Source organism: Oncorhynchus tshawytscha, linkage group LG21, assembly GCF_018296145.1.
Source record: "Oncorhynchus tshawytscha isolate Ot180627B linkage group LG21, Otsh_v2.0, whole genome shotgun sequence".
Lineage (NCBI taxonomy): Eukaryota > Metazoa > Chordata > Actinopteri > Salmoniformes > Salmonidae > Oncorhynchus > Oncorhynchus tshawytscha.
This window is the reverse complement of record NC_056449.1, coordinates 34,488,386-34,632,564: the sequence shown is the minus strand read 5'-3', so window position 1 is coordinate 34,632,564 and position 144,179 is coordinate 34,488,386.

Here is a 144,179-nt window from a genome sequence, read left to right as displayed (position 1 = left end):
TATTGGTTAGAACTATCATGGTCATGTTGTCTTGTATTGGTTAGAACTAGAACTCATTGGTCATGTTGTCTTGTATTGGTTAGAACTGTCATTGGCCATGTTGTCTTGTATTGGTTAGAACTATCATTGGTCATGTTGTCTTGTATTGGTTAGAACAGAACTGTCATTGGTCATGTTGTCTTGTATTGGTTAGAACAGAACTGTCATTGGCCATGTTGTCTTGTATTGGTTAGAACTATCATTGGCCATGTTGTCTTGTATTGGTTAGAACAGAACTGTCATTGGCCATGTTGTCTTGTATTGGTTAGAACTTGTTGTCTTGTATTGGTTAGAACTATCATTGGCCATGTTGTCTTGTATTGGTTAGAACTCAGAACTATCATTGGCCATGTTGTCTTGTATTGGTTAGAACTGTCATTGGCCATGTTGTCTTGTATTGGTTAGAACTATCATTGGCCATGTTGTCTTGAATTGGTTAGAACTATCATTGGCCATGTTGTCTTGTATTGGTTAGAACTATCATTGGCCATGTTGTCTTGTATTGGTCAGAACTGTCATTGGCCATGTTGTCTTGTATTGGTTAGAACTATCATTGGCCATGTTGTCTTGTATTGGTTAGAACTATCATTGGCCATTGTCTTGTATTGGTTAGAACTATCATTGGCCATGTTGTCTTGTATTGGTTAGAACTTAGAACTATCATTGGTCATCTTGTCTTGTATTGGTTAGAACTTAGAACTATCATTGGCCATGTTGTCTTGTATTGGTTAGAACTTAGAACTATCATTTGCCATGTTGTCTTGTATTGGTAAGAACTGTCATTGGCCATGTTGTCTTGTATTGGTTAGAACTATCATTGGCCATGTTGTCTTGTATTGGTTAGAACTATCATTGGTCATGTTGTCTTGTATTGGTTAGAACTATCATTGGCCATGTTGTCTTGTATTGGTTAGAACATAACTATCATTGGTCATGTTGTCTTGTATTGGTTAGAACTGTCATTGGCCATGTTGTCTTGTATTGGTTAGAACAGAACTATCATTGGTCATGTTGTCTTGTATTGGTTAGAACAGAACTATCATTGGCCATGTTGTCTTGTATTGGTTAGAACTATCATTGGCCATGTTGTCTTGTATTGGTTAGAACAGAACTATCATTGGCCATGTTGTCTTGTATTGGTTAGAACTATCATTGGCCATGTTGTCTTGTATTGGTTAGAACTATCATTGGTCATGTTGTCTTGTATTGGTTAGAACTATCATTGGCCATGTTGTCTTGTATTGGTTAGAACTATCATTGGTCATGTTGTCTTGTATTGGTTAGAACAGAACTCATTGGTCATGTTGTCTTGTATTGGTTAGAACAGAACTATCATTGGCCATGTTGTCTTGTATTGGTTAGAACTATCATTGGCCATGTTGTCTTGTATTGGTTAGAACAGAACTGTCATTGGCCATGTTGTCTTGTATTGGTTAGAACTATCATTGGTCATGTTGTCTTGTATTGGTTAGAACTATCATTGGTCATGTTGTCTTGTATTGGTTAGAACTATCATTGGCCATGTTGTCTTGTATTGGTTAGAACTATCATTGGTCATGTTGTCTTGTATTGGTTAGAACTTAGAACTATCATTGGTCATGTTGTCTTGTATTGGTTAGAACTTAGAACTATCATTGGCCATGTTGTCTTGTATTGGTTAGAACTTAGAACTATCATTGGCCATGTTGTCTTGTATTGGTTAGAACTTAGAACTATCATTGGTCATCTTGTCTTGTATTGGTTAGAACTTAGAACTATCATTGGCCATGTTGTCTTGTATTGGTTAGAACTATCATTGGCCATGTTGTCTTGTATTGGTTAGAACTCAGAACTGTCATTGGTCATGTTGGCTTGTATTGGTTAGAACTATCATTGGCCATGTTGTCTTGTATTGGTTAGAACTATCATTGGCCATGTTTCTTGTATTGGTTAGAACATAACTGTCATTGGTCATGTTGTCTTGTATTGGTTAGAACTATCATTGGCCATGTTGTCTTGTATTGGTTAGAACTATCATTGGCCATGTTGTCTTGTATTGGTTAGAACAGAACTGTCATTGGCCATGTTGTCTTGTATTGGTTAGAACTATCATTGGCCATGTTGTCTTGTATTGGTTAGAACTATTGGCATGTTGGTCATGTTGTCTTGTATTGGTTAGAACTATCATTGGCCATGTTGTCTTGTATTGGTTAGAACAGAACTGTCATTGGCCATGTTGTCTTGTATTGGTTAGAACTATCATTGGCCATGTTGTCTTGTATTGGTTAGAACTGTCATTGGCCATGTTGTCTTGTATTGGTTAGAACTATCATTGGCCATGTTGTCTTGTATTGGTTAGAACTATCATTGGCCATGTTGTCTTGTATTGGTTAGAACTATCATTGGCCATGTTGTCTTGTATTGGTTAGAACTATCATTGGTCATGTTGTCTTGTATTGGTTAGAACTATCATTGGCCATGTTGTCTTGTATTGGTTAGAACTATCATTGGTCATGTTGTCTTGTATTGGTTAGAACTATCATTGGCCATGTTGTCTTGTATTGGTTAGAACTATCATTGGCCATGTTGTCTTGTATTGGTTAGAACTATCATTGGCCATGTTGTCTTGTATTGGTTAGAACTATCATTGGCCATGTTGTCTTGTATTGGTTAGAACAGAACTGTCATTGGCCATGTTGTCTTGTATTGGTTAGAACTATCATTGGCCATGTTGTCTTGTATTGGTTAGAACTATCATTGGTCATGTTGTCTTGTATTGGTTAGAACTAGAACTGTCATTGGTCATGTTGTCTTGTATTGGTTAGAACTGTCATTGGCCATGTTGTCTTGTATTGGTTAGAACTATCATTGGTCATGTTGACTTGTATTGGTTAGAACAGAACTGTCATTGGTCATGTTGTCTTGTATTGGTTAGAACTATCATTGGCCATGTTGTCTTGTATTGGTTAGAACTATCATTGGCCATGTTGTCTTGTATTGGTTAGAACAGAACTGTCATTGGCCATGTTGTCTTGTATTGGTTAGAACTATCATTGGCCATGTTGTCTTGTATTGGTTAGAACTATCATTGGCCATGTTGTCTTGTATTGGTTAGAACTATCATTGGCCATGTTGTCTTGTATTGGTTAGAACTAGAACTGTCATTGGTCATGTTGTCTTGTATTGGTTAGAACTATCATTGGCCATGTTGTCTTGTATTGGTTAGAACTATCATTGGCCATGTTGTCTTGTATTGGTTAGAACTAACTCATTGGCCATGTTGTCTTGTATTGGTTAGAACTATCATTGGCCATGTTGTCTTGTATTGGTTAGAACTATCATTGGTCATGTTGTCTTGTATTGGTTAGAACTATCATTGGCCATGTTGTCTTGTATTGGTTAGAACAGAACTGTCATTGGCCATGTTGTCTTGTATTGGTTAGAACTATCATTGGCCATGTTGTCTTGTATTGGTTAGAACTATCATTGGCCATGTTGTCTTGTATTGGTTAGAACTATCATTGGCCATGTTGTCTTGTATTGGTTAGAACTATCATTGGCCATGTTGTCTTGTATTGGTTAGAACTATCATTGGCCATGTTGTCTTGTATTGGTTAGAACTATCATTGGTCATGTTGTCTTGTATTGGTTAGAACTATCATTGGCCATGTTGTCTTGTATTGGTTAGAACTATCATTGGTCATGTTGTCTTGTATTGGTTAGAACTATCATTGGCCATGTTGTCTTGTATTGGTTAGAACTATCATTGGCCATGTTGTCTTGTATTGGTTAGAACTATCATTGGCCATGTTGTCTTGTATTGGTTAGAACTATCATTGGCCATGTTGTCTTGTATTGGTTAGAACAGAACTATCATTGGCCATGTTGTCTTGTATTGGTTAGAACTATCATTGGCCATGTTGTCTTGTATTGGTTAGAACTATCATTGGTCATGTTGTCTTGTATTGGTTAGAACTAGAACTGTCATTGGTCATGTTGTCTTGTATTGGTTAGAACTATCATTAGTCATGGTGTATTGTATTTGTTAGAACTATCATTGGTCATGTTGTCTTGTATTGGTTAGAACTATCATTAGTCATGTTCTCTTGTATTGGTTAGAACTATCATTGGCCACGTTGTCTTGTATTGGTTAGAACTATCATTGGCCATCTTGTCTTGTATTGGTTAGAACTATCATTGGCCATGTTGTCTTATATTGGTTAGAACTCAGAACTGTCATTGGTCATGTTGTCTTGTATTGGTTAGAACTATCATTGGCCATGTTGTCTTGTATTGGTTAGAACTATCATTGGCCATGTTGTCTTGTATTGGTTAGAACTATCATTGGCCATGTTGTCTTGTATTGGTTAGAACTGTCATTGGCCATGTTGTCTTGTATTGGTTAGAACTTAGAACTATCATTGGTCATGTTGTCTTGTATTGGTTAGAACTATCATTGGCCATGTTGTCTTGTATTGGTTAGAACTATCATTGGCCATGTTGTCTTGTATTGGTTAGAACTGTCATTGGCCATGTTGTCTTGTATTGGTTAGAACTATCATTGGCCATGTTGTCTTGTATTGGTTAGAACAGAACTGTCATTGGCCATGTTGTCTTGTATTGGTTAGAACTGTCATTGGCCATGTTGTCTTGTATTGGTTAGAACTATCATTGGTCATGTTGTCTTGTATTGGTTAGAACTATCATTGGCCATGTTGTCTTGTATTGGTTAGAACTATCATTGGCCATGTTGTCTTGTATTGGTTAGAACTATCATTGGCCATGTTGTCTTGTATTGGTTTGAACTATCATTGGTCATGTTGTCTTGTATTGGTTAGAACAGAACTGTCATTGGCCATGTTGTCTTGTATTGGTTAGAACTGTCATTGGCCATGTTGTCTTGTATTGGTTAGAACTGTCATTGGCCATGTTGTCTTGTATTGGTTAGAACTATCATTGGTCATGTTGTCTTGTATTGGTTAGAACTATCATTGGCCATGTTGTCTTGTATTGGTTTGAACATAACTGTCATTGGTCATGTTGTCTTGTATTGGTTAGAACTATCATTGGTCATGTTGTCTTGTATTGGTTAGAACTATCATTGGCCATGTTGTCTTGTATTGGTTTGAACATAACTGTCATTGGTCATGTTGTCTTGTATTGGTTAGAACTGTCATTGGCCATGTTGTCTTGTATTGGTTAGAACTATCATTGGTCATGTTGTCTTGTATTGGTTAGAACAGAACTGTCATTGGCCATGTTGTCTTGTATTCGTTAGAACTGTCATTGGCCAAGTTGTCTTGTATTGGTTAGAACTATCATTGGCCATGTTGTCTTGTATTGGTTAGAACTATCATTGGCCATGTTGTCTTATATTGGTTAGAACTCAGAACTGTCATTGGTCATGTTGTCTTGTATTGGTTAGAACTATCATTGGCCATGTTGTCTTGTATTGGTTAGAACTATCATTGGCCATGTTGTCTTGTATTGGTTAGAACTGTCATTGGCCATGTTGTCTTGTATTAGTTAGAACTTAGAACTATCATTGGTCATGTTGTCTTGTATTGGTTAGAACTATCATTGGTCATGTTGTCTTGTATTGGTTAGAACTATCATTGGCCATGTTGTCTTGTATTGGTTAGAACAGAACTGTCATTGGCCATGTTGTCTTGTATTGGTTAGAACTATCATTGGCCATGTTGTCTTGTATTGGTCAGAACTGTCATTGGCCATGTTGTCTTGTATTGGTTAGAACTATCATTGGCCATGTTGTCTTGTATTGGTTAGAACTATCATTGGCCATGTTGTCTTGTATTGGTTAGAACTATCATTGGCCATGTTGTCTTGTATTGGTTAGAACTATCATTGGTCATGTTGTCTTGTATTGGTTAGAACTATCATTGGCCATGTTGTCTTGTATTGGTTAAAACTATCATTGGTCATGTTGTCTTGTATTGGTTAGAACTATCATTGGCCATGTTGTCTTGTATTGGTTAGAACTATCATTGGCCATGTTGTCTTGTATTGGTTAGAACTATCATTGGCCATGTTGTCTTGTATTGGTTAGAACTATCATTGGCCATGTTGTCTTGTATTGGTTAGAACAGAACTGTCAATCGCCATGTTGTCTTGTATTGGTTAGAACTATCATTGGCCATGTTGTCTTGTATTGGTTAGAACTATCACTGGTCATGTTGTCTTGTATTGGTTAGAACATAGAACTGTCATTGGTCATGTTGTCTTGTATTGGTTAGAACTGTCATTGGCCATGTTGTCTTGTATTGGTTAGAACTATCATTGGCCATGTTGTCTTGTATTGGTTAGAACAGAACTGTCTTTGGTCATGTTGTCTTGTATTGGTTAGAACTGTCATTGGCCATGTTGTCTTGTATTGGTTAGAACTATCATTGGCCATGTTGTCTTGTATTGGTTAGAACTATCATTGGCCATGTTGTCTTGTATTGGTTAGAACTCAGAACTGTCATTGGTCATGTTGTCTTGTATTGGTTAGTACTATCATTGGCCATGTTGTCTTGAATTGGTTAGAACTGTCATTGGCCATGTTGTCTTGTATTGGTTAGAACTATCATTGGCCATGTTGTCTTGTATTGGTCAGAACTGTCATTGGCCATGTTGTCTTGTATTGGTTAGAACTATCATTGACCATGTTGTCTTGTATTGGTTAGAACTATCATTGGCCATGTTGTCTTGTATTGGTTAGAACTATCATTGGTCATGTTGTCTTGTATTGGTTAGAACTATCATTGGCCATGTTGTCTTGTATTGGTTAGAACTATCATTGGCCATGTTGTCATGTATTGGTTAGAACAGAACTGTCATTGGCCATGTTGTCTTGTATTGGTTAGAACTGTCATTGGCCATGTTGTCTTGTATTGGTTAGAACTATCATTGGTCATGTTGTCTTGTATTGGTTAGAACTATCATTGGTCATGTTGTCTTGTATTGGTTAGAACTATCATTGGCCATGTTGTCTTGTATTGGTTAGAACTATCATTGGCCATGTTGTCTTGTATTGGTTTGAACTATCATTGGTCATGTTGTCTTGTATTGGTTAGAACAGAACTGTCATTGGCCATGTTGTCTTGTATTGGTTAGAACTGTCATTGGCCATGTTGTCTTGTATTGGTTAGAACTGTCATTGGCCATGTTGTCTTGTATTGGTTAGAACTATCATTGGTCATGTTGTCTTGTATTGGTTAGAACTATCATTGGCCATGTTGTCTTGTATTGGTTTGAACATAACTGTCATTGGTCATGTTGTCTTGTATTGGTTAGAACTATCATTGGCCATGTTGTCTTGTATTGGTTAGAACTATCATTGGCCATGTTGTCTTGTATTGGTTTGAACATAACTGTCATTGGTCATGTTGTCTTGTATTGGTTAGAACTATCATTGGCCATGTTGTCTTGTATTGGTTAGAACTATCATTGGCCATGTTGTCTTGTATTGGTTAGAACAGAACTGTCATTGGCCATGTTGTCTTGTATTGGTTAGAACTATCATTGGCCATGTTGTCTTGTATTGTTAGAACTATCATTGGTCATGTTGTCTTGTATTGGTTAGAACTATCATTGGCCATGTTGTCTTGTATTGGTTAGAACTATCATTGGCCATGTTGTCTTGTATTGGTTAGAACAGAACTGTCATTGGCCATGTTGTCTTGTATTGGTTAGAACTATCATTGGCCATGTTGTCTTGTATTGGTTAGAACTATCATTGGTCATGTTGTCTTGTATTGGTTAGAACTATCATTGGCCATGTTCTCTTGTATTGGTTAGAACAGAACTGTCATTGGCCATGTTGTCTTGTATTGGTTAGAACTATCATTGGCCATGTTGTCTTGTATTGGTCAGAACTGTCATTGGCCATGTTGTCTTGTATTGGTTAGAACTATCATTGGCCATGTTGTCTTGTATTGGTTAGAACTATCATTGGCCATGTTGTCTTGTCTATCATTGGCCATGTTGTCTTGTATTCGTTAGAACTATCATTGGTCATGTTGTCTTGTATTGGTTAGAACTATCATTGGCCATGTTGTCTTGTATTGGTTAAAACTATCATTGGTCATGTTGTCTTGTATTGGTTAGAACTATCATTGGCCATGTTGTCTTGTATTGGTTAGAACTATCATTGGCCATGTTGTCTTGTATTGGTTAGAACTATCATTGGCCATGTTGTCTTGTATTGGTTAGAACTATCATTGGCCATGTTGTCTTGTATTGGTTAGAACAGAACTGTCAATCACCATGTTGTCTTGTATTGGTTAGAACTATCATTGGCCATGTTGTCTTGTATTGGTTAGAACTATCACTGGTCATGTTGTCTTGTATTGGTTAGAACATAGAACTGTCATTGGTCATGTTGTCTTGTATTGGTTAGAACTATCATTGGCCATGTTGTCTTGTATTGGTTAGAACTATCATTGGCCATGTTGACTTGTATTGGTTAGAACAGAACTGTCTTTGGTCATGTTGTCTTGTATTGGTTAGAACTGTCATTGGCCATGTTGTCTTGTATTGGTTAGAACTATCATTGGCCATGTTGTCTTGTATTGGTTAGAACTATCATTGGCCATGTTGTCTTGTATTGGTTAGAACTCAGAACTGTCATTGGTCATGTTGTCTTGTATTGGGTTAGAACTGTCATTGGCCATGTTGTCTTGTATTGGTTAGAACTATCATTGGCCATGTTGTCTTGAATTGGTTAGAACTGTCATTGGCCATGTTGTCTTGTATTGGTTAGAACTATCATTGGCCATGTTGTCTTGTATTGGTTAGAACTGTCATTGGCCATGTTGTCTTGTATTGGTTAGAACTATCATTGACCATGTTGTCTTGTATTGGTTAGAACTATCATTGGCCATGTTGTCTTGTATTGGTTAGAACTATCATTGGCCATGTTGTCTTGTATTGGTTAGAACTATCATTGGCCATGTTGTCTTGTATTGGTTAGAACTATCATTGGCCATGTTGTCATGTATTGGTTAGAACAGAACTGTCATTGGCCATGTTGTCTTGTATTGGTTAGAACTGTCATTGGCCATGTTGTCTTGTATTGGTTAGAACTATCATTGGTCATGTTGTCTTGTATTGGTTAGAACTATCATTGGTCATGTTGTCTTGTATTGGTTAGAACTATCATTGGCCATGTTGTCTTGTATTGGTTAGAACTATCATTGGCCATGTTGTCTTGTATTGGTTTGAACTATCATTGGTCATGTTGTCTTGTATTGGTTAGAACAGAACTGTCATTGGCCACGTTGTCTTGTATTGGTTAGAACTGTCATTGGCCATGTTGTCTTGTATTGGTTAGAACTGTCATTGGCCATGTTGTCTTGTATTGGTTAGAACTATCATTGGTCATGTTGTCTTGTATTGGTTAGAACTATCATTGGCCATGTTGTCTTGTATTGGTTTGAACATAACTGTCATTGGTCATGTTGTCTTGTATTGGTTAGAACTATCATTGGCCATGTTGTCTTGTATTGGTTAGAACTATCATTGGCCATGTTGTCTTGTATTGGTTTGAACATAACTGTCATTGGTCATGTTGTCTTGTATTGGTTAGAACTATCATTGGCCATGTTGTCTTGTATTGGTTAGAACTATCATTGGCCATGTTGTCTTGTATTGGTTAGAACAGAACTGTCATTGGCCATGTTGTCTTGTATTCGTTAGAACTATCATTGGCCATGTTGTCTTGTATTGGTTAGAACTATCATTGGTCATGTTGTCTTGTATTGGTTAGAACTATCATTGGCCATGTTGTCTTGTATTGGTTAGAACAGAACTGTCATTGGCCATGTTGTCTTGTATTGGTTAGAACTATCATTGGCCATGTTGTCTTGTATTGGTCAGAACTGTCATTGGCCATGTTGTCTTGTATTGGTTAGAACTATCATTGGTCATGTTGTCTTGTATTGGTTAGAACTATCATTGGCCATGTTGTCTTGTATTGGTTTGAACTGTCATTGGTCATGTTGTCTTGTATTGGTTAGAACTATCATTGGCCATGTTGTCTTGTATTGGTTAGAACTATCATTGGCCATGTTGTCTTGTATTGGTTTGAACATAACTGTCATTGGTCATGTTGTCTTGTATTGGTTAGAACTATCATTGGCCATGTTGTCTTGTATTGGTTAGAACTATCATTGGCCATGTTGTCTTGTATTGGTTAGAACAGAACTGTCATTGGCCATGTTGTCTTGTATTCGTTAGAACTATCATTGGCCATGTTGTCTTGTATTGGTTAGAACTATCATTGGTCATGTTGTCTTGTATTGGTTAGAACTATCATTGGCCATGTTGTCTTGTATTGGTTAGAACAGAACTGTCATTGGCCATGTTGTCTTGTATTGGTTAGAACTATCATTGGCCATGTTGTCTTGTATTGGTCAGAACTGTCATTGGCCATGTTGTCTTGTATTGGTTAGAACTATCATTGGCCATGTTGTCTTGTATTGGTTAGAACTATCATTGGCCATGTTGTCTTGTATTGGTTAGAACTATCATTGGCCATGTTGTCTTGTATTCGTTAGAACTATCATTGGTCATGTTGTCTTGTATTGGTTAGAACTATCATTGGCCATGTTGTCTTGTATTGGTTAAAACTATCATTGGTCATGTTGTCTTGTATTGGTTAGAACTATCATTGGCCATGTTGTCTTGTATTGGTTAGAACTATCATTGGCCATGTTGTCTTGTATTGGTTAGAACTATCATTGGCCATGTTGTCTTGTATTGGTTAGAACTATCATTGGCCATGTTGTCTTGTATTGGTTAGAACAGAACTGTCATTGGCCATGTTGTCTTGTATTGGTTAGAACTATCATTGGCCATGTTGTCTTGTATTGGTTAGAACTATCACTGGTCATGTTGTCTTGTATTGGTTAGAACATAGAACTGTCATTGGTCATGTTGTCTTGTATTGGTTAGAACTGTCATTGGCCATGTTGTCTTGTATTGGTTAGAACTATCATTGGTCATGTTGTCTTGTATTGGTTAGAACAGAACTGTCATTGGTCATGTTGTCTTGTATTGGTTAGAACAGAACTGTCATTGGCCATGTTGTCTTGTATTGGTTAGAACTATCATTGGCCATGTTGTCTTGTATTGGTTAGAACAGAACTGTCATTGGCCATGTTGTCTTGTATTGGTTAGAACTGTCATTGGCCATGTTGTCTTGTATTGGTTAGAACTATCATTGGCCATGTTGTCTTGTATTGGTTAGAACAGAACTGTCATTGGCCATGTTGTCTTGTATTGGTTAGAACTGTCATTGGCCATGTTGTCTTGTATTGGTTAGAACTATCATTGGCCATGTTGTCTTGTATTGGTTAGAACTATCATTGGCCATGTTGTCTTGTATTGGTTAGAACTCAGAACTGTCATTGGTCATGTTGTCTTGTATTGGTTAGAACTGTCATTGGCCATGTTGTCTTGTATTGGTTAGAACTATCATTGGCCATGTTGTCTTGAATTGGTTAGAACTGTCATTGGCCATGTTGTCTTGTATTGGTTAGAACTATCATTGGCCATGTTGTCTTGTATTGGTCAGAACTGTCATTGGCCATGTTGTCTTGTATTGGTTAGAACTATCATTGACCATGTTGTCTTGTATTGGTTAGAACTATCATTGGCCATGTTGTCTTGTATTGGTTAGAACTATCATTGGCCATGTTGTCTTGTATTGGTTAGAACTATCATTGGCCATGTTGTCTTGTATTGGTTAGAACTATCATTGGCCATGTTGTCTTGTATTGGTTAGAACAGAACTGTCATTGGCCATGTTGTCTTGTATTGGTTAGAACTATCATTGGCCATGTTGTCTTGTATTCGTTAGAACTATCATTGGTCATGTTGTCTTGTATTGGTTAGAACTATCATTGGTCATGTTGTCTTGTATTGGTTAGAACTATCATTGGCCATGTTGTCTTGTATTGGTTAGAACTATCATTGGTCATGTTGTCTTGTATTGGTTAGAACTATCATTGGCCATGTTGTCTTGTATTGGTTAGAACAGAACTGTCATTGGCCATGTTGTCTTGTATTGGTTAGAACTATCATTGATGTTGTCTTGTATTGGTCAGAACTGTCATTGGCCATGTTGTCTTGTATTGGTTAGAACTATCATTGGCCATGTTGTCTTGTATTGGTTAGAACTATCATTGGCCATGTTGTCTTGTATTGGTTAGAACTATCATTGGCCATGTTGTCTTGTATTCAGAACTATCATTGGTCATGTTGTCTTGTATTGGTTAGAACTATCATTGGCCATGTTGTCTTGTATTGGTTAAAACTATCATTGGTCATGTTGTCTTGTATTGGTTAGAACTATCATTGGCCATGTTGTCTTGTATTGGTTAGAACTATCATTGGCCATGTTGTCTTGTATTGGTTAGAACTATCATTGGCCATGTTGTCTTGTATTGGTTAGAACTATCATTGGCCATGTTGTCTTGTATTGGTTAGAACAGAACTGTCATTGGCCATGTTGTCTTGTATTGGTTAGAACTATCATTGGCCATGTTGTCTTGTATTGGTTAGAACTATCACTGGTCATGTTGTCTTGTATTGGTTAGAACATAGAACTGTCATTGGTCATGTTGTCTTGTATTGGTTAGAACTGTCATTGGCCATGTTGTCTTGTATTGGTTAGAACTATCATTGGTCATGTTGTCTTGTATTGGTTAGAACAGAACTGTCATTGGTCATGTTGTCTTGTATTGGTTAGAACAGAACTGTCATTGGCCATGTTGTCTTGTATTGGTTAGAACTATCATTGGCCATGTTGTCTTGTATTGGTTAGAACAGAACTGTCATTGGCCATGTTGTCTTGTATTGGTTAGAACTGTCATTGGCCATGTTGTCTTGTATTGGTTAGAACTATCATTGGCCATGTTGTCTTGTATTGGTTAGAACAGAACTGTCATTGGCCATGTTGTCTTGTATTGGTTAGAACTGTCATTGGCCATGTTGTCTTGTATTGGTTAGAACTATCATTGGCCATGTTGTCTTGTATTGGTTAGAACTATCATTGGCCATGTTGTCTTGTATTGGTTAGAACTCAGAACTGTCATTGGTCATGTTGTCTTGTATTGGTTAGAACTGTCATTGGCCATGTTGTCTTGTATTGGTTAGAACTATCATTGGCCATGTTGTCTTGAATTGGTTAGAACTGTCATTGGCCATGTTGTCTTGTATTGGTTAGAACTATCATTGGCCATGTTGTCTTGTATTGGTTAGAACTGTCATTGGCCATGTTGTCTTGTATTGGTTAGAACTATCATTGACCATGTTGTCTTGTATTGGTTAGAACTATCATTGGCCATGTTGTCTTGTATTGGTTAGAACTATCATTGGCCATGTTGTCTTGTATTGGTTAGAACTATCATTGGCCATGTTGTCTTGTATTGGTTAGAACTATCATTGGCCATGTTGTCTTGTATTGGTTAGAACAGAACTGTCATTGGCCATGTTGTCTTGTATTGGTTAGAACTGTCATTGGCCATATTTTCTTGTATTCGTTAGAACTATCATTGGTCATGTTGTCTTGTATTGGTTAGAACTATCATTGGTCATGTTGTCTTGTATTGGTTAGAACTATCATTGGCCATGTTGTCTTGTATTGGTTAGAACTATCATTGGCCATGTTGTCTTGTATTGGTTTGAACTATCATTGGTCATGTTGTCTTGTATTGGTTAGAACAGAACTGTCATTGGCCACGTTGTCTTGTATTGGTTAGAACTGTCATTGGCCATGTTGTCTTGTATTGGTTAGAACTGTCATTGGCCATGTTGTCTTGTATTGGTTAGAACTATCATTGGTCATGTTGTCTTGTATTGGTTAGAACTATCATTGGCCATGTTGTCTTGTATTGGTTTGAACAGAACTGTCATTGGCCATGTTGTCTTGTATTCGTTAGAACTGTCATTTGCCAAGTTGTCTTGTATTGGTTAGAACTGTCATTGGCCATGTTGTCTTGTATTGGTTAGAACTATCATTGGCCATGTTGTCTTGTATTGGTTAGAACTGTCATTGGCCATGTTGTCTTGTATTGGTTAGAACTATCATTGGCCATGTTGTCTTGTATTGGTTAGAACTGTCATTGGCCATGTTGTCTTGTATTGGTTAGAACTATCATTGGCCATGTTGTCTTGTATTGGTTAGAACTATCATTGGCCATGTTGTCTTGTATTGGTTAGAACTATCATTGGCCATGTTGTCTTGTATTGGTTAGAACTATCATTGGTCATGTTGTCTTGTATTGTTTAGAACTATCATTGGTCATGTTGTCTTGTATTGGTTAGAACTATCATTGGCCATGTTGTCTTGTATTGGTTAGAACTATCATTGGTCATGTTGTCTTGTATTGGTTAGAACTATCATTGGTCATGTTGTCTTGTATTGGTTAGAACTATCATTGGTCATGTTGTCTTGTATTGGTTAGAACTATCATAGGTCATGTTGTCTTGTATTGGTTAGAACTATCATTGGTCATGTTGTCTTGTATTGGTTAGAACTATCATAGGTCATGTTGTCTTGTATTGGTTAGAACTATCATAGGTCATGTTGTCTTGTATTGGTTAGAACTATCATAGGTCATGTTGTCTTGTATTGGTTAGAACTATCATTGGTCATGTTGTCTTGTATTGGTTAGAACTATCATTGGCCATGTTGTCTTTTCGAAGACCTTTTCAGCAGATACTGAGATAAACCTTTCTATTACATGCTGAGCATAGCACAAACTTTAAAACTGTTGTCCTCTTTCGTCTCACCTCCTCTATGTCATCTCTCTCTCTCTCTCTCTCTCTCTCAAATCAATTCTGTTCAATTCAAGGGCTTTATTGGCATGGGAAACATATGTTAACATTACCAAAGCAAGTGAAGTAGACAATAAACAAAAGTGAAATAAATATTAAAAATGAACAGGAAACATTACACATACAGAAGTTCCAAAAGAAAAAAATATATTTCCAATGTCATATTATGTCTATATACAATGTTGTAACGATGTGCAAATAGTTAAAGTACGAAAAAGAAAATAAATAAACATAAATAGAGGTTGTATTTACAATGGTGTTTGTTCTTCACTGGTTGCCCTTTTCTTGTGGCAACATGTCACAAATGTTGTTGCTGTGATGGCACACTGTGGAATTTCACCCAGTAGATATGGGAGTTTATCAAAATTTGGTTTGTTTTCAAATTATTTGTGGATCTGTGTAATCTGAGGGAAATGTGTGTCTCTATATGGTCATACATTTGGCAGGGGGAATTTGTATTTGTGGTCCTGGACACTGGACTTTTTTTGGAACACCATCATTTTTGTCTTACTGAGATTTACTGTCAGGGCCCAGGTCTGACAGAACCTGTGTAGAAGGTCTAGGTGCTGCTGTAAGCCCTCCTTGGTTGGTGACAGAAGCACCAGATCATCAGCAAACAGTAGACATTTGACTTCAGATTCTAGTAAAAGTGGATACCTAGTCAGATGTACAAATGAGTCTCTCACATTTTACCCAAACCCCTCTGTATCAGAGAGGTGCAGGAGGCTGCCTTATGCAACATCTTCAGCAACCAGGGAACAAATCTTCAAGGGCAGAACAACAGATGTTTACCTTGTCAGCTCAGGGACTCGATCCAGCAACCTTTCAATTACTGGCCCAGTGCTCTAACCACTAAGCTGAGGTGATGCAGACTGTCCTCGTGCCCTCGCCAATTCTTTGATATATATGTTGAAGAGGGTGGGACTTAAGCCTCATTCCTGTCTCACCCCACGGCCCTGTGGAAAGATATGTGTGTTTTTTTTGGCCAATTTTAACCGCGCATTTAAGTCATCAAAACAATTAAAACAAATTCTCTCTCTCTCTCTAACTGTCTCTCTCTCTCTCTCTCTGTCTCTGAATCTCTCTCTCTCTCGCTCTCTCTCTCTTTCTCTAACTCTCTCTCTGTCTCTGAATCAAGCTTTCGAATTTCGCTCACTCGCATTAACATCTGCTAACCTGTCTCAAATAAAATTTGATTTGATTTGATTTGAATCTCTCTCTCTCTCGCTCTCTCTCTCTTTCTCTAACTCTCTCTCTCTCTGTCTCTGAATCTCTCTCTCTCTCTCTCTGTCTCTGAATCTCTCTCTCTCGCTCTCTCTCTTTTTCTCTAACTCTCTCTCTGTCTCTCTCTCTGTCTCTGAATCTCTCTCTCTCTCTCTGTCTCTGAATCTCTCTCTCTCTCTCTCTCTAACTGTCTCTCTCTCTTCTCTCTCTGTCTCTGAATCTCTCTCTCTCTCTCTCTCTCACTCTGTCTCTGAATCTCTCTCTCTCTCTCTCTCTCTCTCACTCTCTCTCTCTCTCTCTCTCTCTCTCTCTCTAACTCTCTCTCTCTCTCTCTCTCTCTCTCTCTCTCTCTCTCTCTCTAACTCTCTCTCTCTCTCTCTCTGTAGGTGGGATATTCACTCTGATGGAAGAACCCACAGTATGCCAGGAGACGAAGAGAGAGTTTCTACTGCACTTTCTTCTCCTCTCCAGCCCCACCATACTGCTGTGTGTGAATAAAGAGCTACAGACCCTCTGTCAAAATCACTGCTGAAGCTTAATCCTACAGTAGAAAAGACTGTTGACCAACACAAGAGTCTGACCGCTGGAGAAACAGTTAGTCTTATGTTTTTTTATCCCAAAAAATGATACAATAGAAAATAGTAGAAAACATGAATCCATTTGTTTTAAATACTTAGAGTTCCTAGATTACTATAATGAGTGAAATCATTTATTTTAAATACTGTACTTAATGTGTAGACTTCCTAGATTATTAATGAGTGAAATCATGTGTTTTAATCACTGTCTTAAAAGTATAGAGTTTGAAATGGTGCAACTCTACAAAAGACAACCTCTGAGAGTATGAGGTGATGAGCGAGTGACTGCCTCTTGCTACTGGTTATCTTTCAGTGGTCATACTGCCTCTGCTATCTTTCAGTGGTCATATAGTGCCCTCTAGTGGAAACAGATGGACTTACAGTCCACAGAAAACATTCTGGAGGATAATCATGTTTATTTGATTGATGTGGATGAAGAAGCAACAATATTCCTGTTATATTGTATGTACTGGTTCTTTTGCATGGCCTTTTTAAAATGTACAGATAAACAGGGGCACATTCCAACACTCTGACATCATTTACAGATAAACAGGGACACACTCCAACACTCTGACATCATTTACAGATAGCCAGGGGCACACTCCAACACTCTGACATCATTTACAGATAGCCAGGGGGGCACACACCAACACTCTGACATCATTTACAGATAGCCAGGGGCACACTCCAACACTCTGACATCATTTGCAAATTAAGAATTTGTGTTTAGTGAGTCCTCCAGATCAGAGGCAGTAGGGATGACCAGGGATGTTCTCTGTTTAGTGAGTCCTCCAGATCAGAGGCTGTAGGGATGACCAGAGATATTCTCTGTTTAGTGAGTCCTCCAGATCAGAGGCAGTAGGGATGACCAGGGATGTTCTCTGTTTAGTGAGTCCTCCAGATCAGAGGTAGTAGGGATGACCAGAGATGTTCTCTGTTTAGTGAGTCCTCCAGATCAGAAGCAGTAGAGATGACCAGAGATGTTCTCTGTTTAGTGAGTCCTCCAGATCAGAAGCAGTAGAGATGGCCAGAGATGTTCTCTGTTTAGTGAGTCCTCCAGATCAGAAGCAGTAGAGATGACCAGAGATGTTCTCTGTTTAGTGAGTCCTCCAGATCAGAAGCAGTAGAGATGACCAGAGATGTTCTCTGTTCAGTCCTCCAGATCAGAAGCAGTAGAGATGACCAGAGATGTTCTCTGTTTAGTGAGTCCTCCAGATCAGAAGCAGTAGAGATGACCAGAGATGTTCTCTGTTTAGTCCTCCAGATCAGAAGCAGTAGAGATGACCAGAGATGTTCTCTGTTTAGTCAGTCCTCCAGATCAGAAGCAGTAGAGATGACCAGAGATGTTCTCTGTTCAGTCCTCCAGATCAGAAGCAGTAGAGATGACCAGAGATGTTCTCTGTTTAGTCCTCCAGATCAGAAGCAGTAGAGATGACCAGAGATGTTCTCTGTTCAGTCCTCCAGATCAGAAGCAGTAGAGATGACCAGAGATGTTCTCTGTTTAGTCCTCCAGATCAGAAGCAGTAGAGATGACCAGAGATGTTCTCTGTTCAGTCCTCCAGATCAGAAGCAGTAGAGATGACCAGAGATGTTCTCTGTTTAGTCAGTCCTCCAGATCAGAAGCAGTAGAGATGACCAGAGATGTTCTCTGTTTAGTCAGTCCTCCAGATCAGAAGCAGTAGAGATGACCAGAGATGTTCTCTGTTTAGTCCTCCAGATCAGAAGCAGTAGAGATGACCAGAGATGTTCTCTGTTTAGTCCTCCAGATCAGAAGCAGTAGAGATGACCAGAGATGTTCTCTGTTTAGTCCTCCAGATCAGAAGCAGTAGAGATGACCAGAGATGTTCTCTGTTTAGTCCTCCAGATCAGAAGCAGTAGAGATGACCAGAGATGTTCTCTGTTTAGTCCTCCAGATCAGAAGCAGTAGAGATGACCAGAGATATTCTCTGTTTAGTCAGTCCTCCAGATCAGAAGCAGTAGAGATGACCAGAGATGTTCTCTGTTTAGGGTCCTCCAGATCAGAAGCAGTAGAGATGACCAGAGATGTTCTCTGTTTAGTCAGTCCTCCAGATCAAAAGTAGAGATGACCAGAGATATTCTCTGTTTAGTAGTCCTCCAGATCAGAAGCAGTAGAGATGACCAGAGATATTCTCTGTTTAGTCCTCCAGATCAGAGACAGTAGAGATGACCAGAGATGTTCTCTGTTTAGTGAGTCCTCCAGATCAGAAGCAGTAGAGATGACCAGAGATGTTCTCTGTTTAGTCCTCCAGATCAGAAGCAGTAGAGATGACCAGAGATGTTCTCTGTTTAGTCAGTCCTCCAGATCAGAAGCAGTAGAGATGACCAGAGATGTTCTCTGTTCAGTCCTCCAGATCAGAAGCAGTAGAGATGACCAGAGATATTCTCTGTTTAGTCAGTCCTCCAGATCAGAAGCAGTAGAGATGACCAGAGATGTTCTCTGTTCAGTCCTCCAGATCAGAAGCAGTAGAGATGACCAGAGATGTTCTCTGTTTAGTCAGTCCTCCAGATCAGAAGCAGTAGAGATGACCAGAGATATTCTCTGTTCAGTCCTCCAGATCAGAAGCAGTAGAGATGACCAGAGATGTTCTCTGTTTAGTGAGTCCTCCAGATCAGAAGCAGTAGAGATGACCAGAGATGTTCTCTGTTTAGTCCTCCAGATCAGAAGCAGTAGAGATGACCAGAGATGTTCTCTGTTCAGTCCTCCAGATCAGAAGCAGTAGAGATGACCAGAGATATTCTCTGTTTAGTGAGTCCTCCAGATCAGAAGCAGTAGAGATGACCAGCGATGTTCTCTGTTTAGTCCTCCAGATCAGAAGCAGTAGAGATGACCAGAGATGTTCTCTGTTCAGTCCTCCAGATCAGAAGCAGTAGAGATGACCAGAGATGTTCTCTGTTTAGTCCTCCAGATCAGAAGCAGTAGAGATGACCAGAGATGTTCTCTTCATACGTGTGTGAATTGGATAATTTTCCTGCTCAACATTCAACATGTTTGCTTTTGGGTGTCTTTATGAATGTAGTGAAGTAAAAATAAATAATATATAAACATGAAGAGTAAAGTTCAGATTTTATGACACATTATTAGATATAGACAGTAGATGGTGGTGTCTACCTAGTATTGGGACTTGCTCATGGTCAAGGTATGAAGTTGCACTGAGTGCACAAAACATTAGGAACACCTAATAATGGGTTGCATTATGGGTTGGGAACAGCTTCAATTCGGTGGGTTTTGGACTCTACAAGCTGTCGAAATCCTTCCACAGGGATGCTGGCCCATGTTGACTCTACAAGCTGTCGAAATCCTTCCAAGGGGATGCTGGCCCATGTTGACTCTACAAGCTGTCGAAATCCTTCCACGGGGATGCTGGCCCATGTTGACTCTACAAGCTGTCGAAATCCTTCCACAGGGATGCTGGCCCATGTTGACTCTACAAGCTGTCGAAATCCTTCCACAGGGATGCTGGCCCATGTTGACTCTACAAGCTGTCGAAATCCTTCCAAGGGGATGCTGGCCCACGTTGACACCAATGCTTCCCACAGTTGTGTCAAGTTGGGGCTCCCAGGCTTCCCGGCTGTATCACAACCGGCCGTGACTGGGAGTCCCATAGGGTGGCACACAATTGGCCCAGCGTCATCCGGATTTGGCCTGGGTAGGCCGTCCTTGTAAATAAGAATATGTTCTTAACTGACTTGCCTATTTAAATAAAGTAAAAATAAAGTAAAAAATAAAATAAATAACAAGTTGGCTGGACTTCTTTTGGGTTGTGGACCATTGATATACTCGGAATCTGTTTAGCGTTGAAAACCCAGCAGAGTTGCAGTTTTTGACATATTCAAACCAGTGCACTTTGCACCTACTACCATATCCCATTCAAAGGAACTTAAATCTTTTGTCTTGCCCGTTCAACCTCTGAATGCCACACATACACACATACACAATCCAATTGAACCTGTCCCCTCCCCTTTCAACAACTCTAATTGTAGTGGATTTAACAAGTGACATCAATAGCTGGATTCAGATGGTCAGTCTGTGTGGTGTTGTCATAGAAAACACAGAATGAAAATAGTAATTATTTATTCATGATTCTAGCGTGGATTCAGTCTGAGGGACGATGTATGTAAATATTCAATACGGCTTCATTTGCATTTCATAGTACAAATGGTACACATACACATATTCACACACACCAACAGACACATGCACACATACACATATTCACACACACCAACAGACACATGCAAACATACACATATTCACACACACCAACAGACACATGCACACATACACATATTCACACACACCAACAGACACATGCACACATACACATATTCACACACACCAACAGACACATGCACACATACACATATTCACACACACCACAGATACATTAAATTATTTATCATCAAAATTCCTTCTGCGAGTGTCTCTCACTTACGGCTGGTGGCAATTTAACTGGGGAGGACAGGGGAAAAATAAAGGCTGGAATGGAATGGTATCGCCACATCAGACACATCAGCTTCATAACATGGCTTCCTTGTATCTGATACCGTCCCATTCACTTCATTACAGCCATTATTATGAGCTGTCCTCCTGTCACCAGCCTCCTGTGATGTCTCTAATAGGCCGCCGCCAGCCCGTGTGACCCTTGACCCTGTTAATTTCCCATGGGACCTCTCTTACACACACAGCATATAGAACATGGTATTTACTGACAAATGTGTTGCTAATCAACATATTATGTTAACTAGCCGAACTGCATTTCCAATATTATGAAGGTACTACAGCTGGGAACATGTTGGTTTACTGCAGTAGATGATTGGTGCAGTGCAGCTGGAAGAGAGAGAGAGAGAGAGAAAGAGAGAGACAGAGAGAGAGAGAGACAGAGAGAGAGAGAGACAGAGAGAGACAGAGAGAGAGAGAGAGAGAGAGAGAGAGAGAGAGAGACAGAGAGAGAGACAGAGAGAGACAGAGAGAGACAGAGAGAGAGACAGAGAGAGACAGAGAGAGACAGAGAGAGAGACAGAGAGAGAGACAGAGAGAGAGAGAGAGACAAAGAGAGAGACACAGAGAGAGAGAGAGAGAGAGAGAGAGAAGAGAGAGAGAATAGCTGAAGCATCTGAGATACTAGATACTGAACATTGAAAGTAAAGTGTTTTTTTATGCTATGCAACACACAATATGTTAACTGAAGGCTAGATCCAAGAGAGGATGCCGGGGCAGCAGATACAGGGGTACACTGGTGTTTCCTCTTTGTCCTAGTCTCCTTCCTGTATTGGCCTAAATATGAGCCAACTTCCTTATCAATAAGTGTAATGATATCTCCGTTTTCTGTGTACTACTGGCTATTCGCTGGGGGGAAACGACATTTCCTGAGAGGTAACTGCATCACATCAACACCGTTCTCTCCGTGAGAACACCAATCCTTATTTTCTTTCAAATTCAAATTACACTCTCAATTTGATATAATCATGTGAAATTTCTCCCCCTGTTAGGGTGTTATATAAAATATTTTCTTGACTCAAAGAATAATTTTCAGCCGGTTGTCGGCAGCAAGTGTCTTCAGTTGCCTAGCAACTCGGTTTGCGGGTGCGAGATAACTTGGTGAAACTGTCTGGTTGCTTTGAGGTAAATTGGGGGGCAATCTGGTTTTAAAACAGGTTGTATGGAGGAGAAATAACTCAAACTTTACAACAGCCCAGATTGCTCTCAGACCGTTCTCCCAATTAGGATTTGTCCACCTATTATTAAATAACAGACAGATACTATGTTTGAGATATTCCAGGATATACAGTGGGGCAAAAGAGTATTTAGTCAGCCACCAATTGTGCAAGTTCTCCCACTTAAAAAGATGAGAGAGGCCTGTAAATTTTCATCATAGTGAAAATGAGAAAAAAAATCCAGAAAATCACATTGTAGGATTTTTTATGAATTTATTTGCCAATTTTAGTCCTTATTGTTTAATTGTACACTATCCAGCTAGGTATAAAAAGTTAAATGGCCATGTAACCAATGTGGATGGTAAAGAGCTATTGCTTGAACACACATATTTCCTGAGATAGGAATAGATTTGTATCAGAGTATACTGCACATTTGTCAAGCAAGAGACACAAAGTGGACGACAGTGGAACTACAAGAATGATGTTCTCTCATACACATGGATGGTCAAACAGGCCTTCCTATTGATCACCATAGTTTAAACTTCCCAGTCTCAGGCTACAATTGTAGAAATTAACCATGCTTTGACCATGGTCTACGGGGCTCTGGTCAACAGGTGAAAAGGGTGGAATTGGGACATAACATAGCTCCACATTGAAAGCATTTTGACTCCCAGAGCAATTCTTCCTCTTCTTCTGCCACTTCACCTTCATCTTCCCCCTCTTCCTCTTCCTCTTTTTCTTCTTCTTCTTCTTTATCTTCTTTTTCATCTTCTTCTTCCTCTTCTTCATCTTCTTCTTATTATTATTTTTCTTCCTCTTCCTCTCCTTCTTCTCCCTCTTCTTGTTCCTCTTCTTCCTCTTCTTCTTCTCCCTCTTCTTGTTCCTCTTTCTCTTCTTCTTCTTCTTCTCCCTCTTCTTGTTCCTCTTCTTCCTCTTCTTCTTCTTGTTCCTCTTCTTCCTCTTCTTCTTCTTGTTCCTCTTCTTCCTCTTCTTCTTCTTGTTCCTCTTTCTCTTCTTCCTCTTCTTCTTCTTCTTCTCCCTCTTCTTTATCTTCTTCTTCTTCTCCCTCTTCTTGTTCCTCTTTCTCTTCTTCTTCTTCTTCTCCCTCTTCTTTATCTTCTTCTTCTATCCAGATGTTTTCCTGCTTTTCTTCATACTTCTCTAAAACAATTCCACATGGCCATTAGCAAATCAACCCTATGCAGCTCCACTCTCTACCTCTCTGTCTCTCCCTTCATCTCTATCTCTACCTCTCTCTCTCTCTGTCTCTCTCTCTCTCTCCCTTCCTCTCTATCTCTACCTCTCTGTCTCTCCCTCCCTCTCTATCTCTTCCTCTCTCTCTCTCTGTCTCTCTCTCTCCCTTCTCTCTATCTCTACCTTCCTCTCTCTCTCTCCTTCCTCCTCTCTCTCTCTGTCTCTCTCTCTCTCCTCTGATCTCTTTCTCTATCTCTTTCTCTCTCTCTCTTCCTCTCTCTCTCTCCATCTCTCTCTCCCTTCCTCTCTATCTCTACCTCTCTCTCTCTCTACCTCTCTATCTCTACCTCTCTCTCTCCCTTCATCTCTCTCTCTCCCTTCCTCTCTATCTCTCTCTTCCTCTCTCTCTCTACCCCTCTTCCTCTCTCTCTCTCTTCCTCTCTTCCTCTCTCTCTCTCTCTCTCTTCCTCTCCCTCCCTCTCTCCCTTCCTCTCTCTGTCGCTCTCTCTTCCCCTCTCTCCATCTCTTCCTCTCTATCTCTTCCTCTCTCTCTCTTCCTCTCTATTCCTCTCTCTCCCTTCCACTCTCTTCTTTCCTCCATCTCTTCTTCTCTCTCTCTCGCTCTTCCTCTCTCTCCCTTCCACTCTCTCCCCTCCTCTCTCTTCCTCTCTCTCTTCCTCTCTCTCTCTCTCTCTCTCTCTCTTCCTCTCTTCCTTCCTCTCTCTCTCACTCTTCTTCTCTCTCTTCCTCTCTCTTCCTCTCTCACTTTCTCACTCTCTATTCCTGTCTTCCTTCCTCTCTCTCTTCCTCTATCGCTTCCTCTCTCTCCTTTCCTCTCTCTCTCTCTTCCTCTCTCTCTCTCTCTCGCTCTCTCTCTCGCTCTTCCTTTATCTCCGTTCCACTCTCTCCCTTCCTCTCTCTCTTCCTCTCTCTCTCTCTCTTCCTCTCACTCGCTTCCTCTCTCTTCCTCCCTCTCTCTTCCTTTCTCTCTCTTCCTCTCTCCTTTCCTCTCGCTCTATCTCGCATCCTCTCTCCTTTCCTGTCGCTCTCTCTCTCTCTTCCTCCTTCTCCTCTCGCTCTCTCTCTCTATTTTGCTTCCTATCTCTCTCTCTTTTCCTCTCTCTCCCTTACACTCGCTCCCTTCCTCTCCCTTCCTCTCTCTCTTCCTCTCTCCTTTCCTCTCTTTCTCTCGCTTCCTCTCCACCTCCCTCTCTCTCTCTTCCTCTCTCTCTTTCTCTCTTCCTTAGTCTTTTCCTCGCTCTCACTTCCTCTCTCTTCCTCTCTCCCTTCCTCTCTTTCATTTCCTCTCTCTCTCTTCCTCTCTCTCTCTCTCTTTCGCTTCCACTCTCTCTCTCCCTTCCCCTCTCTCTTCCTCTCTCTCGCTTCCTCTCTCTTGCTTCCTCTCCCTTCCTCGCTCTCTCTTCCTCTCTCTCCCTTCCATTCTCTCCCTTCCTCTCTCCCTTCCTCTCTCTCTTCCTCTCTCCTTTCCTCTCACTCTATCTCGCTTTCTCTCTCTCTTCCTCTCTCCCTTCCTCTCTCTCATTTCTTCCCTCTCTCTCTCTCTCCCTTCCATTCTCTCCCTTCCTTTCTCCCTTCCTCTCTCTCTTCCATTCTCTCCCTTCCTCTCTCTTCCTCTCTCCTTCCTCTCTCTTCCTCTCTCCCTTCCTCTCTCCCTTCCTCTCTCCTTCCTCTCTCCCTTTCATTCTCTCCCTTCCATGCTCTCCCTTCCTCTCTCTTCCTCTCTCCCTTCCTCTCTCCCTTCCTCTCTCCCTTCCATTCTCTCCCTTCCTTTCTCCCTTCCTCTCTCCCTTCCTCTCTCCCTTCCTCTCTCTTCCTCTCTCCATTCCTCTCTCTTCCTCTCTCCCTTCCTCTCTCTCCCTTCCTCTCTCTCTCTTCCTCTCTCTCTCATCCTCTCTCGCTCTCTATTCCTGTGTTCATTAACGTTTCATGCTTGATGTTTACCTTGATAGGATATGCATATTGTATGGCAGGTTGGTGAGGAGCCAGGTCACATCACAAGACCTGGAGGTCACGTCTGACATGTTTGTATCATATCAATAATGTTTCTGAGACAGCATGACAGAGTAAACAAATAAATGCTTTTATTGTAAAGTTCACACATATCATACCGTATAGCAAATGATTCCACACGTCTTAACGGGAACACTATTTGAATTTCCATAGAATGTCATGCTTCCCATTCAACCTTAGTGGGCTGCATTAGGAATTCACTTGCAGTCTGTGAGACGTGCCATGTCGTGGTTGGCGCAGCGGTCTAAGGAACTGCATCTCAGTCATAGAGGCATCACTACAGACCCTGGTTCGATCCTGGGCTGTATCACATCAGTCCGTGATCGGGAGTTCCATAGGGCGGTGCACAACTTGCTCAGCGTCGTCCGGGTTAGGGAGGGTTTGGCTGAATGGGTAGGCTGTCATTGTAAATAAGAATTTGTTCTTTACTGACTTGCCTAGTTAAATAAAGGTTCAATAAAAATAAATAAAATAATGTTGTGGTTGATGATGGATGATGATCAACCTCCTAGTTCCACTGCTCAAGGATGATCAACCTCCTAGTTCTACGTGTTCCACTGCTCAAGGATGATCAACCTCCTAGTTCGACTTGTTCCACTGCTCAAGGATAATCAACCTCCTAGTTCTACGTGTTCCACTGTTCAAGGATGATCAACCTCCTAGTTCGACTTGTTCCACTGCTCAAGGATGATCAACCTCCTAGTTCTACGTGTTCCACTGTTCAAGGATGATCAACCTCCTAGTTCTACTTGTTCCACTGCTCAAGGATGATCAACCTACTAGTTCTACTTGTTCCACTGCTCAAGGATGATCAACCTCCTAGTTCTACTTGTTCCACTGCTCAAGGATGATCAACCTACTAGTTCTACTTGTTCCACTGCTCAAGGATGATCAACCTCCTAGTTCTACTTGTTCCACTGCTCAAGGATGATCAACCTCCTAGTTCTACTTGTTCCACTGCTCAAGGATGATCAACCTACTAGTTCTACTTGTTCCACTGCTCAAGGATAATCAACCTCCTAGTTCTACTTGTTCCACTGCTCAAGGATAATCAACCTCCTAGTTCTACTTGTTCCACTGCTCAAGGATAATCAACCTCCTAGTTCTACTTGTTCCACTGCTCAAGGATAATCAACCTCCTAGTTCTACTTGTTCCACTGCTCAAGGATAATCAACCTCCTAGTTCTACTTGTTCCACTGCTCAAGGATAATCAACCTCCTAGTTCTACTTGTTCCACTGCTCAAGGATGATCAACCTACTAGTTCTACTTGTTCCACTGCTCAAGGATGATCAACCTCCTAGTTCTACTTGTTCCACTGCTCAAGGATGATCAACCTCCTAGTTCTACTTGTTCCACTGCTCAAGGATGATCAACCTCCTAGTTCTACTTGTTCCACTGCTCACGGACGATCAGGTGTTTTCCCCCATTGATTTCTAATCAGGAACTACATTTAGAATTGTGCAGATGGTGGGGCTGTCTGTCTAATGTCATACAAAAGGGGTTTTGCTTTTCCTTTATAAAATGTGTCAATATAGTATATTGTACGCAGCCATTCAGTTCCTGCGTTGAATACTAACGTGTTGGAGTACATTTCCACTTAGTTTGAACCTCTTTTAACTCAGTATTCAGTGCTCAACACAGCCACTCCAGTAGTTTGATGGAAATCATTTAGACTTCTTATAGGTGATTCCTTCAAGAAAGTGTTGAATCACTTATACTGCATCTGGCTGATACTCATAATTTAAGATGCTTCAGGGGGTAAGCTATTTGATGTTGATATACTTGGTCAGTGAGAGCTCTCTCTCCCTCTCTCTCTCCTTCCCTCTCGCTCTCCTTCCCTCTCGCTCTCCTTCCCTCTCTCTCTCCTTCCCTCTCACTCTCCTCCCCTCTCGCTCTCCTCCCCTCTCTCTTCATCTGTCCCCCTCTCTCTCCCTCTCCCTCTCCCTCTCCCTCTTCTTCCCTCTCTCTCTCTCTCCTTCCCTCTCGCTCTCCTCCCCTCTCTCTCTCCTCCTCTCTCTCCTCCCCTCTCCCTCTTCTTCTCTCTCTCTCCTCCTCTCTCTCTCCTCCCCTCTCTCTTCATCTGTCCCCCTCTCTCTTCTCTAATGCTGTCTGATACATCTGCTGCTCTCCTCTCCTCTTGGCTCGAAAAATCACTTTGTCACATAGCGACGCATCATTTCACATGCTACATTTTTTAAAAGTGGAACTGAAAATCCTTTCTGAGCACGCAATATCCATTAGGGGGGAAATTATTCATGTGAATCGTCTGCATTATTTAAAGGTTGATGAAGAGAAATACCAGGTCCTATCCATCACCATTGTAAATCCCCCCAATACCTCCCTGGGTTTACCGTAAGGTTTGTCTCAAATGGCACCCTATTCCTTATGGGCCACATGGTCAGAAGTAGTGCACCCTATTCCCTATGGGCCATATGGTCAAAAGTAGTGCACCCTATTCCCTATGGGCCATATGGTCAAAAGTAGCCCATTATACAGAGCAGAGTGTCATTTGGGATGCAGCGGTCAAAGGCACTGCATCGCAGTGCTAGGGGCGTCACTACAGACCCTGGTTCGATTCCAAGCTGTATCACAACTGGACGTGATTGGGATTAATAAATAAAATGTGGGTCTCGTGTGGCTTCAGAGGACATGGGTGAGAGATGACTGTCGATCACACGTCAATGGGATTACAAAGTACCTTCGTGGCACTAACACTGATACAAGATGCCGTTCGGGGAGATCCTATAACTCTTCTCTTGAGATATGCAATACTAATGTAGTAACACCTGCTGCTGTCTTAGTTGTGGAATTATAACACCACCGTGGCTGGTGGCTGGTGGCTGGTGGCTTGTGGCTGGTGGCTGGTGCCTGTGGTCTGGTGCCTGGTGTCTGGTGCCTGTGGTCTGGTGCCTGGTGTCTGGTGCCTGGTGTGCCTGGTGTCTGGTGCCTGTGGTCTGGTGCCTGGTGTCTGGTGCCTGTGGTCTGGTGCCTGTAGTCTGGTGCCTGTGGTCTGGTGCCTGGTGTCTGGTGCCTGTGGTCTGGTGCCTGTGGTCTGGTGCCTGTGGTCTGGTGCCTGTGGTCTGGTGCCTGTGGTCTGGTGCCTGTGGGCTGGTGGCTGGTGCCTGTGGTCTGGTGCCTGGTGTCTGGTGCCTGTGGTCTGGTGCCTGGTGTCTGGTGCCTGTGGTCTGGTGCCTGGTGTCTGGTGCCTGTGGTCTGGTGCCTGGTGTCTGGTGCCTGTGGTCTGGTGCCTGTAGTCTGGTGCCTGTGGTCTGGTGCCTGGTGTCTGGTGCCTGTGGTCTGGTGCCTGGTGTCTGGTGCCTGTGGTCTGGTGCCTGTGGTCTGGTGCCTGTGGTCTGGTGCCTGTGGTCTGGTGCCTGGTGTCTGGTGCCTGTGGTCTTCACCCCAGATCATGGATGTATTTATTGATTTATTGAACCTTTATTTAACGAGGAGAGTCAGTTAAGAACAATTCTCATTTACAATGACGGCCTTCCCCCCTTGGGCTGAACCCGGACCAATTGCGCCCTATGGGACTCCCAATCAAGGCCGGATGTGATACGGACTTTATTCGAACCAGGGACTGTAGTGATACCACTTGCACTGAGATGCAGTGCCTTAGACAGCTGATCCAGGGACTGTAGTGACACCTCTTGCACTGAGATGCAGTGCCATAGACCGCTGATCCAGGGTCTGTAGTGACACCTTTTGCACTGAGATGCAGTGCCTTGGACCGCTGCGCCACTCGGGATCCTGAAACATACAGTAGTCCTATCTTCAATACCAAACATAACAACACTGCTTGGACAATTTGAAGTTGGAGTGACCAGAATGCTCCGCAGTCCAACAAAATGATCTCCTGTTGTAATGAGGGTGAATGAACGATACAGAGAAATATTGATCTACTTGCAAAACAACCTGCTTGCTTTACAATAACCAGATGAATAATCCAGCTAGATGTTCTGTGCCTGTGTGCTGGGTAGATATGTTACTCTTTCTCTGAACATAGAGATACAGAGAGATACAGAGAACAGAGAGATACAGAGAACAGAGAGATACAGAGAACAGAGAGATACAGAGAACAGAGAGATACAGAGAACAGAGAGATACAGAGAACAGAGAGATACAGAGAACAGAGAGATACAGAGAACAGAGAGATACAGAGAACAGAGAGATATTAAGAATAGAGAGATATAGAACAGAGAGATATGTAGAACAGGGAGATATAGAGAACAGCGAGATGCATAACAGAGAGATATAGAGAACAGAGAGATACTAAACAGAGATATACAGAACAGAGAGATATAGAGAACAGTGAGCTATAGAAAGCATAGAGAAACATAACAGAGAAATATAGAGAACAGGGAGATACTAAACAGAGATATACTGAACCGGGAGATATAGAGAACAGTGAGATACATAACAGTGAGATATAGAGAACAGACAGCTATGGAGAACAGAGAGATACATAACAGAGATATACATAACAGAGATATACATAACAGAGAGATACATAACAGAGATATACATAACAGAGAGATATAGAGAACAGAGATATACATAACAGAGAGATATAGAGAACAGAGATATACATAACAGAGATATACATAACAGAGAGATATAGAGAACACATAGATATAGAGAACAGATATATACATAACAGAGAGATATAGAGAACAGAGATATACATAACAGAGAGATATAGATAACAGAGAGATATAGAGAACACATAGATATAGAGAACATCGACATACAGAGAACAGAGAGAGAACAGAGAACAGAGCGAGATAAAGAACAGCAATATATACAGAACAGAGAGATAGAGAACAGAGAGATAACAGAGAACAGAGAGAGATAAATAACCGTGATATATACAGAACAGAGAGCTAGAGAACAGAGAGATAACAAAGAACAGAGAGAGATAAAGAACAGTGATATATACAGAACAGAGAGAAATAGAGAAAGGAGAGATAGAGAACAGAGAGAAATAGAGAAAGGAGAGCAGATGGAGTCTTTGCAGGTGGGAGATGCTAGCTTCTGTTCAGTGGAGAGCAGAGCTGGAGCACAAACACACAAACACACACACAGAGACACACACACACACACACAACCAGACACACACACACACAGAAGTTTGTCTGCCTACCCCAGCCTCGGTGGTAGTCCTGATACCGCTGTTTGAGGGTGATAAATGGCGGTGTGAAGACAACGCTAATCAAGTGCGTCCCAAATCCCATCCTTTTCCCTGTATAGTGTACTACTTTTGACCAGAGCCCATGAGTACGGTGCCATTTGGGACACATTCCAGGTATACGGTTCAACACTTTGGTGTCCACTGGATCCACATGTAATTATCTCGCTCAATTTGGCTTCAACACTAAAAATATATTTTAATAAAATCTTCATAAAGTTGTCATGGGCCCATAATGATCTAGAGCTGGACGTTTAAACTGTGTGTGTGTGTGTGTGTGTGTGTGTGTGTGTGTGTGTGTGTGTGTGTGTGTGTGTGTGTGTGTGTGTGTGTGTGTGTGTGTGTGTGTGTGTGTGTGTGTGTGTGTGTGTGTGTGCTGTAAACAAGGAATCACTACACTACCAAACCTCAGCACCACTGCACCATCTACCAAACCTCAGCACCACTGCACCATCTACCAAACCTCAGCACCACTGCACCATCTACCAAACCTCAGCACCACTGCACTACCAAACCTCAGCATCACTACACAATCTACCAAACCTCAGCATCACTACACTACCAAACCTCAGCATCACTACACCATCTACCAAACCTCAGCACCACTGCACTACCAAACATCAGCATCACTACACCATCTACCAAACATCAGCATCACTACACCATCTACCAAACCTCAGCATCACTACACAATCTACCAAACCTCAGCATCACTACACAATCTACCAAACCTCAGCATCACTACACTACCAAACCTCAGCATCACTACACTACCAAACCTCAGCATCACTACACCATCTAACAAACCTCAGCATCACTATACATTCTAACAAACCTCAGCATCACTATTACCATCTAACAAAACCCAGCATCACTATTACCATCTAACAAACCTCAGCATCACTATTACCGTCTCAAAAAAACAGCATCACTATAACCATCTAACAAACCCCAGCATCACTATTACTATATACAAAACCTCAGCATCACTATTACCATCTAACAAACGTCAGCATCACTATTACCGTCTCAAAAAACAGCATCACTATTACCATCTAACAAACTCCAGCATCACTATTAACATCTACCAAACCTCAGCATCCCTACACCATATAACAAACCTCAGCATCACTATACCATCTGACAAACCTCAGCATCACTATACCATCTAACAAACCTCAGCATCTCTATACCATCTAACAAACATCAGCATCACTATTAACATCTAACAAACCACAGCATCTCTATCCATCTAACAAACCTCAGCACCACTATACAATCTAACAAACCTCAGCATCACAATACCATCTAACAAACCTCAGCATCTCTAACAAACCTCAGCATCACTATACCATCTAACAAACCTCAGCATCACTATACCATCTAACAATGCTAAATAGACCAGAGAGAACACTGTCATCCCTGCCTGAGCCCCAAATGGCACCCTATTTCCTATACAGTGCACTACTTTATGGCTAGGGTCCGTAGTGACGTTTGGGACGCAAACTCTGTCTTTACATGAGGAATGAAACACCATGTCCTCTCTCTCTGTCTGGGAAATTACCTTGAAGATGAAGTTACTGTAGAGCTGATCATTCTTTCTACAACTTAAATTTGACTCCATCTTGTTTTGGTTTTTCATTGTATTATCATGGTCGTCATATGGAGGAGACCAAGGCGCAGCGTGGTAAGTGTACATATTTCTTTATTGAAGAAAGAACACTGAACAAAACAAATCAAAACTAATCAAAACTAATCAAAACAACAAAACGAACCATGAATCTAATATGGCTAGTGCAGCCAGGCAACTAAACATAGAATAAGAACCCACAAACTACTCAAGGAATATGGCTACCTAAATATGGTCCCCAATCAGAGACAATGATAATGATTGGGAACCAATCTAGGCAACCATAGACATATAAACACTTAGACTTACAAAACCCCCTAGACATACAAAAAACCCTAGACAAAACAAAAACTAAACAAACCACCCTCGTCACACCCTGACCTAACCAAAATAATAAAGAAAACAAAGATAACTAAGGTGGAATGAAAGGTCATGTCTACTCTATGGGAAACTCCTGTAGAAGGAAGTTACCTCTAATCATTCTTTGTCTCAGTTCAAATGGATTGGTTTCTTTTGTACTTTAAAGGGGAAAAAATGTTTTTATCCTGTTTTTCTTCTTAACTTTAATAGCCAATTATGACTAATGAGCCATACAGAACATTTGTATTTGTATTTATTATGGATCCCCATTAGTGGCTGCCAAGGAAGCAGCTACTCTTCCTGGGGTTTATTATGGATCCCCATTAGTGGCTGCCAAGGAAGCAGCTACTCTTCCTGGGGTTTATTATGGATCACCATTAGTTCCTGCCAAGGAAGCAGCTACTCTTCCTGGGGTTTATTATGGATCCCCATTAGTTCCTGCCAAGGAAGCAGCTACTCTTCCTGGGGTCCAAACATATGTAAGCACTTACATGACATATAAAACAAAAGATAAAACATTACATCATATAACATTATTACACCACTACATATCAACAATACAAAATGTATAATACCACCATACAAGAACGTATGTGCAGGCATGTGTCTGCACCTTTGTGTGTGTCTCTTCACAGTCCCTGCTGTTCATAAGGTGTATTATTTTTACATCAGTTACCTGATGTGGAATAGAGTTCTACGTCGTCATGCTCCCGCATGGTTCAGCAGTCTAAGGCACTGCATCTCAGTGTTAGAGTAGAGGCGTTACTACAGATCCTGGTTCAGCGGTCTAAGGCACTGCATCTCAGTGTTAGAGTAGAGGCGTTACTACAGATCCTGGTTCAGCGGTCTAAGGCACTGCATCTCAGTGTTAGAGTAGAGGCGCGTTACTACAGATCCTGGTTCAGCGGTCTAAGGCACTGCATCTCAGTGTTAGAGTAGAGGCGTTACTACAGATCCTGGTTCAGCGGTCTAAGGCACTGCATCTCAGTGTTAGAGTAGAGGCGTTACTACAGATCCTGGTTCAGCGGTCTAAGGCACTGCATCTCAGTGTTAGAGTAGAGGCGTTACTACAGATCCTGGTTCAGCGGTCTAAGGCACTGCATCTCAGTGTTAGAGTAGAGGCGTTACTACAGATGGTTCAGCGGTCTAAGGCACTGCATCTCAGTGTTAGAGTAGAGGCGTTACTACAGATCCTGGTTCAGCGGTCTAAGGCACTGATCCAGTGGTTCAGATCCTGGTTCTAAGGCACTGCATCTCAGTGTTAGAGTAGAGGCGTTACTACAGATCCTGGTTCAGCGGTCTAAGGCACTGCATCTCAGTGTTAGAGTAGAGGCGTTACTACAGATCCTGGTTCAGCGGTCTAAGGCACTGCATCTCAGTGTTAGAGTAGAGGCGTTACTACAGATCCTGGTTCAGCGGTACACTGCATCTCAGTGTTAGAGTAGAGGCAGATCCTGGTTCTAAGGCACTGCATCTCAGTGTTAGAGTAGAGGCGTTACTGATCCTGGTTCAGCGGTCTCACTGCATCTCAGTGTTAGAGTAGAGGCGTTACTACAGATCCTGGTTCAGCGGTCTAAGGCACTGCATGTCAGTCGTTACTACACACCCTGGTTCAGTCTAAGGCACTGCATCTCAGTGTTAGAGTAGAGCGTTACTACAGATCCTGGTTCAGCGGTCTAAGGCACTGCATCTCAGTGTTAGAGTAGAGGCGTTACTACAGATCCTGGTTCAGCGGTCTAAGGCACTGCATCTCAGTGTTAGAGTAGAGGCGTTACTACAGATCCTGGTTCAGCGGTCTAAGGCACTGCATCTCAGTGTTAGAGTAGAGGCGTTACTACAGATCCTGGTTCAGCGGTCTAAGGCACTGCATCTCAGTGTTAGAGTAGAGGCGTTACTACAGATCCTGGTTCAGCGGTCTAAGGCACTGCATCTCAGTGTTAGAGTAGAGGCGTTACTACAGATCCTGGTTCAGCGGTCTAAGGCACTGCATCTCAGTGTTAGAGTAGAGGCGTTACTACAGATCCTGGTTCAGCGGTCTAAGGCACTGCATCTCAGTGTTAGAGTAGAGGCGTTACTACAGATCCTGGTTCAGCGGTCTAAGGCACTGCATGTCAGTGTTAGAGGCGTTACTACACACCCTGGTTCAGTGGTCTAAGGCTCTCCATCTCAGTGCTAGAGGCGTCACTACAGACCCTGGTTCAACGGTCTAAGGCTCTCCAAGTCTGGTTCATCCTTGGGAGCCATTGGTCTTGGCCATAGTCGAGTTTGGAGTGTGACTGTTTGAGGTTGTGGACAGGTGTCTTTTATACTGATAACAAGTTCAAACTGGTGCCATTAATACAGGTAACGAGTGGAGGACAGAGGAGCCTCTTAAAGAAGAAGTTACAGGTCTGTGAGAGCCAGAAATCTTGCTTGTTTGTAGGTGACCAAATACTTATTTTCCACCATAATTTGCAAATAAATTCGTTAAAAATCCTACAATGTGATTCTCTGGATTTTTTTTTCTCATTTTGTCTGTCATAGTTGAAGTGTACTTATGATGAAAATTACAGGCCTCTCATCTTTTTAAGTGGGAGAACTTGCACAATTGGTGGCTGACTTTTTTGCCCCAATGTACTTTGGTGCAAAAAGTGCAAATCAATCCTATAACTACAGCAAAGGACCTTGTGAAGATGCTGGAGGAAACAGGTACAAAAGTATTTATATCCACAGTAAAATGAGTCCAATATCGACATAACCTGAAAGGCCTCTCAGCAAGGAAAAAGCCAATGCTCCAATATCGCCATAACAAAGCCAGACTACGGTTTGCAACGGCACATGGGGACAAAACTCATACTTTTTGGAGGAGTGTCCTCTGGTCTGATGAAACACAAATAGAACTGTTTGGCCATAATGACCATCGTTATGTTTGGAGGAAAAAGGCGGAGGCTTGCAAGCCGAAGAACACCATCCCATCCGTGAAGCACGGGGGTGGCAGCATCATATTGTTTGCGTGCTTTGCTGCAGGAGGGACTTCACAAAATAGATGCCAGCATGAGGTAGGAAAATGATGTGGAAATACTGAAGCAACAACTCAAGACATCAGTCAGGAAGTTAAAGTTTGTTTGCAAATGGGTCTACCAAATGGACAATGACCCCAAGCATACTTCCAAAGTTGTGAAAAAATGGCTTAAGGACCACAAAGTCAATGTATTGGAGTGGCCATCGCAAAGCCCTGACCTCAATCCTATAGAAAATGTGTGTGCAGAACTGGTAAAGCATGTGCAAACAAGGAGGCCTACAAACCTGACTCGGTTACACCAGCTCTGTCAGGAAGAATTGTCCAAAATTCACCCAACTTATTGTGGGAAGCTTGTAGAAGGCTATCCGGAGAAGTTTGACCCAATTTAAACAATTTAAAGGCAGTGCTACCAAATACCAATTGAGTGTATGTAATCTTCTGACCCACTAGGAATGTGATGAAAGAAATAAAAGCTGAAAGAAATCATTCTCTCTACTTTTATTCTGACATTTCACATTCTTAAAATAAGGTGGTGATCCTAACTGACCTAAAACAGGGAATTTTTTACTAGGATTAATAGTCAGGAATTGTGAAAAACTGAATTTAAATGTATTTCGCTAAGGTGTATGTAAACTTCTGACTTTAACAGCAATTAATGACACTATTTAGTACTGTGCATCTCCCATAGTCTGTTCTGGACTTGGGGACTGTGAAGAGACTTCTGGTCACATGTCTTGTGCATTATGCATGGGTGTCCAAGCTTTGTGCAAGTATTTTAAACAGACAGCTCAGTACATTCAGCTCAGTACACTCAGTACAACACTTCTTACAAAAACAAGTAGTGATGAAGTCAATCTTTCTTCCACTTTGAGCCATGAGAGATTGACCTGCATGCATGGCCATGCCTCCCTGTTCTGAGCCAAATGCAATTTTCCTAAATCCTTCTTTGTGGAACCTAAGTTTACTAAGGGTTGGTAACAGGCTGATTGGTCGGCTATTTGAGCCAGTAAACAGGGCTTTACTATTCTTGAGTAGCGGAATGACTTTATTTTCCCTCCAGGCCTGTTGTTTTCAGGGTGACATTTCATCCACGGGATTATGTAATCGAGGGAACCACATTTCAACATAGACAAACATTGTATAAAATATGTTGAATTTGTACCTTTAAAACAATGTCAGATTTACATCATTTTATCCACTATCAGAAAAAAAGAACAATAGCAGGTTTCCATTTGGTCTCCAATCCAGGGTTTTAACCAAGCCTAGTTTATCTAATCCAGGGTTTTAACCAAGCCTAGTTTATCTAATCCAGGGTTTTAACCAAGTTTTAGTTTATCTAATCCAGGGGTTTAACCAAGCCTAGCTGATCTAATCCAGGGTTTTAACCAAGTTTAGTTTATCTAATCCAGGGTTTTAACCAAGCCTAGTTGATCTAATCCAGGGTTTTAACCAAACCTAGTTTATCTAATCCTGTGTTTTAACCAAGCCTAGATGATCTAATCCAGGGTTTTAACCAAGCCTAGTTTATCTTTGATATTTATCACTGACTATTACCAATGTGCTATTGTGAGAATTATTATTGAGAGATGTCTTAATAACTAAATAGATTCATTGTTGCTATCAAAGCAATTCCATAGGTTAGGTTTATCAGAGCAAATGAAATGTAACCCTAGATTATAAATGACATATCATCCATATTTAGGCCTTTATAGTATTTGGGAAGTCATCAACAGCTATGGTTTCAGTTCAACACAGCTTTCAACTTAAAACAACACATATAAACCTAGGGTTTCAAGCTTTGGTTGATTTCAAATGTCATCTTAAAGTTAATCATTAATATGTTGAATTATTGTCTCCATCTCAACCAAAAAGATGTGTTATTGAATAGGAATAAATCAAATCAAATGTTAGTCCTATTCAATTACTTGTTAAGTCATTTCGATTTTTGGTTGAGATGGAGAAGTGAATGCAAACATATCGATGATTAATTTGGAATTAAAGCCAGACTAAGTCTGTGGTACAGATGGTACAGACTACCCACGCAGAAGATACATCTCCTTCAAATGTTGATATTTGGTTGCGTTGACAACCAAACACAATTCTATATTACTTCTGTAATACAGCAAATAGCTTAAAGTTTAGAACATCTCACAAATGTATGTAATATTCCAACTTAATGAGTTACACACCCATGACCACATGTTAAGGTTACTGTAACTGTAACGTCTTCTTATGTAATCATATAAAGAGTGCATGTTCCGGATAGGAAAAACCTGAGGAAAATTCCAACCCGGAAGTGCTGTTTTTCTTGAAAGATCCTTGTTCCATTGCCTGCCTTCGCTCCATTTAAAGGGATATCAACCAGATTCCTTTCCTATGGCTTCCCCATGGTGTGAACAGTCTTTAGACAAAGTTTCAGGCTTTTATTTTGAAAAATGAGCAAGAAAGATCACATCGCATCATTGTATGGCTGGGTGCCAGCAGCGTTTTGCAACAACTTGGAGCAGACATTTTCTCTCTCTCTCCTATTGAAGAAGCTACAGTCCCGGTTGGAATATTATCGATTATATTTTGTAAAAACAAAGTGAGGATTGATTATTAAAAAATGTTTGACATGTTTCTACGAACTTTAAGGATACTATTTGGAATTTTTATCTGCCCGGTCGTGACCGTTCGAGCCTGTGGATTTCTGAACATAACGCGCCAACCAAATTTTTTAAATTCATGGAACAAAAGGAACATTTATTGTGTAACTGGGAAACTCGTGAGAGCAAACATCCGAAGATCATCAAAGGTAAGCGATTCATTTTATTGCTTTTCTGACTTCCGTGACCAATCTACTTGGCTGCTAGCTGTTTGTAATGTTTTGTCTACTGAGAGAGAAGTCCTTACATAAACGCTTGGTATGCTTTCCCCGAAAGGCTTTTTTGAAATCTGACAGGCCAGGTGGATTAACAACAAACTAAGCTATGTTTTGCTATATTGCACTTGTGACTTCATAAAAAATTAAATATTTGTAGTAATTTAATTTGTATTTGGCGCTCTGCAATTCAGTATATATATCATATTGACGAAAATGATTCCTGTAAAGGGATGGGTGCATCAAGAAGTTTTTAAAGTAATGATGGACTGTCATTTCTCTTTGCTTATGTATGCTGTTCTTGCCATATTGTGGACTTGGTGTATCTTCTGTATACCACCCCTACCTTGTCACAACACAACTGACTCAAACACATTAACAAGGAAATAAATTCCACAAATGAATTTTTTTCCACAAATGACCTTAGTTATCTTTGTTTTCTTTATTATTTTGGTTAGGTCAGGGTGTGACTAGGGTGGGTATGTGAGTTTTCGTATTGTCTAGGGTTTTTTGTATACCTAGAGTTTTTGTAAGTCTAGGTATTTATATGTCTATGGTGGCCTGAATTGGTTCCCAATCAGAGGCAGCTGTTTATCGTTGTCTCTGATTAGGGACCATATTTAGGAAGCAATATTCCCTTGGGTATTTTGTGGGTTCTTGTCTATATATAGTTGCCTGTCTGCAATAGTTGTATCGCTTCACGTTTCGTTCGGTCATTTTGTTATTTTGCTCGTTTGTTCAGTGTTCATTCTAGGAGCCGCCCAGGATTACGGAAATAAAGAGGAATGTACACATACAACACTGCGCCTTGGTTTCCTCCTTACAACGGAAGTGACAGTTATTTTGTGGTGTTGCTATCTTCATTATCATTCTAAAAAACAGTAAAAATAAAGAAAAACCCTTGAATGGGTAGGTGTGTCCAAACTGTTGACTGGTACTGTAAGTATTCAGACCCTTTGTTATGAGACTAGAAATTGAGCTCAGGCACATCTTGTTTCCTTTGATCATCCTTGAGATGTTTATAGAACTAGATTGGAGTCCACCTGTGGTAAATTCAATTGATTGGACATGATTTGGAAAGGCACACACCTTTCTATATAAGGTTCCACAGTTGACAGTGCTTGTCAGTGTCACGTCTAATCAAGGTGGGTGGAATCAGGCGCAGAGAGCAGATAGCGATATAAAGTTTATTCTCCGGTGAACAAAACAAACACTGTCAACCCAAACACACACAGGGTGAAATTATCCAAACACAGGATAACAGACTAACCGGAGAATAAGAAACACAATAACACCGACAGACGAAAATGAATGACAAAATTAACAATCCCGCACAAAACAAGGGTGGGACAACCTACATTATATACAGACACTAATTAACTAAACAACACACAGGTGAAACCAATCAGACAAAACCAACAGATACACGAAAAGGGATCGGTAGTGGCTAGTAGGACGGTGACGACGACCGCCGAGCACCGCCTGAACGGGCAGGAGAGCCAACCTCGGCGGAAGTCGTGACAGTACCCCCCTGACGCGGCTCCCGCAGCGCTCCGCCCACCGTCCTCGAGGACGACCCGGAGGACGAGGTGCTGGGCGATCCGGGTGGAGGCGGTGGAATTCTATCAGGAGAGAAGGGTCCAAAATGTCCCTCACCGGAACCCAGCATCTCTCCTCCGGGCCGTACCCCTCCCAGTCCACGAGGTACTGTAGGCCCCCCACCCGGCGTCTCGAATCCAGAATGCCTCGAACTGTATACGCCGGGGGTCCCCAGACACCTCACCTTCTTGCAGGGGACCAGCCACCACCGGCCTGAGGAGAGACACATGAAACGAGGGGTTAATACGGTAATACATAGGAAGTTGTAACCTATAACACACCTCGTTTATTCTCCTCAGGACTTTGAACGGCCCCACACACTGCGGCCCCAGCTTCCGACAGGGCAGGCGGAGAGACAGGTTTCGGGTCGAGAGCCAGACCCTGTCCCCCGGTGCAAACACGGGGGTCTCACTGCGGTGCTGGTCAGCGCTCCTCTTCTGCCGTTCTCCCGCTAACCATAATGAGTCCTGAACGGCTTTCCAGGTGTCCTTGGAGCGCTGTACCCATTCCTCCACCGCAGGAGCTCTGATGCCATGGAGCCAGGACCGGCTGGTAACCTAACACACACTCAAAAGGAGACAAGTTAGTAGAGGAGTGGCGTAAGGAGTTCTGGGCTAGTTCGGCCCATGGAACATACCTAGCCCACTCACCAGGCCGGTCCCGACAATAGGACCGCAGAAACCTGCCCACATCCTGGTTAACGCGCTCCACCTGCCCATTACTCTCGGGGTGAAAACCTGAGGTTAAGCTAACCGAGACCCCCAGTCTCTCCATAAACGCCCTCCACACTCTGGATGTGAATTGGGGACCCCGATTAGAGACGATGTCCTCAGGCACCCCATAGTGCCGGAAGACATGGGTAAACAAAGCCTCAGCAGTCTGCAGGGCCGTAGGAAGACCGGGCAACGGAATGAGACGACAGGACTTAGAAAACCGATCTACAACGACCAGGATCGTAGTACTTCCCTGGGATGGCGGAAGGTCGGTAAGAAAATCCACTGATAAATGTGTCCACGGCCGTTGTGGAACGGGGAGGGGTTGTAATTTCCCTCTAGGTAGGTGCCGAGGAGCCTTGCTCTGAGCACACACTGAGCAGGAGGAGACATAAAATCTCACGTCTTTAGCCAGTGTGGGCCACCAGTATCTCCCTCTCAGACTCTGCACTGTCCTCTTGATACCAGGATGACCCGAGGAGGGAAGAGTATGAGCCCACCTAATCAGCTTGTCCCGGACCACCCTCGGCACGTACTTGGTCCCTACTGGACAGTTAGGAGGAGCCGGCCCTGACCGTGAGGCCCTCTCTATCTCAGCATCCACCTCCCATACCACCGGTGCCACGAGACATGACGGTGGAATGATGGGAGTTGGCTCTACTGACCGTTCCTCGGTATCATAGAGGCGAGACAGTGCGTCAGCTTTGGTGTTTTGGGAGCCTGGCCGATATGTGAGGGTAAACTGGAACCTAGTAAAAACATGGCCCATCTAGCCTGACGTGGATTTAGTCTCTTAGCTGCCCGGATGTACTCGAGATTACGATGGTCAGTCCAGATGAGAAAAGGGTATTTAGCCCCCTCAAGCCAATGTCTCCACACCTTCAGAGCCTTGACTACAGCTAACAACTCCCGGTCCCCCACATCATAGTTTCGCTCCGCTGGTCTGAGCTTGCTCGAAAGAAAGCACACGGGTGGAGTTTGGATGGCACGCCCGAGCGTTGGGACAGCACGGCTCCAACCCCAGCCTCGGACGCATCCAACTCCACTATGAACGCTAAAGAGGGGTCCGGATGCACCAACACGGGCGCATTGGTGAACAGCTCCTTCAGACGACTGAAAGCTCTGCCCGCCTCTGCTGACCAGCGCAAGCGCACCGGTCCTCCTTTCAGCAGTGAGGTGATGGGAGCAGCCACCTGACCAAAACCCCGGATAAACCTCCGGTAGTAATTGGCAAACCCTAAAAACCGCTGCACTTCTTTCACCGTGGTCGGAGTCGGCCATCTACGCACGGCTGTAACGCGATCATCCTCCATCACCACCCCTTAGGTGGAAATACGATACCCTAGGAAGGAAACGGACTGTTTGAAAAACTCACATTTCTCCGCCTTGCAATACAGGTCATGCTCCAGTAGTCGCCCAAGTACCTTACGCACCAGAGACACATGCTCCGTCATCAATGTACACTACCACTCCCTCCCCGAGCAGGTCTCGGAGAATCTCATCTACGAAGGATTGGAAAACGGCTGGAGCATTCTTCAACTCGTATGGCATGACGCAGTACTCATAATGACCAGAAGTAGTACTGAATGCGGTCTTCCACTCATCTCCTCCCCGGATACGTACCAGATTATACGCGCTCCTCAGGTCCAGTTTTGTGAAGAATCGCGCCCCGTGAAATGATTCCTTTGCCGTAGCGATGAGAGGTAGTGGGTAACTAAACCCCACTGTGATGGAATTTAGACCTCTATAATCAATGCACGGACGCAGACCTCCATCCTTCTTCTTCACAAAAAAGAAGCTTGAGGAGACGGGTGATATGGAGGGCTGAATGTACCCCTGTCCCAGCGATTCGGAAACATATGTTTCCATCGCAACTGTCTCCTCCTGGGACAATGGATACACGTGACTCCTAGGAAGTGCAACGTTTTCCAGAAGGTTTATCGCGCAGTCCTCTCGACGATGAGGTGGTAATTGGGTCGCCTTCCCTTTACTGAAGGCGATAGCCAAATCGGCATATTCAGAGGGAATGCGCACGGTGGAAACTTGGTCTGGACTCTCCACCGTAGTCGCACCAACGGCAACTCCTATACACCTACCTGAACACTCCTCTGACCACCCCTTAAGAGCCCCTGTCGCCAGAAAATCACCGGGTTGTGTTGAGCTAACCAGGGAACCCCCAACACCACTGGAAACGCAGGTGAATCTATAAGGAACAGGCTAATCTGCTCCTTATGATCACCCTGCGTTACCATGTCCAGCGGCACCGTAGCCTCCCTAATTACTCCTGACCCTAATGGTCGGCTATCTAAGGAGTGCACGGGGAAAGGTCGATCTAACGACACCAGGGGAATCCCTAGCCTTAACGCAAGCCCACGATCCATAAAATTCCCAGCTGCGCCTGAATCGACTAGCGCCTTATGCTGTAGAGAGGGGGAAAACCCAGGGAAAGATATCAATACAAACACATGACCGACAGGAAGCTCTGAATGAGTTTGGTGCTTACTCACCTGGGGTGATCGAGAAGTGTTCCGCCTGTCCCCCCGACTCCTAGACGAGTTCCTCCAGCACCGGTCGGACGTGTGCCTCGTCGACCACAACTGGTGCAGGAGGACACTCCTCCTCCGGTCCCCCTTGAAGCCGTACCTCCTAATTCCATAGGGATAGGAACAGGGGGGCTGGGGATTGGAAACGACAGGACCTGATCCGAACGCCCGCGAGCAGCCAGCAGGTTGTCGAGACGGATAGCCAGATCGATAAGTCCATCCAGTGTGAATGTGGTGTCCCGACATGCCAGCTCCCTGCAGACGTCCTCACCGAGACTACATCTAAAATGATCAATCAAGGCCCTGTCGTTCCATCCTGCTCCTGCTGCCATTGTCCTAAACTCTAGGGCAAAATCCTGTACGCTCCTCGTCTCCTGACGCAGGTGAAACAGCCGTTCACCCGCCGCCCGACCGTCGGGTGGATGGTCAAAAACAGCTCGGAATCGGCGGGTGAACTCTGGGTAATTATCCTTAGCCGAGTCCGGACCATTCCACACTGCGTTGGCCCACTCGAGGGCTCGCCCAGTCAAGCAGGAGACGAGGGCGCACACGCTCTCCTCTCCAGAGGGAGCAGGACGCACGGTAGCCAGGTATAGTTCCAGCTGAAGGAGGAAACCCTGGCACCCAGCCGCCGATCCGTCAAACTCCCGTGGGAGTGTCAGCCGAAGAGCCCCAGAGCCAGATGTGGTCGCAGAAACAGGAGGTGCTGGAGAAGGGGTTGCTAGAGATGAGGTGGGGAGGCCACTCCTCTCCCATCGATCCATTTTCTCCATCATTTGGTCCATAGCAGAACCAATCCGGTGAAGCACGCTGGTATGATGGAGGACCCTCTCTTCCATCGATGGGAGAGGAGACGCTGCTGCTCCTGCTGATTCCATGGTGGTGCGGGATTCTGTCACGTCTAATCAAGGTGGGTGGAATCAGGCGCAGAGAGCAGATAGCGATATAAAGTTTATTTTCCGGTGAACAAAACGAACACGGTCAACCCAAACACACACAGGGTGAAATTATCCAAACACAGGATAACAGACTAACCGGAGAATAAGAAACACAATAACACCGACAGAAGAAAATGAATGACAAAATAAACAATCCCGCACAAAACAAGGGTGGGACAACCTACATTATATACAGACACTAATTAACTAAACAACACACAGGTGAAACCAATCAGACAAAACCACAGATACACGAAAAGGGATCGGTAGTGGCTAGTAGGACGGTGACGACGACCGCCGAGCACCGCCTGAATGGGCAGGAGAGCCAACCTCGGCGGAAGTCGTGACAGTCAGAGAAAAAAACCAAGCCATGAGGTCAATGTAATCGTCTGTAGAAACAGGATTGTGTCGAGGCACAGATCTGGGGAAGGGTACCAAAATGTTTATACAGCATTGAAGGTCTCCAAGAACACAGTTGCCTCCATCATTCTTAAATGGAATACGTTTGGAACCACAAAGACTCTTCCTAGAGCAGACCACACAGCCAAACTGAGCAAACGGGGGAGAAGGGCCTTGGTCAGGGAGGTGACCAAAAACCTGATGGTCACTCTGACAGAGCTCCAGAGTTCCTCTGTGGAGATGGGAGAACTTTCCAGAAGGACAACCATCTCAGCAACACTCCACCAATCAGGCCTTTATAGTAGTGCGGCCAGACGGGGAATCTACTCCTCAGTAAAAGGCACATGACAGCCGGCTTGGAGTTTGCTAAAAAGCAACTAAATGACTCTCAGGCCATGAGAAACAAGATTCTCTGGACTGATGAATCCAAGATTTAATTAACTATTTGGCCTGAATGCCAAGAGTCACATGTGGAGGAAACCTGGCACCATCCCTTCAGTGAAGCTTGGTGGTGGCACCATCATGATGTGGGGATTTTTTTTCGGCGGCAGGGACTGGGAGACTAGTCAGGATCAAGGGAAAGATGTTTTTTTTTTTTTTAAATGTAACCTTTATTTAACTAGGCAAGTAGGTTAAGAACATATTCTTATTTACAATGACGGCCTACACCGGCCAAACCCGGATAACGCTTGGCCAATTGTGTGCCGCCCTATGGGACTCCCAATCACGGCCAGTTGTGATACAGCCTGGATTCGAACCAGGGTTTCTCTAGTGACACCTCTAGCACTGAGATGCAGTGCTTTAGACTGCTGCACAACCTGTGAGTGTACAGAGCAGAGTACACAGAGATGCTTGATGAAAACCTGCTCCAGAGCACTAAAGACCTCAGATTGCGGCAAAAGTTCACCTTCGAACAGGACAACGACCCTAAGCACACAACCAAAATAACGCAGGACTGGCTTCGGAACAAGTCTCTGAACATCCTTGAGTGGCCCAGCCAGAGCCCAGACTTGAAGCCGATCGAACATCTCTGGAGGGACCTGAAAATAGACAGCTTGAGATGATCAGAAGAGAAGAATGGTAGAAACTCCCTGAATACAGGGTTGTCAGGTTTGTAGCATCATACCCATGTGGACCCGAGGCTGTAAATTCTGCCAAAGGTGCTTCAATAAAGTACTGAGTAAAGGATCTGAATAGTTATATAAATGTGCAAACATTTTCAAAATCTTGGTTTTGCTTTGTCATTATTGGGTATTGTGTGTAGATTGATGAAGGAATGATTACACTTTAGAAGAAGGCTGTAACGTAACAAAATGTGGAAAAAGTCAAGGGGATGAATACTTTCCGAATGAACTGTAAGGTGTAATCTCAACCATATCTTACCCAACTATCACTGTTGAAATGACCCTGGTTTATGAGGTTAATAATTTATCATAACTTCCAACTGTGCTTCCATACACCTTTGTTTAGGTCCTCTTGTGATTTCCTCACTCTTTGATGAATCATTTAGATAGTTTCCTTCTTTGATAAGTACTTTCACCCATCTGCATCCACCACTTGAAGGCCTTCGTGCTGCTCAATAGCCCTCCCGCTGCCATGAGAACTCACCTGAATGCAGGAAGAGATTTTACCGTGACATCCTCAATATAATATTCATTCAGTAGTTTGAAAGAATATGACTTTTTTTAGAGCGGAAAAAACTGCAGCACTATATGAAGATGTATTCCTACTTTCTGAGCAAGAAACATGATGGCATGTAGGCTGATAGGGTTAGAAACATGACTTAGCATGTAGACTGATAGGGTTAGAAACATGATGGCATGTAGACTGATAGAGTTAGAAACATGACTTAGCATGTAGGCTGATAGGGTTAGAAACATGACTTAGCATGTAGGCTGATAGGGTTAGAAACATGATGGCATGTAGGCTGATAGAGTTAGAAACATGACTTAGCATGTAGGCTGATAGGGTTAGAAACATGACTTAGCATGTAGGCTGATAGGGTTAGAAACATGACTTAGCATGTAGGCTGATAGGGTTAGAAACATGACTTAGCATGTAGGCTGATAGAGTTAGAAACATGACTTAGCATGTAGGCTGATAGGGTTAGAAACATGACATGTAGGCTGAAACATGATAGCATGTAGGCTGATAGGGTTAGAAACATGACTTAGCATGTAGGCTGATAGGGTTAGAAACATGACTTAGCATGTAGGCTGATAGGGTTAGAAACATGATGGCATGTAGGCTGATAGGGTTAGAAACATGATGGCATGTAGGCTGATAGGTTTAGAAACATGACTTAGCATGTAGGCTGATAGGTTAGAAACATGATGGCATGTAGGCTGATAGGGTTAGAAACATGACTTAGCATGTAGGCTGATAGGGTTAGAAACATGATGGCATGTAGGCTGATAGGTTTAGAAACATGATGGCATGTAGACTGATAGGGTTAGAAACATGATGGCATGTAGGCTGATAGGGTTAGAAACATGACTTAGCATGTAGGCTGATAGGGTTAGAAACATGATGGCATGTAGGCTGATAGGGTTAGAAACATGACATTAGCATAGGGTAAACATGACTTAGCATGAGGCTGATAGGGTTAGAAACATGATGGCATGTAGGCTGATAGGGTTAGAAACATGATGGCATGTAGGCTGATAGGGTTAGAAACATGACTTAGCATGTAGACTGATAGGGTTAGAAACATGATGGCATGTAGACTGATAGAGTTAGAAACATGACTTAGCATGTAGACTGATAGGGTTAGAAACATGATGGCATGTAGACTGATAGGGTTAGAAACATGACTTAGCATGTAGACTGATAGGGTTAGAAACATGATGGCATGTAGACTGATAGGGTTAGAAACATGACTTAGCATGTAGACTGATAGGGTTAGAAACATGATGGCATGTAGGCTGATAGGGTTAGAAACATGATGGCATGTAGGCTGATAGGGTTAGAAACATGATGGCATGTAGACTGATAGGGTTAGAAACATGATGGCATGTAGACTGATAGAGTTAGAAACATGACTTAGCATGTAGGCTGATAGGGTTAGAAACATGATGGCATGTAGGCTGATAGGGTTAGAAACATGATGGCATGTAGACTGATAGGGTTAGAAACATGATGGCATGTAGGCTGATAGAGTTAGAAACATGACTTAGCATGTAGACTGATAGGGTTAGAAACATGATGGCATGTAGGCTGATAGAGTTAGAAACATGACATAGCATGTAGGCTGATAGGGTTAGAAACATGATGGCATGTAGGCTGATAGAGTTAGAAACATGACATAGCATGTAGGCTGATAGGGTTAGAAACATGACTTAGCATGTAGGCTGATAGGGTTAGAAACATGACTTAGCATGTAGGCTGATAGGGTTAGAAACATGACTTAGCATGTAGGCTGATAGGGTTAGAAACATGACTTAGCATGTAGGCTGATAGGGTTAGAAACATGACTTAGCATGTAGACTGATAGGGTTAGAAACATGACTTAGCATGTAGACTGATAGGGTTAGAAACATGACTTAGCATGTAGACTGATAGGGTTAGAAACATGACTTAGCATGTAGACTGATAGAGTTAGAAACATGACTTAGCATGTAGACTGATAGGGTTAGAAACATGACTTAGCATGTAGGCTGATAGGGTTAGAAACATGACTTAGCATGTAGGCTGATAGGGTTAGAAACATGACTTAGCATGTAGACTGATAGGGTTAGAAACATGACTTAGCATGTAGACTGATAGGGTTAGAAACATGATGGCATGTAGACTGATAGGGTTAGAAACATGATGGCATGTAGGCTGATAGGGTTAGAAACATGATGGCATGTAGGCTGATAGGGTTAGAAACATGACTTAGCATGTAGACTGTTAGGGTTAGAAACATGACTTAGCATGTAGGCTGATAGGGTTAGAAACATGACTTAGCATGTAGGCTGATAGAGTTAGAAACATGACTTAGCATGTAGGCTGATAGGGTTAGAAACATGACTTAGCATGTAGACTGTTAGGGTTAGAAACATGACTTAGCATGTAGGCTGATAGGGTTAGAAACATGACTTAGCATGTAGGCTGATAGGGTTAGAAACATGACTTAGCATGTAGACTGATAGGGTTAGAAACATGACTTAGCATGTAGACTGATAGGGTTAGAAACATGACTTAGCATGTAGGCTGATAGAGTTAGAAACATGACTTAGCATGTAGACTGATAGGGTTAGAAACATGATGGCATGTAGGCTGATAGGGTTAGAAACATGATGGCATGTAGGCTGATAGAGTTAGAAACATGACTTAGCATGTAGACTGATAGGGTTAGAAACATGACTTAGCATGTAGGCTGATAGAGTTAGAAACATGACTTAGCATGTAGACTGATAGGGTTAGAAACATGATGGCATGTAGGCTGATAGAGTTAGAAACATGACTTAGCATGTAGGCTGATAGGGTTAGAAACATGACTTAGCATGTAGGCTGATAGGGTTAGAAACATGACTTAGCATGTAGACTGATAGGGTTAGAAACATGATGGCATGTAGACTGATAGGGTTAGAAACATGATGGCATGTAGGCTGATAGGGTTAGAAACATGACTTAGCATGTAGGCTGATAGGGTTAGAAACATGACTTAGCATGTAGACTGTTAGGGTTAGAAACATGACTTAGCATGTAGGCTGATAGGGTTAGAAACATGACTTAGCATGTAGGCTGATAGAGTTAGAAACATGACTTAGCATGTAGGCTGATAGGGTTAGAAACATGACTTAGCATGTAGGCTGATAGGGTTAGAAACATGACTTAGCATGTGGGCTGAATATGTGCAGCTAGATTATTGTCCATTTTGGATTATTCTCATGCCAGGTTTGGTTCTGGGTACATACAGAGCCTGTATTTAGAGGCTGAAATGTAGCCCATTTCTGAATGGCGATACTGTGTGTTCTGTGCTAAATGCACCACAGCACCACAGTGCAATGCACCAGCTGTCAGAGAAGCTCACAGATCACTGCACCTGTACATAGCCCATCTGTAAATAGCCCATCCAACTTCCTCATCCCCATACTGAATTATTTATTTATCTTGCTCCTTTGCACCCCAGTATCTCTACTTGCACATTCATCTTCTGCACATCTATCACTCTAGTTTTTAATTTGTATATTGTAATTACTTCGCCACCATGGCCTATGTAATGCCTTTACCTCCCTTATCATACCTCATTTGAACACACTGTATATAGACTTGTTCTACTGTATTATTAACTCTATGTTTGTTTATTCCATGTGTAACTGTGTTGTTGTCTGTGTCGAATTGCTTTGCTTTATCTTGGCCAGGTCGCAGTTGTAAATGAGAACTTGTTCTCAACTAGCCTTCTTGGTTAAATAAAGTTGAAGTCAAAAATAAATAAAAAATGAATTATTCTTCTTCATTTCTTTTAAAGGGCTCAGTCAGTACATGGAACTGTTTTGTGGGAGTATTATAAGAGTATTATAACAATACAGGACTCATCTAGCAGCTCCTCATATTGTGTATTGTTGACGGGAGATGTGGTCTGCATTCCCCAGACTCATTTATTGTTGACGGGAGTTGTGGTCTGCATTCCCCAGACTCATTTATTGTTGACGGGAGATGTGGTCTGCATTCCCCAGACTCATTTATTGTTGACGGGAGTTGTGGTCTGCATTCCCCAGACTCATTTATTGTTGACGGGAGATGTGGTCTGCATTCCCCAGACTAATTTATTGTTGACTGGTGTTGTGGTCTGCAATCCCCAGACTCATTTATTGTGTGCTTCGGTCACCCACCATTTCAAAGGGGAGAAATTGTCTTTGAGAACCATTTTTGTTATTTAAAAAACAAATGTTGTTGTTTTGTTAATGGTTTGTTCCAGTGTTGTTTTGTTAATGGTTTGTTCCAGTATTGTATTGTTAATGGTTTGTTCCAGTGTTGTTTTGTTAATGGTTTGTTCCAGTATTGTATTGTTAATGGTTTGTTCCAGTGTTGTTTTGTTAATTAATGGTTTGTTCCAGTATTGTATTGTTAATGGTTTGTTCCAGTGTTGATTTGTTAATGGTTATGTTTGACTCAGGGTATATCAAAACACTTTAAAATTCTAAATATTTTTTTTTCTCACAAAATTATTTGATCGGAAAGGAAATAACACAATGATATACTTAGGGCTAGAAACATCATGGACAGGGATGGTGGTAGGTTTTAGTTTTGCATCGTGGACAGGGATGGTGGTAGGTTTTAGTTTTGCATCGTGGACAGGGATGGTGGTAGGGTTTAGTTTTGCATCATGGACAGGGATGGTGGTAGGTTTTAGGTTTGCATCGTGGACAGGGATGGTGGTAGGGTTTAGTTTTGCATCATGGACAGGGATGGTGGTAGCTTTTAGGTTTGCATCGTGGACAGGGATGGTGGTAGGTTTTAGTTTTGCATCGTGGACAGGGATGGTGGTAGGTTTTAGTTTTGCATCGTGGACAGGGATGGTGGTAGGTTTTAGTTTTGCATCGTGGACAGGGATGGTGGTAGGTTTTAGTTTTGCATCGTGGACAGGGATGGTGGTAGGTTTTAGTTTTGCATCGTGGACAGGGATGGTGGTAGGGTTTAGTTTTGCATCGTGGACAGGGATGGTAGATGGGTGTAAACATCTTCCTCTGATTCCAAAGACTGCATGTTCAAATTCAGTGATAAAACTTCATTTTTATATTTTTGTTTTAAGCCTATCCCAAACCTTAAGTCATACATTTACCATTTAATTTACCTAACCTTAACTTTAACCTTATAAATTAGGAGTTAATGCCTAATTTGACCTTAAACACCTTGAAATTTGACGTGATATGTGGTTGTTCCACCTAGATATCTGCACTAACTGTAAATCACTCTGGATAAGAGTGTTTGCTAAATGACTAAAATGTAAATTGTAAATTTCATTCTATTCATTTTATATGACCATTACACACATGTTAAGTTTGTTTATATACATGTCTGGCTTTTTATATAATGTTACTATATTTCAATGGATTATGTATAAATCTGGCTCATGAAGATGTGTGTTACAGTGAAATTACATAACATACTGTTGCACAGGGAAATATTTGCATTTTGTACAATACTGAGAGGGAAGAGAGAGATTGAGGGAGAGAGAGATTGAGGGAGAGAGAGAGAGAGATTGAGGCAGAGAGAGATTGAGGGAGAGAGAGATTGAGGGAGAGAGAGATTGAGGGAGAGAGAGATTGAGGGAGAGAGAGGTTGAGGGAGAGAGAGAGAGAGTGAGGGAGAGAGAGATTGAGGGAGAGAGAGAGATTGAGGGAGAGAGAGAGATTAAGGGAGAGAGAGATTGAGGGAGAGAGAGATTGAGGGAGAGAGATTGAGGAAGAGAGTGAGATTGAGGGAGAGAGAGAGATTGAGGGAGAGAGAGATTGAGGGAGAGTGAGATTGAGGAAGAGAGTGAGATCGATGGAGAGAGAGAGAGATTGAGGGAGAGTGAGATTGAGAGAGAGTGAGAGATTGAGGGAGGAGGGGTTTAGGGAGAGAGAGATTGAGGGAGATAGAGGTTGAGGGAGAGATTGAGGGAGAGAGAGAGATTGAGGGAGAGAGAGATTGAGGGAGAGAGAGATTGAGGGAGAGAGAGATTGAGGGAGAGGGAGGTTGAGGGAGAGAGTGTCTCCTGACCCCTCCTGTCTCAGCCTCCAGTATTTATGCTGCAGTAGTTTATGTGTCGGGGGGCTAGGGTCAGTTTGTTATATCTGGAGTACTTCTCCTGTCCTATTCGGTGTCCTGTGTGAATCTAAGTGTGCGTTCTCTAATTCTCTCCTTCTCTCTTTCTTTCTCTCTCTCGGAGGACCTGAGCCCTAGGACCATGCCCCAGGACTACCTGACATGATGACTCCTTGCTGTCCCCAGTCCACCTGGCCGTGCTGCTGCTCCAGTTTCAACTGTTCTGCCTTATTATTATTCGACCATGCTGGTCATTTATGAACATTTGAACATCTTGGCCATGTTCTGTTAAAATCTCCACCCGGCACAGCCAGAAGAGGACTGGCCACCCCACATATGCTCTCTCTAATTCTCTCTTTCTTTCTCTCTCTCAGAGGACCTGAGCCCTAGGACCATGCCCCAGGACTACCTGACATGATGACTCCTTGCTGTCCCCAGTCCATCTGACCGTGCTGCTGCTCCAGTTTCAACTGTTCTGCCTTATCATTATACGACCATGCTGGTCATTTATGAACATTTGAACATCTTGGCCATGTTCTGTTATAATCTCCACCCGGCACAGCCAGAAGAGGACTGGCCACCCCACATAGCCTGGTTCCTCTCTAGGTTTCTTCCTAGGTTTTGGCCTTTCTAGGGAGTTTTTCCTAGCCACCGTGCTTCTACACCTGCATTGCTTGCTGTTTGGGGTTTTAGGCTGGGTTTCTGTACAGCACTTTGAGATATCAGCTGATGTATGAAGGGCTATATAAATCAATTTGATTTGATTTGATTTGAGAGAGAGAGAGATTGAGGGAGAGAGAGAGATTGAGGGAGAGAGAGAGATTGAGGGAGAGAGAGATTGAGGGAGAGAGAGAGATTGAGGGAGAGAGAAAGAATGAAGAGAACGGGTGGGTTGTTTTGTATCTTTTCATCTCCATCTCTCCTCCTCCACCCGTGAAGCCCTGCTCGGAGGGTGGCGTTGGGCTGACATTGGCAGGGTCCATTGTAGGAACCCATCTGGTGGCAGACATGACAGGAGAGAACCTGCTAATTAGATCCTTCTGTAGAGGGGTGGGCTCACCAGCATTCCCCGTCAGGGAGAGAAGAAGAGATGGAGGGCGGGAGGAAGAGATGGAGGGAGGAGGAGTGGGAATGAGGGAGGAAGGGATAGAGTGATGCACTGGGTTTATAGGCCTAATGAACAGGTTGCGGAAGAAGTAGGAGGGGGGAAGAGATAAAGGGACACACAGGGGTATAATGAAAGAGGTTGGGTAAGAAGGGAGGTGGGTAGGGGGAATGGATAGATGGACTCACAAGGGATACGATGCTCTAATTCCTCCCTTTATGTAGAGAGAATTGGAGAATCTATGAAATGTTCCATTAGAACTGTGGAACACCTGTATGGAATGTTATAATGTGGCTTTATGACAATTTCCTGGTTAAATAGTAGGCTTACATGGATGTCAGAGGGGCTGTGAATAGTGTCTACTCTTTCCGTGCACTTGTTGTTTAATGATGGATATCTGGTATGTGTTGTGAAATGCCACACTACAGACTCATGTAAATACCTTCTCAACAGAGGAAGCTGATGGGAGGAGCTATAGGAGGACTGGCTCATTGTAATGGCTGGAATGGAGTACATGGAACAGTGTTGGATACCGCTCCATTTATTCCATTCCAGCCATTACAATGAGCCAGTCCTCCTATAGCTCCTCCCATCAGCATCCACTGCTTCTCAACCACCACTGTGTGCCATAACAGTAGGTGTAATGTAATTGTTAATCTGCATAACAGAATGCTTTAGCCAGCTAGTCATATGTCAAAAAAACACAACTGTGTAGCGATGCTGAAATGTGTAAAGAAGCCCAGCATCAGAACCCATGTAGAGTTGAGCCAGGCATTGTTGTTACAGCCATGTACACAGTACTATCACCATCTTCTTGTACTGATCCTGATCCTATCCCACCTGCTGTACATTCAGTGCCTTGGGGTGAAGTGGCTGGCTTGGGATTTGGAGAGGGGATGGTAGCCTACACCTCACCACCCAGTCATTTGGGGGAACTCAGTAATTTGATCTTTGAGTGGGAATGTGGTCTAATGACTGCTGCTGAGTTTGCTGTGTATAAACAGCTCTGTCCTGAGGGAGGGCCATGACTGACACTGCTCTCTGCTGGGGCTTTGATCCACTCATTATAGCTCTGTGTGTGTGTGTGTGTGTGTGTGTGTGTGTGTGTGTGTGTGTGTGTGTGTGTGTGTGTGTGTGTGTGTGTGTGTGTGTGTGTGTGTGTGTGTGTGTGTGTGTGTGTGTGTGTGTGTGTGTGTGTGTGTGTGTGTGTGTGTGTGTGTATGTGTATGTGTGTGTGTGTGTGTGTGTGTGTGTGTGTGTATGTGTGTGTGTGTGTGTGCGTGTGCCTGCATGTTTCTCTGCCTGACCCAGCTGTAAGCTTCAGTTAAGTCTAATTATATCCCATGTAAATGTATGCATTGCCACAGAGAACCGTGAGTCAATTATTTCCAGGTTGGTGATTGTGAACCAGCTTCAGTTCAAGGTAAAGACACCTCACCCCAGGCCATTAGTATGCTGGCAGGAAGTTGGAAGGGCAATTTCACCCTACATGCCTCTGGAACCAAACGCCTTCAGGATCTGAGAGAGAGAGAGAGAGAGAGAGAGAGGACTTCTTCACTGCCTGTTTATGGAATCCTACTGAGTCCTGTCATCACCTTTACCATGCCCACTGATAGGCTGGGTGGAATTTATCCCCCCCAGAAGACATAGCCTCTACTCACCCCAAGGGACTTCATGTCAATCCTAAAGGTTCTGAGGGTGGGCTCCCAAGTGGTTCAGCAGTCTAAAGCTCTGCATCTCAGTGCTAGTGGTGTCACTAAAGACCCTGGATCAGCAGTCTAAGGCACTGCATCTCAGTGCTAGTGGTGTCAATACAGACCCTGGTTCAGCAGTCTAAGGCACTGCATCTCAGTGCTAGAGGTGTCACTACAGACCCTGGATCAGCGGTCTAAAACACTGCATCTCAGTGCTAGTGGTGTCACTACAGACCCTGGATCAGCGGTCTAAGGCACTGCATGTCAGTGCTAGAGGTGTCAATACCGACCCTGGATCAGCAGTCTAAGGCACTGCATCTCAGTGCTAGTGGTCTCACTACAGACCCTGGATCAGCGGTCTAAGGCACTGCATGTCAGTGCTAGAGGCGTCAATACCGACTCTGGATCAGCGGTCTAAGGCACTGCATCTCAGTGCTAGTGGTGTCACTACAGACCCTGGTTCAGCAGTCTAAGGCACTGCATCTCAGTGCTAGTGGTGTCACTACAGACCCTGGATCGGCAGTCTAAGGCATGGGTTGTCCGGCTTAGGGTTTGGCTGTGGGGGGCGGGGGGGTCATGGTAGATAAAAATTTTGTTAACTGTCTTGCCTAGTTAAATAAAGGTGAAATAAATATGGTAATAGCCACCTGCACCTTGTCCACTGCTCGGTGGAGTATTTATTATGTATCCTCTTGGGACTGGTGGGTAGCTGCTGTCCTTGCACACAAGTGGCTTGAAAGACACATCCCAACCAATCAAATTCCCTATAGCGAGTGGCATTGGCCATAGTGATGCATTTCTGCCTTGCCTGTGTGAGCCAACTAACTCTCTGCTTGGCATTCCAAATGAACTCCCTGCAGGATTACAAACAATAAATATGGAAATCCAAACATGATAGCTGAAGCTTTTGTCTTGCTGCCTTGTGACTATTGCAGTTTAGTCAAGTATCACTTTTGCATAAATAGACTGATCTGAGCACAGAAACAGTCAGATATGAGCTATTTCAAGAGGCAGTGGCATTTACTATAATATACTGAATTGAGCTCAAAGCATTTTTCTGATAAGACAGTACATGGGCATCTGTGCAAGCAATTAGGCTCAAAAGACAGAATAATATTATTTTAAGAATGCAACCTTTTAGAATATGAATCCATTGAGAATGTGTGACACGTGATGCCACACGAGCCCTGTGCCACTGCCAACCCCACGTGACTTGGCTCAGCATTTTCACCCTGAGCGATAAACAAGGAGTCAAAAGCTCACTGTACAGTAGTGAGATCATTTCTTCTTTTCGGAAGACATTTAGCAAAAAGCCGCGTCCTCCTCTCCTTTTCATGTAGGATGCGGGTGCCCTTGGTTACCGAGTAACTCTCACATCTATTTGGCGCTCCCGAATATCGAGCTGGGACCGCGCAGCGCGCTCTGGTAGAGCTCGTGTGTGTGGTGGAAAGACCTCACGAAAAGGCAAGTAGAGAACGTCAAACGTGCAGCGCTGACCGAGCAGCCTAGCGAAGGAGGAAACTGAAGAAAAAAGATGAACATGTGAACGGACTGAAAATGCTGAAGGATCTTTATGTTGGGAAATGTAATTCTGAAACGAATCAAAGTATTACACTATAAGGATATCTGCAAGGACTATTTACAACTGCAAGCAAAGTGCACAGAAATATTTTATCCAGATTTTTCCTAAAGAAAATAACGGGATTTGTTGGGGGAATTTGCATCTCGCCAAGGCAGGTGAGTCACAGGCAACACTTGATTAAGAGCTTACAATATTTTTAGGGTGACATTTGGCTGGAATTACTGTAAATGTAGCGTCTCATTAGCCTATTTGATTATGAGCCTGCTGTATTTGACTTTGCAGTGAGACACGGATGTGTTCTATTCAGCCGGTGCTGAACCTGGACATCGTGTCCTGTGATACGAGTGTCTTTGAATTTGAGTGTCGCGGACAGAGAGAGAGACAGAGCTACGTGAAATTTGAGCTCAAAGTTAAAGGACAGTCTGGTCTCATGCCTTGTGAGAATGTCTTCTAGTGCTGGGAACGAAATCAGATGGTTGAATACCGATGGTGTCCGTCCCGGTTTAGTGATGGTGAAATTGAGCACTTGTTACTTAAGCTATGCTCTGCCTGTCGCTGACCTGTCTGTGCGGTGCGTTACCGCTGTGACTGATCATTCTATGCGCTAGGTCTACTGAAGCTTCTGTGGCTACTGAATGTTCACATAACAGAACATTCCCAAATATATGGCCATAAATGTGGCTGCCAGCGGAGAGAGGAATCTTTATTTCGGTATAGGCCTACTGCAAGTACACCTCTCTGGTGAAACGGGTTGGTGTACAGCCCTGCTGTAGTTCGCTTTCAGTTGCCCAATATGATCGTCCACAAGTTTTAACAAGATGTATAGATTTTTGGGGTGTTTTTGGACTCTTGGTTCGATCAAGTTCAAGTTATGCGTAAAATGTGACCCTGTTTGTTTTGAGGACCTTTATGTATTATAATCACAGGTAGGCATGTATTAGTCATGCTATATTTACGCTAATAATCATTAACGTTATTATGACGTTTGTTACAAGCCGAAGCTACTGTTAATTACTAGTGTTTTATTGACTTGTTTTTTTATTACACAGTTAGTACATGGTTATTACAGTGTGCTCTGAGCCTCTGCGGTTCTGCTACCTTCAAGTGTCAGTAAATGATTATGTGAGTCCACCTGTCTGCGTCTCTATGTGCCCGCTAAAACGATGCGGCTTTGCCTAGAGGAGAGGAGAGCTCTGCTCATCTCACGTCCATGAATTAACCCTCTGTGTTTGTTATAGGCTACTCAAATAATGCATATTCATGGTTTATTTTTTGTGACTTTATGAAATATCGAAAACAGAACGACTTCTTTCACTGTGAGAAAGCTATTTTATCATGGAGTTGTAGGGCTATAATTACAAGCTCATAATATAAGTAAATTGGCTTATTTTAGCATATAAACCATCTGGTTTCCCTGAATGTATTCTCTTTGCTTTTCTCCCAGATTTCCCTGTCGTTTAGCACGCTGAGTAAAATGGTCTCATTGTAGTCTTGCAGGGGGGAAGGAAGAATTAACTTAGAGAGCTGAATTGCAATGGTTTAGAGAGGAAGAAAGGGGGGGGGAGAGGAGGAGGGGGAGAGAGGACGAGCGGGAGAGACAATGTCACACAAGGAGTTGTCATGGTGATTCAGTGAATAAGCAATTGTTTCCCCCTAAAACCAAAGAATTTCTACGAATTTCCCCTTCCTATTACCGCTATTTCTTACTTTTTTAATAAGCCTATAGCTCAAAGGAGCAATTAGCTATAGGAGCATAGAAGCATAGAAGTATAGGAGCATAGAAGTAGCATAGAAGTATAGGAGCATAGAAGCATAAAAGCATAGATGCTTTTGATGTTTGACTTCTATTGCATGTTTGAATTGCCATTCTGTCTCCCAATATAATTTCCTTTTCCTGTGATCCTTTGCGTGTATCTTTGACGTGGGGATGTACTGTGTCTATTTAGATTTGATGGTGTGTGTTTCTAGTATCGTGGACAGATTATATATGTTACTGATGTGCATTTCCCCTCTGTCCCCTTCTGCATTCGTATTCCTGTCCCGTAGCCTAAACCAGTCTTTTCCCAGTTCCCTGCTCTTTCAAATCCGATTATCCTACTAATAGATTATGGGTTGTTTTTGCTTTTCTCCCATGCACCAGTCATAACGACAACGTCATTCATCTTGTGAGAAAGGGCCCAAGCTATTAAGTCATACAGTTTTGATGATATCATTTATACAGTTATGCAGGAACTAACATGTTAGACAAAGCAATATAAGGGCTTGTAGTTAGAGTTTTGGGGTAATCAAATACATGGTCTAATCAAATACATGGGGTAATCAAATACATGGTCTAATCAAATACATGGGGTAATCAAATAATAGTCAAATATATTATTTTAAGTATTTTATTATGTCACACACAGGAGAGAGGGAGACTCTGAAGCAACCCAGGTATTTTAGACAGTTGTAGTAATTGCCCAAAGCAGGGCAGAGATCCTGATGTTATAGTGTGTCTCACAGCATTATAGAGCTAGCTGTCAGGCAGAAAAGGTCATTCAGGCTTTGGTCTGCCCTACCACAGATCCACCTGAGTAGGGCTCAGAATCCTAACATGATGGATTCTGGGTTGTCTCCTGCAAGCCTCCTGGTGGAGCTGCTGCCAGGTTCCTGTTTAGGCTTCCTGGTGAAGCTGCTGCCAGGTTCCTGTTTAGGCTTCCTGGTGAAGCTGCTGCCAGGTTCCTGTTTAGGCCTCCTGGTGGAGCTGCTGCCAGGTTCCTGTTTAGGCTTCCTGGTGAAGCTGCTGCCAGGTTCCAGGCCTCCTTGAAGCTGCTCTTCCTGTTTAGGCCTCCTGGTGAAGCTGCTGCCAGGTTCCTGTTTAGGTCTCACTGCTGCCAGGTTCCAGTTTAGGTCTCATTGCTGCCAGGTCCCTGTTTAGGTCTCACTGCTGCCAGGTTCCTGTTTAGGCCTCCTGGTGGAGCTGCTGCCAGGTTCCTGTTTAGGCCTCCTGGTGGAGCTGCTGCCAGGTTACAGATTAGGCCTCCTGGTGGAGCTGCTGCCAGGTTACTGTTTAGGCCTCCTGGTGGAGCAGCTGCCAGGTTCCTGTTTAGGCCTCCTAGTGAAGCTGCTGCCAGGTTCCTGTTTAGGCCTCTTGGTGGAGCTGCTGCCAGGTTCCTGTTTAGCCCTCCCGGTGAAGCTGCTGCCAGGTTCCTGTTTAGGCCTCCTGGTGGAGCTGCTGCCAAGTTCCTGTTTAGGCCTCCTGGTGAAGCTGCTGCCAGGTTCCTGTTTAGGTCTCACTGCTGCCAGGTTCCGGTTTAGGTCTCACTGCTGCCAGGTCCCTGTTTAGGTCTCACTGCTGCCAGGTTCCTGTTTAGGCCTCCTGGTGGAGCTGCTGCCAGGTTCCTGTTTAGGCCTCCTGGTGGAGCTGCTGCCAGGTTCCTGTTTAGGTCTCCTGGTGGAGCTGCTGCCAGGTTCCTGTTTAGGCCTCCTGGTGGAGCTGCTGCCAGGTTCCTGTTTAGGTCTCCTGGTGGAGCTGCTGCCAGGTTCCTGCTCAGAGGTTTTGGTCATGTCAAGAGAGGGAAAGACGTGGTAAAATGCACAGTATAGGCTTATGTATTGGTTGTGTGTGTGTGGGGGGGTTGTTGTTGTGTGTGTGTGTGTGTGTGTGTGTGTGTGTGTGTGTGATCTTCATTCTCCCTGACAGGCTCTGGCTGACCTTGTCTAAAAATATCTCTTATATTGATGTAAAGTAAAGCCTCTGAGCACTCAGGCCTCCTCACACTCTACCCTCAAGACAAACCTGCCAGTGTCCTGGCCAACACATGTTTTTCTCTCTTCCATTGATGGAGAGAAGGAGAGGACATCAACAAGAAGAGCAACAAAAGCATTGACATTTCTTTACAAATGTGCAGATCGTAAAGAAATGAAATTCTGAGATGTCTCGAACATTAGTATCAAACAGGTGCACTATCTTCACGTCCCTTTTCAAATGTCACTTTTCTCATCCCACTGCCTGCCTGTCTGTTCACAGTCGGAGAGGGGAAGATGGGAGTGGATCATTTAGAGAGAGAAATCAATCTTTAATTTATTGCCAACAGGGCTGGGCGATATAGATAAAATATCATATCACGGTATTTTCAGAGTTTTTGATGGTGTGACAGTATTTTATGTTTTGGAATAACACAAAATGTTGATTTATGAGTAGTGAGTGATCCTAGGGTGGAAGTACAAACATTCTAAGTTATTTCAATGGTTCTTTCTCCATTCTGATGGTTTCAGACTGTTCAATTCAACTTCAACCAGAAATGGATTTCTGCATTTTCATACATTTCTGTATTTCCTGCACTCATTTGAGATCGTTTCCAAACTGCCACGTAGGGCAGTACTGTACTGGCAAAAAAATCTTGGCCTTAATTTGAACCAAATATTGCAATTGTGATTTAACTTGAGATCTAGATCAAAACACTTGGGTGAACTGTTAGAACCATGGAAAAATAATGATTATTATAATTTTATAGTTAGAAGATAATCGTGGGTACTTTGAATAAAGTGTTGTTTGACATGACAATGACTGAAGATGCCGGGGAGGAGTTATTGTGACAGGGTATGGACCAAAGTGTTGGTTAGTTTTTCCTAGGGGACCCTGCAATAGCTACTTCATATTGCTAACATATTCATACTTTGCCTAGTCCTATTTGATTTAGAATACACTGTTTCACAAAACAACATGCTGATTTAGGCCTTCACCATCACTGGTATCAGGCTGTATAGCTAGCTACGTTTGCACTGACTCAGAACATTTATTATCGATTAGCATTAGCGGCTAACACGATTTAGCCACAACTTACTAAGAAAAGACAAACTAGCTGATTGCAGATGTAAGAAACACTAACTAATAGTGTCATTATGGCCTGTAGATTTATACTAAGAAGCAAAGAGAAAACGGCATCATAGTCATCAACATTGTTGCATGAATGCAAGGGTTTTGTGGTTGAGGAACAACTCATGCGCTCCTTGAGTGAAGATGGCGGGTCTAGGTCTGTAGAGAGAGAGAGAGAGAGATTAAGTAAATTATAAAAATGGATGTTACACATTGGCATATCACATTTAACAAATCAAAAATTCAAATACCTGTTATTGAAGGTAAAGAAAAATGCAAACCGTCCGTGCATCAAAGCTGGTATATAGTCAAATATGGTATACCACCCAGCCCTAACACACACACACACACACACACACACACACACACACACACACACACACACACACACACACACACACACACACACACCCCTGAGAGCTAGCTGATGAGACAAGAAGAACTCAAATCCGTTAAAGATAAGTTAAATTGGTGTATATGAAGAGGTGGCCTGGGGTTCTGTTCTTTAATCCTCCTATCCAATGCTATGGATACACCCTGAATAAGGAATAGTTCTGCCCTGGTGCTACTCATTTCGTCTATGTACAAGAGTACATTTACACTCATTGTCAAACCTTATACTTAGAAAGCTAATATTGCATCATTTATAATGCTATCTATACACTCAGGACATATAAACACTAGAGGTCGACCGATTAATCGGAATGGCCGATTAATTAGGGCCCATTTCAAGTTTTCATAAGAATTGGAAATCAGTATTTTTGGACGCCAATTTATTATTATTATTTTATTTTTTATTTTTTTGACAGCTTTATTTATTCTTTATTTAACAATTCTTATTTTCCATGGCGGCCTAGGAACGGTGGGTTAACTGCCTTGTTCAGGAGCATAACAACAGATTTTGACCTTGTCAGCTCAGGGATTCAGTCTTGCAACCTTACGGTTAACTAGTCCAACGCTCTAACCACCTGCCTCACGAGGAGCCTGCCTGTTACGCGAATGCAGTAAGAAGCCAAGGTAAGTTGCTAGCTAGCATTACACTTAATCAATCACTTAATCACTTAATCAATCATAATCACTAGTTCCTCCAAGCTCGTCATCAAGCTCGAGACCCTGGGTCTCGACCCCGCCCTGTGCAACTGGGTACTGGACTTCCTGACGGGCCGCCCCCAGGTGGTGAGGGTAGGCAACAACATCTCCTCCCCGCTGATCCTCAACACTGGGGCCCCACAAGGGTGCGTTCTGAGCCCTCTCCTGTACTCGCTGTTCACCCACGACTGCGTGGCCATGCACGCCTCCAACTCAATCATCAAGTTTGCGGACGACACAACAGTGGTAGGCTTGATTACCAACAACAACGAGACGGCCTACAGGGAGGAGGTGAGGGCCCTCGGAGTGTGGTGTCAGGAAAATAACCTCACACTCAACGTCAACAAAACTAAGGAGATGATTGTGGACTTCAGGAAACAGCAGAGGGAACACCCCCATCCACATCGATGGAACAGTAGTGGAGAGGGTAGCAAGTTTTAAGTTCCTCGGCATACACATCACAGACAAACTGAATTGGTCCACTCACACAGACAGCATCGTGAGGAAGGCGCAGCAGCGCCTCTTCAACCTCAGGAGGCTGAAGAAATTCGGCTTGTCACCAAAAGCACTCACAAACTTCTACAGATGCACAATCGAGAGCATCCTGGCGGGCTGTATCACCGCCTGGTATGGCAACTGCACCGCCCTCAACCGTAAGGCTCTCCAGAGGGTAGTGAGGTCTGCACAACGCATCACCGGGGGCAAACTACCTGCCCTCCAGGACACCTACACCACCCGATGCTACAGGAAGGCCATAAAGATCATCAAGGACATCAACCACCCGAGCCACTGCCTGTTCACCCCGCTGCCATCCAGAAGGCGAGGTCAGTACAGGTGCATCAAAGCTGGGACCGAGAGACTGAAAAACAGCTTCTATCTCAAGGCCATCAGACTGTTAAACAGCCACCACTAACATTGAGTGGCTACTGCCAACACACTGTCAATGACACTGACTCTACTCCAGCCACTTTAATCATGGGAATTGATGGGAAATGATGTAAATATATCACTAGCCACTTTAAACAATGCTACCTTATATAATGTTACTTACCCTACATTGTTCATCTCATATGCATACGTTGATACTGTACTCTATATCATCGACTGCATCCTTATGTAATACATGTATCACTAGCCACTTTAACTATGCCACTTGGTTTACATACTTATCTCATATGTATATACTGTACTCGATATCATCTACTGTATCTTGCCTATGCTGCTCTGTACCATCACTCATTCATATATCCTTATGTACATATTCTTTATCCCCTTACACTGTGTATGACAGTAGTTTTTTTTGGAATTGTTAGTTAGATTACTTGCTCGTTATTACTGCATTGTCGGAACTAGAAGCACAAGCATTTCGCTACACTCGCATTAACATCTGCTAACCATGTGTATGTGACAAATAAAATTTGATTTGATTTGATTTAACGCTGCTTCGAGGGTGGCTGTTGTCGTTTTGTTCCTGGTTCGAGCCCAGGTAAGAGCAAGGAGAGGTACGGAAGCTATACTGTTACACTACTAGAGTGGCAATACTATAGTGCCTATAAGAACATCCAATAGTCAAAGGTATATGAAATACAAATGGTATAGAGAGAAATAGTCCTATAATTCCTATAATAACTACAACCTAAAACTTCTTACCTGGGAATATTGAAGTCTCATGTTAAAAGGAACCACCAGCTTTCATATGTTCTCATGTTCTGAGCAAGGAACTTAAACGTTAGCTTTCTTACATGGCACATATTGCACTTTTACTTTCTTCTCCAACACTTTGAACAACACTATAGCTATTTACTTTACATTAATAATTATTATGAATACCACTATAGCTCTTTACATTACTGATCAGTAGGACCTAACAATGAGATTATATATTCATGCTCCATATCACTACAATTTTAAATGGAAGATTATTTTATTATTTTCAACATCAATAAAGAGATTAAACATATTTCCAAGCTATATTGAACCGTTTCCCCGTTTATGGCCTTGGCTTCCAGGCTCATGTTTAATATACTGTGATTTGCTTTAGGTCTGCTAGCATGGTCAAGTAATATTATTGTTCATTTCATATTGACCAACATTAAAGAACATCTTGACTGGTGGGATTGCATGTCGAGCACCATTAGCTAATGCAAAATATTCTCTCTACCATCTGTTTACCAGAAGACTGTGTACTGAGGAAGGTTTGGGTGAGTCTGAATCAAGGATACAACATAAAATTCAGAAGCAGGCCCAGGCAGTGAGGAGCTATTTCAGATTGTTTTCCATTTAAAAAGGTGGAGAGATCTGTTCAAATATGCATCACGTGCAGAGAGAGAGAGAGCCAGACAGACAGAGAGAGAGAGAGAGAGAGAGAGAGAGAGAGAGAGAGAGAGAGAGAGAGAGAGAGAGAGAGAGAGAGAGATAATAGTGGAGGAGAACAGCAGTGTATATGTTATATATCTCTAGTCCAGCTCTAGTGAGGTAGAACACTGAATCCTTCATTACATTAATAAGGAGAGATACAAGGACCTATGATATATTTAGATCACTGACACACATGGACAGATCAGATCCTTCGGAGTGAAAACGCCTTTTAACTAGCGAATGCTCTGTGTAATGTGAGCGCATCAAATCAACATTGTGTAATGGGAATTATGAGTAGAAAACATGTATTTTAATTGGTGTGATGTGTCAGTTAGTTATTGTAACTAGTGTACCCTCTTAGATATGGTATATGTCTAATACATTCAAGTATAGACATCAAAGTGTTGTATAAAGAGGGCTGCACATGTAGTAACCCTGCATCCAACCAGCCAGTTATACCTATCATAACCTCATCTAAAAGAGGGCTCATTAAAAATAATATCTAGTAGTCAGTTAAAGTATCATTTCAGGTCTACATTAGCATAGATATAGCCTGCAGTCAGTCAGGCAGGCAGGCAGGCAGCCTGTCAGTCAGCCAGTCAGTCAGTTTTTCAGCCAGTCAGACAGCCAGTCAGTCAGTTGGCCACCCACCCTGTCAGCCAGTCAGTCAGTCAGTCATTCAGCCAGTCAGCCAGTCAGTCAGCCATTCAGCCAGTCAGCTAGTCAGTCAGCCAGTCAGTAATTCAGCCACTCAGCCAGTCAGTAATTCAGCCACCCAGCCAGTCAGTAATTCAGCCACCCAGCCAGTCAGTAATTCAGCCACCCAGCCAGTCAGTAATTCAGCCACCCAGTCAGCCAGTCAGCCAGTCAGCCAGTCAGTTAGTCAGCCAGTCAGTCACCCAGTCAGCCAGTCATTTAGTCACCCAGTCAGCCAGCTAGTCAGCCAGTCAGCCTTGTCAGTAATTCAAATCAAATCAAATGTTATTTGTCACATACACATGGTTAGCAGATGTTAATGTGAGTGTAGCGAAATGCTTGTGATTCTAGTTCTGACAATGCAGCCACCCAGTCAGTCAACCAGCCAGTCAGTCAGTCAGTCAGTCAGCAACCCAGTCAGCTAGTCAGCCTTGTCAGTAATTCAGCCACCCAGTCAGCCAGCCAGCCAGTCAGCCAGCCAGCCAGTCAGTCAGTCAGTCAGTCAGTCAGCCAGCCAGTCAGCCAGTCAGCCAGTCAGCCAGCTAGCCAGCTAGCCAGCCAGCCAGTCAGCCAGCCAGCCAGCCAGCCAGTCAGTCAGTCAGCCAGTCAGCTTGCCAGTCAGCCAGTCAGTCAGCCAGTCAGTCAGCCAGTCAGCTTGCCAGTCAGTCAGTCAGCCAGCCAGCCAGTCAGCCAGTTAGCCAGTCAGCAAGTTAGTCAGTCAGTCAGTCAGACATGGTGACTCTGTACCACCACCCTACTATCACCTGGTTCCCTAGGACCAAGCTGCTCTTAAGGTGCTTAGTGGAATGTTGCTGTCCATGTGGCATCCTATTTCCTACTATTGACCAGAGCCCTATGGGAACCCTATGGGCCCTGGTCAAAATTAGTGCACTATGTAAGGAATAGGATGCCATTTGGGAAGTAGACAAAGCCTGCCATCATTCCGATGAAGACATGACATGGAGCCTCCTGCTAAATGGAATGTGTTTGAGCGTCCTCCTTCCCTCCTCCCTCCTTCCTTCCCTCCATCCTTCCTTCCATCAACCTATAAATGGATCACTCACTATCTATGGTCCATGGCTTAATACCACTCAATATATTAATTATTCTGGTTTATTAATTCATTATTCTGCTTTATTAATTCATTATTCTGGCTAATGAATTGTGGGTTTAGAAAAGACAATGTAGATGAGCTAAGTTATACATGAAACGGTACATTTGTTCAAATGGCCACGAGGAGCTTTCCCTTTTACTAATAATTGTTCTATTGTGTGACTGTGCAAACATGTATTTGTATTTGTGTGGGTTCTATACTTTGACACTCATAGCCTCCATTCTGTTGTGTATCTGTGGAGCCACTCAGCCTACATTCTGTTGTGTATCTGTGGAGCCACTCATAGCCTACATTCTGTTGTGTATCTGTGGAGCCACTCATAGCCTACATTCTGTTGTGTATCTGTGGAGCCACTCATAGCCTACATTCTGTTGTGTATCTGTGGAGCCACTCATAGCCTATTCTGTTGTGTATCTGTGGAGCCACTCATAGCCTCCATTCTGTTGTGTATCTGTGGAGCCACTCATAGCCTACATTCTGTTGTGTATCTGTGGAGCCACTCAGTCTACATTCTGTTGTGTATCTGTGGAGCCACTCAGTCTACATTCTGTTGTGTATCTGTGGAGCCACTCATAGCCTACATTCTGTTGTGTATCTGTGGAGCCACTCATAGCCTACATTCTGTTGTGTATCTGTGGAGCCACTCATAGCCTACATTCTGTTGTGTATCTGTGGAGCCACTCATAGCCTACATTCTGTTGTGTATCTGTGGAGCCACTCATAGCCTACATTCTGTTGTGTATCTGTGGAGCCACTCATAGCCTACATTCTGTTGTGTATCTGTGGAGCCACTCATAGCCTACATTCTGTTGTGTATCTGTGGAGCCACTCATAGCCTACATTCTGTTGTGTATCTGTGGAGCCACTCAGTATTCTGTTGTGAGCCACTCATAGCCTACATTCTGTTGTGTATCTGTGGAGCCACTCATAGCCTACATTCTGTTGTGTATCTGTGGAGCCACTCAGTCTACATTCTGTTGTGTATCTGTGGAGCCACTCATAGCCTACATTCTGTTGTGTATCTGTGGAGCCACTCATAGCCTACATTCTGTTGTGTATCTGTGGAGCCACTCATAGCCTCCATTCTGTTGTGTATCTGTGGAGCCACTCATAGCCTCCATTCTGTTGTGTATCTGTGGAGACACTCATAGCCTACATTCTGTTGTGTATCTGTGGAGCCACTCATAGCCTCCATTCTGTTGTGTATCTTTGGAGCCACTCATAGCCTCCATTCTGTTGTGTATCTGTGGAGCCACTCATAGCCTACATTCTGTTGTGTATCTGTGGAGCCACTCATAGCCTCCATTCTGTTGTGTATATGTGGAGCCATTCTGTTGTGTATCTGTGGAGCCACTCATAGCCTACATTCTGTTGTGTATCTGTGGAGCCACTCATAGCCTACATTCTGTTGTGTATCTGTGGAGCCACTCATAGCCTCATTCTGTTGTGTATCTGTGGAGCCACTCATAGCCTACATTCTGTTGTGTATCTGTGGAGCCACTCATAGCCTACATTCTGTTGTGTATCTGTGGAGCCACTCAGTCTACATTCTGTTGTGTATCTGTGGAGCCACTCATAGCCTCCATTCTGTTGTGTATCTGTGGAGCCACTCATAGCCTACATTCTGTTGTGTATCTGTGGAGCCACTCCACATTCTGTTGTGTATCTGTGGAGCCACTCATAGCCTACATTCTGTTGTGTATCTGTGGAGCCATTCTTCTGTTGTGTATCTGTGGAGCCACTCATAGCCTCCATTCTGTTGTGTATCTGTGGAGACACTCATAGCCTCCATTCTGTTGTGTATCTGTGGAGCCACTCATAGCCTCCATTCTGTTGTGTATCTGTGGAGCCACTCATAGCCTCCATTCTGTTGTGTATCTGTGGAGCCACTCATAGCCTCCATTCTGTTGTGTATCTGTGGAGCCACTCATAGCCTCCATTCTGTTGTGTATCTGTGGAGCCACTCATAGCCTACATTCTGTTGTGTATCTGTGGAGCCACTCATAGCCTACATTCTGTTGTGTATCTGTGGAGCCACTCATAGCCTACATTCTGTTGTGTATCTGTGGAGCCACTCATAGCCTACATCCTGTATGTGATAATATTAGAAGCAGGTAGAACTCTTCTCAGGGTCTATAAGATCAGCTAATGTTACACAGAGTACAGGCATTAGAGAAACTATTCAAACCAGACTTTTGTAACTGCACTTGCGTTTTGTCTTGTGTTTTTTCAACGTCTTCAAATGTTTCCCTTCTAGATGTCATGTTTTTCTGTATCATTATAATTCGTTTTCATTCTGGAGTGGGCTGACGTTACAGCTTTACACGCCTAGCGAAAGACCATGTTCAGACATTAACATCAAAATGCACGAGCAACAGAGGCTTGTCAGGTTGCATCCCAGATGGCACCCTATTCCCGGTATAGTGCACTACTTCCCTATGGGGCTCTGGTCAATAGTAGTGCACTACTTCCCTATGAGGCTCTGGTCAATAGTAGTACATTACTTCCCTATGAGGCTCTGGTCAATAGTAGTACACTACTTCCCTATGGGGCTCTGGTCAATAGTGGTACACTACTTCCCTATGAGGCTCTGGTCAATAGTAGTACACTACTTCCCTATGAGGCTCTGGTCAATAGTAGTGCACTACATAGGGAACAGGTAGCGGAGTGAGGCGCAGGCCCAGACAGACAGGCGTACAAAGGGCTGTACTGTGTCCCTCAGTCCCTGTGATGTACACTATGTATGGGTCTGTGTGAAGTTTAGAGGTGACAGATGGTGATGGATGATGCTGTGGTGTCACAGCTGTGTGTTAACCTCATAATGCTGACAGATTAGACATTTAAATATTTTAAAACTCACAGAGAGCACATGCTGATGAAGAGATAGAGAGATATGTCTGTCTCTTTCTCTGTCTCTGTCTCTGTCTCTGTCTCTGTCTCTGTCTCTGTCTCTGTCTCTGTCTCTGTCTCTGTCTCTGTCTCTGTCTCTGTCTCTGTCTCTGTCTCTGTCTCTCTCAATTCAATTCAATTCAAGGGCTTTATTGGCATGGGAAACATGTGTTGACATTGTCAAAGCAAGTGAGGTAGATAATTTATAAAGTGAATATATAAAGTGAAATAAACAATACAAATTAACAGTAAACATTACACATACAGAAGTTCTAATATGGTCATACATTGGGCAGGAGGTTAGGAAGTGCAGCTCAGTTTCCACCTCATTTTGTGGGCAGTGTGCACATAGCCTGTCTTCTCTTGAGAGCCATGTCTGCCTACGGCGGCCTTTCTCAATAGCAAGGCTATGCTCACTGAGTCTGTACATAGTCAAACCTTTCCTTAATTTTGGGTCAGTCACAGTGGTCAGGTATTCTGCCGCTGTGTACTCTCTGTGTAGGGCCAAATAGCATTCTAGTTTGCTTTGTTAATTCTTTCCAATGTGTCAAGTAATTATCTTTTTGTTTTCTCATGATTTGGTTGGGTCTAATTGTGCTGCTGTCCTGGGGCTGTGTTTGTGTTTGTGAACAGAGCCCCAGGATCAGCTTGCTTAAGGGACTCTTCTCCAGGTTCATCTCTCTGTACTCTCTCTCTCTTGCTGTTGCTCTTTCTCTCTCTTGCTATTGGTCTCTCTCTCTTGCTATCGCTCTTTCTCTCTCTTGCTATTGCTCTCTCTCTCTTGCTATCGCTCTCTCTCTCTTGCTATCGCTCTCTCTCTCTCTTGCTATCGCTCTCTCTTGCTATCGCTCTCTCTCTTGCTATCTCTCTCTCTCTTGCTATCTCTCTCTCTCTTGCTATCTCTCTCTCTCTTGCTATCGCTCTCTCTCTTGCCAACGCTCTCTCTCTCTTGCTATCGCTCTCTCTCTTGCTATCGCTCTCTCTCTCGCTATCGCTCTCTCTCTTGCTATCTCTCTCTCTCTTGCTATCTCTCTCTCTCTTGCTATCTCTCTCTCTCTTGCTATCGCTCTCTCTCTTGCTATCGCTCTCTCTCTCTTGCTATCGCTCTCTCTCTTGCTATCTCTCTCTCTCTTGCTATCGCTCTCTCTCTTGCTATCTCTCTCTCTCTTGCTATCGCTCTCTCTCTTGCTATCGCTCTCTCTCTCTTGCTATCGCTCTCTCTCTCTTTCTATCGCACTCTCTCTCGCCAACGCTCTCTCTCTCTTGCTATCGCTCTCTCTCTCTTTCTATCGCACTCTCTCTCTTTCTATCGCACTCTCTCTCTTGCTATCGCTCTCTCTCTCTTGCTATCGCTCTCTCTCTCTCTTGCCAACGCTCTCTCTCTCTTGCTATCGCCCTCTCTCTTGCTATCAATCTCTCTCTCTTGCTATCGCTCTCTCTTTCTTGCTATCGCTCTCTCTCTCTTGCTATTGCTCTCTCTCTCTTGCTATCGCTCTCTCTCTCTTGCTATCGCTCTCTCTCTCTCTTGCCAACGCTCTCTCTCTCTTGCTATCGCCCTCTCTCTTGCTATCAATCTCTCTCTCTTGCTATCGCTCTCTCTTTCTTGCTATCGCTCTCTCTCTCTTGCTATCGCGCTCTCTCTCTTGCTATCGCGCTCTCTCTCTTGCTGTCACTCTCTCGCGCTGTCGCTCTCTCTCTCTTGCTATCGCTCTCTCTTTCTCGCTATCGCTCTCTCTCTCTTGCTATCGCGCTCTCTCTCTTGCTATCGCGCTCTCTCTCTTGCTGTCACTCTCTCTCGCGCTGTCGCTCCCTCTCTCTTGCTATCGCTCTCTCTTTCTTGCTATCGCTATCGCTCTCTCTCTCTTGCTATCGCGCTCTCTCTCTTGCTGTCGCTCTCTCTCTCTTGCTGTCACTCTCTCTCGCGCTGTCGCTCTCTCTCTCTTGCTATCGCGCTCTCTCTCTTGCTGTCGCTCTCTTTCGCGCTGTCGCTCTCTCTCTCTTGCTATCGCTCTCTCTTTCTTGCTATCGCTCTCTCTCTCTTGCTATCGCGCTCTCTCTCTTGCTGTCACTCTCTCTCGCGCTGTCGCGCTCTCTCTCTTGCTATCGCTCTCTCTTTCTTGCTATCGCTCTCTCTCTCTTGCTATCGCGCTCTCTCTCTTGCTGTCGCTCTCTCTCTTGCTGTCGCTCTCTCTCTCTTGCTGTCGCTCTCTCTCTCTTGCTATCGCTCTCTCTCTCTCTTGCTATCGCTCTCTCTCTCTCTTGCTATCGCTCTCTCTCTCTCTTGCTATCTCTCTCTCTCTTGCTATCGCTCTCTCTCTTGCCAACGCTCTCTCTCTCTTGCTATCGCTCTCTCTCTCTCTTGCTATCGCTCTCTCTCTTGCTATCTCTCTCTCTCTTGCTATCGCTCTCTCTCTTGCTATCTCTCTCTCTCTTGCTATCTCTCTCTCTCTTGCTATCGCTCTCTCTCTCTCTTGCTATCTCTCTCTCTTGCTATCTCTCTCTCTCTTGCTATCGCTCTCTCTCTTGCTATCTCTCTCTCTCTTGCTATCGCTCTCTCTCTCTTGCTATCGCTCTCTCTCTCTCTTGCCAACGCTCTCTCTCTCTTGCTATCGCCCTCTCTCTTGCTATCAATCTCTCTCTCTTGCTATCGCTCTCTCTTTCTTGCTATCGCTCTCTCTCTCTTGCTATCGCTCTCTCTCTCTTGCTGTCACTCTCTCTCGCGCTGTCGCTCTCTCTCTCTTGCTATCGCTCTCTCTTTCTTGCTATCGCTCTCTCTCTCTTGCTATCGCGCTCTCTCTCTTGCTGTCGCTCTCTCTCTCGCTGTCGCTCTCGCTCTCTTGCTATCGCTCTCTCTTTCTTGCTATCGCTCTCTCTTTCTTGCTATCGCTCTCTCTCTCTTGCTGTCACTCTCTCTCTTGCTGTCGCTCTCTCTTTGCTGTCGCTCTCTCTCTCTTGCTATCGCTCTCTCTTTCTTGCTGTCGCTCTCTCTCTTGCTGTCACTCTCTCTCTCTTGCTGTCACTCTCTCTCTCTTGCTATCGCTCTCTCTCTCTTGCTATCGCTCTCTCTCTCTCTCTTGCCAACGCTCTCTCTCTCTTGCTATCGCCCTCTCTCTTGCTATCAATCTCTCTCTCTTGCTATCGCTCTCTCTTTCTTGCTATCGCTCTCTCTCTCTTGCTATCGCTATCGCTCTCTTGCTATCGCGCTCTCTCTCTTGCTGTCACTCTCTCTCGCGCTGTCGCTCTCTCTCTCTTGCTATCGCTCTCTCTTTCTTGCTATCGCTCTCTCTCTCTCTTGCTATCGCGCTCTCTCTCTTGCTGTCGCTCTCTCTCTCTTGCTGTCACTCTCTCTCGCGCTGTCACTCTTTCTCTCTTGCAAACGCTCTCTCACTCTTGCTGTCGCTCTCTCTCTCTTGCTATCGCTCTCTCTTTCTTGCTATCGCTCTCTCTCTCTTGCTGTCGCTCTCTCTCTCTTGCTGTCACTCTCTCTCGCGCTGTCACTCTTTCTCTCTTGCAAACGCTCTCTCACTCTTGCTGTCACTCTCTCTCTCTCTTGCTGTCTCGTGCTCTCTCTCGCGCGCTGTCGCTCTCTCTCTCTCTTGCTATCGCTCTCTCTCTCTTGCTGTCTCGTGCTCTCTCTCGCGCGCTGTCGCTCTCTCTCTCTCTTGCTCTCTCTCTCTTGCTATCGCTCTCTCTCTTTGCTATCGCTCTCTCTCACTTGCTGTCGCTCTCTCTCTCGCTGTCCCGCGCTCTCTCTCTCGCTGTCTCGCGCTCTCTTTCTCTCTCACTTTCTCACGCTATCTCTCGCTGTCTCAAGCTCTCTCTCGCTGTCTCTCTCTCTCTCTCGCAGTGCATGCTGGGAGTTTTTTGTTTGGTGTGGAGGCTTCTGTCCTAACTTATTTTCTTGATTATGTCCATGGTCTTTTCTTTCAAATGCTATTTTCTATCGTGGGGGGTTAATGCACTATTTGTTTTAGTGGTATAGACAGGTTTTTTCAAAGTTAGGGTAGAAGAGGACAGAGTTGGTTTCCTGGGGTTCGGAAGGTGTGGTTTGCGAGATGGCTTCTCAGCCTAGCGCGGAGGAGATGCTGTCGATACGGCATGGATTCAGGTGTGTTCCTGAGAATGGATTTTTGGTGGAGGAGGTTATGCTCGCGGTCGGTGAACAGGTAGGAGCTGAATTTTTACATTCTACTTCCAGAATGAACAAAGCTGTGGTTGTGTTCATAAAAAGAGCAAATTTGGTTGGTAGGCTAATTGCTAGTGGAATATTTAAAAGGGGTGTGTTGGTGCCAATTTCGCCTCTTTCTACCCCTTCAGGTGGTAGTTGCAAATTTGCCTCCGTTTATCACTGATAATGTCACGCCCTGGTCTTAGTATTTTGTGTTTTCTTTATTTATTTGGTTAGGCCAGGGTGTGACATGGGTTTATTTTGTGGTGTGTTTGTGTATTGGGGTTTTTCGTAGGTTTTAGGATTGTGGCTTAGTGGGGTGTCTAGCAAAGTCTATGGTTGCCTGAGGCGGTTCTCAATCAGAGGCAGGTGATTCTCGTTGTCTCTGATTAGGAACCATATTTAGACAGCCATATTCTTTGAGTGTTTCGTGGGTGATTGTTCCTGTCTCAGTGTTTTGTATTCACCAGATAGGCTGTATAGGTTTTCACTTTCCGTTTGTTGTTTTGTATTATCGTGTGTCATCTTCATTAAAGATGTATCGTATTAACCACGCTGCATTTTGGTCCGACTCTCCTTCGACGGAAGAAAACCGTAACAGATAATCAAATCAGGAAAGAGCTGAGTCGTTTTGGTAAGTTTGCTAGCGGTTTTCGTGTCAGCAGGTTTTCAGGTAGATGTCGTTAAGCACGTTGTTTCGTTGTTTCGTTCCGGAGGCAAGTGTTCATGTTTCTGAATAACAATGAGCAGCAGCTAAATGTGCATCTTAAAGTTAGGCATGGGGAGGGGCTCTACACAGGGTTTGCCAGAACAGATAGTCTACAGTGTTTTGAGTGTGGGGATTTGGGTCTTAAGAGCTTTGCTTGCCCACATAAAGGCCAAAGGGGGAATTTCATTTATTTTTTAACATTTTATTTTATTTCACTTAATGACTTAATACCGAACCAGTGCAAAATGTCTGTAAGCTCCACTTAATTTTTTACACATTTTTATTTCACTTTTATTTAACCAGGTAAACTAGTTGAGAACAAGTTCTCATTTACAACTGCGACCTGGCCAAGATAAAGCAAAGAAGTGCGACACAAACAACAACACAGAGTTACACATAGAATAAACAAGCGTACAGTCGATAACACAATAGAAAAAAAAGAAAGTCTATATACAGTGTGTGCAAATGGCGTGAGGAGGTAAGGCAATAAATAGGCCATAATAGCGAAGTAATTACAGTTTAGTAAATGAACACTGGAGTGATAGATGAGCAGATGATGATGAGCAGATGATGGTATGTAAGTAGTGATACTGGTGTGCAAAAGAGCAGAATCGTAAATAAAAACAATGTGGGGATGAGGTAGGTAGATTGGGTGGGCTATTTACAGATGGGCTATGTACAGCTGCAGCGATCGGTTAGCTTGCTCAGATAGCTGATGTTTAAAGTTAGTGAGGGAGATATAAGTCTCCAGCTTGAGTAATTTCTTTGGAATTCGTTTCAGTCATTGGCAGCAGAGAACTGGAAGGAAAGGCGGCCAAACGAGGTGTTGGCTTTGGGGACGACCAGTGAGATATACCTGCTGCTACGGGTGGGTGTTGTTATCGTTACCAGTGAGCTGAGATAAGGCGGAGCTTTACCTAGCATAGACTTACATGTGACCTGGAGCCAGTGGGTCTGGTGACGAATATGTAGCGAGGGCCAGCCGAGTAGAGCATACAGGTCGCAGTGGTGGGTGGTATAAGGGGCTTTGGTGACAAAACGGATGGCACAGTGATAGACTGCATCTAGTTTGCTGAGTAGAGTATTGGAACCTATTTTGTAAATGACATCGTTGAAGTCGAGGATCGGTAGGACCGTCAGTTCTACGAGGGTATGTTTGGCGGCGTGAGTGAAGGAGCCTTTGTTGTGAAATAGGAAGCCGATTATCGATTTAATTTTGGATTGGAGATGTTTAATATGAGTCTCAGTTTAATTACAGTCTAGCCAGACTCCTAGGTATTTGTAGTTGTCCACATATTCTAAGTCAGAACCGTCCAGAGTAGTGATGCTAATCGGGCGGCGGGTGTGGGCAGGGAACGGTTGAAGAGCATGCATTTGGTTTTAATAGTGTTTAAGAGCAGTTGGAGGCCACGGAAGGAGTGTTGTATGGCATTGCAGCTTGTTTGGCGGTTAGTTAACACAGTGTCCAAAGAAGATTCAGATGTATACAGAATGGTGTCGTCTGCGTAGAGGTGGATCAGAGAATAACCTGCAGCAAGAACGACATCGTTGATATATACAGGGAAAAGAGATGGCCTGAGAATTGAACCCTATGGTACCCCCATAGAGACTGCCAGAGGTCCGGACAACAGGCCCTTCAATTTGACACACTGAACTCTGTCTGAGAAGTAGTTGGTGAACCAGGCGAGGCAGTCATTTGAGAAACCAAGGCTGTTGTCTCTGCCGATAAGGATAGGGTGATTGACAGAGCCGAAAGCCTTGGCCAGGTCGATGAAGACTTCTGCATAGTACTGTCTTTTATCGATGACGGTTATGATATCGTTTAGTACCTTGAGCGTGGCTGAGGTGTACCCGTGACCAGCTCTGAAACCAGATTGCACAGCAGAGAAGGTACGGTGGGATTCTAAATGGTCAGTGATCTGTTTATTAACTTGGCTTACGAAGACTTTAGAAGGGCAGGATGGATATAGGTCTATAAGAGTTTGGGTCTAGAGTGTCACCCCCTTTGAAGAGGGGGATGACCTCGGCAGCTTTCTAATCTTTAGGGAACTCGGACGATACGAAAGAGACGTTGAACAGACTGGTAATAAGGGTTGCAACAATGGCGGCGGATAATTTTTAGAAAGAGAGGGTCCAGATTGTCTAGCACAGCTGATTTGTACGGGTCCAGGTTTTGCAGCTCTTTCAGAACATCTGCTATCTGGATTTGGGTGAAGGAGAAGCTGGGGAGGCTTGGGCACATAGCTGTGGGGGGTGCGGTCCTATTGGTTGGGGTTGGGGTAGCCAGGAGGAAATTATGGTCAGCCGTAGAGAAATGCTTCTTTAAATTCTCGTTTATCGTGGATTTATCAGTGGTGATAGTGTTACCTAGCCTCAGTGCAGTGGGCAGCTGGGAGGAGGTGCTCTTATTCTCCATGGACTTTACAGTGTCCCAAAACTTTTTGGAGTTAGAGCTGCAGGATGCAAATTTCTGTTTGAAAAAGCTAGCCTCTGCTTTCCTGACTGACTGTGTGTATTGGTTCCTTATTGTCCTGAAAGTTGCATATCGCAGGGGCTATTCGATGCTAGTGCAGTCCGCCACAGGATGTTTTTGTGCCGGACGAGAGCAGTCAGGTCTGGAGTGAACCAAGGGCAATATCTCTTCTTAATTCTACATTTTTTGAAAGGGGCATTCTTATTTAAGATGGTGAGGAAATAACTTTTAAAGAATGACCAGGCATCCTCGACTGAAGGGATGAGGTCTATATCTTTCCAATATACCCGGGCCAGGTCGATTAGAAAGGTCTGCTCTCAGAAGTGTTTTAGGGAGCGTTTGACAGTGATGAGGGGAGGTCGTTTGACCGTGGACCCATTGTGGATGCAGGCATTTTTTTATTTTATTTAATTCACCTTTATTTAACCCGGTAGGCAAGTTGAGAACAAGTTCTCATTTACAATTGCGACCTGGCCAAGATAAAGCAAAGCAGTTCGACAGATACAACGACACAGAGTTACACATGGAGTAAAACAAACATACAGTCAATAATACAGTATAAACAAGTCTATATATGCATTGAGGCAGTGATCGCTGAGATCCTGATTGAAAACAGTAGAGGTGTATTTGGAGGGCAAGTTGTTCAGGATAATATCTATGAGGGTGCCCATGTTTACAGATTTAGGGTTGTACCTGGTGGATTTCTTAATAATTTGTGTGATTGAGGGCATCTAGCTTAGATTGTAGGACTGCCGGTGTGTTAAGCATATCCCAGTTTAGGTAACCTAGCAGAACGAACTCTGAAGATAGATGGGGTGCAATCATTTCACATATGGTGTCCAGGGCACAGCTGGGAGCTGAGGGGGGTCTATAACAGGTGGCAAAATTGAGAGACATATTTCTGGAGAGATTAATTTATTTAATTAGAAGCTTGAACTGTTTGGGCATAGACCTGGAAAGAATACCGAACTTTGCAGGCTATCTCTGCAGTAGATTGCAACTCCTCCCCCTTTGGCAGTTCTATCTTGACGGAAAATGTTGTAGTTGGGGATGGGAATCTCAGAATTTTTGGTGGCCTTCCTTAGCCAGGATTCAGACACGGCAAGGACATCAAGGTTGGCGGAGTGTGCTAAAGCAGTGAGTACATCAAGGGAGGAGGCTTCTGATGTTAACATGCATGAAACCAAGGCCTTTTCAGTTACAGAAGTCAACAAATGAGAGTGCCTGGGAACACGCAGGGTACCTACACATCACCCGAGGAACAGAGGAGGAGTAGGATGAGGGTACGGCTAAAGGCTATCAAATCTGGTCGTCTAGTGCGTTGGGGACAGAGAATAGGAGGAGCAGATTTCTGGGCGTGGTAGAATAGATTCAGGGCATAATGTCCAGACAGGGGTGTGGTGGGGTGCGGGTACAGTGGAGGTAAACCCAGGCACCGAGTGATGATAAGAGAGGTTGCATCTCTGAACGGGCTAGTTATGCTGGGTGAGGTCATCACATGTGTGGGAGGTGGGACAAAGGAGGTATCTGAGGCATGTTGAGTGGGACAAGGGGCTCCGCAGTAAACTAGAACAATGATAAGTATCCTAAACAACAGTATACAAGGTATATTGACATTTGAGAGAGACATAAAGCGAGGAATAAAGCAATCGCAGGTGTTGATTGGGAGAGCTAGCTAAGGCAATAACGGGTAAGACAACAACAGCTAATCAGCTAAGACAACAACAACAACAGGTAAAATGGAGATGAATGAGCAGAAAGGGTCGGCTAACTATACACAGGGCCTGAGTTGGGGCCGACAGATAAACAAAAAATAAACAAAATGGAGTACCGGGATTAATGAACAGTCCATCAGGCATCGGCTATGTAGCCAAGTGATCATAGGGTCCAGTGAACAGCAATATATGGAACAGGGAAGCCACGGGGTGGTCGTTACTACGCTAGGATGCGGGAAACACAGCGTTTAAAGTTTGCAGGCCGGGGAAAGTAGAAGCGTCTGCTCCGACGTCCGGCGAAGGCCGGTTGAGGGCACAGCAGATGGAGTTAAGTTGGCGGACCAGTCGTGGTGGTACGGCGGGGCGCTGTGTCGACAAAGGGTCCAGACCAGATGGCGAAAGAGGTAATTGTAGTTGTGTTAATTTCGTTTGCTAGCCGGGAGATGCGCATGGCTCGCGGCTAACTGGTGCTAGCTTTGGGGTAGGGGCGTTTGCCACTGTAGCCACTCGGTAGCAGTGATGATCCGATGCACAGGTCCAGAGCTTACGGCAAGGATCCGGCGGAGTGGTGGATTCTAGCCGTGTTGGGGAAGAGTCCAGAAGGCATCGGCTGAGTAGCCGGGTATTCACAGAGTAGGCCAGGAGGTGGGCCTGGCTCAGGGCTAGCTTCGGGGCTGGGTCACTCAGTGGCAGCTTGCTAGCTGTGATGATCAGGAGTAATGGTCCTGGGTTTACGGCAGGAATCCGGCGTTGTAGTGGAGAAAACGGTCCGATGCTGGCAAGTATTATCCAGGCTACAATTTTTTTTATTTAAATGGTGTCTGTGCAGAAGTAAAGGCCGCTAGCAGTGGCTAACAATGACTAAATAGCTAGTAGCTAATTAGCTGGCTAGCTTCTGATGGGGGTTCTGGCTATAAGGTCTATAAAAAAAATATCAGATCTGTGTCACATTGGGTGAGGCGAGTTACCGGAAGGTATATTTAATTTATAAATGGAAAAGAGATTGAGAATACATTTTAATATATACAAAAAAAGACGAAAAATACAAAGTACACGAGAGGACGACAAACCACGTCTGCACTGCTACGCCATCTTGGATTCAAGATGCAATGAGATGCAGACTGCAAAGGCTGGGCCTAGTCATGCCAGGGATGGTGGTGTAGATGAGGCTGGGCCTAGTTATGCCAGAGATGGTGGTGTAGATGAGGCTGGGCCTAGTCAGGCTAGAGATGGTGGGGTAGCTGAGGCTGGGCCTAGTCCTGCTATGGATGGTTGTGTAGATGAGGCTGGGTCTAGTCATGCTATGGAGGGTGTTGTAGCTGAGGCTGGGTCTAGTCAGGTTATGCTAGTGGCTGAGGAGAGTATAGTGGGGAAGTGTAAGAAACTGAGGGGGGGAGGGTGTCAAGCGGAAACGAAAAACGGTGGAGAGGAAAGGAGGTGGGAGGGGGAGGCTGGGGTGGTCAAAGGCACCAAGAAACATTTGCCTGGTGCTGGGGGGAGGCCCTGACCAGAGAGGAAGGGCAGGTGGTCAGAATGGGAGATGGAGATGAGGAGGAAAGTTAGTCTGAGGAAGAGGATGATGAGGAGGGTTTTTTCCAGACTCCTCTTCAATGGGTCCGGAGCTGACAGCCAGTCAAGCAGAGGGGTCAAAGTACACGGCGAGGGAACTGACAAGGTTCCTGAATGAGACCAAGAGGAAAAAAGTTAATCTTGAGGATTTTTTTCTGATCTGAGAAAGTTTGTAAGATCAGTACAAAATGCAATGAAAAATGAGGGGCATAGTGTCCTCTCATCCAGGAAACAGTTTAGGTTGAGGAAGTGGGTCACAACAGTGAGTAAGGGTCTACCTTCAGAGACTGTTGAGATGTAGAGTTTCTTTCTGGCACTGTGGCTTTTTGAGCTTTGCAATTGGTCTCTTTCTTTGCTGGCTTTTCTCCCACTTCTTATGGAGACTTCTTCGGGTAGGATCGCTCAATATAAATGGTGCCAGAGATGCAGGAAAGAAGAGTCTGTTGTGTGAATATGTAGAACAAAAAAAAGTACAGGTGTTGTTTCTGCAGGATACAGCAATGATGTCGATTGGGGGCTCTGGTGGAAAGGGGCAAGTGTGTTGAGTTTTAGTGCAGGGGTGGCAGTCCTTTTTGTACTGGGTCTGAATGTGTGTAGGGATAGGCTGCTTGTTGTCAAAGCAGAAATTAACAACATGGGTTTTGTCTTTATAAATGTGTATGCACCTAACACAGGGAGAGAGACGGGGGTTCTATTTGGGAGTCTTAGACAGGAACTCTCACAGGTAGTGCCTGAGGAGACGCTGGTGATCGGCGAGGACTGGAACTGTGCAATGGATTTTACGAAAGACAGAAATGGGGAAGATCCTCATTCAGGGTCAGTGGGAGTGTTAAGGGACGTCATTAATCAGTTTGACCTAGTGGATGTTTGGAGAACTAAACATCCCAACACAAGACAGTAATAATGGGTGAAGGTTTTGGGGGCTAGTGGGTGAGTGCAGCCCGACTTGATCATTTTTACATGTCCAGGAATCAGAGCAATAGGCTGTTGGGAACTACCATTCTCCCAGTGGCGTTTTCAGATCACCACATAACCATGGCTCGGCTGTCTATTTCACCAGGACCCCGGCAGGCATCCTATTGGAAGTTTAATGTAAAGCTCTTACAAGATGCCACTTTTTGCTCAGGTTTCCAGACCTTTTGGGAAAGGTTGGGGCAGCGAAGAGAGGACTATGAGTCTCTGAGTCAATGGTGGGATGTGCGGCTTTTCTGTCAACAGTATACATCTCTCTCATCCTCAGAGGCTAGGAGAGTTTTGCGGGAACTAGAGAGTTGTATTAGTGAGATGGAGGTAGAGATGGGGGACAAGACAATGTAGGCCTCCAGGCTAATTTAGCTGAATTACGTAGGGACCTGGGTAGTTTTTTCCAGGTTAAAGCAAAGGGAGCACTTGTAAGAGCTAGGTTCTCCATGCTCAAGGAGATGGATGTTCCAAGCTCCTTCTTGTTTGGTTTGGAAAGACAGAGCGGTGAAGCCAAGGGTATGCATTGTCCACGGCTGTCTGATGGGCGGGTGACCTCCGTGGTGGGGGAGGTGCGGGAGTGAACTGTGGATTTTTATACTGAGTTGAATAGGTTAGAGCTGTGTGATCCTATTTTTGCTCGGGTCTTGTTTGCAGAACTCCCTAAGCTCTCTCTGGCACAGAGGGATGAAATGGACATTCCTCTGTTGTCAAATGAACTGTAACCCAGGTGTCCCCCAGTCATGCACCGGGGGTCGATGGACTCCGATGGACCGGGGGTCGATGGCTCTGACTCTCCTGCCCAAAAAAGCGGACTTGTGTGAACTTAGGAACTGGAGGCCTGTGGCATTGCTCTGTGCGAACTACAATATATTTGCCAACGTCCTCTATAACAAACTGAAGTACCATCTGGACTCGATTGTACATAACGACCAAACATATTGTTTACCGGGACGCTCAATCATGGACAACTTGTTCTGAATCAGGGACATGTTGGACTTGTCAAGAGGTTCTAATGTGAACTTTGGACTAGACTTTTGATTGAGTGGACCATGGGTATCTGTTTAATGTGATGTTTGGGAAGAGTATTTTATCCTGTGTGAAGCTGTTGTATGCTGTGGCTTCATGTATGGTCAAGGTGGGAGGGGGGCTCAGTAGGCCAGTCTGGGTGAGACGGGGTATTAGACAAGGATGCCCTCTATCGGGGCAGTTATCTACATTAGCCATTGAGCCTTTTTTTGGCCTGCTACACAGGAGACTGTAGTGTGCTGGACAGGCATGGGTGTGGTGACAGGCATAGCAGTGTCAGCGTATCTAGATGACGTTTCTGTGATGGTCAGGGATGGGCAGGATATGAAGGCACTAGAGACTAGTCTGAAGGTGTACGAGGGAGCTTTGTCAGCTAAAGTAAACTGGGGCAAGAGCAAAGCTCTGTTATGTGGGGCATGGGGGGATAGGGCCCCTCCTCTGCTTCCAGGGGGTTTGCAGTGGAGTTGTGAAGGGCTTAAAATGTTGGGGGTGTACCTGGGCTTGGAGAGGTAGGTCAGGAAGAACTGGGAGGGGCTGTCACAGGCAGTGGTGTCAAGACTAGCCAGGTGGAGGTGGCTCCTGTCCCAAGTGTCATATAGTGGGAGGGGGCTGATAATCAACAACCTGATGGCATCTTCCCTGTGGCATAAACTGGCTGTCCTCAACCCCCCTGCCTGTCTGCTTGCAGACCTGCAACGCAAGCTGGTGGACTTTTTCTGGTCGGGCCATCACTGGCTGAGGGCGGCAGTGTTGTACATGACCCTCCACGAAGGAGCACAGGGCCTGGGGGAACTGGAGAGCAGGGTGGCTGCATTCTGACTAAAGGCGGCTCAGAGACTGCTGTACCATACTGATGTTGGCTGGAGGGAACCAGCATGCGCACTGCCGAGGAGAGCTGGCGTATTAGGGTTGGACCGGCAGCTGTTCCTCATGAGGCTGGAGAGAAAGGAAGAGGTCCAGGAAGCACTGTCTGAGCCGGTTAGGGGGGGTGTTTGAGAGTCCAAAGGGGGAGGGGCCACCAATGTTTCCGCCACTGCAGAGACTGGAGACAGGAAAGGGGGTCTGGAGGACTTGTTCGATTTTAACACTCCGAGCCCTGGGTGTTTGAAGTGGTGGGAGGTAAAGCCCTCTACAACCTCTGCATTAAGGTGAGGAACATTAGGCCTAACAGAAGTGAAGGCACATCAGTGGCAGGGGATTCAGGAGATATGGTAGGTTTTAGATGGAGGGGGCTGTAATAAAGAGGTCAGGGGACCTCCAGTGGGGGTTCTTCATGGAGCCTGGCTGCTGGTTGGCACAGGTTGAACCAGGAGTCGGGCAAGATGTTTTCTGGTCAGATAAAATGTGATTCATGTGTTTTCTGTTGCACCAGGTTAATGCCATTAATGTCTCTGTTGGAACGTCTGTCTGAGAGGTTGGGGGTGGATTTTACTGTTGGGATGTTTATAATGGGGTACAGGTATTCAAAAATGGAAAAGGCCAAATGTGTTTTGTTGAATTTTCTGTGTGCTCAGGCAAAGTTGGCTATTTGGCTAACGAGGAAGAACAGGGTCAAAGGTGGTGGGATAACAGACCCTGGGATGGCCTCTGTGCACCTTATGGTTCAGGAGATATGGTGTGTTAGGGGGGGGGCTGTCTGTATAGCTGGGGAAGATGTTTCAGGAGATATGGTGTGTTAGGGGGGATATGGTGTGTTGGGGGCTGTCTGTATAGCTGGGGATGATGTTTCAGGAGATATGGTGTGTTGGGGGGCTGTCTGTATAGCTGGGGATGATGTTTCAGGAGATATGGTGTGTTGGGGGGCTGTCTGTATAGCTGGGGAAGATGTTTCAGGAGATATGGTGTGTTGGGGGCTGTCTGTATAGCTGGGGAAGATGTTTCAGGAGATATGGTGTGTTGGGGGGCTGTCTGTATAGCTGGGGAAGATGTTTCAGGAGATATGGTGTGTGTGTCTGGGGGCTGTCTGTATAGCTGGGGAAGATGTTTCAGGAGATATGGTGTGTTGGGGGGCTGTCTGTATAGCTGGGGAAGATGTTTCAGGAGATATGGTGTGTTGGGGGGCTGTCTGTATAGCTGTCTGTATAGCTGGGGAAGATGTTTCAGGAGATATGGTGTGTTGGGGGGCTGTCTGTATAGCTGGGGAAGATGTTTCAGGAGATATGGTGTGTTGGGGGCTGATATGGTGTGTTGGGGGGGCTGTCTGTATAGCTGGGGAAGATGTTTCAGGAGATATGGTGTGTTAGGGGGCTGTCTGTATAGCTGGGGAAGATGTTTCAGGAGATATGGTGTGTTGGGGGGCTGTCTGTATAGCTGGGGAAGATGTTTCAGGAGATATGGTGTGTTCTGTAGCTGGGGTTTCAGGAGATATGGTGTGTTAGGGGGCTGTCTGTATAGCTGGGGATGATGTTTCAGGAGATATGGTGTGTTAGGGGGGCTGTCTGTATAGCTGGGGATGATGTTTCAGGAGATATGGTGTGTTAGGGGGGCTGTCTGTATAGCTGGGGAAGATGTTTCAGGAGATATGGTGTGTTAGGGGGCTGTCTGTATAGCTGGGGATGATGTTTCAGGAGATATGGTGTGTTATAGTCTGTATAGCTGGGAAGATGTTTCAGGAGATATGGTGTGTTAGGGGGCTGTCTGTATAGCTGGGGAAGATGTTTCAGGAGATATGGTGTGTTGGGGGGCTGTCTGTATAGCTGGGGATGATGTTTCAGGAGATATGGTGTGTTAGGGGGCTGTCTGTATAGCTGGGAAGATGTTTCAGGAGATATGGTGTGTTAGGGGGCTGTCTGTATAGCTGGGGATGATGTTTCAGGAGATATGGTGTGTTAGGGGGCTGTCTGTATAGCTGGGGATGATGTTTCAGGAGATATGGTGTGTTAGGGGCTGTCTGTATAGCTGGGGATGATGTTTCAGGAGATATGGTGTGTTAGGGGGCTGTCTGTATAGCTGGGGAAGATGTTTCAGGAGATATGGTGGGGGGGATGTTGTCAGGAGATATGTTGTGATATGGGGGTTGGGGGCTGTCTGTATAGCTGGGGAAGATGTTTCAGGAGATATGGTGTGTTAGGGGGCTGTCTGTATAGCTGGGGAAGATGTTTCAGGAGATATGGTGTGTTGGGGGCTGTCTGTATAGCTGGGGAAGATGTGTTGTTGGGGGGCTGGTTTAGCTGGGGGATGTTGTCTGTATAGCTGGGGATGATGTTTCAGGAGATATGGTGTGTTAGGGGGCTGTCTGTATAGCTGGGGAAGATGTTTCAGGAGATATGGTGTGTTGGGGCTGTCTGTATAGCTGGGGAAGATGTTTCAGGAGATATGGTGTGTTGGGGGCTGTCTGTATAGCTGGGGAAGATGTTTCAGGAGATATCTGTATAGCTGGGGAAGATGTTTCAGGAGATATGGTGTGTTAGGGGGCTGTCTGTATAGCTGGGGAAGATGTTTCAGGAGATATGGTGTGTTGGGGGGCTGTCTGTATAGCTGGGGATGATGTTTCAGGAGATATGGTGTGTTAGGGGGCTGTCTGTATAGCTGGGGAAGATGTTTCAGGAGATATCTGTATAGCTGGGGAAGATGTTTCAGGAGATATGGTGTGTTGGGGGGCTGTCTGTATAGCTGGGGATGATGTTTCAGGAGATATGGTGTGTTAGGGGGCTGTCTGTATAGCTGGGGATGATGTTTCAGGAGATATGGTGTGTTGGGGGGCTGTCTGTATAGCTGGGGATGATGTTTTGGAAATACGGTTGTAGAAGTGGTGAGATTTTGGGGGGTTATTGTGATGTGTTGTTTTGTATTGTGTGGCAGAGGGAGATGTCAGTATAGTACATATGTGCACTACAGGATACATTTTGGGGTTCTATTTTAAGGGGGGAGGTGAGGTTTTAATGAAATGAGAACTTTACATTAAAGAAAGACAAAAAGTCAAAAAAGTATCTCACTCTCTATGGCTGTCTCTCTTTCACACACACACACACACACACACCTCTTCTTCAACGTCAGCAAGATAGGCAAATAGGATGATCATGGACTACAGGAAGGGTTGGTCTAACATGCCCCGATCCACATCGATGGGGATGTGGTGGAGTGGTTTGAGAGCTCCCCCCAGCACATCACTACGGAATTAAAGGCCCCCACCCCAGCACATCACTACGGAATTACAGCCCTCCCACAGCACATCACTACGGAATTACAGCCCCCCACAGCACATCACTACGGAATTACAGCCCCCCAGCACATCACTACGGAATTACAGCCCCCCACAGCATATCACTATGGAATTACAGGCCCCCCCTAGCACATCACTACGGAATTATAGCACCCCCAACACATCACTACAGACTTACAGCCCCCACAGCACATCACTACGGAATTACAGCCCCCCAGCACATCACTACGGAATTACAGCCCCCCAGCACATCACTACGGAATTACAGCCCCCCCCAGCACATCACTATGGAATTACAGGCCCCCCAGCACATCACTACGGAATTACAGGCCCCCCAGCACATCACTACGGACTTACAGCCCCCCACTACGGAATTAAAAGGCAGCATCACTACGGAATTACAGGCCCCCCCCCGCCACATCACTACGGAATTACAGCCCCCCAGCACATCACTACGGAATTACAGCCCCCCAGCACATCACTACGGAGCCCTACCCCCCCAGCACATCACTACGGAATTACAGCCCCCCACAGCACATCACTACGGAATTACAGCCCCCCCAGCACATCACTACGGAATTACATCCCCCAGCCCCAGCACATCACTACGGAATTACAGCCCCCCAGCACATCACTACGGAATTACAGCCCCCCCCGAGCACATCACTACGGAAGCCCCCGAGCACCCCCCCCAGCACATCACTACGGAATTACAGCCCCCCCCCAGCACATCACTACGGAATTACAGCCCCCCAGCACATCACTACGGAATTACAGCCACCCCACATCACTACGGAGCAGCATCACTACGGAATTACAGCCCCCCGACCATCACTACGGAATTACAGACCCCCAGCACATCACTACGGAATTACAGGCCCCCCAGCACATCACTACAGAATTACAGCCCCCCAGCACATCACTACTTAATTACAGGCCCCCCCACATCACTACGCACATCACTACGGAATTACAGCCCCCCAGCACATCACTACGGCCCCCCAATCACTACAGGCCCCCCAGCACATCACTACGGAATTACAGCCCCCCAGCACATCACTACGGAATTACAGCCCCCCAGCACATCACTACGGAATTACAGCCCCCCAGCACATCACTACGGAATTACAGCCCCCCCTTACAGCACATCACTACAGAATTACAGCCCCCCAGCACATCACTACAGAATTACAGCCCCCCAGCACATCACACATCACTCACTACAGGAATTACAGGCCCACCCAGCCCCCCAGCACATCACTACGGAATTACAGCAGCCCCCACTACGGAATTACAGGCCCCCAGCACATCACTACGGAATTACAGGCACATACGGACATCACTAGGCCCCCCCCAGCACATCACTACGGAATTACAGGCCCCCCCAGCACATCACTACGGAATTACAGCCCCCCAGCACATCACTACGGAATTACAGGCCCCCAGCACATCACTACGGAATTACAGGCCCCCCAGCACATCACTACGGAATTACAGGCCCCCAGCACATCACTACGGAATTACAGCCCCCCCACAGCACATCACTACGGAATTACAGCCCCCCAGCACCACAGCAGCACATCACTACGGAATTACAGCCCCCCCCAGCACATCACTACGGAATTACAGCCCCCCAGCACATCACAACAGAGCCCCCCACAGCACATCACTACAGAATTACCCCCCCAGCACATCACTACGGAATTACAGCCCCCCAGCACATCACTACGGACTTACAGGCCCCCCCCAGCACATCACTACGGAATTACAGGCCCCCCAGCACATCACTACGGAATTACAGGCCCCACATCACTACGGACTTACAGGCCCCCCCAGCACATCACTACGGAATTACCCCCCAGGCATCACTACGGAATTACAGCCCCCCCAGCACATCAGCACATCACTACGGAATTACAGCCCCCAGCATTACAGGCCCCCCCCCCAGCACATCACTACGGAATTACAGCCCCCCCCAGCACATCACTACGGAATTAAAGCCCCCCAGCACAGCCCCCCCCCCAGCACATCACTTACAGGAGCACATCACTATGGAATTACCCCCAGCACATCACTACGGAATTAAAGCCCCCCCCACTACAGAGCACACATCACTACGGAATTACAGCCCCCCAGCACATCACTACGGAATTACAGAGCACATCACTGGAATTACAGGCCCCCCAGCACGTCACTAGCCATGTTCATTTCTACAGGCCCCCCAGCACATCACTATAGCCCCCAGTTATGTTCTACTTCCTGGAATATAGCCATGTTATGTTCTACTTCCTGTATGTAGCCATGTTATGTTACAGGCTTCCTGCACATCACTAGCCATGTTATGTTCTACTTCCTGTGTTATGTTCTACTTCCTCTAGCCATGTTATTTCTACTTCCTCTATGTAGCCATGTTATTTCTACTTCCTGTATATAGCCATGTTATGTTCTACTTCCTGTATGTAGCCATGTTATGTTCTACTTCCTGTATATAGCCATGTTATGTTCTACTTCCTGTATGTAGCCATGTTATTTCTACTTCCTGTATATAGCCATGTTATGTTCTACTTCCTGTATATAGCCATGTTATGTTCTACTTCCTGTATGTAGCCATGTTATGTTCTACTTCCTGTATGTAGCCATGTTATGTTCTACTTCCTGTATGTAGCCATGTTATGTTCTACTTCCTGTATGTAGCCATGTTATGTTCTACTTCCTGTATGTAGCCATGTTATGTTCTACTTCCTGTATGTAGCCATGTTATGTTCTACTCCCTGTATGTAGCCATGTTATGTTCTACTTCCTGTATGTAGCCATGTTATGTTCTACTTCCTGTCTGTAGCCATGCTACGTTCTACTTCCTGTCTGTAGCCATGCTATTTTCTTCTCATTATTGTCATTCGTTATTCACTGTGTATTTATTCCTGATGTCACTATTTATATTTTCCTCTTATCTTCCTCTCTGTATGGTTGGAAAAGGATCCATCAGTCAGCATTTCACTGTTAGTCTACTCCTGTTGTTTACCAAGCATGTGACAAATACAATTAGATTTGATTTGACACACACGCACACACACACATTTAGATAATTACTTATTAAGGATTAATGCTGACATGCTGTTAGTACAAATACTATGCAATGTACCTTGATGTTACAGCTACTGTATATCTGATGTTACTACTGTTACTGATGTTAATGATGTTACTGATGTTACTGATGTTACTGATGTTACTGATGTTAATGATGTTACTACTGTTAATGATGTTACTGATGTTACTGATGTTTCTGATGTTACTGACTGATGCTAATGATGTTACTGATGTTAATGATGTTACTGATGTTACTGATGTTAATGACGTTAATGATGTTAATGATGTTACTACTGTTAATGATGTTACTGATGTTACTGATGTTACTGATGTTACTGATGTTACTGACTGATGCTGATGTTAATGATGTTACTACTGTTAAGGATGTTACTACTGTTAATGATGTTAATGATGTTAATGATGGTACTGATGTTACTGCTCTTACTGACTGATGCTGATGTTAATGATGTTAATGATGTTACTGATGTTACTACTGTTAATGATGTTACTGATGTTACTGATGTTACTACTATTACTGCTCTTACTGACTGATGTTACTGATGTTAATGATGTTACTGATGTTACTGATGTTACTGATGTTAATGATGTTACTGACTAATGCTGATGTTACTGATGTTAATGATGTTAATGATGTTACTGACTAATGCTGATGTTACTGATGTTACTGATGTTACTGACTAATGCTGATGTTACTGATGTTACTACTGTTAATGATGTTACTGATGTTACTGATGTTACTGATGTTACTGATGTTACTGACTAATGCTGATGTTACTGATGTTACTGATGTTACTACTGTTAATGATGTTACTGATGTTACTGATGTTACTGATGTTACTGATGTTACTGATGTTACTGACTAATGCTGATGTTACTGATGTTACTGATGTTACTACTGTTACTGATGTTACTACTGTTACTGATGTTACTGACTAATGCTGATGTTAATGATGTTAATGATGTTACTACTGTTAATGATGTTACTACTGTTAATGATGTTACTACTGTTAATGATGTTACTGATGTTACTACTGTTACTACTGTTACTGATGTTACTGATGTTACTACTATTACTGCTCTTACTGACTGATGCTGATGTTACTGATGTTACTGATGTTACTGACTAATGCTGATGTTACTGATGTTACTACTGTTACTACTGTTACTACTGTTACTGACTGATACTGATGTTAATGATGTTACTGATGTTAATGATGTTAATGCTGTTACTGACTGATGCTGATGTTACTGATGTTACTGATGTTACTGATGTTACTGATGTTACAATGCATCAGTCAGTAAGAGCAGTATCAGGATCTCTGTGATGTAACAGTATCTTTCACATTTTACCGTAGGACAATCAGTACTCACTTCCAGACTCTATCTCCGCTCACTAACGTTAGTTTTGGTTATATCTGAGATCATTCCTCATAATCACAATTTGACGTCACTCACAGTCACAGGGTGAGTCCCAGTAATCTCTCCTTTCTCCGGAAGTGTACCCAGGATTGGTGGAGACATGTGCTAGTGAGAGTGTCCACCATATGTCTTATACCAGTCATTTCCTTAGTCAGTGAAGGGAAGTGAATAAGTGCACACTTTGGGTGGTAGGAGAGATATTTGGGACGTCCCCAGTATTCAGAGGATGGAGAGCTCTCTGGAATGGGAGTGCAGATAGTAATGTCATAAGCTGTCAGAAAATGCTGGTAATTATTGTTTGTGGTCGGTGTGTTTACTAGTTCAGGCTATGCTGCTGGTTGTGTTGGCGATGGTAATGTATGAATGGCAAATTATTTGAATATGTTTGGCTGTCTAAGGTGTGTGTGTGTGTGTGGGTGTGTGTGTGTGTGTGTGTGTGTGTGTGTCTGTGTGTGTGTGTGTGTGTGTGTGTGTGTGTGTGTGTGTGTGTGTGTCTGTGTTGTGTGTGTTGTGTGTGTGTGTGTGTGTGTGTGGCTGCCTGAGCACTAAACCGCTGCTTTAGAAACACAATATTCCTTTCTAACAAAATGACAAGCCTCTTAGACTCTAAGTAAAGCTCTAATGCTCTCGCCATCATTTCAGTACTACTAACATTACGAGCATTTCAGTATGACTCATGTACTCTCATTTCAGAACGGACATTTACGGTCATTTCAGTATGACTCATGTACTCTCATTTCAGTACTACCAACATTACGATCATTTCAGTATGACTCATGTACTCTCATTTCAGAATGGACATTTACGGTCATTTCAGTTAGCCTCTAACATTGCTGCATTTGAGGAATACTCACCCTCTGTCAACAACTCACAGTATCAGGGTGCTTCTCTGCAGTATTCTTCTCATGTTTTGGTTATTTTGAAGTTAGCATTCAGTCTTTCTTCTCACAGCAGGGGTGCCTTTCAGGAATACTCAGCCAAGTCAACAACACACAGTACATCAGGGTGTTAGCTACTGTGCTCTTTATATCATCATTTTGGATTATTTTGATGCTAGAATACAGGCAGTAGTACCAGGGGGTGTTTCTTAGGTTTGGGTTATTTTGATGCTAGAATCCAGACAGTAGTACCAGGGGTGTTTCTTAGATTCGGGTTATTTTGATGCTAGAATCCAGACAGTAGTACCAGGGGGTGTTTCTTAGGTTTGGGTTATTTTGATGCTAGAATCCAGACAGTAGTACCAGGGGGTGTTTTCTTAGATTTGGGTCATTTTGATGCTAGAATCCAGGCAGTAGTACCAGGGGGTACTGTGATGTGTATTAGGTTTGGATAATAATCATGCTAGCTGTTATATACTCTTTCATGGGAACACCCGTCCTTCAACACGCAGTAGCATTAGGGTGGGGTTCTGTGCTGTTTCTTAGGTTTGGATAATTTTGTTGCTAACTAGACCTCCTTCTCCTCCTCCTATCCCTGTTCTATTTAAAGCTTCACCACCATCCCCTCCCTTTGAAGGACGTTCCTCCATTTCCATCCAACTCTCAGCCCATCTGGGTCCGTGTGTGTGTGTGTGTGTGTGTGTGAACCAGGAAATTGATCCGAAATTAATTAGATACTAATCAGACACATTTACTCAGGGAAATTAGAATGAGGATTTTCTTTTCTCTGACGCTGATGGCACTTTAAGGATGAGACATTTCCTATGTGGCACCTAATGACAAATAATTTAGGACATCGTCATGTGAGACATTACATTTTGGTGTTCCTCCTGATCTACAATTCACTAGTTTTACAGTACTGTCAAATAAAATTAAAATCACATTTTATTTTTAACATGCGCTGAATGCAACCTGAATGCAACCTTAACTTACGAGCCCTAACCAAGAATGCTGAGTTTTTAAAAAGTAAGTAAGAAAATGTACAGCGGTAGGAGGTAGTTGGAGTAATTGAAGTAATATGTACATGTAGGTAGGGGTAAGGTGACTATGCATAGATAATGAACAGAAATAGGCAGCGGAGTATGTGAAGAGTGTGAAGGAATGTGAATGTATGTGTGTGTGTGTGTGTCTGTGTGTGTGTCTCGTCAATATGCATGTGTGTATGTTTCCATGTGTGTCCATGTGTGTGTGTGTTTCCATGTGTGTCCATGTGTGTGTATGTTTCCATGTGTGTCCATGTGTGTGTGTGTTGTAGTGTCAGTGTATTATGTGTGAGTGTGGGGTTAGAGTCTGTGCAAGAGAGTTAGTGCAAAAAATATGAATAAACAATAATAAAATAAGGGTCTGATTGTAAATAGTCCTGGTAAAACTGCACCAATCTTTTGAGAATTATAGTGTGTCTGTCTATACAACCCACATATGATATAGGGATATGTTTTGTGCCTTATCGTTAGATGGTAACCATGTGATATTTAGAAAAGCATCTTATCTTTGACCCTAATGTGCTAGCTCCGTGACTGCTGCTGATAGCATTAGGCTATCACAAAGCATTAGTATCACTACTGCAGCTGATAGCATTAGGCTATCACGAAGCATTAGTATCACTACTGCAGCTGATAGCATTAGGCTATCACGAAGCATTAGTATCACTACTGCAGCTAATAGCATTAGGCTATCATGAAGCATTAGTATGACTACTGCAGCTGATAGCATTAGGCTATCACGAAGCATTGGTATCACTACTGCAGCTGATAGCATTAGGCTATCACGAAGCTTTAGTATCACTACTGCAGCTGATAGCATTAGGCTATCATGGAGTATTACTACTGCAGCTAATAGCATTAGGCTATCATGAAGCATTAGTATCACTACTGCAGCTAATAGCATTAGGCTATCATGGAGTATCACTACTGCAGCTAATAGCATTAGGCTATCATGGAGTATCACTACTGCAGCTAATAGCATTAGGCTATCATGAAGCATTAGTATCACTACTGCAGCTAATAGCATTAGGCTATCATGGAGTATCACTACTGCAGCTGATAGCATTAGGCTATCACAAAGCTTTAGTATCACTACTGCAGCTGATAGCATTAGGCTATCATGAAGCATTAGTATCACTACTGCAGCTGATAGCATTAGGCTATCATGGAGTATTACTACTGCAGCTGATAGCATTAGGCTATCACGAAGCATTAGTATCACTACTGCAGCTAATAGCATTAGGCTATCATGGAGTATCACTACTGCAGCTAATAGCATTAGGCTATCATGAAGCATTAGTATCACTACTGCAGCTAATAGCATTCGGCTATCATGAAGCATTAGTATCACTACTGCAGCTAATAGCATTCGGCTATCATGAAGCATTAGTATCACTACTGCAGCTAATAGCATTAGGCTATCATGAAGCATTAGTATCACTACTGCAGCTAATAGCATTCGGCTATCATGAAGCATTAGTATCACTACTGCAGCTAATAGCATTAGACTATCATGGAGTATCACTACTGCAGCTGATAGCATTAGGCTATCACGAAGCTTTAGTATCACTACTGCAGCTGATGGCATTAGGCTATCACGAAGCTTTAGTATCACTACTGCAGCTGATAGCATTAGGCTATCATGAAGCATCAGTATCACTACTGCAGCTAATAGCCTAATGCTATCATGGAGTATCACTACTGCAGCTAATAGCATTAGGCTATCATGGAGTATCACTACTGCAGCTAATAGCATTCGGCTATCATGAAGCATTAGTATCACTACTGCAGCTAATAGCATTCGGCTATCATGAAGCATTAGTATCACTACTGCAGCTAATAGCATTAGGCTATCATGAAGCATTAGTATCACTACTTTTTATTTTAGCATTCCTTTATTTAACCATTAGTATCACTACTTTACAGCTAATAGCATTAGACTATCATGGAGTATCACTACTGCAGCTGATAGCATTAGGCTATCACAAGCTTTAGTATCACTACTGCAGCTAATAGCATTCAGCTATCATGAAGCAAGTATCACTACTGCAGCTAATAGCATTAGACTATCATGGAATCAAAACCATGGCTGATAGCATTAGGCTATCAGCAAGTAAAACACTAATGCAGCTGATGGCATTAGGAAGAATCACAAAGCTTTAGTATCAAAATAATGGGGCTGATAGCATTAAATAAATAAATAAATAAAAATAAATACAGCTGGGAAAGCCTAATGCTATCATGGAGTATCACTACTGCAGCTAATAGCATTAGGCTATCATGAAGCATTAGTATCACTACTGCAGCTAATAGCATTAGGCTATCACGAAGCATTAGTATCACTACTGCAGCTAATAGCCTAATGCTATCATGGAGTATCACTACTGCAGCTAATAGCATTAGGCTATCATGGAGTATCACTACTGCAGCTAATAGCATTCGGCTATCATGAAGCATTAGTATCACTACTGCAGCTAATAGCATTAGGCTATCATGGAGTATCACTACTGCAGCTAATAGCATTCGGCTATCATGAAGCATTAGTATCACTACTGCAGCTAATAGCATTAGGCTATCATGGACTATCACTACTGCAGCTAATAGCATTAGGCTATCATGAAGCATTAGTATCACTTCTGCAGCTGATTGTATTAGGTTGCATTCGGCTCCAACTGAGAATGTGGTTCATCACGGAAATATCAGTATGTTGGAGTCCTACCCTTCTAAGATATCAGCCATGATGAATAGGGGGCTTTGGGTCAATGTGAATACAGCTGGAGAGGAGAGAGGAGAGGAAAGGGAGTGGATGAGGGGGCAGGGGTGGAAAGTAGGAGAGGGGAAAGAGGTGAGGAGTGGAGAGGGGGAGGAGAGGAGGGGATAGGAAGAGGAGAGGGGAAAGAGGGGGAGGAGAGGAGCGGTGAAGAAGAGGAGAGGGGAAAAGAGGTGGAGTGGAGAAGGGGAGGAGAGGAAGGGATAGGAAGAGGAGTGGGAAAAAGAGGTGAGGGGAGAAGGGGAGGAGAGGAAGGGATAAGGAGAGGGAAAAGAGGGGGAGAAGAGGAGGGGATAGGAAGAGGAGAGGGGAAAGATGTGAGGAGGAGGGAGGGGATAGGGAGAGGAGAGGGAAAAGAGGGGGAGGAGAGGAGGGGATAGGAAGAGGAGAGGGGAAAGATGTGGAGAGGGGGATAGGAGGGGATAGGAAGAGGGGAAAATAGGTGAGGAGTGGAAGGAGAGGAGAGGAGGGGACAGGAAGAGGAGGGGGGTGTAGGATAGGATAGGAAGAGGAGAGGGGGGATAGGAAGAGGAGAGGGGAGGAGGATAGGAAGAGGAGAGGAGGGGATAGGAAGAGGAGAGGGGGTATAGGAGGAGGAGAGGGGGTAGGATAGGATAGGAAGAGGAGAGGAGGGGGGATAGGAGGAGGAGAGGGGGTAGGATAGGATAGGAAGAGGAGAGGGGGGATAGGAGGAGGAGGGGATAGGAGGAGGAGAGGGGGTAGATAGGATAGGAAGAGGAGAGGAGGGGATAGGAGGAGGAGGGGGGGAGGAGGAAATACATAAGAAAATGCATAATCACTGACAACTACATGGGATGCAGAAAGCGAATCTTGGGAAAAAATAAGTATTTTATACCAGTTTGTCCAACCTGTAAGTCCCTGTGCAAGAACCCTGAAGAAATGTGACAGACTTTTCATTCCCCAATAGCCAGGTAGAGATAGGGCAAGACAGACACCTCTCTCCCAGCCTTTAGGAACCATCAATGCACCTGAGGCCCTCTCTCCCAGCCTGTAGGAACCATCAATGCACCTGAGGCCCTCTCTCCCAGCCTGTAGGAACCATCAATACACCTGAGTCCCTCTCTCCCAGCCTGTAGGAACCATCATTAAACCTGAGTCCCTCTCTCCCAGCCTGTAGGAACCATCAGTGAATTCCACCTGACCTTAAGTACAGGTGATGAAGAGCGAGCTAATACTGTAGGATAGAAAAGTAGGGGGGAATTGAGCGAGGGAGGATCAGGAAGGATAATACAGAAGGATGGAAGGAAGAGCTGAGATTGAAAAGGAACAAGATGAAAATGGGTAGGTTGGAGAAAGGTAAACCCTGGATAAGCCTTGTGACAAGAGGGGCTTAGAGAACAGGCGGGTAAAAGCCTGTCAAGCAACCGTAGCCTGCCAAGTTGGTTTGATTCATGCTGCGGATGGACATCTAGCTACAATTCTACTTTCTCATTTGGGTCTCTTGTACAAAGACACCAAATACTGATGTGACTACAAATGCACCGATATCATGTCTTTACAGTCAGGGACTGTAGGTAATCATTTTTATGGTTTTTCTCCATTCAACCAAATTTCAATGCCGGCGGGATGAGAAATTACTAAATGATTCAACAGATTCTGACACCCTTGGAAAGTATTGATATTCTCATCACCGATTCTCTTTCAGTCTGAGACTGTGTATATTTCATGCAGTAATAGATCACCAACTCCAAGGCAAACTATCAAAACAAGAAACAAACAGCCCCATAGTCATTATTACCTCTCATTGGTGCAGCTTTTTGATTATGTGGCCTTTGATGTCAACTGGATGTGATTGCTTTGCACAGAACCAGATATTGAAAAGGTTATTGTGTAATTACGAGAGGTCCATCTTCATCTGAATCTGCATGAGCCTACAATTCCCTGATACCTGATGATCCTGTACTACCAGAACATTGATTTCATATGACTCCATTTTGGTGATTTCATGTGGCAACAACCAGGCAGCGGAAAACAACATAGTGTCTGGGTATGTTCCAATGTCCATACTAGCATACTACATAGAATGCATGGCCAAAACATTGCTTCATCTAGGTAGTGAGCTAGCGTGGCTTTTGGAACAGAGTAGAGTATTCACTAGTGATGGGGAATAATCTATACAGTGACATATCGCAATATTATTTTGTTTGGGGTCACTCAGAAATGTCCTTGTTTTTTTAAAGAAAAAGCTATTTTTTTTTCTCCATTAAAATAACATCAAATTGATCGGAAATACAGTGTAGACATTGTAAACCTTCTTATGGCTGCAGGTGCAGTATTGAGTAGCTTGGATGAAAGGTGCCCAGAGTAAACGGCCAGCTCCTCTGTCCCAGTTGCTAATATATGCATATCATTAGTAGTAGTATTGGATAGAAAATACTCTGAAGTTTCTAAAACTGTTTGAATGATGTCTGTGAGTATAACAGAACTCATATGGCAGGCAAAAACCTGAGAAGAAATCCAAACAGGGAGTGAGAAATCTGAGGTTTGTCGATTTTCAACCGAGCCCCTATTGAATTCACAGTGGGATATGGATGAAGTTGCACTTCCTAGGGCTTCAACTAGAAGTCAACCGTCTTTAGAAACTTGAATGAGGCTTCTACTGTGTTGTGGGGCTGAATGGGAGCTGAATGAGCCAGGAGTCTGGCAGATAGCCAAGGGCTGGTCACGCGCAATCCACATGATAGCGACCTGTGTTCCATGGCTTCTCTACACACATTCAACCAAATTCTCCGGTTGAAACTTTATTGAAGATTTATGATAACAACACCCTAAAGATTGTCTAAAGATTATCTAGCGAAAAAATATATACAGTGCATTCGGAAAGCTTACCGACCCCCTTGGCTTTTTAAACATTTCGCTACATTACAGCCTTATTCTAAAATCGATTAAATATTTTTTTTTCATCAATCTACACACACTACCCCATAATGACGAAGCAAAACATATTTTTTTGCAAATGCATAAAAATAAAAAAAAGTATTTAGACCCTTTACTCAGTACTTTTGCTGAATCACCTTTGGCAAAGATTACAGCTTCAAGTCTTCTTGGGACACGACACACTTGGCACACAGGTTCTTGGGGAGTTTCTCCCATTCTTCTGTGCAGATTCTCTCAAACTCTGTCAGGTTGGATGGGGAGCGTCGCTGTACAGCTATTTTCAGATCTCTCCAGAGATGTTCGATCAAGATCTGGCTGGGCGACTCAAGGACATTCAAAGACTCTTCCCGAAGCCACTCCTGTGTTGTATTGGCTGTGTGCTTAGGGTCATTGTCCTATTGGAAGGTGAACCTTCACCCCAGTCTGAGGTCCTGAGCGCTCTGGAGCAGGTTTTCATCAAGCATCTCTCTGTACTCTGCTCCATTCATCTTTCCCTCGATCCTGACAAGTCTCCCAGTCCCTGCCACTGAAAACATCCCCACAGCATGGTGATGCCACCACCATGCTTTTTCCAGGCATGATGCTTGGCATTCAGGCCAAAGAGTTCAATCTTGGTTTCATCAGAACAGAGAATCTTGTTTCTCATGGTCTTAGAGTCCTTTAGGTGCTTTTTGGCAAACTCCAAGCGGGCTGTCATGTGCCTTTTAATGAGGAGTGGCTTACGTCTGGCCACTCTACCGTAAAGGCCTGATTGGTGGAGTGCCGCAGAGATGGTTGTCCTTCTGGAAGGTTCTCCCATCTCCACGGAGGATCTCTGGAGCTCTGTCAGAGTGACCATTGAGTTTTTGTTCATCACCCTGACCAAGGCTCTTCTCCCCTGATTTCTCAGTTTGGCTGGGCAGCCAGCTCTAGGTGGTTCCAAACTTATTCCATTTAAGAATGATGGAGGCCACTGTGTTCTTGGGGACCTTCATAACAAAATGTGGAAAAAGTCAAGGGGTCTGAATGCTTTCCGAAGGCACTGTACATACATACATACATACATACATACATACATACATACATACATACATACATACATACATACATACATACATACATACATACATACATACATACATACATACATACATACATACATACATACATACATACATACATACATACATACATACATACATTAAGATTAAGATGGGCAAAAGAACACAGACACTGGACAGAGGAACTCTGCCTAGAAGGCCAGCATCGCAGAGTCGCCTCTTCACTGTTGACGTTGAGACTGGTATTTTGCGGTTACTATTTAATGAAGCTGCCAATTGAGGACTTGTGAGGCATCTGTTTTTCAAACTAGAAACTTGCTCAGATGTGCACCGGGGCCTCCCACACCTCTTTCTATTCTGGTTAGAGCCAGTTTGTGCTGTTCTGTGAAGGGAGTAGTACACAGTGTTGTACAAGATCTTCAGTTTCTTGGCAATTTCTCGTATGGAACAGCCTTCATTTCTCAGAACAAGAATAGACTGACAAGTTTCAGAAGAAAGTTCTTTGTTTCTGGCCATTTTGAGCCTGTAATCGAACCCACAAATGCTGATGCTCCAGATACTTAACTAGTCTAAAGAAGGACAGTTTTATTGCTTCTTTAATCAGGACAACAGTTTTCAGCTGTGCTAACATAATTGCAAAAGGGTTTTCTAATGATCAATTAGCCAATTTTGAAATGATAAACTTGGATTAGCTAACACAACGTGCCATTGGAACACAGGAGTGATGGTTGCCGATAATTGGCCTCTGTATGCCTATGTAGATATTACATAAAAAACTGCCGTTTCCAGATACAATAGTCATTTACAACTCTTAGGGCTGCAATCCCGTTAACGGCATGATATGACAACAGCCAATGAAAGTGCAGGGCGCCAAATTCAAAACAACAGAAATCTCATAATTAAAATTTCACAAACATACATGTATTTTATACCATTTTAAAGGTAATCTTGTTGTTAATCCGACCACAGCGTCCGGTTTCAAATAGGCTTCATGACACTCATAGGACCTCATGTTACACAATACATGTGTGTTTTGTTTGATAAAGTTCATATTTATGTAAAATAATCTGAGTTTACATTGGCGCGTTACGTTCACTAGTTCCAAAAACATCCAGTGATTCTGCATAGCCACATCAATTCAACAGAAATACTCATCATACATGTAGATGAACATATTATACACCTGGAATTATAGATATACCTCTCCTTAATGCAACCGCTGTGTCAGATTTTTTTTCTAATTTACGGAAAAAGCAAACCATGCAATAATCTGAGACGGCGCTCAGAAAATGAATGATATTATCCGCCATTTTGGATTCAACAGAAATCAGAAATCACATTATAAATATTCCCTTACCTTTGATGATCTTCATCAGAATTGCACTCCCAGGAATCCTAGTTCCACAATAAATGCTTGATTTGTTCGATAATGTCCATTATTTATGTCCAAGTAGCTACTTTTGTTAGCGCGATTAGTACACAAATCCAGACGCTCGTGCAGGTCCATCCGAACGTCGGACGGAAACTTCAAAAAGTTATATTACAGGTCAAAGAAACTTGTCAAACTAAGTATAGAATCAATCTTTAGGGTTGTCCTATACCTTGTTCTCCATCTTCTTTTTAAATAGTGAGCCAACATGTTTTCAGCACTTTTATTTCTCTTGTCTCTGCAGCATATAGTGAGCAATATATTTGGAAAATCAAATCGCAGTAAATCGCAGTATCGAATCTCAATATATATAGAATTGTGAGAATCGCAATACACATCGTATCGGCACCTAAGTATGTTGGCTCACTATTCAGTGGCAGGGACTGGGAGACTTGTCAGAATTGAGGGAAAGATGAATGGAGCAGTACAATATCGTATCGTATGGTGACGTCCCTGGCAATTCCTAGCGCTGGTATCAACACTGTGAACTAGTATCTGACAGAACATTTCAGTTGGCCAGAACATTTCAGACATTTCAGTAAGTGATTTCAGTGGCAGAACATTTCAGTGGGCCAGTTGTTGTATGAAATACAGTCATTCTCCATGACTGGTATAGAAGAGCTGGTACATTCCCAGTCTTAGGTTAGCATGTTAGAATGTTCTCCTCTGCATTAGTTACAATGATTCTCACCTTAGAATGTTAGAATGTTTTCCTCTGGGTTCTGGTTCTAATGATTCCCAGGTTAGAACGTTCTCCTCTGGCTTGGTTCTAATGACTCTCAGGTTAGAATGTTAGAATATTTTCCTCTAGGTTCTGGTTTTAATGATTCTCAGGTTAGAATGTTAGGATGTTTTCCTCTGGGTTAATTATAATGATTATCAGGTTAGAATGTTTTCCTCTGGGTTAGTTGTAATGATTCTCAGGTTAGAATATTATGTTTTCCTCTGGGTTAGTTGTAATGATTCTCAGGTTAGAATATTATAATGTTTTCCTCTGGGTTAGTTCTAATGATTCTCAGGTTAGAATGTTTTCCTCTGGGTTAGTTATAATGATTCTCAGGTTAGAATGTTAGAATGTTTTCCTTTGGGTTAGTTCTAATGATTCTCAGGTTAGAATATTTTCCTCTGGGTTAGTTCTAATGATTCTCAGGTTAGAATATTATAATGTTTTCCTCTGGGTTAGTTATAATGATTCTCAGGTTAGAATGTTAGAATGTTTTCCTTTGGGTTAGTTCTAATGATTCTCAGGTTAGAATATTAGAATGTTTTCCTCTGGGTTAGTTATAATGATTATCAGGTTAGAATGTTTTCCTCTGGGTTAGTTGTAATGATTCTCAGGTTAGAATGATGGAATGTTTTCATCTGGCTTGGTTCTAATGATTCTGTATGGGATTTTCCGCATCCAGAACGATGATGAGTTTGTATGAGGAGACGAAGTACAGAACACTGACCTAATAAAGCATATCTCTCTCTCTCTTTGTTCCCTGCTGTATGTATCTGAGGCAGGAAGAGGACTAGCATGGATTGTACATGTTATCACAAAAGACTGTTGGAAATGTGACATATTTCCCCAGGGAGAAGCTGCTTTCTGTCCCAAATGGCACCCTATTCCCTTTAAAAGTAGTGCACTATAAAGGAAAGGTGTCATTTGGGACACCGACTTTGTGTCTCTGTGGCCCATTTTTCTCTTCATATCGACAACTGTTACAAAACCATCAGAACAGCTGCAACACAACTGTTACAAAACCCTGGGAACAGCTGCAACACAACTGTTACAAAACCATCAGAACAGCTGCAACACAACTGTTACAAAACCCTGGGAACAGCTGCAACACAACTGTTACAAAACCTTGGGAACAGCTGCAACAACTGTTACAAAACCCTGGGAACAGCTGCAACACAACTGTTACAAAACCCTGGGAACAGCTGCAACACAACTGTTACAAAACCTTGGGAACAGCTGCAACACAACTGTTACAAAACCCTGGGAACAGCTGCAACACAACTGTTACAAAACCCTGGGAACAGCTGCAACACAACTGTTACAAAACCATCAGAACAGCTGCAATACAACTGTTACGGAACCCTCGGAACAGCTGCAACACAACTGTTAAGGAACCCTCTGAACAGCTGCAACACAACTGTTACGGAACCCTGGGAACAGCTGCAACACAACTGTTAAGGAACCCTCTGAACAGCTGCAACACAACTGTTACGGAAACCTCGGAACAGCTGCAACACAACTGTTAAGGAACCCTCTGAACAGCTGCAACAACTGTTACAAAACCCTGGGAACAGCTGCAACACAACTGTTACAAAACCCTGGGAACAGCTGCAACACGTAGAATTATTCTGACCAATCAAATCAATTAGCAAAGGTTAAGAAGACCTTTTCTCATGTATTTTTCTGTACAGATTATGAAACGGCATTATCCATTTGGGACTTCTTTGTTTGTTTGGTGTTTATACTCTTTGGTTTCATTCTCCAGAACAGTGTGAATGATAGACTTGGGTGGTAAACCAGTGTTTCAACTGCACTCATTTAAAAGTGGCGCTGCACCACAGCAACGGCAAAAAAAATCATATTTGAAGGCTTACTTTGAAGATGCTAAACCAGTCCATGTTCAATTTTCCTCTGCAAACAAAATCAGTAACGAATTGAACAATCAGACAACCCCATAGTAGAATAGTTGTTCTATTTATGTAGTCGGTTTGTTGTGTCTTCTATGTGAGAGAAATATTCCTCTTGAGACGCATTCAAGTTACAAGTGGCATAGGGAGGGAAACCTGCATTCTGACAAGCAGTCGATGCACAACAATTCTTGCAATCGCTGGGAAAAACAGGAGTTTAAATGGTCTTTGTTGAAAAGAGGGGGTACCCAGCTTTCCATTCCTACTTCAACTCTTAAATATGCTTCAACTGCACCATCTTAAACACAGAGTTTTTATCAGCATCATGGTCAAGCAAATGACCAATTAGCCTTGAGTGCATAGGGGAGACTGGGGCTAAATGTACTGCACGTCCATTTTAGTGTATCTTCCAGTAAACTTCACAATAACTTGATGAACAGTTGTGATGAGGCTTATTATATTTTTAGTTACTGAAGAGTAGTGGCAACCAGGGAAAGTGTTGGCGGGAAAAATTGTGACATGAAGTGGTTTCTATGAGATGTACAGGCAATGGGCATATTACCCCGGGTGGTGGTATACCCCACGTTACACTAACACTGAGTTTATGGAAGTTTTTTAAGACATAAAATGCATCAATAGCATGCTAACTAGTTAAAGGATTACATTTGGGATCTAGCTAATGATTAGCAGTCCAACAATCTAAGCAAGATGCCCATTATTATTACACACATTATCGAGGAACCCACCAGGTACAACCCTAAATCCATAAACATGGGCACCCTCATAGATATTATCCTGACCAACTTGCCCTCCAAATACACCTCTGCTGTTTTCAATCAGGATCTCAGCGATCACTGCCTCAATTGCCTGCATCTGTAAATTGTCCAGTGGTGATTTTTATCAATTGTTTAGCAATCTAATGGCTTGGGGGTAGAAGCTGTTGAGGAACCTTTTGCTCCTAGACTTGGCGCTCCGGTACCGCTTGCCGTTCGGTAGTAGAGATAACAGACTAGAACTTGTGTGACTGGAGTTTCTGACAATTTTATGGGCTTCCCTCTTACACCGCCTATTATATAGCTCCTGGATGGCAGGAAGCTTGGCCCCAGTGATGTACTGGACCGTTCGCACTACCCTATGTAGCGCCTTGCGGTCAGATGCCGAGCAGTTGCCATACCAGTTGGTGATGCAACCGATCAGGATGCTCTCAATGGTGCAGCTGTAGAACCTTTTGAGGATCTGGGGGCCCATGCCAAATATTTTCAGACTCCTGATGGGGAAAAGGTTTTGTCGTAACCTCTCCACAACTGTCTTGGTGTGTTTTGGACCATGATAGTTTGATGGTGATGTGGACACCAAGGAATTTGAAACTCTCGACCCGCTCCACTACAGCCCCGTCGATGTTAATGAGGGTCTGTTCGGCCCTCCTTTTCCTGTAGTCCATGATCAGCTCCTTTGTCTAGCTCACATTGCGGGAGAGGTTGTTGTCCTGGCACCACACTGCCAGTTCTCTGACCTCCTCCCTATAGGCTGTCTCATCGTTGTCGGTGATCAGGCCTACCACTGTTGTGTCGTCAGCAAACTTAATGATGGTGTTGGAGTCATGTTTGGCCACGCAGTTGTGGGTAAACAGGGAATAAAGGAGGAGACTAATTACACACTCGGCAGGGTAGCCTAGTGGTTAGAGCATTGGACTAGTAACCGAAAGGTTGCTAGTCCAATGGTTGCTGACAAGTTACAAAATCTGTCGTTCTGCCCCTGAACAGGCAGTTAACCCACTGTTCCTAGGCCGTCATTGAAAATAAGAATTTGTTCTTAACTGACTTGCCTAGTAAATTTTTTTTATTTTTATAAATAAAATGTGTAAAAAACTCCTGAGGGCCCCCACTGTTAAGGATCAGCGTGGGATATGTTTTGTTGCCTGCGCCCCTACCTGGGGGCGGCCCGTCAGGAAGTCCAGGATCCAGTTGCAGAGGGAGGTGTTTTGTCCCAGAGTCCTTAGCTTAGTGTTGAGCTTCGTGGGCACTACGGTGTTGGACGCTGAGTTGTAGTCGATGAACAGCATTCTCACATAGGTGTTCCTTTTCTCCACATAAGGAAGGGCGGTTTGGAGTGCGGTTTGGAGTGCGATTGAGATTACGTCATCTGTGGATTTGTGGTGGCGGTATGTGAATTGGAGTGGGTCTAGGGTGGATCTAGTGGGTCTAGGGGGGATGCTGTTGATGTGAGCCATGACCAGCCTTTCAAAGCCCTTCCTGGCTACTGACGTGAATGCCACAGGACAGTAATCATTTAAGCAGGTTACCTTCACTTCCTTGGGCACAGGGACTATGGTGATCTGCTTGAAACATGTAGGTATTACAGACTCGGGTCAGGGAGAGGTTGAAAATGTCAGTGAAGACACTTGACAGTTTGTCCGGGCATACTTTGAGTACACGTCCTGGTAATCCTTTGTGAATGTTGGCCTGTTTAAAGGTGCTACCGAGAGCGTTATCACACAGTGATCCAGAACAGCTGGTGCTCTAGTGCATGCTTCAGTGTTGCTTGGCTCAAAGCAAGCATAAAAGGCATTTGGCTCGTCTGGTAGGCTTGCGTCACTGGGCAGTTCGCGTCTCGGTTTCCCTTTGTAGTCCGTAATAGTTTTCAGGCCCTGCCACATCCGACGAACGTCAGAGCCGTTGTAGTAGGATTCAATCTTAATCCCATATTGACGCTTTGCTTGTTTGATGGTTCGTCTGTTATCCATGGCTTCTGGTTGGGATATGTACGTTCAGTCACTGTGGGGACGACGTCATCGATGCACTTATTGATGAAGCCGATGACTGAGGTGATGTACTCCTCAATGCTATTGGATGAATCCCCGAACATATTCCAGTCTGTGCTAGCAAAACATTCCTGTAGTGTAGCATACGCATCTTCTGACCACTTCCGTATTGAGCGAGTCACTGGTACTTCCTGCTTTTGTTTTTGCTGGTAAGCAGGAATCACGAGGATAGAATTGTGGTCAGATTTGCCAAATGGAGAGCGGGGGAGAGCTTTGTATGCATCTCTGTGTGTGGAGTAAAGGTGGTCTAGGATTTTTTTTCCCCCTGGTTGCACATGTCAAATGCTGGTAAAAATGTGATAAAACTGATTTAAGTTTGCCTGCATTAAAGTCCCTGGTCACTAGGAGCGCCACTTCTGGGTGATCATTTTCTTCTTTGCTTATGGCCTTAACCAACTCTAAGAGCGGTCTTAGTGCCAGCTTCGCTTTGTGGTGGTAAATAGACGGCTACGAATAATACAGATGAGAACTCTCTTGGTACATGTGGTTGACAGCTTACCATAAGGTACTCTACCTCAGTTGAGCAATACCTCGAGACTTCTTTTAATATTAGACATCGCGCACCAGCTGTTATGGGCAAAAAGACACACACCCCCACCCCTCGTCTTACTAGAGGTAGCTTCTCTGTTCTGCCGGTGCATGGAAAATCCTGCCAGCTCTATATTGTCCGTTTCTTCGTACAGCCACGTCTCGGTGAATCATAAGATGTTACAGTTTGTAATGTCCCGTTTGTAGGATAATCTTAATAGTAGGTCATCAATTTTATTTTCTAACAATTGCACGTCAGCAAGGAGAATAGAAGGCACTTGGAGTTTACTCGCTCGTCTCCGATCTGCGTCTCCTTTTCCTTTGTATGTTCTTCACGCGAAAGGCGTGGATCTGGGCCTGTTCCAGTGAAAGCAGGATATCCTTCTCGTTGGACTCGTTAAAGGAAAAAGTTTCCTCCAGTCCAGGTGGGTGTAACGATGGTGACAGGTGTCCCCCATTATGAGCAGCCTGGTGACCTAGAGACCGGAGGGGGAGCACACGTGACAGCTACAAAATGGTATATCATACACAGCATTTTTGAGGAACAATGGGAAAGTAATTGATACATTTGTAAACTCACTTTTGAGTTATAGTATAGTATAGTAGTATAGTAGCAGCGTGAGTCGTGTGAGAGTATAGTAGCAGCGTGAGTTGTGTGAGAGTATAGTAGCAGCGTGAGTCGTGTGAGAGTATAGTAGCAGCGTGAGTTGTGTGAGAGTATAGTAGCAGCATGAGTTGTGTGAGAGTATAGTAGCAGCGTGAGTTGTGTGAGAGTATAGTAGGTCCTTTGAATGTTTTGGTACCTACTGGAGAGCTCTCCTTTGTCTACACCCATTCAGCATTGTTCAAACCCTCTTAAGCTTTAGCCCCACCCATCTCTTTAAGGATTCACGTCAGGTCATGTGATCAAGACTAAAAGCGATAGTAGCCTACAATAAGGAATCATTTCAGGTAAACAGAAAGAGCCCAGATAAAAAATATTGTATAAATATTAGGTGATGCTTACCCCGACACACGTTTCTAAATTGATGGGTTGTGTGAAAGAAATGCTATAAGCTCCAGCCACATCCACTGGTGGAAAAAGTACTACATTGTCATGCTTGAATAAAAGTATAAATAATTTCAAATCCCTTATATTTAACCAGGCGGCACAATTGTATTTAAAAAAATATATTATTTTAAATTATTTGACAGATAGCCAGGGGCACAATGTACTTAAGTATCAAAAGTAAAATTAAAAATATAAAACATTTCAACTTCCTTATATTAAGCAAAACAGGCAGCACAATTGTATTATTTTATATTGATGGATAGCCAGGGGCTTCAGCACAGACATCATTTACGCACCACTGCACTTTGTATACCAGGGTTGGCTGGCCTTCTCTAGTCACTTGTAGGCTCAGGCACTGGTATACTTTTATTTACAAAGCTATTTTGGGTTTATACCTTTTTATTTGGGCATTTTTATTGTTCAGAAATGTGGTGGGTACTCTCTTCGTTCGCTGGACTTTATCCTGCTAACTGTTCCAAATGTCTGAACTGAATTTGGTAAAAGGGCTTTCATGTACTCTGCGCCATCGTCTTGGAACACCTTACAAAATACTTTTAAACTGGAAGAACTTGCCTCGATTGGTATTTTTAAATCACTGATGAATGATCTTGAGACTGATTCCCTGACCTGTCAATTTGTTTAATTAGCTGTTTTTGATTTTGTTATACTCTTGTGAATTCTATGGTTTTTACTAGAATACTTGTAGTTTTTCATGTTGTTTGTCTGTACTTTTTGTAATGACTTGGTGCTGCCTATCTTGGCCAGGACACTATTGAAAAGAGATTTTAAATCTCAATGAGCCCTTCCTGGTTAAATAAAGGTTAAATAAATTCTGGAGGTGGGAATTCTTTACGCTCGTTAGCATATTTAACTAGTAGCCTCTATTGGAATTCTCTATTAGTTTGTGCTAACATTGTCAACATTCTGGTAAAAGACACCAAATGTTTTTTTTTTTTTTTTTAGCGTCCCTTGTGTACTAAGCTGGTAATACCATACATCCTGGGATGAGAGAAGACCGACATGAATTATCACCCAACCCTAGTGAAATGAATTCAGGGTTAAGTATAGCACCTCTGTTCTCATTTTAGTGTGAGAATACGTACCAAATGGAACCCTATTCCCTAGTGCACTAAAACTTACCCCGGCCTCTCACAGCTAGAGGAAACGCTGAAGATAAAAAGCAGTAACAGTATAGTAGTGGGTGGTGTCTCCTAGGGGATAGTATTGTATAACAGTGGGTGGTGTCTCCTAGGGGATAGTATTGTATAGTAGTGGGTGGTGTCTCCTAGGGGATAGTACTAGGGGATAGTATTGTATAACAGTGGGTGGTGTCTCCTAGGGGATAGTATTGTATAGTAGTGGGTGGTGTCTCCTAGGGGATAGTATTGCATAACAGTGGGTGGTGTCTCCTAGGGGATAGTATTGTATAACAGTGGGTGGTGTCTCCTAGGGGATAGTATTGTATAACAGTGGATGGTGTCTCCTAGGGGATAGTATTGCATAACAGTGGGTGGTGTCTCCTAGGGGATAGTATTGTGTAACAGTGGGTGGTGTCTCCTAGGGGATAGTATTGTATAACAGTGGATGGTGTCTCCTAGGGGATAGTATTGTATAGTAGTGGATGGTGTCTCCTAGGGGATAGTATTGTATAGTAGTGGGTGGTGTCTCCTAGGGGATAGTATTGCATAGTAGTGGATGGTGTCTCCTAGGGGATAGTATTGTATAACAGTGGATGGTGTCTCCTAGGGGATAGTATTGTATAGTAGTGGGTGGTGTCTCCTAGGGGATAGTATTGTATAGTAGTGGATGGTGTCTCCTAGGGGATAGTACTGTATAGTAGTGGGTGGTGTCTCCTAGGGGATAGTATTGTATAGTAGTGGGTGGTGTCTACTAGGGGGTAGTATTGTATAGTAGTGGATGGTGTCTCCTAGGGGATAGTACTGTATAGTAGTGGGTGGTGTCTCCTAGGGGATAGTATTGTATAACAGTGGATGGTGTCTCCTAGGGGATAGTATTGTATAGTAGTGGGTGGTGTCTCCTGGGATAGTACTGTATAGTAGTGGGTGGTGTCTCAGGGGATAGTATTGTATAGTAGTGGGTGCTGTCTCCTAGGGGATAGTATTGTATAGTAGTGGGTGGTGTCTCCTAGGGGATAGTACTGTATAGTAGTGGGTGGTGTCTCCTAGGGGATAGTATTGTATAGTAGTGGGTGGTGTCTCCTAGGGGATAGTACTGTATAGTAGTGGGTGGTGTCTCCTAGGGGATAGTACTGTATAGTAGTGGGTGGTGTCTCCTAGGGGATAGTATTGCATAGGCAATATTTATGTATGTTAGCATACACCAGGGCACCAGGGCTGAGTCAACCTACCCACCCAGCCTTTACAGCAAACGGCTGTTCATACACACAGACACAATTAGTTCCCTCCCCCTGAAACACACACAAAGACAAGACTCTCTGCCCTTCAAGGACAGTAGCAAATGTTGAAAATCCCTGGTTCGAGGCTGAAAGTTATTTATCTGGCGGGCCCACACAGACTCTGTCCCAGATTTACTACCGAACATGCCCTACAACACCAAATCTTCCGGCAGCTGGGTGGAGAGGAGAGGGTGAGGGTGAGAGGAGAGGGTGAGAGGAGAGGGTGAGAGGAGAGGGTGAGAGGAGAGGGTGAGAGGAGAGGGTGAGAGGAGAGGGTGAGAGGAGAGGGTGAGAGGAGAGGGTGAGAGGAGAGGGTGAGAGGAGAGGGTGAGAGGAGAAGAGTGCGCGAGGGGAGAAGAGTGCGCGAGGGGGAGAAGAGTGCGCGAGGGGAGAAGAGTGCGCGAGGGGAGAAGAGTGCGCGAGGGGAGAAGAGTGCGCGAGGGGAGAAGAGTGCGCGAGGGGAGAAGAGTGCGCGAGGGGAGAAGAGAGGGAGTAAAGGAGAGAGTGGGAGGGGAGAGTGGGATGAGATGAGAGGAGAGGAGAGAGAGAGAGAGAGAGGGGAGAGGAGAGAGGAGAGTGGGATGAGAGGAGAGAGAGAGGAGAGAGTGGGAGGAGAGGAGAGAGTGGGAGGAGAGGAGAGAGTGGGAGGAGAGGAGAGAGTGGGAGGAGAGGAGAGTGCGCGAGGGGAGGAGAGTGCGCGAGGGGAGAAGAGTGCGCGAGGGGAGAAGAGTGCGCGAGGAGAGAAGAGTGCGCGAGGGGAGAAGAGTGCGCGGGGGGAGAAGAGTGCGCGGGGAGAAGAGTGCGCGAGGGGAGAAGAGTGCGCGAGGGGAGAAGAGTGCGCGAGGGGAGAAGAGAGGGAGTAAAGGAGAGAGTGGGAGGAGAGAGTGGGAGGAGAGGAGAGAGAGGGGAGAGTGGGATGAGAGTGAGAGGAGAGGAGAGAGTGGGATGAGAGGAGAGAGAGAGGAGAGAGTGGGATGAGAGGAGAGAGAGAGGAGAGAGTGGGGAGAGAGTGAGAGGAGAGAGGAAGAGTGGGAGGAGAGGAGAGTGCGGGAGGAGAGGAGAGTGCGCGAGGAGAGTGCGCGAGGAGAGGAGAGTGCGCGAGGAGAGGAGAGTGCGCGAGGAGAGGAGAGTGCGCGAGGAGAGGAGAGTGCGCGAGGGGAGAAGAGAGCGGGAGGGGAGGAGAGTGCGCGAGGAGAGGAGAGTGCGTGAGGGGAGAAGAGAGTGTGGGAGGAGGGGAGAAGAGAGTGTGGGAGGAGAGGAGAGAGTGGGAGGCGAGGGGAGGAGAGAGTGGGAGGAGAGGAGAGAGTGGGAGGCGAGGGGAGGAGAGAGTGGAAGGAGAGAGAGAGGAGAGAGAGAGAGGGAGTAAAGGAGAGAGTGGGAGGAGAGAGTGGGAGGAGAGGAGAGAGAGAGGGGAGAGTGGGATGAGATGAGAGAGAGAGAGAGAGGAGAGAGAGAGAGGGGAGAGGAGAGAGGAGAGAGAGAGAGAGAGAGAGAGGAGAGAGTGGGAGGAGAGGAGAGAGTGAGAGGAGAGAGGAAGAGTGGGAGGAGAGGAAGAGTGGGAGGAGAGGAGAGTGCGCGAGGAGAGGAGAGTGCGCGAGGAGAGGAGAGTGCGCGAGGAGAGGAGAGTGCGCGAGGAGAGGAGAGTGCGCGAGGAGAGGAGAGTGCGCGAGGAGAGGAGAGTGCGCGAGGAGAGGAGAGAGCGGGAGGGGAGGAGAGTGCGCGAGGAGAGGAGAGTGCGTGAGGGGAGAAGAGAGCGGGAGGGGAGAAGAGAGTGTGGGAGGAGAGGAGTGGAGAGAGTGGGAGGCGAGGGGAGGAGAGAGTGGGAGGCGAGGGGAGGAGAGAGTGGAAGGAGAGAGTGGAAGGAGAGAGAGAGAGGGAGTAAAGGAGAGAGTGGGAGGAGAGGAGAGAGAGAGAGAGAGAGAGAGAGAGAGATGAGATGAGAGGAGAGGGATGAGATGAGAGAGGAGAGAGAGAGAGGGGAGAGGAGAGAGTGGGATGAGAGAGGAGAGAGTGAGAGGAGAGAGGAGAGGAGAGAGTGGGAGGAGAGGAGAGAGTGAGAGGAGAGAGTGGGAGGAGAGGAGAGAGTGGGAGGAGAGGAGTGAGTGGGAGGAGAGGAGTGAGTGAGAGAGGAGCATCTATTTCCAGTGTGATAACAAAATTAGAGAATTTCAATAGATTCTGCTTGCTAAATATGCCAACGAGGGCAAATGAAAATAAACAAATTACAAAGACAGGCAATCCAGCTCATAAAGTTATACAGATATAGATAGGAGTTACCGAATGTCATTTTTGGTGAGTTTGAAGCGTTTGTGAGCGAGAGACAATGTTCTGATTCTTGTCTGAAGGAAGAACAGTATTGGCTCTGGAGCAGCAATGTACACGCTGTGTCTGTGTGGAGTCGCTAGGGCAACGAGCCTGCCTGCTCTGCTCGGAGAAGAGGGGGAGGAGCAGATGAAGAGGGGGAGGAGCAGATGAAGAGGGGGAGGAGCAGATGAAGAGGGGAGGAGCAGATGAAGAGGGGAAGAGGGGGAGGAGCAGATGAAGAGGGGGAGGAGCAGATGAACAGTAGAAAAAACAAGAGGATTTACAGATAGTGGTGGCAGCTGTACACATTTCTCATACACGGCAGAAAGCTAGTTAGCTTTCTAACACAAGCTAACACTCTGTCTCCTTATTAATTCAGCCACTTAGATAACTAGCAAATTGAAATAAGGGGTCGCGTTAACACAGAATTCTGATTTTTTTTTTTCACTTAAAAAGGCATAGGAAATAACTTGCTGCTTTTTGTAAACACAGATCAAAAATGCTTCTTATTGTAATTTCTGCTCTTCATCAGACACATATTGTGCTTCAGTTGCACTTCTCCAATTCCCAAATGGCAGCATTCGATCAGCAGATTGCGCTCTGACTGATGTGTAGCTACTGTTCTCTGGTGTATTCTACTGTTCTCTGGTGTATTCTACTGTTCTCTGGTGTATTCTACTGTTCTCTGGTGTATTCTACTGTTCTCTGGTGTATTCTACTGTTTTCTGGTGTATTCTACTGTTCTCTGGTGTATTCTACTGTTTTCTGGTGTATTCTACTGTTCTCTGGTGTATTCTACTGTTCTCTGGTGTATTCTACTGTTCTCTGGTGTATTCTACTGTTCTCTGGTGTATTCTACTGTTCTCTGGTGTATTCTACTGTTCTCTGGTGTATTCTACTGTTCTCTGGTGTATTCTACTGTTCTCTGGTGTATTCTCCTTTTTCCGGTATATTCTACCGTTCTCTGGTGTATTCTCCTTTTTCCGGTATATTCTACCGTTCTCAGGTAAAATGCAAGAAGAAACCCAAATGCAGAACATTAGGAAATGTAGCTGGCTATATTGTTTCTACGATAAACATCCGAAATAGGATGGCCATGCATCGTTTTTGCAAAAAAGACCATGCTTTTTCATTGTAAACTCATTTATTTATGTGCCTGCCAGCCAAATAGCATTACTCTTCTGTTGTCATCGGCTGAAAATGAAGCTGTTTTGACAAATGTGTTGCACTGATGTATTCTCTGTGAAGGAAAACTATAGTTGCACGACCCTGACCACTCTATTGAAGCACAGAAAACACAGTTGGCTTTCAATATAAAACAGGACCCCTGTCAACACACAGCTGGACACCTGCTCCCGTTTTCTCCTGTTGTGCTGTTTACCAACAAACACGTGACTGGGTCAACTGTTCTGGAGGACTACGGTAAACTTCATTATGTGAATAATGTGACAGGTGAAATGAAGAACATCTCCTATGAAGATTCATCTCCTAACGTATTGCTCAAGTTGACAGCTGGTATTTACTTACAAAGTAGCATTTATTGAAAAACTTCTAAGAAATAGTTCCAACGGAATTTAAAAACCATCCTGTGGCTATTTCCAAACACTCCGGTATACAGTGTATACTGCCCCAGCCTAGTAGGAATTACCCTACCAGAGAAACAAGACTAACCTCGCATACATTATGACCCTTGTAATATAAGCACTCACAACTCAAGGCTGTTACTATGAGAGACTATGACCCTTGTAGTGATTCTATTGTCATCAGTAATCATCTTGTGAAATGATCATTCCTTAACATCAAGCTCTATGTTCATTGAAGGCTTTGGTTACCTTTTTCCCATGTTAGTTAGTATCCAGGATACATCCCAAAAGGCACCCTATTCCCTATATAGTGCACTATATCTAGAGCTCTGGTTAAAACAAAAGTAGTGCACTATATCTAGACCTCTGGTCAAAAGTAGTGCACTATATCTAGACCTCTGGTCAAAAGTAGTGCACTATATCTAGACCTCTGGTCAAAAGTAGTGCACTATGAAGGGAATAGGGTGCCATTTAGGTATAGACCGTCTCTCTCAGAGAGTACAGACCGTCTCTCTCAGAGAGTATAGACCGTCTCTCAGAGGGTATAGACCGTCTCTCTCAGAGAGTACAGACCGTCTCTCTCAGAGAGTACAGACCGTCTCTCTCAGAGAGTATAGACCGTCTCTCTCAGAGAGTATAGACCGTCTCTCTCAGAGAGTATAGACCGTCTCTCTCAGAGAGTATAGACCGTCTCTCTCAGAGAGTATAGACCCTCTCTCTCAGAGAGTATAGACCGTCTCTCTCAGAGAGTATAGACCGTCTCTCTCTGAGAGTATAGACCGTCTCTCAGAGGGTATAGACCGTCTCTCTCAGAGAGTACAGACCGTCTCTCTCAGAGAGTACAGACCGTCTCTCTCAGAGAGTATAGACTCTCAGAGAGTATAGACCGTCTCTCTCAGAGAGTATAGACCGTCTCTCTCAGAGAGTATAGACCCTCTCTCTCAGAGAGTATAGACCCTCTCTCTCAGAGAGTATAGACCGTCTCTCTCAGAGAGTATAGACCGTCTCTCTCTGAGAGTATAGACCGTCTCTCTCTGAGAGTATAGATCGTCTCTCTCAGAGAGTATAGATTGTCTCTCTGAGAGTATAGATTGTCTCTCTCAGAGAGTATAGATTGTCTCTCTCAGAGAGTATAGATTGTCTCTCAGAGAGTATAGATTGTCTCTCTGAGAGTATAGATTGTCTCTCTCAGAGAGTATAGATCGTCTCTCTGAGAGTATAGATTGTCTCTCTCAGAGAGTATAGATCGTCTCTCTCAGAGAGTATAGATTGTCTCTCAGAGAGTATAGATCGTCTCTCTCATCCTAACACAGGCCTTTGATAAGCACTGGTACCCTCCTGAGACAAACCAAGGCCTGGATTCCAAAGCAATGTGAGAAAACAATGAAAACAAGGCCCTTTCTCATCATTACATTTAAAGCACTTAATCCTAGATATACAGACAAGGCTCTTCCTCAGGTCCAAACTTCTATAGGGTTGTTATGCTAACACCATCTTTATTACTTCCAGAGGATTCTGTGTTTCATTCAGATTAAGGTAATTTCATTTAGATTTTTGGGGGGGCTATGTGAAAGACTAGTCTAGGCCTAACTCAGATTAGTCTAGGCCTAACTCAGTATGGTAGTTAGTGTAACCCAACTGAAGTCTAGATTAGTCTAGGTCTATCTCAGTATGGTAGTTACTGTAACCCAACTGAAGTCTAGATTAGTCTAGGCCTAACTCCGTATGGTAGTTACTATGACCCAACTGATTCCAGGTGTGAGGCCAAAATGCTGGTAAGAGGAAGTGTACTTTGTTGTACAGTGGGGCAAAAATGTATTTAGTCAGCCACCAATTGTGCAAGTTCTCCCACTTAAAAAGATGAGACAAAATTAGATTTTTTTCCCCAGAAAATCACATTGTAGGATTTTTTTATGAATTTATTTGCAAATTATGGTGGAAAATAAGTATTAGGAAAGTATTCAGACAGCTTGACTTTTTCCACATTTTATTACATTACAACCTTATTCTAAAATTGATTAAATATAGTTTTTTTCTCATCAATCTACACACAATAACCCATAATGACAAAGCGAAAACAGGTAAAACATTTTTTTTGCAAATGTATAAGAAATAAAAAACAGAAATACCTTATTTACATAAGTATTCAGACCCTTTAATATGAGACTTGAAATAGAGCTCAGGTGCATCCTGTTTCCGTTGATCATCCTTGAGATGTGTCAACAACTTGATGGGAGTCCACCTGTGATAAATTCAATTGATTGGACATGATTTGGAAAGGCAAACACCTGTCTATATAAGGTCCCATAGTTGACATGTGTGTCAGAGAAAAAACCAAGCCATGAGGTTGAAGGAATTGTCCTTAGAGCTCAGATACAGGATTGTGTCGAAGCACAGATCTGGGGAAGGGGACCAACACATTTCTGCAGTATTAAAGGTCCCCAAGAGGCCTCCGTCAATCTTAAAATGGAAGAAGTTTACAACCACCAAGACTCTTAAAAAAGCTGGCTACCTGGCAAAACGGAGCAATCGGGGGAGAAGGGTTTTGGTCAGGGAGGTGACCAAGAACCCGATGGTCACTCCGACAGAGCTCCAGAGTTCCTCTGTGGAGATATATAGGTAAATCACACACCTTAAATAATATCCATGTTTCATACTGCTGAGCGACTCTGAAAGAATATTCTCCTAGATTTAACTCAGCAGCTAATCTCCCGCTACTCATAAAACATGCAAGAAACAACACACACACACACACACACACACACACACACACACACACACACACACACACACACACACACACACACACACACACACACAGTAGTAGTACACCCCCCCCACACAGATGCACTTTCATTGTGGGGCATAACAACAACAAAACAATGAAACAACAACACAATGAAACAACAAAACAACAATATCACAACACAACAATACAACAATGAAACAATGACACAACAATACAACAACGACACAACAATACAACAAAGACACAAAAGCACAACACCACAACAACACAAAAACACAACGACACAACAACACAACACCACAACAACACAAAAACACAACGACACAACAACACAACAACACAACAACACAACAACACAAAAACACAACGACACAACAACACAACAACACAAAAACACAACACCACAACAACACAACGACACAACACCACAACAACACAAAAACACAACACCACAACAACACAAAAACACAACACCACAACAACACAAAAACACAACACCACAACAACACAAAAACACAACACCACAAAAACACAAAAACACAACACCACAACAACACAAAAACACAACACCACAACAACACAAAAACACAACACCACAACAACACAACGACACAACACCACAACAACACAAAAACACACAACACCACAACAACACAAAAAACACAACGACACAACAACACAACAACACAACAACACAACAACACAAAAACACAACGACACAACAACACAACAACACAAAAACACAACACCACAACAACACAACGACACAACACCACAACAACACAAAAACACAACACCACAACAACACAAAAACACAACACCACAAAAACACAAAAACACAACACCACAACAACACAAAAACACAACACCACAACAACACAAAAACACAACACCACAACAACACAACGACACAACACCACAACAACACAAAAACACAACACCACAACAACACAAAAACACAACGACACAACAACACAACAACACAACAACACAACAACACAAAAACACAACGACACAACAACACAACAACACAAAAACACAACACCACAACAACACAACGACACAACACCACAACAACACAAAAACACAACACCACAACAACACAAAAACACAACACCACAAAAACACAAAAACACAACACCACAACAACACAAAAACACAACACCACAACAACACAAAAACACAACACCACAACAACACAAAAACACAACACCACAACAACACAAAAACACAACACCACAACAACACAAAAACACAACACCACAAAAACACAACACCACAACATGCAATGATACAACAATACAACAACGCAACGACGGCACAATGACACAACAACAGAAAACACAACACACATCACACATCCCTGCTTATTAAAGGAAACACAACACAGAGTCCAAAATGGTAACCTATTCCCTTTATAGTGCATTAATTTTGACCAGAGCCCAGGGAATTTGTTCAAAAGTAGTGCACTTTAAAGGGAATAGGGGGCACTTTGAGACACTAACATAGTGTTTCCTCTCCAAGCTGAGCCCTTTTGGTTGGTAGCAGCCAGCCACCCACACCTGCATGGTGGGAGACAGCAGGAGGCAAGCAGGCAGGAGGCAGGCAGAAGGCAGGCAGGCAGGAGGCTGGCTGGGCTGGCAGGAGGCAGGCAGGGGGCAGGCAGGAGGCAGGCAGGAGGCTGGCAGGAGGCAGGCTGGGCTGGCAGGAGGCAGGCAGGAGGCAGGCTGGGCTGGCAGGAGGCTGGCTGGGCTGGCAGGAGGCAGGCAGGCAGGAGGCAGGCAGGAGGCTGGCTGGGCTGGTAGGAGGCAGGCTTGGCTGGCAGGAGGCTGACTGGGCTGGCAGGAGGCAGGCTTGGCTGGCAGGAGGCTGGCTGGGCTGGCAGGAGGCTGGCTGGGCTGACAGGAGGCAGGCAGGGCTGGCAGGAGGCAGGCTGGGCTGGCAGGAGGCAGGCTGGGCTGGCAGGAGGCAGGCTGGGCTGGCAGGAGGCAGGCAGGGGGCTGGCAGGAGGCAGGCAGGAGGCAGGCTGGGCTGACAGGAGGCAGGCAGGGGGCAGGCTGGGCTGGCAGGAGGCAGGCAGGAGGCAGGCTGGGCTGGGCTGGGCTGACAGGAGGCAGGCAGGAGGCAGGCTGGGCTGGCAGGAGGCAGGCAGGAGGCTGGCTGGGCTGGCAGGAGGCAGGCTGGGCTGGCAGGAGGCAGGCAGGAGGAAGACTGGGCTGACAGGAGGCGGGCAGGGGGCTGGCAGGAGGCAGGCAGGATGCAGGCTGGGCTGACAGGAGGCAGGCAGGGGGCAGGCTGGGCTGGCAGGCCACAGAGGAATAGTGTTCAAAGTGTCTCCGTTTACACGGTTTGGATGTCAACAGCAGAATGAATAAATCATATTCCCTCTAGTTACATTTGATGTAAGAACTGATGTGATATGACTTCTAGCTAGTTCAGGCCCGACCAACGTAACACACAGATGGAGGGTGACCGCATGATGGCACACTAAATAGTGCACTACTTTTTACCAGAGGCCATAGGGGAATAGGGTGCCATTTGGGACACACTATAACATCACGTGATAGCTGTACTGCGTTGTGATAGGTTATTTCACTTTATAGGGGAAATGTTCAATTATGATGTCATGTTTTCGATGAGCATGATGCGATGGAATTCATCGTACAGCTCCTTTACACGTATTTGGGGGAGTGTGTTTGTGTGGAAAATATTAGTTCTTGTGGATGTGTGTGTTTGTTTGAGTACTTGCGTGTGTGTGTGTGTCCGTCGGTGCGCATGTGTTTGCACGTGTGTGTGTGTGTGTTATTTTGAGTCCTTTGCGCCATGTGTGTGTTTGAGTGTACCCTGCCAGGTCACACCAGATCCACTGCAGTAGTAGACACTTGTCCAGGGTCATAGGATGCCGGGAGAGTAAGTACTGTCCACTAGAGGTGGTCACCTATTACCATCTAGTAGGCTGGCAGCTTGCTGGGGTGTTGAGGATGGAGAAAGAGGTGGTCTGAGACGGCAAGCTACGGATCCTGAGGATCACGGGCCAAATCTGGTGTTAGTATCTGGATGTCCTACTTCACTGCCAGAGAGAGAGAGAGAGAGAGAGAGACAGAGAGCGAGAGAGAGAGAGACAGAGAGAGAGAGAGAGACAGAGAGAGTGAGAGCGAGTTAGAGAGCGAGAGAGAGAGAGACACAGAGAGAGACTGAGAGAGACTGAGAGAGAGAGTGACACATAGAGAGAGGGAGAAACAGAGAGAGAGGGAGAGAGAGAGACACAAAGAGCGCGAGAGAGAGAGAGAGACACACACAGAGAGAGAGACAGAGAGAGACAGAGCCATCACCTACAGAGAGATGAACCTGGAGAAGAGTCCCCTAAGCAAGCTGGTCCTGGGGCTCTGTTCACAAACACAAACACAACCCACAGAGCCCTAGGACAGCAGCACAATTAGACCCAACCAAATCATGAGAAAACAAAAAGATCATTACTTGACACATTGGAAAGAATTAACAAAAAAACAGAGCAAACTAGAATGCTATTTGGCCCTACACAGAGAGTACACAGCGGCAGAATACCTGACCACTGTGACTGGCCCAAAATTAAGGAAAGCTTTGACTATGTACAGACTCAGTGAGTATATTCTTGCTATTGAGAAAGGCCGCCGTAGGCAGACATGGCTCTCAAGAGAAGACAGGCTATGTGCACACTGCCCACAAAATGAGGTGGAAACTGAGCTGCACTTCCTAACCTCCTGCCCAATGTATGACCATATTAGAGAGACATATTTCCCTCAGATTACACAGATCCACAAAGAATTCAAAAACAAATCCAATTTTGATAAACTTCCATATCTACTGGGTGAAATTCCACAGTGTGCCATCACAGCAGCAAGATTTGTGACCTGTTGCCACGAGAAAAGGGCAACCAGTGAAGAACAAACACCATTGTAAATACAACCCATATTTATGCTTATTTATTTTATCTTGTGTCCTTTAACCATTTGTACATTGTTAATACACTGTATATATATAATATGACATTTGTAATGTCTTTATTGTTTTGAAACTTCTGTATGTGTAATGTTTACTGTTAATTTTTATTGTTTATTTCACTTTGTATATTATCTACCTCACTTGCTTTGGCAATGTTAACACATGTTTCCCATGCCAATAAAGCCCTTGAATTGAAATTGAATTGACAGAGCGCCTCAGGACAGCACTCAGAAAATCTGTCTCTAAACAGACAGTACATCAGGTATCTGACCACTGTGTCTGATAGAAAACTCTGTGGACAGTCTGGCCGTAGAGACTTGCAATCACAGACAGATCTGGCTACCCAGAGAGGACAGTCTGGCCGTAGAGACTGGCAATCACAGACAGATCTGGCTACCCAGAGAGGACAGCCTGGCCGTAGAGACTGGCAATCACAGACAGATCTGGCTACCCAGAGAGGACAGCCTGGCCGTAGAGACTGGCAATCACAGACAGATCTGGCTACCATGAGAGGACAAGTTGAGACAGAGCTTCATTTTTTACACTGCCAGAACTATACAGACTTACAGGTAATTTTCTTCCCCAAAATGTAACGGAAACACAAAAGATTTTGGAAGCCAAAACAGAAAAGGAGAAAAATCCCTCTGTGCCATGTTAGATATGTAGCTTCCTGCAACACCTGTAGAGACAGCCAGTAGAACAACCAACCAGAACATTCCTACCTGTGTGTTTCACCTGTAGAGACAGCCAGTAGAACAACCAACCAGAACATTCCTACCTGTGTGTTTCACCTGTAGAGACAGCCAGTAGAACAACCAACCAGAACATTACTACCTGTGTGTCTCACCTGTAGAGACAGCCAGTAGAACAACCAACCAGAACATTACTACCTGTGTGTTTCACCTGTAGAGACAGCCAGTAGAACAACCAACCAGAACATTACTACCTGTGTGTTTCACCTGTAGAGACAGCCAGTAGAACAACCAACCAGAACATTACTACCTGTGTGTCTCACCTGTAGAGACCGCCAGTAGAACAACCAACCAGAACATTACTACCTGTGTGTCTCACCTGTAGAGACAGCCAGTAGAACAACCAACCAGAAGATTACTACCTGTGTGTTTCACCTGTAGAGACAGCCAGTAGAACAACCAACCAGAACATTACTACCTGTGTGTCTCACCTGTAGAGACAGCCAGTAGAACAACCAATCAGAACATTACTACCTGTGTAATTGTATATTATCTACCTAACTTGCTTTGGCAATGTTAACACATGTTTCCCATGCCAATAAAGCACCTTGAATTGAATTGAATTGAATTGAATTGAAAAGAGAGAGAGAGTGAGAGTGAGAGAGAGAGAGAGAGAGAGAGTGAGAGAGAGAGTGAGAGAGAGTGAGAGTGAGAGAGAGAGAGAGAGTGAGAGTGAGAGAGAGAGAGAGAGAGAGAGAGAGAGAGAGAGAGAGAGAGAGAGAGAGAGAGAGAGAGAGAGAGAGAGAGAGAGAGAGACAGAGATAGAGTGGAGAGAAAGAGACAGATATAGAGTGGAGAGAGAGAGACAGAGAGTGGAGAGAGAGACAGAGATAGAGCGGAGAGAGAGAGAGAGAGACAGATAGAGTGGAGAGAGAGACAGAGATAGAGCGGAGAGAGAGAGAGAGAGACAGATAGAGTGGAGAGAGAGACAGAGATAGAGCGGAGAGAGAGAGAGGAAGATCATGAGCTCATGGGCTCCTGAGTTCTTCTGCAAAAAATATAATTATAGTTGGATAAATGTAGATACACTTGGATTTTTTTCACTTATATAGGATACTAACCTCTACATCAAAACCTTCGAACCAAATCAAAATTCCATAACTAAAACCTTGATTTTGGACTAAATTACCTGAATGGATTCTTACTACCAAGGACTATGAGGAAAAAACTTCTAACAAACCAAAAGAAGAAACAGAGGAAACCTGGAAATACCATCCAATACAACTGAGTGAGTAATGTTCAGTCTGAAGCTACTTCTGAAGACAAAAAGTAAAACATAATCATCTCTAGGTAATTGTGTTATATAAAGCTTAATAAATAAGGCTACTAAGCTACCAAGCTGCTACGACACGACTGACCTGGCTGCAACTTCAATTAGTACTGAAGTGTAAAGTGAGAAGTGTGAAAACTCTTAAACCCAACAATGGCAGGAGAGTTTCACAGCCTCCCCAACCCAAATGCAGAGGCCCTTGAATCCCCTTATCCCTGTGCCGAGGTCATTATAATACAGGATATTAAAAATAACACGGAATTAGTCAAATAAAACTCCCCAAGGACAATTCAGAGACACTATTTGCTGACTGCTACAAAGAGGGGGTTGTAAGCAACTTACGTTCCATCCCCTGGCAGACCATCCCCTGGCAGACCATCCCCTGGCAGACCATCCCCTGACAGACCATCCCCTGGCAGACCATCCCCTGGCAGACCATCCCCTGGCAGACCATCCCCTGGCAGACCATCCCCTGGCAGACCATCCCCTGGCAGACCATCCCCTGACAGACCATCCCCTGGCAGACCATCCCCTGACAGACCATCCCCTGACCATCCCCTGACAGACCATCCCCTGGCAGACCATCCCCTCAGACCATCCCCTGGCAGACCATCCCCTGGCAGACCATCCCCTGGCAGACCATCCCCTGGCAGACCATCCCCTGGCAGACCATCCCCTGACAGACATCCCCTGGCAGACAATCCCCTGGCAGACCATCCCCAGACCATCCCCTGGCAGACCATCCCCTGAGACCAGACAGACCATCCCCTGGCAGACCATCCCCTGACAGACCATCCCCTGACAGACCATCCCCTGACAGACCATCCCCCGGCATGACACAGTGCTATAACAACACACTACCCCTATGTTAAGAGAGAGGGTATTGGCCCAGGGTGGAAACTCAGAATACTAGACATTGAGGAAATGTAAACAACCTCTGTCAACGTGTAAAGGTCTGGGACAGTAATGGTGCAGGGCTTCTTCATGCAGTTCCAGAAGGAGAACACAAGAGGAAAAGGTCTCTATGATGACGCCCCCATCCTGAGTGAATCTGATCACACCTCTTCAACCTGCCCTGCATACGAGGATAGCAGCCCCCCCCACACACACACACTACCCTCCCCAACACGGAACACACCCAGGTCCCACAACTGCACTGCTCCTCCATCATTGAGAGGGATACATGCATAGAATTGGAGAGAGACATGGTGGAGCTCTGGAGAGAGACATGGTGGAGCTCAGAGAGCTGGAGAGAGACATGGTGGAGCTGGAGAGAGACATGGTGGAGCTGAGAGAGAGAGACATGGTGGAGCTCAGAGAGCTGGAGAGAGACATGGTGGAGCTCAGAGAGCTGGAGAGAGACATGGTGGAGCTCAGAGAGCTGCTGGTGGAGCTCAGAGACTGGAGAGAGACATGGTGGAGCTCAGAGAACTGGTGGAGCTCAGAGACATGGTGGAGCTCAGAGAACTGGAGAGAGACATGGTGGAGCTCAGAGAGCTGGACATAATGCAGACAGAACAAACCCACAAAACAGGTGGAGCTCAGAGAGCTGGAGAAGACCCGGTGGAGCTCAGAGTGGAGAGAGACATGGTGGAGCTCAGAGAACTGGAGAGAGACATGGTGGAGCTCAGGAACAGAACTTAAGTGAGCTGGAGAGAGACATGGTGGAGCTCATGACAGCTAACAGCTGAAGAGGAGAGACATGGTGGAGCAGCTAACAGAGAACTGAAGAGAGAGACATGGTACAGCTAACAGCAGAAGGAGGAGAGAGACATGGTGGAAGCACAGGTAGAACTGAAGGAGAGAGAAGGATGGTACAGCTAACAGGTGAAGGAGAGAGAGACACACATGGTACAGCTAACAGCTGAAGGAGAGAGACATGGTGGAGCTGAAGGAGAGCTAGGTCCTACATAATGCAGACAGAACAAATGGTACAGCCACAAAAGGAGAGAGAACAACAACAGCCCCAGTAGTGAAGACCCGGACAGCAGAGTGAAGGAGGAGATGGACAGCTGTTTGAAGGAGGAGAGAGAGGAACACATGGACACAGCTCAGCAGTGAAGAGTGACAGCTAACAGCAGTGAAGAGAACACATTAAGGAAGGAGAGAGAGACACATGCAGTGAAGAAGGAGGAGAGAAGAACACAGCTAACAGCAGTGAAGGAGGAGAGAGAGAACATGGTACAGCTAACAGCAGTGAAGGAGGAGAGAGACATAGCACATGGTGAAGAAGGAGAGAAGAACACAGCTAACAGCAGTGAAGAAGGAGAGAGAGAGCATATTGAAGAAGGAGAGAGAAGAACACATAGCACAGCTAACAGCAGTGACACATAGCAACAGCAGTGAAGGAGGAGAGAACAACACACACATGACACAGCTAACAGCAGTGAAGGAGAGAGAGACACACATGACACAGCTAACAGCAGTGAAGGAGGAGAGAGACATATGAAGAACAGCTAACAGCAGTGAAGGAGGAGAGAGACACACATGAACAGCTAACAGCAGTGAAGGAGAGAGAGACACATGAGCACAGCTAACAGCAGTGAAGGAGAGAGACACACATGAGCACATGGTACAGCTAACAGCAGTGAAGGAGAGAGAGACACATGGTACAGCTAACAGCAGTGAAGGAGAGAGAGACACACATGGTACAGCTAACAGCAGTGAAGGAGAGAGAGACACACATGGCACAGCTAACAGTAGTGAAGGAGAGAGAGACACACATGGTACAGCTAACAGTAGTGAAGGAGAGAGAGACACACATGGCACAGCTAACAGCAGTGAAGGAGAGAGAGACACACATGGTACAGCTAACAGCAGTGAAGGAGAGAGAGACACATGGTACAGCTAACAGCAGTGAAGGAGGAGAGAGACACACATAGCACAGCTAACAGCAGTGAAGGAGAGAGAGACACACATGGTACAGCTAACAGTAGTGAAGGAGAGAGACACACATGGTACAGCTAACAGTAGTGAAGGAGAGAGAGACACACATGGTACAGCTAACAGTAGTGAAGGAGAGAGAGACACACATGGTACAGCTAACAGCAGTGAAGGAGGAGAGAGACACACATGACACAGCTAACAGTAGTGAAGGAGAGAGAGACACACATGACACAGCTAACAGCAGTGAAGGAGGAGAGAGGAACACATAGCACAGCTAACAGCAGTGAAGGAGGAGAGAGACACACACGACACAGCTAACAGCAGTGAAGGAGAGCTACCAGGTGTGAAACCGGGAAGAGACTCAGGGGGTATGCTAATTTGGTATAGAGCAGACCTAACCCACTCTGTTAAATTAGTCAAAACAGAAACATTTTACATCTGGCTAGAAATGAATGACATTATCTCATTTGAGAAAAATCTCCTCATGTGTGCTCCCTATATCCCCAAAATAGAATCCCCAAACTTTAATGAAGCCAGCTTCTCCATCCTAGAGGGGGAGATCAACAGTTTCCAGTCCCAGCGACATGTACTAGTCTGTGGCGACCTAAATGCCAGAACTGGACAAGACCCTGACACCCTCAGCACACAGGGGGACAAACACCTACCTGGAGGTGACAGCATTCCCTCCCCCATATGCCCCCCTAGACACAACTATGACAAATCAACCAACAAAAATGGGTCACAACTCTTGCAGTTTTGTCGCTCGCTGGGTCTCTACATAGTCAATGGTAGGCTTCAAGGAGACTCCTACGGTCTCCTCACAGGCAGCCCACTAACACCCCTATCAGATCACAGCAAAATCACAGTCTACCTGGTCAGAGCAATACTCAATCATGAGGCATCAAAGCCAAAGGAACAACACAATATTAAGAAACCCTATAGATGGAAGGAAAGTAGTGTAGAACCCCACCAAAAAACAATTAGGCAACAATAAATTCAATCCCTTTTAGACAACTTCCTGGACAAAATCTTTCACTGTAATAGTGAAGGTTTACTTGGCAGTAGAAAGCCTAAACAGTATATATGATCTCTCAGCTTCCCTATCAATCCATAGAATGTAACCACTTCTAGGAAAATTGGAACACGCTAAACAGACAACAACACTGCATTATTATTCTTTTTTAATTGTATTTAACCAGGCAAGTCAGTTAAGAACAAATTCTTATTTTCAATGACGGCCTAGGAACAGTGGGTTAACTGCCTGTTCGGGGGCAGAACGACAGATTTGTACCTTGTCAGCTCAGGGGTTTGAACTTGCAATCTTCAGGTTACCGCTCTAACCACTAGGCTACCCTGCCGCCTCTACACTCTAACCACTAGGCTACCCTGCCGCCTCTACACTCTAACCACTAGGCTACCCTGCCGCCTCTACACTCTAACCACTAGGCTACCCTGCCGCCTCTACACTCTAACCACTAGGCTACCCTGCCGCCTCTACACTCTAACCACTAGGCTACCCTGCCGCCTCTACACTCTAACCACTAGGCTACCCTGCCGCCTCTACACTCTAACCACTAGGCTACCCTGCCGCCTCTACACTCTAACCACTAGGCTACCCTGCCGCCTCTACACTCTAACCACTAGGCTACCCTGCCCCTTGGCAGGCCTAAAAGTGTATGTTTTTTGCCAATTATCATTAATATCAGACTTGTACATTTCCTCAATAAAAACAATGTACTGAGCAAATGTCAAATTGGCTTTTTACCAAATTACTGTACGACAGACCACATATTGACTTCTAAAAAGCTTTTGACTCTGGAGGGTCTGCTATTCAAATTGATAGAAAGTGGTGTTGGGGGAGAAGCATATGACATTATAAAATCCATGTACACAAACAACAAGTGTGCGGTTAAAATTGGCAAAAAACATAGACTTTTAGGCTTCCGAGTGGCGCAGTGGTTTAAGGCAGTGCATCGTAATGCTACCTGTGCCACTAGAGTTTCTGGGCTCAAGTCCTGTGGCGGGCTTGGCACAGTGCACGCTGAAATGGTCACCAGGTGCATGGTGTTTCCTCCGACACATTGGTGCAGCTGGCTTCTGGGTTAAGTGGGTATTGCGACTTGGATGGGTTGTGTTTCGGGGGATGCACGGCTCTCGACCTTTGCCTCTCCTGAGTCCATATGGGAGTTGCAGCGATCAGACAGGACTGTAACTACCAATTGGATACTGAAAAAAGGGGAAAAAGTAACAAAATTGATACCAAAAAAAATGTAAACTTTTCTTCCCACAGAGCCGTGGGGTGAGACAGGGATGCAGCTTAAGCCCCACCCTCTTCAACATATATACCAACAAATTGGCGAGGGTACAAAAACAGTCTGCAGCACCCGGCCTCACCCTGCTAGAATCCGAAGTCAAATGTCTACTGTTTGCTGATGATCTGGTGCTTCTGTCCCCAACCAAGGAGGGCCTACAGCAGCACCTAGATCTTCTACACAGATTCCGCCAGACCTGGGCCCTGACAGTAAATCTCAGTAAGACCAAAATAATGGTGTTCCAAAAAAGGTCCATTGCCAAGACAACAAATATAAATTCGATCTAGACACTGTTATTATCAAAATCCAGAAAAAAGCTGTTAATTTCTACGACCACCTAAAGGATGTGGAACACCATTTGGGTCTTTGCGTGTCAAAAAAGATACAAGTCAAATAACGCTACTTGACACGTGAAATAAGCTCGTTGACCAATCAGGACCAGAATATGACTACCCGTCACATAATAATTTAACATGTTTTTGACATAGTTATTACATATTAAGGATTACAATAGCACTCATATTTCATATGTGAAAGCTAAAGTCCTGCAATAAGAGCTACTACGCTAATATTTGCGTACATTCTTCACAGTTGTGTTCTGTAGGTGTCACCGAGTAGACTGATACCCCATTTCAATGCTCAACATTCCAACAATCCAACCTTGTTTAACATTATCTCGTCAAAATATGGCATGATTCCATCAATTGTAACCATTTGCATCACTTTCAAAGAGGGACTTATTTGAAGGTTAACTGCAAATTCCACTATTGTGGCTAATCCTTATTGTGGCTATAGTCACAACACACAACCCGGTCGGGTCGAGCCTCACTAGCCAAATGAAGATAGCTGGCTGCTTATAAAGTTAGCATTGGGCAACAGGGTTACATAGCTGGCTAGCCAGTTATTTTCATGAACTGAAGTACAATTACAATAGGAGAAAAAGTGGCTACCTAGCTAATACTTACTCACTTGGATTTTAAATCATTGCTAAGAATATTGAAAATGACTTGAGTTTCCACTGGTCATTGTATTCAGGCTGGTTGCATTGGTGCTACCCAGGTACCAAGCTAAAGCTAGCTACCCCAGAATATGCTAATAACATCTGTATCAAAGATATTTACAAACATTTGATCCTGCTCTCATTTCAAATGCATGGACAAATAATGCCTCATTACCTAAGTTGTAGTATCTGCAAACTGGTTTTCCTTTGTACATCTTCGACAGTGCTACTGGTCATAGTGCTACTGGTCATAGTGCTACTGGTCATAGTGCTACTGGTCATAGTGCTACTGGTCATAGTGCTACTGGTCATAGTGCTACTGGTCATAGTGCTACAGGTCATAGTGCTACTGGTCATAGTGCTACTGGTCATAGTGCTACATGGTCATAGTGCTACTGGTCATAGTGCTACTGGTCATAGTGCTACTGGTCATAGTGCTACTGGTCATAGTGCTACTGGTCATAGTGCTACTGGTCATAGTGCTACTGGTCATAGTGCTACTGGTCATAGTGCTACTGGTCATACTACATTCATAGTGCTAATGGTCATGTTACTTTGGTCATAGTGCTACTGGTCATGTGCTACTGGTCATAAATTCAGTGCTACTGGTCATTGCTACTGGTCATAGTGCTACAGGTCATAGTGCAAATGGTCAGCAGTACACTGGTCATTGCTAGAGTGGTCATAGTGCTCTGGTCATTTGCTACTGGTCATAGTGCAGGTCATAGTGCTACATTCATAGTGGAATTCTGTTATTTTACAGGTCATATTCAGGTCATACACTACATTCATAGTGCTGGTCATTCTGGTCATTTCATAGTACTACAGGTCAAAGTGCTACAGGTCACACACAGGTCATTCTAGAGGTCATTGCTACAGGTCATTTTACAGGTCAAATACTAGGTCATAGTGCTACTGGTCATTCTACAGGTCATAGTGCTACAGGTCATGTTATTCATTACTACAGGTCATAGTACTACAGGTCATAGTGCTACAGGTCATTTTCATAGTACTACAGGTCATAGTACTACAGGTCATAGTGCTACTGGTCATAGTACTACAGGTCATTGCTACAGGTCATAGTGCCCTCAGGTCATAGTACTACAGGTCATCTACTGGTCATAGTGCTACTGGTCATAGTGCTACTGGTCATGTGCTACTGGTCATAGTGCTACTGGTCATAGTGCTACAGGTCATAGTGCTACTGGTCATAGTGCTACTGGTCATAGTGCTACAGGTCATAGTGCTAATGGTCATAGTACTACTGGTCATAGTGCTACTGGTCATAGTGCTGGCACTTGGCTTGCACGTGCAAATTCAGCACACACAACATTCTAGAGTGGAATTCTGTTATTTTACGTGTCAAATTCAGCACACACAACATTCTAGAGTGGAATTCTGTTATTTTCCGTGTCAAATTCAGCACACACAACATTCTAGAGTGGAATTCTGTTATTTTACGTGTCAAATTCAGCACACACAACATTCACCTACAACATTCTGAGTGGAAGAGCTCTGCCAGTGTCAAATTCAGCACACACAACATTCTAGAGTGGAATTCTGTTATTTTACGTGTCAAATTCAGCACACACAACATTCTAGAGTGAAATTCTGTTATTTTACGTGTCAAATTCAGCACACACAACATTCTAGAGTGGAATTCTGTTATTTTACGTGTCAAATTCAGCACACACAACATTCTAGAGTGGAATTCTGTTATTTTACGTGTCAAATTCAAAGCTTGTATCATTTTTGACACGCAAAGACCCAAACAGCGTTCCATAAAAGGAAACATTCCACCACAGAGCCCTCACCTACAGAGCCCTCACCTACAGAGCCCTCACCTACAGAGACATGAACCTGGAGAAGAGCTCCTCAGCCAGCTGCTTCACAAACACACCCCACAAAGCCCTCACCTACAGAGACATGAACCTGGAGAAGAGCTCCTCAGCCAGCTGCTTCACAAACACACCCCACAGAGCCCTCACCTACAGAGACATGAACCTGGAGAAGAGCTCCTCAGCCAGCTGCTTCACAAACACACCCAACAGAGCCCTCACCTACAGAGACATGAACCTGGAGAAGAGCTCCTCAGCCAGCTGCTTCACAAACACACCCCACAGAGCCCTCACCTACAGAGACATGAACCTGGAGAAGAGCTCCTCAGCCAGCTGCTTCACAAACACACCCCACAGAGCCCTCACCTACAGAGACATGAACCTGGAGAAGAGCTCCTCAGCCAGCTGCTTCACAAACACACCCCACAGAGCCCTCACCTACAGAGACATGAACCTGGAGAAGAGCTCCTCAGCCAGCTGCTTCACAAACACACCCCACAGAGCCCTCACCTACAGAGACATGAACCTGGAGAAGAGCTCCTCAGCCAGCTGCTTCACAAACACACCCAACAGAGCCCTCACCTACAGAGACATGAACCTGGAGAAGAGCTCCTCAGCCAGCTGCTTCACAAACACACCCCACAGAGCCCTCACCTACAGAGACATGAACCTGGAGAAGAGCTCCTCAGCCAGCTGCTTCATAAACACACCCCACAGAGCCCTCACCTACAGAGACATGAACCTGGAGAAGAGCTCCTCAGCCAGCTGCTTCACAAACACACCCCACAGAGCCCCAGGGCAGAAACACATTTAGACCCAACAAAAATGATGAGAAAACAAATAAGATAATTACCTGAAACACTGGAAAGAATCAACCAAAAAAACAGAGCAAACTAGAATGCTATTTGGCCCTAAACAGAGAATACACAGTGGCAGAATACCTGAACACTGTGACTGATCCCAAATTCTGGAAAGCTTTGACTATGTACAGACTCAGTGAGCATAGACATAGGCAGGCCTGGGTCTCGAGAGATGTGCCCACTACCCACAAAATGAGGTGGAAACTGAGCTACACTTCCTAACCCCATGCCAACTGTATGACCATATTAGAGACACATTTCCCACAGATCACAGAGACCCACAAAGAATTTGAAAACAATTCAAACACTGATAAACTCCTATATCTGTTAGGCGAAATACCTCAGTGTGTCATCACAGCAGCAAGATTTGTCTCTCGTTGCCATGAGAAACCAGTGGAAAACAACCTATATTTATCTATTTATTTATTTTCCCTTTCATACTTCAACTACTTGCACATTGTTACAACACTGTACATAGCAAATAATATAACATTTTAAATGTCTGCACTATTTAAAAACTTTTGTAAGTGTATTGTTTACTGTTGATTTTGTATTGTTTATTTTCCTTTTGTTTATTTTCTATTCCATTTGCTTTGGCAATGTAAACATGTTTCCCATGCCAATAAAGCCTCTTGAATTTAATCAGATTGAGAGAGAGAAAGAGAGAGAGAGAGAGGTAGAGAGAGAGACAGAGGTAGAGAGAGACAGAGGTAGAGAGAGACAGAGGTAGAGAGAGAGACAGAGGTAGAGAGAGACAGAGGTAGAGAGAGACAGAGGTAGAGAGAGACAGAGGTAGAGAGAGAGACAGAGGTAGAGAGAGAGACAGAGAGAGAGAGAGAGGTAGAGAGAGAGACAGAGGTAGAGAGAGAGGTAGAGAGAGAGAGAGAGAGAGAGAGAGAGAGGTAGAGAGAGAGAGAGTAGAGAGAGGTAGGAGAGAGAGAGGTAGAGAGAGAGAGAGAGAGAGACAGAGGTAGAGAGAGACAGAGGTAGAGAGAGACAGAGGTAGAGAGAGAGACAGAGGTAGAGAGAGAGGTAGAGAGAGAGAGAGAGAGAGAGAGAGAGAGTGACAGAGGTAGAGAGAGACAGAGGTAGAGAGAGAGAGAGAGAGAGAGAGAGAGAGAGAGAGAGAGAGAGAGAGTGACAGAGGTAGAGAGAGACAGAGGTAGAGAGAGAGAGAGAGAGACAGAGGTAGAGAGAGGTAGAGGTAGAGAGAGACAGAGGTAGAGAGAGACAGAGGTAGAGAGAGAGAGAGAGGTAGAGAGAGAGTGACAGAGGTAGAGAGAGACAGAGGTAGAGAGAGAGAGGTAGAGAGAGACAGAGGTAGAGAGAGAGAGGTAGAGAGAGAGAGAGAGAGAAGAGAGAGAGAGAGAGAGGTAGAGAGAGAGAGGTAGAGAGAGAGAGACAGAGGTAGAGAGAGAGAGGTAGAGAGAGAGAGAGAGAGAGAGAGGTAGAGAGAGACAGAGGTAGAGAGAGAGAGAGGTAGAGAGAGAGAGAGAGAGAGAGAGAGAGAGAGAGAGAGAGGGCCCTTTAGAGACATACCCAACTCTAACTGCCTGTAGTTCAGAGGAGACATACCCAACTCTAACTGCCTGTAGTTCAGGGCCCTTTAGATTAGACATACCCAACTCTAACTGCCTGTAGTTCAGGGCCCTTTAGGATTAGACATACCCAACTCTAACTGCCTGTAGTTCAGGACCTGAAGCAAGGAGATGCATATTCTTGATAACATTTGAAAGGAAACACTTTAAAGTTTGTGGAAATGTTAAATGATATATGTATGAGAATATAACACATTCGATCTGGTAAAAGACAAAACAAATGGGGTTCCAAGTTAGAGAGGTTGCTTTACCAACGTCGTGTCTGATTTGGAACTATGTTTAAAATCTTCAACTCATATCCTTATGTACTCAGCAAAAGAATAATCATGTTTCATTTGGCTATTCTGTAGGGTTTGATTAGTGTCCGTTTTATTGTAGCTCAGTGATCTCTACTCTCAGATTGCATGTGTTGTTTCATTGGGGAGGACTGTGAAGGGAAGGGGTGTGGTCTCTGTGTGTGGCGCCTGGGTATTTACCCTTCAATGACCTCAATAGGACCGCAGTGTTTTAATGTATGCTACCGTATGTGTGTCCTTATCATTACAGTGTGTGTGTGTGTGTGTGTGTGTGTGTGTGTGTGTGTGTGTGTGTGTGTGTGTGTGTGTGTGTGTGTGTGTGTGTGTGTGTGTGTGTGTGTGTGAATAATGATCTGCAGGAGAACGAGACACTAGCACCACCAGGACTCAGGCATCAGCAATAACACCTGGTCATCTCCTCTCCTCTCCTCTCCTCTCCTCTCCTCTCCTCTCCTCTCCTCTCCTCTCCTCTCCTCTCCTCTCTCCTCTCCTCTCCTCTCCTCTCCTCTCCTCTCCTCTCTGTCACTGTAGTGACGTGGGAGGGATATACAATATAAAGTGCTGTGAATTGCAGCCTCATGGTTAGCTCAGTGTCCGAGGGAGGTGTATATATAGTACCAGTCAATAGTTTGGACACACCTACTCATAAAATGTTTCTTTATTTTGTTGAATAATAGTGAAGACATCAAAACTATGAAATTCTACATATGGAATGATGTAGTAAGCAAAAAAAGCATTTAACAAAACAAAATATATTTTATATTTGAGATTCTTCAAAGTAGCCACCCTTTGCCTTGATGACAGCTTTGCACACTCTTGTTCTCTCAACCAGCTTCATTAGGAATGCTTTTCCAATGGTCATGAAGGAGTTCCCACATATGCTGAGCACTTGTTGGCTGCTTTTCCTTCCTCTGCGTTCCAACTCATCCCAAACCATCTCAATTGGGTTGAGGTTGGGTGATTGTGGAGGCCAGTTCATCTGATGCAGAACTCCAGTCTGGAGGTGTGTTTTGGGTCATTGTCCTGTTGAAAAACAAATGATAGTCCCACTATGTGTAAACCAGATGGGATGGTGTATCGCTGCAGAATGCTGTGGTCGACATGCTGGTTAAGTGTGCCTTGAATTGTAAATAAATCACAGACAGTGTCACCAGCAAACCACCCCCACACCATCACACTTCCTCCTCCATGCTTCACGGTGGGAACAACACATGTGGAGATCATCCGTTCATCTACTCTGCATCTCACAAAGACACAGCGGTTGGAACCAAAAATCTCAGAATCATCTGACCAAAGGACAGATTTCCACCCCTCTAATGTCCATTGCTCGTGTTTCTTGATAGTGATTTGTTTTGCAGCAATTTGACCATGAAGGGATGATTAACAAAGTGTCCTCTGAATAGATGATGTTGAAATGTATCTGTTAATTGAACTCTGTGAAGCATATATTTGGGCTGACTACCCCATGAAGCTGGTTGAGAGAATGCCAAAGCTGTCATCAAGGAAAAGGGTGGCTTTGAAGAATCTCAAATATAAAATATATTTTGATTTGTTTAACACTTTTTTGTTACTACATGATTCCATATGTGTTATTTCATAGTTTTGATGTCTTCACTATTATTCTACAATGTAGAAAATAGTTATTCTACAATGTAGAAAATAGTACAAATAAATAAAAACCCTTGATTGAGTAGGTGTGTCTAAACTGTTGACTGGTTCTGTGTATGTTTCTGATGCTCTGATCCATGTCACGATGATCACTCACAACCCAGTAAAAGGGATACACTGACAACAGTGGCATTTCTTTTAGCAGCGTTATCTCTTCTGAAGCGTTATCTCTTGTGAAACGCACACTGTTTTGCATCTGGAGTGACAAATGTAAGCCTTCTGGGTAAATAATGCGTTGGAGCTCTGTATTGCTCCATAAAATCTGTCTGTGTGAGCTTCAGCCCAATCTGTGTTTGATCTGAAGCCAGCTGTTCTATCACACACGTAGTGATAAGACTGGACATTCTGCTTCCACGTCTCCTCTTCTCCACGTCTCCTCTTCTCCACGTCTCCTCTTCTCCACGTCTCCTCTTCTCCACGTCTCCTCTTCCCCACGTCTCCTCTTCCCCAAGTCTCCTCTTCCCCACGTCTCCTCTTCCCCACGTCTCCCCTTCCCCACGTCTCCTCTTCTCCACGTCTCCTCTTCTCCACGTCTCCTCTTCTCCACGTCTCCTCTTCTCCGCGTCTCCTCTTCTCCACGTCTCCCCTTCTCCACGTCTCCTCTTCCCCACGTCTCCTCTTCTCCACGTCTCCTCTTCTCCACGTCTCCTCTTCTCCACGTCTCCTCTTCCCCACGTCTCCTCTTCTCCACGTCTCCTCTTCCCCACGTCTCCTCTTCCCCACGTCTCCTCTTCCCCACATCTCCTCTTCTCCACGTCTCCTCTTCTCCACATCTCCCCGTCCCACGTCTCCTCTTCTCCACGTCTCCTCTTCTCCACGTCTCCTCTTCTCCACGTCTCCTCTTCCTCCGTCTCCTGTTCCCCACGTCTCCTCTTCTCCACGTCTCCTCTTCTCCCGTCTCCTCTTCTCCACGTCTCCTCTTCCCCACGTCTCCTCCTCTCCACATCTCCCCTCCCCACATCTCCTCTTCTCCACGTCTCCTCTTCTCCACATCTCCCCTCCCCACGTCTCCTCTTCCCCACGTCTCCTCTTCTCCCGTCTCCTCTTCCCCACGTCTCCTGTTTGCCACGTCTCCTCTTCTCCACGTCTCCCCTTCCCCACGTCTCCTCTTCTCCACATCTCCCCTTCCCCCACGTCTCCTCTTCTCCACGTCTCCCCTTCCCCACGTCTCCTCTTCTCCACGTCTCCTCTTCTCCACATCTCCTCTTCTCCACGTCTCCTCTTCCCCACGTCTCCTCTTCCCACGTCTCCTCTTCCCCACGTCTCCTGTTCTCCACGTCTCCCCTTCCCACGTCTCCTCTTCTCCACATCTCCTCTTCCCCACGTCTCCTCTTCTCCACGTCTCCCCTTCCCCATCTCCTCTTCTCCACGTCTCCTCTTCTCCACATCTCCCCTTCCCACGTCTCCTCTTCCCCACGTCTCCTCTTCTCCACGTCTCCCCTTCCTCACGTCTCCTTTTCTCCACGTCTCCTCTTCTCCACGTCTCCCCTTCCCCCACATCTCCTCTTCTCCACATCTCCTCTTCCCCACGTCTCCTCTTCTCCACGTCTCCCCTTCCCCACATCTCCTCTTCTCCACGTCTCCTTTCCCATGTCTCCTCTTCTCCACATCTCCCTTCATCTCCACGTCTCCTTTTCTCCACGTCTCCTCTTCTCCACATCTCCTCTTCTCCACGTCTCCTCTTCTCTATGTCTCCTCTTCTCCACGTATCCTCTTATTTTCATCTCCACGTCTCCTCTTCTCCACGTCTCCCCTTCTCCACGTCTCCTCTTCTCCACATCTCCCTCTTCTCCACTTCTCCTCTTCTCCACGTTCATCTTCCCCACATCTCCTCTTCTCCACGTCTCCTCTTCTCTATGTCTCCTCTTCTCCACGTATCCTCTTATTTTCATCTCCACGTCTTCTCTTCTCCACGTCTCCTCTTCTCCACGTCTCCTCTTCTCCACGTCTCCTCTTCTCTATGTCTCCTCTTCTCCACGTCTCCTCTTCTCCCACGTCTCCTCTTCTCCACGTCTCCTCTTCTCCACGTCTCCTCTTCCCCACATCTCCTCTTCTCCACGTCTCCTCTTCTCCACGTCTCCTCTTCTCCACGTCTCCTCTTCTCCACATCTCCTCTTCCCCACGTCTCCTCTTCTCCACGTCTCCTCTTCCCCACGTCTCCTCTTCTCCACGTCTCCTCTTCTCCACGTCTCCTCTTCTCCACGTCTCCTCTTCTCCACGTCTCCTCTTCTCCACGTCTCCTCTTCCCCACGTCTCCTCTTCCCCACATCTCCCCTTCCCCACGTCTCCTCTTCTCCACGTCTCCTCTTCTCCACGTCTCTCTTATTTTCCTCCACGTCTCCTCCTTTCTCCACGTCTCCTCTTCTCCACGTCTCCTCTTCTCCACGTCTCCTCTTCTCTATGTCTCCTCTTCTCCACGTCTCCTCTTATTTTCATCTCCACGTCTCCTCTTCTCCACGTCTCCCCTTCCCCACGTCTCCTCTTCTCCACATCTCCCCTTCCCCACGTCTCCTCTTCTCCACGTCTCCCCTTCCCCACATCTCCTCTTCTCCACGTCTCCTCTTCTCCACGTCTCCTCTTCTCCACGTCTCCTCTTATTTTCCCCACATCTTCCTCTTCTCCACGTCTCCTCTTCTCCACGTCTCCTCTTCTCCACGTCTCCTCTTCTCTATGTCTCCTCTTCTCCACGTATCCACTTCTCCTCTTCTCCACGTCTCCTCTTCTCCACGTCTTCTTCTCCACGTCTCCTCTTCTCCACGTCTCCTCTTCTCCACGTCTCCTCTTCCCCACGTCTCCTCTTCTCCCGTCTCCTCTTCTCCACGTCTCCTCTTCTCCACGTCTCCTCTTCTCCACGTCTCCTCTTCTCCACGTCTCCTTCTCCCACATCTCCCTTCTCCACGTCTCCTCTTCCCCACGTCTCCTCTTCTCCACGTCTCCTCTTCTCCACGTCTCCTCTTCTCCACGTCTCCTCTTCTCCACGTCTCCTCTTCCCCACGTCTCCTCTTCTCCACATCTCCCCTTCCCCACGTCTCCTCTTCCCCACGTCTCCTCTTCCCCACGTCTCCTCTTCTCCACGTCTCCTCTTCTCCACGTCTCCTCTTCTCCACGTCTCCTCTTCTCCACGTATCCTCTTCCCCACGTCTCCTTTTTCTCCACGTCTCCTCTTCCCCACGTCTCCTCTTCTCCACGTCTCCTTTCTCTATCTCTCTCTTCTCCACGTCTCCTCTTATTTTCATCTCCACGTCTCCCCTTCTCCCACGTCTCCTCTTCTCCATGTCTCCTCTTATTTTCATCTCCCACGTCTCCTCTTCCCCACGTCTCCTCTTCTCCACGTCTCCCTTTCCTCCGTCTCCTGTTCTCCACGTCTTCTTCTCCACGTCTCCTTTTCCCCACGTCTCCTCTTCTCCACATCTCCCCTTCCCCACGTCTCCTCTTCTCCACGTCTCCCCTTCCCCACATCTCCTCTTCTCCACGTCTCCTTCTCTATGTCTCCTCTTCTCCACGTATCCTCTTATTTTCATCTCCACGTCTCCTCTTCTCCACATCTCCCCTTCCCCACGTCTCCTCTTCTCCCGTCTCCTCTTCTCTATGTCTCCTCTTCTCCACGTCTCCTGTTATTTTCTCTCCACGTCTCCTCTTCTCCACGTCTCCCCTTCCCCATGTCTCCTCTTCTCCACATCTCCACTTCCCCACGTCTCCTCTTCTCCACGTCTCCCCTTCCCCACATCTCCTCTTCTCCACGTCTCCTCTTCTCTATGTCTCCTCTTCTCCACGTATCCTCTTATTTTCATCTCCACGTCTTCTTTTTCTCCACGTCTCCTCTTCTCCACGTCTCCTCTTCTCCACGTCTCCTCTTCTCTATGTCTCCTCTTCTCCACGTATCCTCTTATTTTCATCTCCACGTCTCCTCTTCTCCACGTCTCCTCTTCTCCACGTCTCCTCTTCTCCACGTCTCCTCTTCCCCACATCTCCTCTTCTCCACGTCTCCTCTTCTCCACGTCTCCTCTTCTCCACGTCTCCTCTTCTCCACGTCTCCCCTTCCCCACGTCTCCTCTTCTCCACATCTCCCCTTCCCCACGTCTCCTCTTCCCCACGTCTCCTCTTTTCCACATCTCCCCTTCCTCACGTCTCCTGTTCTCAACGTCTCCTCTTCTCCACGTCTCCCCTTCCCCACGTCTCCTCTTCTCCACGTCTCCCCTTCCCCACGTCTCCTCTTCTCCACGTCTCCTCTTCTCCACGTCTCCTCTTCTCTATGTCTCCTCTTCTCCACGTATCCTCTTATTTTCATCTCCACGTCTCCTTTTTCTCCACGTCTCCTCTTCTCCACGTCTCCTCTTCTCCACGTCTCCTTTTCTCTATGTCTCCTCTTCTCCACGTATCCTCTTATTTTCATCTCCACGTCTCCTCTTCTCCACGTCTCCTCTTCTCCACGTCTCCTCTTATTTTCATCTCCACGTCTCCTCTTCCCCACGTCTCCTTTTTCTCCACGTCTCCTCTTCTCCATGTCTCCTTTTCTCCACGTCTCCTCTTCCCCACATCTCCTCTTCTCCACGTCTCCTCTTCTCCACGTCTCCTCTTCTCCACGTCTCCTCTTCCCACGTCTCCTCTTCCTCACGTCTCCTCTTCCCACGTCTCCTCTTCCTCACGTCTCCTCTTCCTCACGTCTCCTCTTCCTCACGTCTCCTCTTCTCCACGTCTCCTCTTCCCCACGTCTCCTCTTCCTCACGTCTCCTCTTCCTCACGTCTCCTTTTCTCCACGTCTCCTCTTCTCCCGTCTGCTCTTCTCCACGTCTCCTCTTCCTCACGTCTCCTCTTCCTCACGTCTCCTCTTCCTCACGTCTCCTCTTCCTCACGTCTCCTCTTCTCCACGTCTCTCTTCCTCCCGTCTCCTCTTCCTCACGTCTCCTCTTCCTCACGTCTCCTCTTCTCCACGTCTCCTCTTCCCCACGTCTCCTCTTCCCCACGTCTCCTCTTCTCTCACGTCTCCTCTTCTCCACGTCTCCTCTTCTCCACGTCTCCTCTTCCCCACGTCTCCTCTTCCTCACGTCTCCTCTTCTCCACGTCTCCTCTTCTCCACGTCTCCTCTTCTCCACGTCTCCTCTTCCCCACGTCTCCTCTTCCTCACGTCTCCTCTTCTCCACGTCTCCTCTTCTCCACGTCTCCTCTTCCTCCACGTCTCCTCTTCCTCAAGTCTCCTCTTCCTCACGTCTCCTCTTCCTCACGTCTCCTCTTCTCCACGTCTCCTCTTCCCCACGTCTCCTCTTCCTCACGTCTCCTCTTCTCCACGTCTCCTCTTCTCCACGTCTCCTCTTCTCCACGTCTCCTCTTCTCCACGTCTCCTCTTCCCCACGTCTCCTCTTCTCCACACACAAGGACATGTACCAAATGGATCCTGGTGCGATGGACAGACAAGTCATGGAAGAGATACAGTCAAAAAAGAGAAAAGAAGTCCCAATACCTCTGGTTCAATGACAAGGGATGCATTACCTAATAGAGTTGGCAGGGGCAGGGAGTGAACGTCTGTCTGATAAAGCTGGGTTACACTACTTTAATCAATCACTAAGAACAGCAGCCAATTTAGGAAGAAGCCTGACATCCCAGATAGGCTTTCAGAAAGGATTAGAAAGACTGAATGGAGAAGAGGAGAAGAGGAGAGAGGAGAGAGAGGAGAAACATCTGCCAGAGAGACATCTCAGCTCAGCTAGGAGGACTCTCATAAGTGTGACAGCGGGTTGGTCTGACTTCCTCCACCTGTCATATTGAAACAGCTCTCTCTTGAATGACATCTCTCCCTAGCTCTTTGTCTCTGTCTCTCTCTCCATTGTCCTCTGTCAATTACTTTCTCTCTCTCTCTCTCTCTCTCTCTCTCTCTCTCCTTTTCTCCCCCTTCCTAGCCAATTAATGAATTCCTAACAACTTAAAGCAGTCTCCTTAATTCGTCCCTAAACTCTTCTCTTATGCTGAAGGTAGATGTGTGTCGGTGATGAGAGCTGACGTATGTCTGCTGTTCTTTCCCCTTTATGCCAGTTGGAGAAGGGTACTCCTCTATTCCTCCAAGTCTTCAAACATCACTAAGATGTAGTGCCTTAGATCATGTCTGTGTGTCTGGACTCTATCTATCTGGACTACACTGAGATGCAGTGCCTTAGATCATGTCTGTGTGTCTATCTGGACTACACTGAGATGCAGTGCCTTAGATCATGTCTGTGTGTCTCTCTGGACTACACTGAGATGTCTGTGTGTCTCTCTGGACTACACTGAGATGCAGTGCCTTAGATCATGTCTGTGTGTCTCTCTGGACTACACTGAGATGCAGTGCCTTAGATCATGTCTATGTGTCTCTCTGGACTACACTGAGATGCAGTGCCTTAGATCATGTCTGTGTGTCTCTGGACTACTCTGAGATGCAGTGCCTTAGATCATGTCTGTGTGTCTCTCTGGACTACACTGAGATGCAGTGCCGTACATCATGTCTGTGTGTCTCTCTGGACTACACTGAGATGCAGTGCCTTAGATCATGTCTGTGTGTCTCTCTGGACTACACTGAGATGCAGTGCCGTACATCATGTCTGTGTGTCTCTCTGGACTACTCAATAGTTGTGATGTTAAACAGCAAGCAGCTCGTTACGGCTGTGAAAACACAACAAGGGAAGGAGGGATGGAAATTCAATGAGAGAGGGAGAGCTACAGATGTAGGATCTTAATTTGAGCCAGTTTGCTACGGAAGTTAAATAGTCATGCACTAGCAGGGCATGCAAATTATTATGTACAGTGCCTTGCGAAAGTATTCGGCCCCCTTGAACTTTGCGACCTTTTGCCACATTTCAGGCTTCAAACATAAAGATATAAAACTGTATTTTTTTGTGAAGAATCAACAACAAGTGGGACACAATCATGAAGTGGAACGACATTTATTGGATATTTCAAACTTTTTTAACAAATCAAAAACTGAAAAATTGGGCGTGCAAAATTATTCAGCCCCCTTAAGTTAATACTTTGTAGCGCCACCTTTTGCTCCGATTACAGCTGTAAGTCGCTTGGGGTATGTCTCTATCAGTTTTGCACATCGAGAGAGACTATCACAGTGCAGGTGCATTTATATGGAGACTTGATTACACACAGGTGGATTGTATTTATCATCATTAGTCATTTAGGTCAACATTGGATCATTCAGAGATCCTCACTGAACTTCTGGAGAGAGTTTGCTGCACTGAAAGTAAAGGGGCTGAATAATTTTGCACGCCCAATTTTTCAGTTTTTGATTTGTTAAAAAAGTTTGAAATATCCAATAAATGTCGTTCCACTTCATGATTGTGTCCCACTTGTTGTTGATTCTTCACAAAAAAATACAGTTTTATATCTTTATGTTTGAAGCCTGAAATGTGGCAAAAGGTCGCAAAGTTCAAGGGGGCCGAATACTTTCGCAAGGCACTGTATATTTTAATGAATGGACATTTTTTGCGGGGGTTCACACATTTTTCATTAGGGTAAAACAAGTCCGACATATAAAACAGAAATTCCAAATTTAGAAGTCTTTTAAATCACAAAAACACTACAAGTTTGCATGTCCTGCTGTGCAGGCAAATTCTCTGCAACAAAAGTGTGATCAAATGAAGATCCTACATCTGTAGACGAATGGAAAGGCATCAAGGGAGGGATTGAAGCATGACAATGACAATTTAATGAGGGGAGGATGGAGGAGTGACAAAAAGGCTCTTTCCTTGACAGCTGCCTGGGAAGAGGAGAGGAGAGGAGGGAGGGAGGGAGGGAGGCAGGGAAGGAGGGAGGGAGGGAGGCAGGCAGGCAGGCAGGCAGGCAGGCAGGCAGGCAGGCAGGCAGGCAGGCAGGCAGGCAGGGAGGGGCAGGGAGGGAGGGAGGGAGGGAGGGAGGGAGGGAGGGAGGGAGGGAGGGAGGGAAAACAGGGCATTATGTTCTCACTCCAAAACTCTTCTGACGCATCGTCCCCTCCTCCTCCTCCTCCTCCCCCCCTCCTCCTCCTCCTCCTCCCATAAAGCCAGCCAGCACTCTAATACCTGCCAGCTGAATAGCAGCTTCCCATCGTATGTATTTATTTCAGATTAACCATTTTGCAAAGCTTTAGGGTCCCCTAAAGTACAAGCCCAGCCCAGAGCCTGAACCAGAGCCTGAACAAGAGCCTGCGTGATGGGATGCAGCCAGGGCTTTTAGATAAGGTCTGTGTCAGGCCATGGTTTAAGGTAGTGTGTGTGTGTGTGTGTGTGTGTGTGTGTGTGTGTGTGTGTGTGTGTGTGTGTGTGTGTGTGTGTGTGTGTGTGTGTGTGTGTGTGTGTGTGTGTGTGTGTGTGTGTGATGGGGATACTGGATAAGGG